Source organism: Toxotes jaculatrix, chromosome 13, assembly GCF_017976425.1.
Source record: "Toxotes jaculatrix isolate fToxJac2 chromosome 13, fToxJac2.pri, whole genome shotgun sequence".
Taxonomy (NCBI): Eukaryota; Metazoa; Chordata; class Actinopteri; family Toxotidae; genus Toxotes; species Toxotes jaculatrix.
This window is the reverse complement of record NC_054406.1, coordinates 21,134,382-21,278,560: the sequence shown is the minus strand read 5'-3', so window position 1 is coordinate 21,278,560 and position 144,179 is coordinate 21,134,382. Positions and strand designations below refer to the sequence as shown.

Here is a 144,179-nt window from a genome sequence, read left to right as displayed (position 1 = left end):
ATGCTTGAATCATTTGTTAAAGCTCCCTGTGGCACTTCAGACTTCAGCAGGCCTGACAGCTTCATACACTCGGTCCAAAAGCAGCACTCAGGGGCCCTGATAGGCATGTGATAGATGTGCAGAGGTGGATTTTAGACATGTTGGCTCACATTGCATCAAGAGGAGCTGCTGCATTCATGACCAGCTTCAGAGTAAAGAAGTCACAGTGTCCACCTTGGTATGTGGAATATGAACTAATAACCTTTTGAAGTATGATAATGGGTTTTAAACTCGGAGAACAGTTATTGTGGTCATTTTAGGGTTAACAGGCAGAACAGAATGGCATCATAAACCTCCAGCATTCAAAAAAAAAAAAAAAAACAAGCTCAAGAGGGATCAATCTTAAGATGATAACTTACAGGCTGAGACTGATGTATGAGTGTGATGATGAATTGGGGAGATACATAAGCTTTTTGTCCACATGGACCCACCATCAGGATCAATGGGACCATTTTATTTGACAGTTTCAGGAGAGTTAGTCCGTAAAAACCTGCAATGAAACCTGCCTCATTCTGCCTGTGGAGCTATGAACTCATTCAAAGAATTTCACTTTCAGTGTCCCATCGAACACCTGTCCGTTCTACACATTTCACTTTGCACATCAGAATGATCCAATTTAAAGATGTTAAACACAAACTTAAAGCTGCACTAGTTCGTTTTTTCTAATAAAAACAATGGAAGGAATGACCATGAGTGACGTAAAAGCTGTCTCTCACTGTGACAAGTCCACAGACCATTATCACCAACTGTGATCACCAATTCCCTTCAGCTATACAGAGCCTTTTAGCCTCTTTCAGCTAATTGTTTTGCTTTTCTGTTGCTTTTTCAGTTTACATGTTATTACGCTTCATCCAAGTTGACAAAAATTGGATAAAGTTGATGCATCATATCTTGTTCGTTTGCCCCCAAAGTGATGGAAAGAATCAGTTAATGCTGCTTTAAATTATCTGCAGATTCTTCAGAAATTAGTTTTGCTATTACTTTGAAAATAATGTAATGTAATGCAAATGTATTGCCAAATAATCCATTTCAGAAATCCACATTTCAGGCAGCAGTAGTTCATGTCATTAAATCATTATTGTTTAGTATGTATAGTGTCATGAAACTGAGCCCAGGGTGATTCCTCAAGTAATAGCTTGAATGAAAGAGGCCTAAACTGATATCAGTATTTGAGAGATTGATATTTGAGAGAATCTAATAATGATAACAGTTAAAAAATAAACTTGTCTTTACTCCTTATTGGACAAATTATGCAATGACAACGCTGTTTGTACGAGACCTCAAACATATCTTTGTCATTCAGATGCTAAAATTTCATGTTACTTAATAGCTGCCAACCTACTGGTCGGACATCAAGTAGCTTGTTTTGTAAGACCAACAGTGCAAAACCCAAAGTTTTACTATGACATTAAAGGCAGAACAGCAGCAAAGCCTGACATTTAAGATGGCAGACCCAGCAAACGTTTGACATTTTTCAGAATAAATGATGTTAATCATGATCCCATGATCAACATCTTCAAAAAAAAAAAAAAAAAAAAAATTGGATTTGACAGAGATGAGCAGTGGCAGAAAATGAAGATGTTTCCATGACAAAGTGTGTGAGATGGAAGCGATAGTGTGTGTGTGTGTGTGTGTGTGTGTGTGTGTGTGTGTGTGTGTGTGTGCGTGTGGGTGGAAGCAGATGGAGCAGATGCTACAACATTATCAGCGGTGTCTCAACTTGCTGGGACACGGCAGCTGCTTTCCTCCAGGCTACTCCTCTCACACCCATCAACCGACCGAGTGTGGCAGGGATATACTTAGCTCTTTTACCGCAGTTGACATTATCACCCCGCCTCTTTGGTAATGATATACACATCCATACATTGGTTTCTCATAAAGCTGTATTTTACAGAGATAATTTCCTCCTTGATCACATTTGATGTCACTTTTCTGAAAGGGCTGGCATTTATCATTCTGTGAAAGGACGAGACTTACAAATTAAAGTCCTTTCAACATCATACTTTCAACCCCAGGGCTGTGGGGAAAAAAAATGGATTATGTTACAAGATCCAGTGAAAATTAATGTAATGATTCAATAACCTGTGAAGGCAGTAAAAAACAAGATTTTTTTTAAATTTACTGAACAATTGTGAAATCAGTGCCCGTAAAACTGCTCCAGCAGTATTGCCATATAGTAAATTCAACTGAACCTACCAGTTACACTTGCTCCACCTTCACCCACAGAAACTTTATCATATATCTTACAGGCCTGGATGTAAACAGTACAGGACAGAGTGTGTGATTTAATGTTAAACTGAAGCCCTTCATCAAACCATTGGAGAGCACATATTTTCTCATTTTAAACTTCCAAGGGAAAAAAGTTTGTAGAGTTCAAAACCTCCAGCGACACTTGTATAAAAAGGGTTAGGGGTGAGGATCAGGGTGAGACCTTGCTTTAGGAAATTGTGGCAGGCATTTGCCAAATAACCAGAAGTTTAAAGACTAATAAAAATGCACTGTTAGCTGCAGCCATATATTACAGTTTAAAGCAGAGGTCACGGAATCTTTTTGGCTTGTGACCCTTTACTCACAGTCAGTCTGTCAGATATTGCATATGTCTGTCTTAGGTTAAAATATATATAAGCATATATTGGAGAAAAATAAAAAAAATAAATATAATTAAAGCAGCATCTACCTGTTTTTTTTTTCCTTTTGTGTCTTTTTCATCTTCTCAAGATCTCCCACTATAATCCTGCAACCCTGTGGAGGGCCCTGACCCCCAGGTTGGGAACTACTACATCATGTAGGCATTAATTTCTATCACTCACATGATCAAAGAACGTCTGGGAGTCCATGGAATTAATGCAGTAATTAATGCAGAAAAAGAAACCACCTGCCTGTGTTATATACTGGGGCTCTGAAGTTCTACAGACATTTGCCTGGCAGGGTCTAAAGAAAAGATCACAGGGAAGAAAAGAAAATAATTTTCAGGCATAAAGCAATAAAATAACCATCACAATAACATCAGAATATGAATGTGATGAAAGGAGATAACGACAGCTCTGCAAATCACTCAGGATCACTCAGGATAACATGGTCACATCAGTAAGTATGATGACAGTTGTTTATATAAAGGGCTTATGAGCCGTGTCCTCGTTCACTCAGTCTGTCATTCAGGCGTCTCATACTCCATCCAGAGTAGAAACATTTACAGGGATAAGTGAGCCAGTAAAGGACTTCTTTGGCGTTGTAGTTGATGAAATGTTTGTTTCCTCTGCAGTAAACTTACACATGGTACTCATTCATATACATATACATATACTTTTTCCATGGGGAAAGTGGTAGCCAATCACTGTGATCAGTTTCTCATTTTTAAGACCTCCTTAATGCTTCCTGGACTGGACCAAGCTTTATGAAAGAGCAATACAAAGACCCTGGCCCTTTAATGACTGACCTCACATAGGCTGCTGATCTAGTTTGTGTGGACCACTTGGAACCAGCAGAGTCTGCTATTACCAAAATGATGATGCTGAGATCCTGGGTGTCACTGAGCTGGGCAGGGCTCCACCACTGGACACATACAAACACACACACACAAACATGTACTCACATGGCATCAACACACACATGTACCATTTTATCTAATGCAGAGGTGTCCAAACTGTTCCACAAAGGGCCGTATGGCTGCAGGTTTTTGTTCCAACCAATGAAGAGCACACCGTTTGACCAATCAACTGTCTGAAGACTGAGATCAGCTGATTAAATGAGTCAAGTCTGGTGTGCTGCTGCTTGGTTGAAACAAAAACCTGCAGCCACACCGGCCTCTTGTGGAACAGTTTGGACACCTCTGATCTAATGGTAAACAAAATGTTTATCCCAAATACCCTGTGCTAGTTTGCTGTATTGAATAGGTTAATACTTTACTCATATTTAAATATGTGAAGCTTGTTCCAAACTGTGAACGTGTTCTTAGCAGTACAGGCCTTTGCACATGACAACAGCTTTCCAGTCCAAATATTTACGACAGACGAGCATTCAGACCGGTTTCCTATAAACTGCGCTTCCAAAATGTAATATTAATGCCATCATTTATTGCTCCCAGTGGGTAAAATCTACTTTGCCTTGATAAGGGACACCAGCAAGTTGTTGGTCAATATAGAAACTTGAGTTTAATGCACTTGAGGGCATGAGTGTGAGTCTGTGGGTCTACTGGTTTGAGGACAGAATCTTTGGTCATACTGCCCCCTGCTGGTCAATACGGCTCATGTTCACAGTAGGAAGCATAAACTCTGCTGCCTGTATTACACAGCATAAGAACCATCCAGCTTCCCACACTGACGCAAACCACTCCACAGTAGTAGTAGTTATTGGTACTAAAGTGGAGAGAGAAGCTGAGTGTGGAACAGCAAACTGGCACCTCATATTAAATATGTATTTAAGACTACTTTTTATCATCTGAAGAACATTGTCAGAGTTCTAGTTGCGACCTTTTAACTAAACCTAAAGTCAGAACAAAAACCTACATTATATTATACATTTTTTAAATGGAGTCATCTTCAGTTAATGTCTGGTGGAACAAAACACCCAAAACATCTTACAATTCAACGTAACACATTTACCACCTCCAGTGAACTCAGATGATGAAATAGAAACATTAGTAGTGTTTGGGTTTTATTTCTGCCTTCTCAAAGACACAATAATGGTCACTTTGAGGAAGAAAAATGAATTTTTGTTGAACATTTTAGGGAAAAGAAAGCAAAAGGTTTGCCAAATTTATTCTTTAAGTGTTTTAATTTTATTGCAAAAACTTACTTAATATTACAGATTGGTGCAAATCTATTCTTATAACAGAAATTAGGCCCAAAAACCAGAAACTTGAGTGAACAGTTCTTTCATGTGAGTGCTTATCCACTTGATGCCACTTCAAAAGGGTAGTGCTGGGGGAAATCATGGATGACCTTCAGGGCTTCATTATAGAGCTCCAAATCTGTGGGACAAACAGAGACAGATTGGACTGTAAGACACGACCGATGAAGGCTGCTGTACTACAGCCACTTTATCGGGTAAGAACAAGACCTACCAAAAAGGCCTTTGTCCTCCCGTAGCAGGTTGTATGTTGTGGCTATTATTCCTCCTTTGTTGGAAACCATACCGATCACCTCCACAATGCCGCTCAGCTCCTCCTCAAGCTGTGTGGAAAAAAAAAACAACCTCAAACAAATGACTGGATTTAAAAACCCCCATCTTGTTCACTGAAAGCAGTTTTAACCGTAAATCAGACTCATCTCTAACAATGCATCAAATTTTAGGTACAAATGTTTTGTTTATTAAATCTGTATTTAATAAAATTTTTTGGAGTTTTATTTTAATTTTCCTCAGTTTAACACTAAACTATACATAGACAGATGATACACATTGCGTTGGAGTTTGAGTTCCTCTCAGTCTGATGCTTTGGAAAGATTTTAGCTAAACTGTGATGGGCGTTAATGGAATAATATGAGAGAGGAATAATAAAATATGATCATGTCTTACGAGTATACATCACTATCAGTGTAAAAACATTTCCATCTGATATCAAGTAACAGTGGAATACAAGTAATTAGTTAATGAATCTCATTCTCCAATAACACACCACTTGAGGATGAAGACAAAGTGGACAATGTGCCTGACTGTACGGGAGCAGCTGTGGCCTGTCATAGGCCTGTGACTGATCAGTCACCTTAAACCTTAATTTTTTTTATTGTTATAAAATAAAATCACCTGACTTATTACACAAAGGAAGAGCTCATTACTGATGCAAGGTGTTTTTTATCACTGTTGCTTTATTAAATTGTGCTTTTATTGGATCTTTCATACAATGCAACATCAACACAGACATGCCAAGCCCGACTACCATCATTTTTATTTGGACTAGGAAAAAAGAGTCGCACCTTGGAAAATGGTTAAAAGAAAAGAAAAGAAACTGGTATCTAGTTTTGAGACTTGAAATGCAATGGTAATACACGAGAGACAAATATAAGGGTTACTCGTCATTACAACTCAGTTCACATTCCTTAGTGTTTAGAAAAGTTATTCTTTAAACTTGTTAACAACCCAGTGTCAACAGGATGAACCGGCACACCAGTGTTACCTGCTAGCTTACGAGCCAGCTAGCACACTGTGCGGCTGATTAGCAAAATAACGAATCATGTGTAACGTCAACGACGGTGCACAACAAATACCTAAAGACAAACGACTACACTCCACTAGTTGCCTACATTTGTATTAACAGGTTAAAGAAACGTTAGGTCTTAAAATGTACTCACGGGATCGTTAAGCTCGACTGTTGCGACCTTTCCTTCTCCATCCGAGACGGTGAAGGTTTTTCCTGTTGGATGAACCTGACAACACAGAAAACCAACACTCTCTGTTACTAGCAATCACACTGGTGCTAACAACCGCTAAACTCCCATTTTAATTCAAGCTAGCCGCAAATAACACTAACCTTTTCAACGCGCCCAACGAAGCAGACCGGCCTGCTAATGTGCTGCGACAGCATAGAGCAGTTTATCCTTGATTTGGGAACATCCAGTATACCTGCCATCTTAGAGCTTTGAGGCTGTGGCGTTACTGAACTGGGGGAGAAACGCAGAATAGCGCGGGAAATAATTCGTTGCATACGTTTGTACCACGTGATAGCCCAAGCGGGTGGAGTATCTAAAATTACGTTGAAACCCGCGCTGCTTTGTAAGTACGGCAAACCCAGGACATAAAACCAAACGCACTCAACTTTTACTGTGACGTCTCCGCTGTGCTCTAACATTTTATTCCCCAGAAACGTCAACGTATAGTTCCGACACATTATTTTGCTGACAACAGTGATTGCAGCAGAACCGAAGGTGGCATTTATAGTTTCTACACGGACACGGAAGATATTGAGGTCAGTAACGTCAACATTATAACAAAACAACAAAGATGATATTACGTCGGAGACGTTGAGAAGATTAATTAGGCCATATTCAGTGGTTTACAAGAGGTCGGCGAAACTAAGCATCAGCGGAGCCATACATTACTGAGCTGAAACTAACCGGATGGAAACAAACTAATTGAAACTGAAACTGTTCTGAACTTTATGACAAACCACAGCGACAGTAAGACCGTCTCTTCTTCACTTTCTAAGGGCATAGCGTTCGTTTTGACCGTTTATAAGAAGACTGAAGGCATTTTGTTGTGTCACATTAACAGAACAGGAAAAAAAAACATCTCTGGGATGTGTAACATTGAGAGTGAACAGTGAATTCAGAAACGTGAATGGGAAAGTAACCTGTTAGTGAATTCATATTTAAGCCAGATTATGATGATTTATGTCTTCGTGGCTTATAACAGTTAAATTGAAACTGTTGAAACGTGTTGAACGTGTTGAAATGAAGCTCACAGGATGTGATGACTGCTGGTCTGACCTGTTTCTGTTTCTTCTTTTGACAGGATAATCATGTTCAATTTCTTTGGACTGCGAAAAGACTCAAAGAAGTCAACATCATCCGACAAGGAAATAGATGGAGGCTTTGTTGTGATTGGTGAGAACAGTATGCTCATTGTTAGGGCACATAAACAGTGGTAGAGAGTGGGGATAATCATTTTTAAAGTGTAGTGAAGTGTAGAATATATATCATATTACATATTTCATCTCCTATTCCCTATAAGCAGGATACTGTTAAACTGGCAGAATTTTGAATGGTTTGTTGTGTCATGTAGTATGTACTGTCTTATCAGGTTGGTTGATTATCTAGTCTGAACCCAGTAACTTGGAAAAGGTGAACAATGCAACTGGTTTACACTTAAGAGTCAGAAAAACTTCACAAACAAAAAATAAATAAATAAAAATAAAAGCAACTGGCATTACACTGCTAGTCACTATCCACCGTGCTTTTAGCTTATTGAGGTGCTGGATTTTAAAAGATGGGCCGTAACTGTGAAGGCGAATATACAAAAAGAAAGAATGGAACAGGAAGGTTAGGGTGGCTATTTTGTTGCACTCTTTGTCTCATGATCATCCTCAGATCTTTGCTGTGTGTCAAAATCTGAAATATCACAGGTTTCGCAATTGCCTCATATTGTGTGACCTTGTATGGCAACTTCTCCACATCAGTGTGTGGTGATCTCAATAGTACCCCCGCAATTGACCAACTGTTATTACACAACCTACGTTCCATACTTTGGTCACATGATGCTGTCTGATATATCTCCATAGCAACTGTGCGACTCCATCCAACGAGGAATGCCATGAGGTACAATAGAAAAACTCAGAAAAAGCTCGTAAGAAGACCTAAAATTCTTGTTTATCACATTGATGTTGTGTTTAAATCAGCTAATGACCTTAACACATGAGTTAAGGCAGCAGACATTACAGTTAGGCTGTATTCTGCTAGTGCATGACACTGATAAAGAATATCTACATAAGGAGTTTCATTTTAATATTTGCTCAGTAGCAGCCGTTGTTTGATGAAAACCTTTACTGACAATCTACATTCTCTTTCTTTTGTATGTCTAAGCTATCTCTTTTCACCTAAAACCACAAAAAAATCAACACGGATCAAGGTTAATCCTAAATAAAACCTAATTTTACTTAATCTCCCAGAGAAGTGCGGCATTATTTGCTGTTAATCCTTCTCGTGGCTTTAATTGGAAGAGCTGGCGGAGCTGACACAGATGGTCAGGAGCTGCATGTTATTTTTGGCAGAGGAGAGCAAGTGTCAGAGCCAGGCTTTCTCTTTCAGTCTGAGGCAACCAACTGAGCTCACAGACACTCACTGTAAACTCCCTGCTTCCCATCTAGTCACGCTCTCTCATAAAAGATGGGCAGCAGAGTGCTGGTGAATGATTAATGTAAAATCAAACATGTTAGTGATGACGAGGCGTCCCACAGTTCTATCAGTATACACTCACCTGAGGTTTTGTGAGAGCTGGAGGGAGACTTCAAATGCAGGATTATATGTCCTTAAATGCAAAACTTTTTCTTTTTAACTCGTGCAGCCCGTGGTAGTTTTCACCTGAACAGAACAGATGTCCAAAGCTGAGCGGATGGTAGCTTGCAGGACTGAGTAACAGGTGCATGGCTCTTCACTGTGTCAAACAGGCCAGACCCAGCTGAGGCTGTGGACAGTCCGAGCAGGGCGCGGCCGTTGGTCGGTTCTGCCACGGTGATGTCTCTCGTCTTCCATCTGTGTTTGGATGTTCAAGCAGAAAACACTCTTGTTTGAATAAAGAAAAAAGAAGAACCTTCAGTATCAACCCTCGTCACTCGGCAACAAAGCGGGTCACGCGTAAAAGTATTTATGGATGCTGACGGTTTATAACACACACGTCAGCTCTCTCATGGTTTTTGGTACAATAATCTGATGATTTGTTTGTTTTATAAATATTTTATATTGTGAATTAAAACTAGTAATTAAACAGTAATACATTGAAAAACATTAAAATAAGGGGGTAACAGACAAGAATGTAGTATAAATACAAAATAGGTTGCAATAAAAACAGATTGAAACAAACAGGTCTAACTAAACAAATGAGTCTTTTAAAAATACGTAGAGATATTAACAGAATCTCCTAGTCTGACATGATATGGATGATATTGTATGATGTTCCAGAGTTTATACAGTCTATGGTTTTAGGGGCCACACATGCAAGTTTTAGTTTAGTTTGACAGATAAGTAGAAAGCTGCTGCTGCTGCTGATCGCAGAATTGTGAAGGGTCGTATGGTTTCAAATATTCAGGCTCTGAGTCTTTTCCATGCTCTAGCTTACAGCTGAATTCAGTCATTTTAAAATCAGCTCTAAGGGAATTGTTAGAAGGCTGGTGGCAGAGTTTTGAACAAGCTGGAGTGGATTAATTCATGGCTGAGATAAGCCAGAGAAATGTGAGTCATAGCACTCCAGGAAGTTACAGAGGTATTGATGACTTGCTTGGCATGGTGAAGCGGAGAGGGTGGCTCTGATATTTGTGAGCAGGACAAAGCGTGACTGAACCAGTTGTGTGAGTGTTAAAACAAAGACGTGGTTCAACATCAAATTTTATACTTGCAAACTGGCATTACACGGCTGGATAACCTGATGAGTGTGAAACTGTTCTAACACTAGAACAAGGAACAGTGATTAATATCTGGATTTGTCACCATTTAACATTAGGAAGTTCATGGGCCCCAACTACTATTTTAAGACAGGCCAATTCTTGAAAATGTGGCCCTGCAGTGTGAGGAAACATGTGTCTTGTCTTTGTACTCAAGCACATTGGATTTGAAATAACAAAAGAAAGATGATGAAGTTACTTAAGTGCTGATTCTTAAGTTCAGTTTGAAAATGTTTACACCCACATGACATGAACCTAGTGGAAATAGTTCTTTTTACTCATATACTTTTAAGTAAAAAGGGATGTGAACATCTCCAAACGTCTGTTAACCTAAAAGTCACCTTTAACGTTTCATGTTGAAAGAAACATGTCAGACAGCTGGTGAGAACCATCATCTAAGCGGATGTTGGATCAGATGGTTGTGGATATGATGATAAAAGAACACAAAGTAGGCCCTGGGCCTCGGTGAGTCCCAGAGGAAAGCACCGTTCTTTCCGTGGGGAAGCTGCTGTGGAGACACACTCAGCGCTGAGATCAGAGACGGTGACATCAGCGCGAATGATTTCATTCTGTGGACAAAGTCAGTTCAGGCCTGGACAGGAAGAGCAGGATAACAGCAGTACCTCCTCACTTTCTCCTCCCATCAGCGCCTCTACTCTCTCAGTGTTTCAGCTGCTTGATGAGGGAGATGTAATTAACTGGCTCAGTGACAGCAGCCTCCTGCCAGGCCCCAGCATAACCTTAAAATAGGCAGGGACATGGACTAATAATACATGACAGTGAAGAGGGGGTTATTTTTATGCTCTGGCACATTTGTAGCCTATTTTTTACAATGTTGTTATGAACAGTAAATTCAGTCAATAGTAACTGTGGTGTTGATAACGTATAGTCACCAGTCAGTTTATTAGGAACACCACTGGGTAGTTCCTCCCTTTGCTCTCACTGATTCCACAACATGTTGGAAACCTTCCTCTGAGATTCTGCTCCATCACATCATTCAAGCTGCCAGTCTCCTGTTCTACCACATCCCAAAGGGGTTCTACTGGATTCAGGTCTGGAGAGTGGGGGAGGCCACTGAAACCAGTTTGAGACGACTTTAGCTTTGTGACATGGAGCATTATCCTCCTTGAAGCAGCCATGAGAAGGCAGTTCCACTGGGAGGCTTCTGGATGTCCCCTTTGGTTTAGCAGTGTGTGTCCTGATCTTAATTCAGACTTAGAGTCTTTCAACTAGTAAATCTAATGCATGTGTTAATGTTGCCAATGTGCTGGATGAATCTGTCAGCGTTGGCGCAATGCAGTTTGGGTAAAAGTGTCATCAAACGTAGTTGTCGATTCAAAAATGTCATGGGGCTGTAGCAAAGAACATCCTGTGCCAGGGACACATGGGCTGTCCATATACGCCTACATAAATGTCTGGCGTCTGATATGGACACTTATCAGCAGGAAATGAAAGAAAAAAAAAATCCTGGATGTACCAACATTTCGCATCGTCTTATCTCTTTTCCGTTCTTTGGTATAAACCGGCTGGTCCGGTTCAAATGAATCTTGTTATGTTACCTCTGTATCTCCTGGGCAGTTGGAACCGCCATTTTGTATTTTTCGCAAATTGCCTCACACCTGCTGTCTTTGCTCTGCAGGAGAGACGGTTGAAGAGCAGAGGAAGAAGATACAGACCATGAACATCACATACCCATCCACAAACGTCATAGTGCAGCCAGCTAAGGTGAGCTCGTTGATGCACACTCAAGGTTTCTAGTTCACGATGAGAGCATTTAAAGGAGAAAACGTACTGTTCCTGTGCTAAGTGATTCACCTTCGAGAGCAGTAGCTTCCCAGCTGGCCCTGTCCTGCATGGTTCATACAGAACAGTCTCCAACTGCTGTGACGTTGAGGTGCATCTACCATTCACCACCACAGGCCACTGAGCCGAGGCAGAAACATCCAAAGACCTCTGCCTTCCTTCTGTCTGTTCTTACATTTACTTTATGAGCCTTAATACTTCAGTGTTAATTGCTTGGTTTCTAATTAAGCACATTTTTGCGGACGTTGGTGTGTGTGTGTATTTGTGTGCACACGTTTGGTCCATATGGCATCTCGGAGCTGCCGCATTCCCCACAATTAGTGAGCGGCTCATCTCTCCAGTTTTAATCACACGGTGCAACAGGAAGCACTGAGATGCAACAACGTTGTAACCTCACTCTGAAGACTACACATGCAACGCACACACACGCACCACACTCCTCAGCCTTACTGATCTAAGCTAGGCAAAAGCCATTTGCACACACTTATTTATGTTCAGGGATTTTTGTGCTACTTGAATATTTGTTTCAATTTTTTCTCAGCTCCAAAATAATGCAGTCTGATTAAAAAAAAAAACAAAAAAAAGAAAACCACAGTACCCAAAAGAGAATACCAGTACCTACTTGCAGCTGACTTTGAAACAGCCTGTTGATGAGCTTTATGGCTTTGAGGCTTCCTGTCATCACATTGGTTTCCAAATAGACCTATATGCTGGTGTTAGGCTGTTTCCTTATTAGCAGAAACCCTTTTGACTTCCTCCATTTTCAGAAAGTCAGACTGTGCTGATAAGTGAGGGTTTGCTGAAAAATGGCAACAGCTCTGCTGTGTATTTGGCTGTTCTGACATTTAAAATGAACGGTCACAGAGAAAGTTAGAGGCGACAAAAAGGTTGTCCTCTTAACTTCGCCATGACATCAGCAGGCTGGCTTTACACTCTTGTTTCAGAGAATCTGTGTTTACCCTGCAGACACTGAAACACCAAGCCAGCAATTTAAGATTGATATGCTCCGGAGGCCAATTTGGAAAAAGCTCAGTTTTTGGGGGAGAAAACCCCTGTTTTCGTCTGGATAGAGATAGTTACAACTGCAGTCTGCAGAAATGTTGTGCGTTTGCTACCTCATGCACACACTAATGCACAACTTCATAGAAATAAAGACCAAATTGTTGTACCACGACACCACCGGTGGTCAAAACACTCCACAAGGTACCTTTGACTAGTGCTATAAAGGCTCACTACCTTACTGAAGTCATTTTCCAGCAAAGTGTTTTATTTTCTTATTTCACTTCAGAATTTTTTTTGCCAGAGGGTGATAACGGCAGCTGTGTCCTTACTACCACAGTCACAGTGGTTCCCATGGTGGACGATCTTTGTTTTGTTCTTTGTTTTATAGGAACTCTACTGGAGATCACAACAGAAAACACGACCTTGTTAGGACCCCGTTGCTACTCCCTCCCTGTACTCCTGTCCCAAAGGAAACCTCTGTGTCCTAATTGCAGAGGAATCAGCATTTCCTGTAACAGCATCTTTTCTGCATTTAGTCTCACATTTGCCTTTAATTACAAGCTAAAGCACAAAACAAAGTCTCAGATCTGCTACTCTGGATGAATTTCGTATCCAGGCCTGCTCTGCTCTGAACCCATTACTTGTACTGGTTAAGGCAGGATGTGAAAAGCATGTGTAAACCTCGCCCACATCACATGAACTCATCAATCAACCCCAGTGTGAATGAAAAGCCTCCTGCTAAAGAACATTTCACTCTTCAGAACGAGTGAGAACAACTGTCCCTTCCCACCAGCGAGCTCCAACGAAAAACGTAGCTGTGATTCTCGAGGTTTTCTTGCAGATATTGTTGAAGTGTGGCATCATCCCACAGCCACTGCAGCTGTGTGTTTGAAGGCATGTTTGTGTCACCATTCACCACATGCTGAAGGGTTGTAGGAGCACAGCTGGCAAGAATATAGGTGGGGACTATGACCTGGCAGCTTCCTTCCGTAGGATGTTAGCAAAGTGAAGGCTGCTGTCTTTGTTCTCAAGATAGTCAAACTGATTTTAATCAGCGTTAAACAGATAAACCTCTAATACCACTCTGTCACAGTGCCTCAACAAATGAGAAGCCACAGGATAACCACTGTACATTAAACTGAGTAAACACTGTCAATAGTAAAATAATAGATAAATATAAATTAATTGGACCATCAATAAGTTTTCTTTCGCTTGAAACAAGTAAATTTCTAAATTTTCTAAAATAAGTCCAAATGTCCAGCCGTCAGAATCCTACAAACAAGATCAAATTACTTAAAATAAGATCAGTACTATGCTATGCATAGGCAATAAATGTACAGAGATTTGCCCAGCTTGGTTTTGAACCAACAATCTTCAGGTTGGGAGATATATGCTGACCACTAAGCCCCCGTGCCAACTGATGCTATGTTTCTAGCTATGGCAATATTGATCAGTGTGTCCGTGACCATGGAACAAACTGAAATATCTCAACATGCAAACATCATGTCTGCATGTTAGCACCTGTACTTACAGCCTCACAGGTTCACTAGCATGGCATCATCCATACTACACACAAGTCTAGTTTAAGAAAGGCAAACACAATTAAAGCAAAGCCCCTTCCACTGCAAACCCTCTGTCCAGCACAGTCATAGCTCTATTTTTCCCATCTTTTCAGGCACAAGGTAAATGAAAGAATATAAACACGGTAATTGTGGGAAATAAAATTAAAGAACAATATGCCCTGATCATGTACACGTTAGCAGTGAACTCTGTTGATGAAGTGTAAGTCACAACCTATGTTATAATAAATCTGTATTGGATTTAGAGCTTTCTCTGAGTCTACACCTCAGGCCGATGTGTTGACCCGGAGGTTGTACTTCAGCTGACTTCACCAACATTCAGTTCCTGGGGCTGAGAGCGTCTGAGCAGTGGAGAGAAATGAGCACTGCTGGACTGGGTTTCCATCACCCGGCTCTGTTTCCACACTCGTCATTAGTGTTATGTCATTATTACAGAAGGATGATTGCATTTCGTATCAGTAAATGACAGGAATGCGTTACTCCACATGACAAACTGTACACAGGAAGAGGGGGCAGACTGGAAAACAAATCTAATGTTTCAGTAATGATCATGTTGACTGCAAGACATAATCATAATAAAGAGATAAATATATTGATCAGGAATCCTAACAGAAAACGGTGATCTCAATTCTACAGGAAAAACAATGGTGATTCATATTTTACCTACGGTAACACTCCTGTTAACCCTTACTATCAAATATAACTCCAGCTTTCAACCGCAGCCCTATCACGCCAGGAAGTGACACAATGACATTCATTCACGAGTCCTCGTGAATTGGGTGGTGCTGGAAACTTGGTGATGTAGTGACTATGGGGTCATGCTGTGTGCTGCAGTTGTTTAAAGCGAGGTTTGTTCATGATGATAAGAAGAGGAAAGCTGTCTTTCCGTTGCTTCTCATCTGTCAGAGCAGGATTCTGTAAAATCGGACAGTGTGTCTCAAGTAATGTGATAGTGTCCTCCACCTGGGGACTTTCTGGTTCTCCTTGTTCCCTCGAATCTCAGCCATTTTAAGACAGTTTGCAATTGGCACAGATTGCCATGGCAGAATTCACTGGAACTCTTAGCGAAAGCAAAACACAGAGTTTCTTCCGACATGAGCAAAGCGGCTGATCGCAACAGTTCAACTGAAATAATCTGATTTCGGTTCCTTGTGACCAAGCCCTGAGATATTTTCTTTTCGAATGTCACCAGGTCAGCTTGCTGTGTTGACTGTAACATAATAAAACAACAACTGTCTGACTAAATAACACCTCGTTAACTGTCTTTTATCCCAGCCTGTTTAGTGAACAGACATTTCAGCTAATAAAAAAAAACCATTGGTCAATAGTCAACACTCAGTGTCATGGCTGTCAGCTTCATAGACACAAACAGTGCTTCACATTCAGTCTGTAGCCATCAGAAACCACTTTGATGTGCACCATTACAGCCATTACAATGAATTACAGCACAGTCGCTGTAATTCACCAACGTGCTTTCAGAACTTGACAGCATTAAAGCTTTGTTTTAGGCAAACTGCAATAATTAGGAACAGCATGTTGGAATGTGCATCTTAGTGCTGCACTGTACACAAAATAAATCTACAACATTTTCAAATACTTGGTAAAGGACTCAGTGTATCAAAGAGGATTCTCCCTCTGAAGACCATGACTGTATTTGGCTAATGTCATGGCACTCAGGTGGCTGTGGACGCTGTGAGTGAAGGGAAACTATGCCACATGATCAACAAGGTGTGCAAAACTGACAGCTGCACCCGACCAAGGAATGAAAAGTAAAACCTTATGGAGTGACCAAAATGGGAAGGGTTCATCCACTGGCAAGCATGAATGCGCTTTATGTTCTTTATAGCAACATACATAGTATATTTTTAATAGAAACTTGTGGAAGTTCAGGTAGAACTGAGAAGTTACATGCTCTGTACTTCCTCCAATCAGTTTGCATACATCATTTCTGAAGTCTGCATCCTCCATTCCACCCCGCTGCCAGCGGGCAGCGGACGCACTGCACACTTTACACAAGGGGCCACCAAATCCACACTACATACCAATTCTGACTGAATTACAGACAATGTGAAATATAGTCAGTCATGTCCGTATGTACTCTTAAAAAAAAAAAACCTTGAGTTTCAAGTGTTCCTTAGACATACGCTATTGCCACACAATACAAGGCCATTAAGGTTCTGCTCCCAGCTGCAAAAAATTAAAACAAACTGTGGCTGGTGCTTTAACAGTTCCAGGAAGATCTTTAAAGAACAGTATGAAATATTTGGAAAAACATTTTTCTCTCTGTTGAAAAGAGTTTAACTGGAAGTGGGTTTAACATCTGCCAGCCTTTGCGTTGTGTCCTTTTCTGTCCTTTCAAAATAGCCTTCCTAACAAATACTGCCGGGCTTATCCTAAAGCCCTCCCCTTGCTGTTTGTGGTGTATAAAAGTGATATCTGAACTGACTGTGTCAACACTCTAGACTGACATTAAATCTGTGCCTCCTCTTCCTCACAGTCATCGTACACAGCTCCAGCTCAACCCACCGACAGACAGCTCCCTACAGCTTCACCCGCCGGGGGGCCAGTGGCGGGGCCCTCAGCAGCGGAAGCTGCCTCGACTCTACCGGATGTCCTCGGGGACGTCCCCTTCACTTTGGCTCCTCACGTCCTGACCATGCAGGCCGAATTCTCCCTCATTCCCGATGTGCTGCTGTCTCGGGATATTAACTACAACCTGGCTAATTTTCAGTATGACTTCACCTTAGAGAACTCTGTGCTTCATAATGCCTAGATTGTTTGAATTTTTAACATCAGGACTGTCATACGGGGGTTCACGCTGTGGAGAACTTGGCAGATTGTTGATTATTTGAGAGTTTCCAGCTTTACAACATACTGAACAAGCAAAAGTCCACTAAAATTACATGAAACATAGAAAAAGTAGAACAGCAAAGCGTTGATTTTCTGTAATGCCCTGTTCTTCTCATTTCAAAGCAGAGTTTATAGAACTTAAATGAAATCAGATTGGAAAGGAAACACGGAAGCATTTCACCCAATGTAGAACTGAGGATGATGAAAAGTTCTGAATGTTGTAGCAACTGAATGGACGTGTGGTTGAGTCGTTCCTTGTGTTGCTCTCATTGTGAACACAGGAAGTACAGCGTGTTACAATGATGTTGTCTAACTGTGAACAGGATAATCATGGGTTATCACATCTTAGGTTTCGTTCTATGATGATCACATTACTCTCATCAAGAAATATGCTAAAATCTGGGAAGATCACTGCTGAGTAGAAGTCAGCCGGGTCAAACCAGAAATAAACACACCTGAAATGTTGGTGTTAATCTGGTCATTGACCACAAATGTAGAAAGTGTGATAAGTCAAAGCTGAGCAAAGAGGCTGGTCGATAAACTGGGATGGATGGTTTACAATGGTGATGTTTTATAATGGGCAGTACTGGGTAGTAATGTTACCATTCCCCTTGGTTTTCTCCTCCAGATGAAGTCTAACCTGGTAACCTTGTTTACAACCTGTCTGATCATCTGCTTTGCTTTCTCCAGAATCCTCCCCACCCTGAACCTGACAGGTCCAGACAAAGTATCAGGGTTTGGGTAAAAGCTCTGGGCCTGGGTGGGGTTTGCGTTTGGTTTGTTTTCAGATTCAGATTTCTCTTTCTAATGGTGCCACTTGTCTATGTGTGTCTTTGCCCAACATGAGAAGAGAAAAGAGTAGTAGCCAATGTATTTTGTTAGCTTGGCAAGCTAACGGTAGTAAAGCATAATTACTTTACTTAATTAATTTACTTTACTTATTAGAGTGTTTTTATCACAGATACTCATGGTGACCAAGACTACAAAAATGGAGACCTGACCTGTATTAAATTAGAATGATCCATTAGTGGAAGTTTGATATTTTATTTCATATGGTTCCATAGTCCTTGAGCTGCGATGTATTGAACCCCGCTGCATTTAAGCTCATTCGAGGATGTGGCACCTGGGGGATGAAGCAATAACTTTATTCAAAGCCTAGTACTGGGACTAGGAAAAAAAAAAAAAGCCTACCCTCCTGAGTTCAACCCAAGTCTTCAACAGAATCACTGGATAGAAATAACTAATCAATGCCAGGTCTTTTGAATCATCAATTTATGTAGTTATGGAGCTGTGACATTAGAAATATGTTTGGAGGATAAAATGAAAACATGTAGCGAGAATATTTTTACTACAGCTCTACAGCTCTTATGTCATTATTTAATATTATATGCCATTTATATAATTGACATTACACGCAACAGCATCACTTCTTGTAACACTTCCTTCTGATCCGGCATATTTTTCTGCCATCGTTAATTAGCCGTATTGTTTATTCAGTCTGTGTTTCCCATCAGTCTTTGCTTTCTTCTGTCTTAGAATGCAGTCAGCTGTACGTGACATTAGGTCTGACTTTGCTCGGTGTACAGCTTGTGCACTTTTTTTTTGTTCTGTAGAAGTTGTTTGAAGACATGACAGCATGTACTGCACACAGTGTGCTCCTGAGAGGTCACGCTGTATTACCATACCGTTAAACATTAAACATTGAATGTTGTGAGTAGCACAAGAACTATATTTATTGATTCTTAGTAGGGATGTGGCACTCCACATAATGTGAAGACTCATGCTATCACTTGTTACAGGTAAATCCAGCCACTCAGTTTTTTTTTACCCAGGCTTTGTTAGTGCCCAGCTTTGATTTGTTTTTTTTTTGTGCTGTTTATCATGTCAGTCTTTCAATATCATCTTTTTATTTGAGCATTAATTCTGCTTGCATAAATCTTAGTAGTTATCTCTTGTGCTTTGCTGCTGAGAAACACTGTAAAAGATTTAACGGGATTTCACTTCAGCATTCATTCATCTGTAGTCCTTGTTTGGAGTGCTGTTGTTCGAATCATGTTCTGAACATGTTTCATGTTTTTACAGATTATAAGTTGCCTGGACTGATGTCTTTACCAGGGTGATGTCCTACTTTCCTTTGAGATATTTTGATGAATATGAGCTTTTTAATAAAGCACAGATTTTTTTTTTTGGCTGTGAGGAGGGAATGCATTTACATAGCTGAATACAGGAATACTGTATTTGTGCCTCTTATTGCTTGTACATGATCAAATTTGGTCTCTTCAAACCTGCTGTGCCTTTAACATGCAGTCCATGTACTCGCAGACACTTATCCATATTGTCCCGCTTACTAAAACCTTTTTTCATGAACCATCCTATTCCCTGAGTTTGAAGTATCTGTCTAAGCTGGTGTTTTAGTTGTGACTGTGGATGCCAGCTTACTTTACAAATAAATATGAAGAACTTTGTTTAACTTGTGACTGTCTGTGTGTGTGAAAGAAATGTTTTATCATCAGTTATGATCACATTAAATCTTTTTGTTACTTTATTGGGATGATTGATTAGCAAATACAACATTACCACTGTGCTAAGAAAAATAAACACATCACTTTCAACGACAGTTTCTTTAGGACTTGGACTTGACTTGGGACTTGTTAGCCTTGATTTGGGACTTATGATTTGTTCTTCACTTGGGACTTAGTTGTCTTTATTTGAGACTTGACTTGGGGCTTCTTCTTGATGTGGGACAAGACCCGGGACTTGTTAGATTTATGATTTTATGGTGTTAATACGAGACCTGATCTTGATGTGGGACTTGTTGGTCTTAACTTGATACTTTTTGTTCTTGACTCTGGACTTCCTGTTCATCAGTTGGGACTAAATGGTTTTTAATGTGAGACTCATTCTTTATTTAGCTGCCTTGACCTAAGACCTGGTTTGAAACATCTTAGTCTTGACATGGGACTTGATTGAGTTTTTTTTTTTAAGACTGAATCAGGAACAGAAAATGATTTCCTGTAATTGACAGTTAACAACAAACATCTCACACAGTTTGACTTTGGCTCTTGGTAATAACTTTAAGTGAAAAATTAAAAACCTACATTATATTTTAAAATATTTCATATGTATAATTAGATATTGAAATATTTAAAATATTATTCAAAATAATATTTTTAAGTAGAAAAATGTAAGTTATAATGTAACATCCTTCTCGGATGCATATCAAGGTTATGTACAACCATTTCTCCGCTCATTTATACTGGTCAAAGCCTCCATACTTCAACATATATCAACATGTATACATACATACAGTATTTATACATCTCCACCCCATTTAATTACCCAGGAAGTAGTCCAGGACCAATCAGAGAGTACTCCTAATGATCTGGTCCCACCCAAAGTCCAACCTCTTCTGTCAGTAGTTGTTTGAAGTGACAGCAGCTGTCCTGGAAGTTGTGGTTAAGGATTCCAGAGTAGCGACAACTACAACAACCGGTTTGACGAAGTAACGCGGTAATAACGATGTTTAGAGTTAATTAACAGTACAGGTGTGCGGTTTTTGTTTGAACTCAGAGACGAAGGAGCAAGTATTGTAGTTGTCGTCGCCAGCAGCGCAGAAATGTACCGTGAACACTTGTTTGGGAGTGGACCTTCGTGAATGAACTTCAGAAACTTTGGTAACCCAGCCTGCAGAGTCTGTGAATAGGAGCAGCGTGTGGGTCGTGTGCTGGAAAACTAAACCGTAAACTTAGGTCGTGCCTTATTCAACGGGACATTGTATTTTAATCTCTCACATTGTCACATAAACAAGTTCATCAAGTGAAAGTGGCAGAGCATGTCAGCATCAACAGCAGCGGCCAGCTCATCCCAACAGCGGGTTAAACACAGCCGCTCCCCTACCACAGCCTCCTGCGCTTCTTGTAGCAGCAACACCACCGCGGTCCGGTTGCAACCTATCCGCGCCACGGTGCCGTACCAGCTTTTGCGTGGAAATCAACACAGCCCAACCCGCACCGCTTCCTCCTCCTCCTCAGTAGCCGGGAGCAACACAGGACCGACGACGTCCCGTTGCTCCAGTCCCGCCAACCCGAGTGGAAGCGGCTCGGACGGCAGGCTGGTCCCCAAGCAGAGACTTTCACCGCCGGATAGCAGAAGCTCACCTGAACGCTCTCCATATTCGCCAGGTCCCAAAGGTAATAACATCCTTTAAAGTAGATTAAGTTTATCTCTAAGGTGCCCATCATCGCTCAGATAGCTTGGTGCTATGCTAGGTGCCGTTCCTGTCTCGTATGCTGCGATCGTCATGCCAAACTAGCTTACAAAAACCTGCTAAATGAATGGTTTCGGCGATTAATGAACGAAATGCCCGCATTTAGTAACGGGATTCAATAATTTTGAACAGTTTCACGTTGGTCTTTTATTCGGCTTAAGTATCGTCCACCATCCAAGATTAAACATAAATAAAATCTAAACTTTAATCATTTTCCCTGCCATTGGCCATCAGGCGTCACGTTGTGTTTTGGTGCGAGAGGGTAGTGAAAATAATAGTCGAAGCATCACAAAATATTACATTTTCACTCACATGAGCTCAGTTTTGTAAATTAGATGTATACCGAATTGTAAAGGGAACTGTTATTATTGAGACAGACGCTGTGACATTTTTTTGAAGTGTATATAACTGGCCCAACAATCCAGACAACCTAAAATTGTCAAGTTTTTCTTAGCTAGTTCAGTTTAGCGAACCGTTCTGTAGCTTCGATTGGGCTGCCCATATCGGGGCATATGCATATGCTAGGCTAGTTGGCTAGCTTTCTAATTGGGTCATAATACATTGGGGATTTGATGTTTGACGCTAAAATCATCGCGTTGGTACAAGTAATCGCTATATGTTCGCAATAGGTCCCGAAAACAGTGTTCCAGTTTCTGTCATTACATTTTGGGCTGTTATAGTGCATTATTTGGCGTGTTACGATGGCCTTTTAAACGGTAGTATTTGATATTAGCTAATACAGTTGTTATTACGTTACACTGGCATTACCCTTGGTGAGGTAAATACGTTAGGATATGGATGCCTGTGTAGTGATGATGCAGCTACTCTGTCGAAGATTAACAGGGCTCACTGATCTACATGATACAGATGATTAGCCGGATTCTCAGAAAATGCTGTGAAGACTAAAAGCTCACTATTAATTCGTTACATTGAGGTTGTTTACCATCATTGAAACGGAAAAAAATACGTAGTCAGCTGGTAGGTCTATGGCTTCTATGGCAACACTGGGGCCTAGCAGTCTGAGAGATATAAACAGAGCCCTCTGGGCAAGCAGGCCAGCCTCTGCAACTACATGCATACATGTACAAATACTATGTGGCAAACACGAACAAACGAGAACATACATCTGTCTATAAAGAGGAATACTATGCGGATAAATTCAATTATCTGTGATGTTTTTGCAGTCAAGCTAACATAAAGCTTGTGTCATGGCTGCTGCATGGTCTCTGTATTTGTGTGAAGAGCCTTGATGTTGTCTTTTCTGGATTAAGATATTACAGGCTATTATACTCTCACCCAGCAGTTTTTAGGGACACCTGCACACCTGCTTTTTCATGTAATTATTCAACCAGATAATCATGTGGCAGCAGTGCAGTGCATAACATCCTGCAGATACAGATCAGGAGCTTCAGTTCATGTTCACATCAAACATGAGAATGATGATGAAATGTGATCTGAGTGACTTTGACTGTGGCATGGTTGTTGGTGTCAGATGAGCTGGTTTGAGTGTTTCTGAAACTGCTGAGTTTAACTCAGAATGGAGCCAAGAATGAAAACCATCCAGTGAAGCAACAGCTCTGAGGATGGAGACGCCTTGTTGATGAGAGAGGTCAGAGGTCAGACTGGTTGGAGCTGACAGAAAGGCTAGGCTAACTCAGATAACCACTCTGTACAACTGGTGAACAGAAAAGCTTCTCAGGATGAACAACATGACCAACCTTGAGGTGGATGGACTACAACAGCAGAGACCACATCAGGGTCCAGTCCTGTCAGCCAAGAACAGAGACCTGAGGCTGCAGTGGACACAGACTCACCAGGCCTGGACAGATGAAGACTGGAAAAACGTAGCCTGGTCTGATGGATCTGGATTTCTGCTGAGGCTGCAGATGGTAGGGTCAGAGTTTGGAGTCAACATGAATCCATGGACCCAACCTGCCTTGTGTCAACAGTCCAGGCTGGTGGTGATGGTGGTGTGATGGTTTCTTGGTTCACTTTGGACCTTAATACCAATCAGTCATGGTCTGAATGTCACAGTCTGTCTGAGTATCTTTGCTGACCATGTTCATGCCTTAATGGCCACAGTTCACTATCTTCTAATGACAGTGAACTTCAGTGGCCTCCCCCAGTCTCCAGACCTGAATCCAGTAGAACCCCTTTGGGATGTGGTAGAACAGGAGACTGGCAGCTTGAATGATGTGACGATTCTTGTCTGGAGCAGAATCTCAAAGGAAGGTTTCTAACATCTTGTGGAATCAATTAGATTTTTTTTTAATTTAGCATCTTTCCATGCTTAAATATTGTTGGAGGTAGCAGTGGTGTGTGCAGGGCAGTTAGGTCATGGTGGCCAAGGTGGGACATGCATCAAGCCAGGGCTGGACAAAGCGTTGCACTTTGGTCCTCTGCCAACAACAAATCAACAGATACAGATATATCGTTTCATTTGGTGACCTTTCCTGAACCCTAACAGGGGCTATGCAAACCAGATGGAAGGCAGCTGTAACCATCCCTGTCTAACATATGAAAAAGATAAATGAACATTACTTCTTCATTTTTATCATCATGTTCATGCTGCCTATGGACATTTTAGTCTATATAGTTATTTTTTTGTGGCAGTTCGTGACTCAAGGTATTTGAAACACATTTTGGTCAAAGTTCCAGTTATGAATATTTGATATATTTATAATGAATCAAGTTACTAAGTATAATGTAAAAGGTAGTAGTGCTAACAGACATGGTTAGAGACTGCCTGATGAGTATTTGGCTGCTAAAGAGCCAGATAATTTTCTCAGGAGCTGGTTGAGACCAAACCAGATTCAACCAGAGTTCTAGAGAGGAGCTAGTCAGTGAGAGTACCTGCTGTCTTTGGTTGGAATAAGGACTTGATTCACTTGGTCCTCTTGGCCCTGGTGCATAGTCAGGGATGTAAACAAATACAAATTCATTATTCAGATATGAACAGATAGTGCACTCATAGTGAACAGATGCGAGTGGCATCCAAATGTGTGCAGGAATATTTGTTTTTTATTTTACCCTGAGGTGGCCTCTGGTCCAGTCAATGGAAATTTGAAACACACATCACACACTCACGGCAGCTACCAGTAAAACTCACTTTTTCCAGTCATTTCAGTATCTCCAATGTCCACTGAGGATAAACATCCAAAAATCCAATTTGAAATCATATATAAAAAAAAAGAAAAAACATTCCTCACAAATAACTTCCAACAAACAGATCTTCCCTCGTAATCATCATGTTTAGTTGCTTTGTGCAGTGTCAGACTGATCCTGTGAATGTTGTCTGTACATCCATGGTTACAGTGCAAACAAACTGCTAACAGTTAACTCAGTGAGACTTTTCATGATGCAGATTTGCCAAAATGGAAACAAATATAGTGTAAATAGAGTTAAGTTCAATATTCAGACACTTGAAGAACATTTAAATAAGATCATCAGCTTTTCTCTGATTGGTCGGGCAGTGCAGGATGAGGCTGGCTGGTGTCGCACAGGTGTCATTTTTACCTCATGACCTAACAGTGCTATCAGTGGTACTTTGTGCTGATATGGGGTGCATTATGGGATATAGGGCTATTGGACAGATATAAATCACAGTTAGTGGTGTCAGGTGTCAGTTTACAACATAGAAATATGGATCAACCGGATGCCATATGTTGTAAAGCCAGTGATATCATGTGGAACCAAGGTTTAGCTAAGTTTTTGCTCAGTCATGGTGTAAAGTAAATGTCAGATCAGAGATATGATTTTACCGTGTGTCCTGTTCATTCATTAAATGCCTGCATAAATACAGAGTGATGTTATAGTCAAAGCAGTTTGTTTTATTTACATGCTACTTCTGCTTACATGCTAATGTTGCTAACATTGGTCAGTGGTGTTCACCATTATGAAATAGCATACTGAGAATACCAGCTTTGTGGTTGCTGCTGTTTCTAATTGATCGTTATTAATTACATCATTGATTTTGCCTTTGAGTGTGATAAACAGCAGAGATTTCATCAGTCCAGTCCGTCCGGTTAATGACTTTGAACCATAAACGTCTGTGTTTAGCTTCAAAGGGCGTCTTTTTTTTTTACATTCCTATTCTGACATCAACAGCACAACAAGGCCTCGCCTGTTTTTCTGCTACCACAATGCGAAAGCCACCGCAGCAACGTAATCGTGAGGTCCACTTTTTAAGTTATATCGATATCATTTCAAACGAGATATTAGGATGAGACGGTATCGTTTTCATTGTTACAGTTTGATGATTATAGTTTGGTAACATACCCTGTTTCTAAAGCTGCGCCAGTGTTCGCATCTCTCCTCTTTCACACCCTTCGCGCACATCCACCCCCACTCTCCCTCTGCATCTGCTCGAAGACCTACCCCAATGGTTCAGTTCTTTGGAAGTGGTTTGGATTTAAAAGATTTTTTTTATTGTTTTTTTTTGCACAGCTGTGTGTTTTGTTAAGCAGGAAAACCTGTAATTCTGCTCTATTTTAGTCAGTCTGTTATTGGTGTTGACAACAGCCGAAGGAGCATTCTCTGAGATTCTCAGAGGCCTATTTATATTTCATATAGGGTGTTTATTTTGTATAACTTTTCATTGACATGTTTTGCAGCTTTGTATTTTCAAACAGGGAAGGGAACCCCGACTTTGGATTTTAGTTTGATCACACGTTTTCATAAAAGTGCTTGTGACATCTATCTCATGTGGCTTAGACTTGCAACTGAACATGTAGCCTGCTTCATAGCAAACATCAAGATCTGTATTATGTACCCCGTGTTTCCTATGGAGCTATGGAGGAGGTTTGACATGGGGTCAGTGTGACAGTTTGAGAAGCTGTTCAAACAAATTCAACACTTCCTGTAACCGTTTAATTAAAAGCCCTCTAGCATTTCACAGTGGACAGGGATTTTATTGTGAAACATTTGCAGGCGTACCACATGCAACAACAGCCGGGCGGGATTAAAGGATGACAAAGCAAAGTGGATCAGAACGAATGAATCATAGAATTTAGAGTAGAGTAATCCAGAACAACAGCCTGTTGAAAATAGCAGGATTATATCATTGAATTCATGAAATTAAAGCAGTAGAAATGCATGCTTAACTGGCATACATGTTATATGGCAGGCACCAGGATGGTAGTGATATTTTAAAATCAGTGCAAGTGGAGCAAGAGCATGTCAACTAAGCGTTACACTATCGTGGTATTCAAAATATTTTCCCCAAGGTTGGCAGGTCTGTGTACACTAGATAGAAATAAAGTACAAAACAGTGAAATTTTCCTTTAAGTAGTGCCTCCTGAATAATGTATGCGTCCCTACACGGAGTGGTCCTCCTGTGGTTGGGAGATGGTCATATGACTCACAGTCACGCTGGATGACCTTGTTATCCTACAAAGGTTTTTGACATCAAGGCTCTGAGCAACTGTAACTAACTCACCAACACTCGCACACCATGGTTGTGTAAATCACACAAGGCCCCTGGCTCTGCAGACCCGCTGTCGTATCGTTTATGAAAACTGGACATCACTGACCTTATCCGCTTACAATAACTCCGTTCCGAGGTCCGTCATGGGCTTGTATCTGTGAAAACAAGAAACTTATCATCATTACAACCCCTCAAGGTCTACTGCTGATTCACTGAAAGCTTCTAGCAGTGCAATCTGACTCTTTAGTCACACACACATTCAGGTTTACAATCACAAATGTTGTTTTTGCCAATTTAATAGTGATATTTCGGTGACAGATTTCAAGATGAAGCTGTCATTGACTGTGATACATCAACAAACCAGACCAAGGACCCTGTTTTCCTTCTGGCACACAGCGAGCAGCAGCACAGTTGCAGTCATGCAGTTTTCCTCTGATAGATTTTTGAGTTTATGCTTTTGCACCTGTTTGGTCATTTCTTGACACCTGCCTTGCTACCAATTTGGCTTTATAGATGGTAATGTAGGTCTGCTGGCTTTGATCCAGACTGACAACACACAGAACTAAAATGGTGAATACAGTAAACATTTGTTTCTTGGATTCAGGTCTTAAATGCTTTGCAGTGGTGGCTTTATTCTGGGACTTGAAGTGTGTCAAACACACACACACACACTGATTCCTTGTGGAGTTTGGCTCTTGCACCCAGTTTCAGGAAGATAGCACCATAAGAGTCAACGGCCATATTGGTGACTCTAAAAGAACTTACCTATGTGCCAACCCATGTCCCCCCCAAAGGTTGTAGTTGTCTGCCTCAGAGTTGACTACACCTACATCCACACCCGTGTGCAAGTTTTAGGCAAACACCGGTTTTTCTGCTCTAGACCTACTGTAGCATGCTTTCATTACCATAGTTTCCTGTTTTCACTCTGAATAGGATGTTTGAAGCTTGTGGTGTGAACTGCTCGACTGAAACAGAGGTGGTCTTCTACAGCTGTACGCTGATCATACAACGCTCCATTCTAGTCCACAAGTTTTTTTTCTGCAGAGCTCCAGTAGAGTGTGACCAGAAATCTGTCATATAAAATGAAACGTTTTCATTGGTCGGACCGGTGCACCTGACATTTAGCAGGTCTGTCTCTGTCAGACAAAGATAAAGCTTAAAATGATTCATTGTGAAGCCAAAAGACACGGTGAAAACTCTTGGGTGCCTCTAAATTATGGTGCACCTCAATGACTTGTTGTTTATTTGTCTTGTTTTCCAGTTGATTTATCCAGAGACTGAGGAGAATGATGATTGCCATGGTTCCAAACAAAGAAGCACGTTACAGTATCTTGCACATTACATATCCTACATCCAGCCTTTAAATCACGTTAAATACTTGAACATTAAAGCACCACAGATATTTCAAATACCAATTAGCCAAACACAATACTTCATCATAATATTATTAAGCAAATTAGATCAAAGATTATCCATTAACTTCCAGGTCAGTTCTTTAGCACACCATAATCGCAGTCAGTCAAAAGAAAGTGCTACTTACATTGATGGTTTTTCAAAAGGCACATGGCAAGCACCTGCAAACACTCAAATCCAGGTGAAGGTGTTTGGAGACAAAGAGGAGGAAGTCCTGGTCCAGGCCTCTATTTATAAAGTGGGAGGTACTAGCACAAGTATACTGAATCACTGCTTGGTGCCTCCTTGTGGAGAGGAGGGGAAGTAAACTTGCAACAGTCACATACTCATCCTGCTTTTCATGACAGTGCATTTGCTGAATTATTAAGGACAGTTTACTCTGATAGTAGGAGATTAACAGGTCCAGAAATGTAGACCTGCAGATGAAAGACTGCGGGAGGAAGAGGTATTCTTCCTGTGATATAACTCTTTGGTGTCTTGTTGAGCTACATTACTTAACATAGTTGAAAGATTATGGCCAAGTCTAATTTAGTCCCTCGGGTGTACCTGTAATCCTGTGGATTTATAGCAAATGATCTGGCTCTCTACCTTGTTTAATAGGATTTTCTATTGTTGGACCCAGTGCCAAGACACCAAATTAAAGCAGGATCATTTGTCAGATGAGGCATCCTGTATGATCACGCATGGGGTTGGTAGAAGTGGTAATTGTGCTTTTTCCCTCAGAACATCCCTCTTGTTATAAAACATGGGGGACTGGGCAGTTGTCATTGCTTGATGAATCATATGTTTTGCCGTCCAGAGCATAGTTTCACCCACGTATGCAACTGAAATGCTCGGCCAACATGCTTGATGTGTACCTACAGTAAATTTAAATTACAGGGTGAACACTTATCTCATCGGATGACTCAGGAAAGCAGTTTTTAGAAACCTGTCCCGTTTGGTCAGCTTTGTGCGGAGTCTGTTTCCGCTCCCTCATTTTCAGAAGCCCTGATGTGTAATTCTTTACACCCTCAATGGTGTTGACACAGATATGGGCCCCTAAAGATGGACCTAAGCCTTTGTAAGGCTAGAAGGAAAGCAGGGTGTAAATATTACTGCTTCTGGTGTGGAAACATATTCCTGAGATCCTGAGGTCTGCTCGGAGTTGGTATGTTAGTGAGATATTTTTTTTATCAGGTGCAGGGCAAACAGAAGCCACTGAAGCCAGTGGAGAAGTGCCTTAACTGGCCAGATGTTCAACTATATTCGCCAGCTAGTTGCTACATTTTTTTCTGCGGTGTTTGGTGCTGGCCAGGTGTTGTACTCTTGGGTTTATCAGAGCTTTTTAGCTGAAAGTGACTGCTGGCTGCAGATTTAAGTGATAATTCTGTCACTGCAAGTGTTTGTCTTACATTAGTCTGACGTTGTTGTGTGTGTCTCTCTCTCTCTCTCTCTCTCTCTCTCTCTCTCTCTCTCTCTCTGTCACATGTTTTTATTTGTGCAGTTGAAAGGACAAAGTCACAGCAGGTGCACAGTTTGGGGGCCGTTGGGCGGACTTCCTCCTTGGGCACTATCACTGGGCCCTACCTCACCGGACAGTGGCCTCGTGACCCCCACGCGCTCTACCCATCTTGTATGAAAGATAAATCCACACAGGTAAGCACAGCCCACTCGCTGCCTTTTCCCACCATGCGTCATGCTGCGTCCTCTCCCCTACAGAGAGGAAGTCACGTGGCATTTTGTTGGAGAAGAGAAAAGTGGAGGCAGGTGTATTCAGCTGAGCGAACCCTAACCACACCGATACAATATGTGGCCCTTTATTTAAGGATTGTACTGATATATTGGTCTAGAAATGACAGAGGTTTGACATTGGTTCTTATGTGATTTGGGCTACATGCTAACATGCTCACAGTGGCAGTGCAAACATGCTGATGTTCAGCTAATACCTACTATTTTAACCATCTCAGTTTAGCATGTTACTATGCTAACATTTGATAATTAGCACTAAACACAGAGTATAGAGGATTCAGAGTGTTTGCTGAGGATAAAGTAAAGGTAACCACCTCATGTCCATGGCTTTGGTTCACTGGTCGCTCTGACTGTTTCCCTTTGACTTCTTAGGCCGCAGTACTAATGTTCTGTGTCACTGTGGACGTTAATTCGTGCCCACACCTTCCTGCCCTGTGATCCTCTCATGCTGTTCCACCTCAGATGTCCCCCCCACACACACACTCCGCTCCATACATCCTGTTCCTTCCAGGTTGTGTGACATTTACCACCTACGCACCTCTAGAGCTTCAAAAGCCAGATGACCTCTTTGCTCTTAGTTTACAGTTTATTATTAAATCTTGAACTGACACAAAGGCCTGATTGTGAGAGGCTGTGTGTGTGTGTGTGCTGCTGCTGTTTGGTAGATGTTATGCAGGAAGCTCTTCCCCCTCTTAACTCCTGCTTGCTTAGTTTTTTACAGTTCATCAGTTATCAACCTGTCTGCAGTGCCGACTCTAAACCAACTCCCTAACCAAAACAAATTAGGTAGAAAATATGATAATAACATGGCTACATTACTGTTACCACGTGCACAAAACACTTAAGTTAAAAAGTAACATAGGTGATAGCTGGATATATTAGCCACTGTGAGTCACAACAGTCTTGTTAACTGAGGTAGCCAACACTAGCTAGCCAGCTGTCTGCCGATATCAGGCTGATGTTTTGCTGCTTGTTGTCAACATAAACAGTGCAGTTGAATTAGTTGCCGTATTCCTTGTTTCCCTGGACACGGCGCAGACATGTAGAAACTAGAATGAGTCAAACCCGAGTGAGAAGCCATTATCCTGGATGCTGCTTTTTAAAAAATTTTTTCCCCCATTCAAACTGCGACATACAGCACAATGTCACCGTCAGTGACTATGTGAAAGACACTGTCCACTGGCAGCCGGCTAACCTCGTCACTGCACAGCACAACCTTTGCGACCCACAAGCCGCAAAAGACCAAAGCAATAATGGCAGGGTGCTGTTCCTAACTGCTCTAACATCAATCAGAAACAGGCTTAGCTATGTTTTATTGGGGTTTACGTCTCAAGGGGGACTGTCAGCTCCTGGTAGCATCACTAATGTTGTTACAGGAGGAACTGTATTGTTTCAAGTTAGCTAGAAGTTGCTAACAGCTAATATTCTGAGCAGCTTTTCTGTTCAGCACAGGTGTACAGAGTGGTTCTCTGAGTTAGCATAGCCTTTCTGTCAGCTCCAACCAGTATGACCTCTGACCTCTCTCATTAACAAGGTGTTTCCATCCTCAGAGCTGCTGCTTCACTGGACGGTTTTTGCTTTCCGCTCCATTCTGAGCTAAACTCTAGAGACGGTTGTGTGTGAAAATCCCAGGAGATCAGCAGTTTCAGAAATACCCAAACCAGCCCATCTGGCACCAAACGATCACGCCGCTAACAGAACAATTCGGGGAATGCAACACAGCCATGAAACGTAGCAATTATATTTTATATATGTTAACAATTTTACAGTGGAGTTTGGAATTACAGTATAATGGACATTTCAGGAGTGCTCACATAGACTTTATCTTTCACATCAATGGTTTAAATAGTATGGTTCACTTAGGATTTGTTTATCTAAGTTTATGTTGTGTATCAGGTCTTTGGATGAGGCAGTATCATAACTAAGTGAAATTTGAGCACACGGACATCATTCACATACTTGAGGAGACAGCGCACATGACTTTTTCCAGTGATCATGGTAATAAATCCATTCACAAATCACAGACAGAAAGATGCTGATAATCGTGCGCTCCTTCTGAAGTGAAGTCCTGCTGTTCAAAAAAAAAAAGAAAAAAAATCACAGATTCAGCTCAGTCTTCCTCTTCCTCACCAAGACAGAGCGACAGATTAAAGGGGGGGGAGTCTGTAGTAACTGACTTGCTGCTGAAAATAAACAAATGGCCCTTTGAGTTAGACCCATTAAATTGAGCCAGGGTGGATGCCAGAGTTCTAACAAGAACCAGGAGAACTGAGCACATCACTCTTATTCTCCTATTCCAAATCTTTAATAATTTATAAATCTCTCATTAATATGGGGCCAAAATGAATGTCTGATCTCTTTGAAGAATGTAAAGCCAGTAGGGCTCTTAGATCTTTAGGAAGCAGTCATGTGACAGAACCTCAAGTCAGAGCCAAAACAGGGTGAAGCTGCTTTTAGCTGCTATGCTGCACACAGATGGAACCGACTTCCTGATGATGTTGAATGTGCACCGACTCAGGCGGCTCTCAAATCTAAATTTAAAGCTCTGCTGTTCTCCTGTGCCTGTGATCGATTGGTTTCTCAACTTCACTTTCCACCATCGCTGCATTTGGGGCAACTTGCAACTTATCACTGCACTGTTTCTGTATTTCTGGTCTGTTATCTTTGTCTGTTATATTTTATTTTATCCGTTTCTAAATCTGATTTTATTCTGAATGGATTTTGTTCATATTTGCCTCACCTGGAACATTAGAAATGCAGATAATAACGTGTAGCTGTGATGTTCCTTTCAGACCCCTGGATGTTGGAGTGACGAAACCAGAAAGAAGAGGAGCACCCACCAGCGCTCTGCGTCCTGGGGCAGCGCCGACCAGCTCAAAGAGGCATGGCACTAACATAAACACAGATACATACACACTCGGGCAAAAACCTCTGTGTCAACATGGAGCTGCTGCGCATTTTGGCACTTGGATGAGGCTCCATAAACTATAGTTTCCCAGAAGCCACTTGTCTTTTTCCTTTTAGAAAGATATTTATCCTTATAGAAGCATGTTTCAGCCTTACTTGAACAGGCAGTAGTAAAGGAATATGACATAAAGTATACAGTCAGAGAGGAGTCAAAGGGGAACCAGATCCATTTTACACATTAATATGTTTCAAGGTTTTGGGGAATACAAATTCAGATGAGGAAAAGTTGAATAAAGTCTCTTGTGTCTCCAGAGGGAACTGTGCAAAGTCTGATAAATGTCCTCAGATGATGTCACTTGAGTCAGCGTAGGTTAGGGTTGAAGACTAGAACTTCAGAAAGGAAAAAAAAATCTGGGAATGTTTGATTTTTGAAAGTGTGTGACACTTGTGAGTGGATACTAAATTTGACACATACACAAATCCGACACACACTTCATGCGCTATTTAATCCGAATACTGAGGGTCCTGCTTTAGAACTGTGAGGTTGATCATCTTAAATTATTGATATGAATCAATCTAAGGATCAGTCAGAGAGAAGACGTACCCTTACAGCTGCCTGGCTGTCAGAAAGGAGAGCAGTGCTGCAGCAATACCAAGCTGAGGTGGATAAAATACAACAGAGTACAATAAAGAAGGGATCGGATTTTGATCTGCTTTGCTTCAGTCGATGCTGATCCATTCAATTATGTTCTGTTATGTTAACTGGTTCTGATAGCAATATTTAGGACCAGCTCAGGGAGCTTTCTAATTTGCATTTTTTACTTTCTGTAACTAAAAGTTCACTTTTGCTACTTTAAGTTACAGTTTTCTCTTTTTCCTCCTTAAAAGCCACAGTTCATCACTCTGCATGTGGAAATCGTAACGTGGGTAGTGATACTTGTTTTTATTTATTTTTTTTAAATTTATGGCCTCATCTATTAGCAACATTGTTGATGACAGGACAACACACTTGAGAAATCATGCTGCATTGCTTTAAGTATCAGACCTACAAGTTTTCCACATAGTGATGAAACGGCAGCGAATCAAGCACAGCTGCTGTTAGTGACATTTTCTTCACACGGTGTAACCTCCTGTATGAAATCACTGATGTGGTATATGTGGCTTTATGGTACTGATGGTGTACAGGCAGTGACACATTCATCTTTTCTGAAGCTGTACCCAGCTGCATCCTGCGCGGCACTCTCTCCGCTCCACCCCGGCGACACTCAGCAGCGGCAGGGAGGGTGCCAGATAACGCTATCTCACTCTTAACTACCCACTTCCTTCTCTTTGCAATGGCCATAACCCGCCGCAATTTATGGTCAGCCAAGCCCCAGCTGGCTCCTCTCCGCCCTCCTGCAGCAAAGAGAACAATGAGGCTCTGGGTGGATGACAGCTCAGCCCGCGCTAATGTGTGCACAGGCACGTTACTGAGTTTACAGGGCTGCAGAGGAGGAGCACAGCCCTGACACAGATTCCACAGATGTCAATAGACGAGGTGCGAGGAGGAAGAGCGGAGGGGACAGACCCGAGCACTGCAGCTGCTTTGAAGAACCACACCAGAAAAGTTAGCTGGAATATTAGCAACTCGAACCTGTCTGTATCTGACAGAGTTGTCATTTTTTCTTTTTTTTTTTAGTTAAAGCAAAGTTTTAGTTGGCAGCAGCGTACAGCATGAGCGCTAGATACTAGTACAGCACTAGTACTGACTATTGTTATAGTCAGTACAATTCACTGTCCTAATATTTTGTAACTGCCTCTCTGTATGGTGGTTTTATTGTCAGTGTCAGTGTGGAGGAAGTACTTTGACTCGGCTAGTCCTGTGTTTAGAATGTCACTATATGAAAAGTATGCAAGTAAAATGAATGAATGAATTGTTAAGTCTATAAAATGCCAGATAAAGGGGACAAATGTCCGTTTCATCCCTTAAGAGTGCACAGTGATGTCTGACCATTCCTGGGTTTGTCTGATACATTATTTTTGGAGCAGCTGAGTGAGCTGACGCTGTACATACTGCTGTCGGCTGCCTGCAGTCTGACATAACAGCCTTAGCTGTCTGTGTGTTACACAGACCGGCTGCACTGTCTGTTGCAGAAAGCCTGAGTGAAGCCCAGTGAAGGCTGAAACTGTACAGTGTGAGTGTGCCGGTGTCAGCTCTGTGTGAGCGAACATGTTTGAACATGTCCTGCTGTCCTGGGTTCACAGTGGAGGACTGGGAATTCCTGTGTCCCCTCTGCCAAGACACATGTGGCCAAACACACTGATAGTTACAGACGTGAACAGCTACAGCTGTAATTAGGTTTAGCAGAGGTTAACATCTACATATCATCTTCACATTTAACACTTAGACTCACTTACTTCCTTTGTTTCTCTTTATTTACAGATTGATATGTACCATGTGTGAAATTCTGTAATTATTGCCATAGACATATTTGTGTCTGGCGATGATTAATAAATGTCCAAAATCTCAGTTCACTGCTCACTATAAAAAAATATTTATCATACAGGGAGTAGTGAATGAGTGAACAAGGGATTTTGGATCCAGACTGTGGCTCTTTCTGGAGGAGATTGTTATTAGTTATGGAGGAGTAACCAATAACATTCACTTTGGCTGCATTCCATTCCGGTCCCAGGACCTTGGTATTGTGCAAGACAGCTCAGTGGACAGCTCACAGAGCCAGCATTAGTTACACCTTTGCTTTTCCAGCTGTATCAAGTCAAAGTACTTTTTTTGTCAAAGTAAATTGAAGCCTTGAATAGAATAGAATTACAGAACGTGTTAACTTCCTGGTCCTGTGTAGTGTTTGTATTTCTCCTCCGTCGTCCACCGTCTCATCCTCCTCTCCCGCCTGATTCCAGCAGATTGCCAAGCTTCGGCAGCAGCTCCAGCGCAGGAAACAAGGAGGACGTCACAGTAAAGACAAAGACCGACTGTCCCCCCTCCAGTACAGCACCATCCCCTGCCCCACCCTCACCAGCACTACTAACCACACCTCCACAGCCAGCCACGTTCAGGTAGAGTACAGCCTGAAAATCTTTATCTTTGTCCTTTGAAGGAGTACAACAAAGTCTGGACCATCTGTGGACAGAAAAGGTGTTAATAAAAATCAAATACCAATGTACTGTACTATACCAATCAGATGCTGCTGCGATGAGGTGTAATACAGAAAGAGATGAGGTTAATGATCAGAAATGACAGTTTTATCCATTTCAAATAAAAGCTACGGCACAAAGTTTGCAAAACGTCTTAATACTTTTAAAGTGTCTTTAAAAGTGAAGACTAAACTGTGTGTCCGTTTTATAAATCTTAACACTGTGTGTGGTGTGTGTGTGTGTGTGTGTACGTGCTGCAGCACTTTTCCATGTCGAAGTCGGCTCAGATGCCGCTGTCCAACATCACAGTGCCAAAGCCCTCCATCTCGAGGGTGCCCAGCAGCATGGAGGGCATCAACCACGAGCTGGAGAAGGTCTTCATCAAAGACAACGGGGAGAAGGAGGAGCTCAAGGTGGGGGGGCTCTGACTGCAAACAACCCAGTGTAGCAGTACACCTGTTTATTAGTCTAACTCTTGTTACTGCCTTGCTTTGTCTCAGTTCTGATTCGTATTCTGTCCTTCCCCTCTTGTCCTTCTCTTGGACTCTTGCAGTCCCTGGAGGTCCCTGACGGCCGGCGAGCACCCTTCCCTCCCCAGCAGCGCAGCAGCAGCACCCGCAGTGTGGACACCCAGACTCCCTCGGTCCCCGGCCGGTCCAGCAGCTGCTCCAGCCTGTCGCCCTGCCCCTCGCCAGCTTGCCCACCTGGATCGCACGACGGCAGCCCCTACTCCACAGAGGATCTACTGTACGACCGGGATAAAGGTGAAGGACATGGAGCTGCGGTTGAAGCGTTGCCGTTGAAGGCCATTGTGAACCGGGTCACTGGGTTCGTGTTGTCACACCAGTCATAACCACATGTTTCTGGTGGATCGCTGAAAGCTCTGCAATTTTAGAAAGGAATGCATTAAATTAAATCTCAGGCGGACTGAACTGGCATATGCATTGTCTACTATTTTCCATTTTATATCCCACAGCAGTGATTTCCTCTGTTAGCTAGTTATTTTTATGTGTTTAGCCTACATTCTGTGAGTGGGTGACACATTGTTAGCTACATTTCAGTCTTACACTACAGGTGTGAAGGCATGCTAACTTGTACTAGCTTGTACTAGCATGCTACTTTTGACTGCCTGGCCTTACTATTATGTGTCATTTAGACTTGAAAGGAGGACTTACATAGAATACAGTGTAACCTGAACCTTAATTAGCAAATATTTTTATATTAACTGTGGGTCAAATGTTGCTAATCATGACAAACCACGTGACAAAATGACTGATTAGCTTTTTTTTTTTTAGCTCATAGTTTTCAGTGACAGTGAGCTGCGAAGCGCCGGATCCTCATTGAAATCAGAAAAGTGCCCACACCGTGATTCACTGTGGCACTTTGCTGGTTTAGATATACAGCAGAGTGTGTGCTGAGTCATCTCATGCTGTTAGTTCGGCTCTTCTTGCTACAGCCATTTCATTAGCAGTCATGACATCTTCAGGGAGAACCAGTGCGAGTGGGGCTGAGAGCCACAGACAGGGTGGGGAGGTCTTGCTGGATTTGGTCTTTTCATTGGATTTATTGGCAGTATTCAAAATATAGAATGAACGCAGTGTTGTCCTTATAAAAGAAGTTGAACTTTGGATTCGCATCCGATAGGAGACGTCGCCTAAAGTGCTGCTGGGCAGTGGAGGTTCGGGGGGAGGGGGTGGCTGAAGTATATGTATCTACCTTTTATCTCTGTTTTCACAGACAGTGGAAGCAGCTCACCACTGCCCAAGTTCGCCTCCTCGCCCAAACCCAACAACAGCTACATGTTCAAACGAGAGCCGCCAGAGGGCTGTGAGAAGATTAAAGCGTTTGAGGAGATGAGGTATAAACAGATAGTTGTGTTGAATTTCAGCACCTCTCTACTGCCTCAGCGATGTGTGGTCCTCACTGACGCTACCTGTGTCTCTCTGCAGCTCGAGGCAGTCCACATCGGCGTCGGTCCCTCTCTTCTCCTGCCCCGACAAAAACAAGGTCAACTTCATCCCGACAGGGTCGGCATTCTGCCCCGTCAAACTCCCCGGCTCGCTGCACCTTACCCCGGCCTCGGAGCCCGAAGAGGACGAGGACAGCGCGGGGGCGGGCCCCGGCTCAGAGCCCCAGGGGGCAACGCCATTCTACGGCGCCCCCTCTCAGGTCTCCACGAGCACCAGCACAGATGACCCTCCCGAGGAACCCGGCTCGCCCTCAGAGACTGCAGACCCTCAGACAGACAGCCCGGCCATCAGCTAGACCTGAGCAGAGCTGGCCTCTGGCTCCGGGATCCACGCTAGCGACCACCGACCATCACCACTAACTGTCCCACCAACACCTCCCTCTGCTCTGCCAGGGGAGTCTCCGACTCTCTGTGCTGACCCCCCTCCATTCCCTTCTGTCTCTGCATGACGTAGCAACAATGTCCCGATTAACCACCACCACAAAGACCCGCCACCTTAAGGTTCTGTCCTGCATAATGTCTGAGCGGTTGTTGGTAGGGAAGGACCTGATGGTTAAAGATGATCATATGCAGGCATCGGAGGGAGGAATGGAGCACTCTGGATGGGAGGGGGAGGGGGAGGCATGCATTTTAAACTGGTAGTATATTTCTGATTAAATTATGTGTTGTGTTCTGTTTCAACAATCACAGTATGAATAAGCTCTCTATATTCATATGTACATATATACATATATGTGTATATATGTATGTATATATACATACACATATATATACATACACATATATATACACACACAGATACATATATATACATGTGTGTACACATATATACACATGTATATATGTGTTTGTGTATATATACACACACAAAAGAAAGAAAAATGCAAAAATGCTTGTTTAAAAAAAAAAAAAAAAAAAAATCCCAAACTGTGTATTGCTGTGTTATGTACTAAACAGGAAAAACAGCTGTACTCTTCAGGATTATGTTTACACTTTCCACTATCCAGGTCACATGATTAAACCCTGTCTACACAAAAAAAAAAAAAAAAAGAAAAAATGCAAAGAGCAAGTAATTTGGACGAAGACTACAAAAACACAAAAAACGGCCGCAAATTGGTTGCACGGTGTCTGCATCTGGCCTCGATTCAGGTATTTCACAATCAGAGTCTGTACTCAGGTAATTTGGAATGTATGTCCATAGAAATGTCTGCAGCTTGACAAAGCAGAGCAGATCCAACTGTCGTTTATTCCTGTTTGTTTTTTTTTTTTGTTTGTTTTTTTTTCCTCTCATTCCCAGACAAATCATTCCTTTCTGTTCCAGAGTCCTGGTCTGAGACTAGACCTGTGATAGAAGCTGCAGAGGGTAAAAAAGAGGGGTGAAAAAGCAGAGGGGCGTCCCCCCCTCGTGGTTGTAGTTTTTTGGACTGGTGGTGGGATACTGCGCGGACCACACGCACTGTGACCTGACCGGGCATATGTGGGCTGGGTGTATACTGATTCAAGCATGCTGGACAGAGACTTGGAAGACAGTGGTAGTCTGTTATTTAAGACTGTGTAACTGGCTCTTTTGAGGCCGTTGACAAGTGGTCAGATCTGCAGTCCCGTCACATTGGAAGTACAATCAAACTGAAGCATCTGGTTGTGTGTGTGTGTGTGTGTGTGTGCAGATTGGAGGTGTAGTTGTACAAACATCTTTTTGAGGTCGTTTTTTTTTTTTTTTTTAAAGTTGAATCTCAGTCCAAGAAGCCGTTTCTTGTCACAGTACACACAGCAACAGCAGCACAAATAGAGAAGAACCATAACAGTAATGTGAGTTACAGTAAAAGTGTATTGATGTGAGCGAGAGAACGTTCTAGTCAGTGTGTAAAATAGTGTAACAGTAGCACAAGCTAAGAATTAGCTGCTGCTCATTAGCGCTGCCACTTGTCTGAACACATGAAAACTAACTAACACCGTCGTTGGTGCTGGATTCAAACACAACCCAGCCTGATTCTAAAATATGTCGTTGAACGGATGTTGCGTTCAAGTGCTGCTCCACCTGCTTTGTTTTGCTTTACTTGAACAGTATTTGATAATCATTGGTACAGACTCATCTCTGTTGTTACCAAAAAAAAAAAAAAAAAAAAAAAAAGCAAGCCCTGGACAACGGTGGACGCAGCCACACGGTTGGACTCAAGCTAGAAACGAGGTCTAAACAAACAAGACGCATGTTTGTACAACTTTTATCTCCAGTCTGCATTCAGGTGATATCCAAAACTTCGACTGTTCTGATAATCCGGATAATTGCTATTCCATTAAATGCATTCCATCAGATTTTTTTTTTTTAGCATCCGAGACGTAAATAGACTCATGATGATTCCTTCTGAAAATATCTCTCCGCCTTTTGATTTTGATGGCTGGAGGAGAGTGGCTTTACAGCACTGAGAGATGTTTGGTCGCAGATAAGAGTAGCGCCTTCATCTGTCCGATGCACAGATAAAAGGATCACACCTGCCTGCCTGCCTCCCTCTCGCTGTCCGTCTCTTATTACCGAGCATCGTAGGCATCCCGATGCCACCACTAAGCAACAAATCCCGCTGAACATCTCCCGTACTCTTGTGCAAAACACCATCCTCTGGGCTGTGAAAGGAGCGTCGCCATGCCCGCGTGTAAAATGATCTGCCACTTTCATTTGCAAGAGTGAAACATAATCCACATTTATTTTGATATCTGGTGTGCTTGTGGAATCCCTGCATTGATGTTCCATTCATGTTTTTGCATATATGTGGCTTTTAAAGAGACTCAATGCAGTGTTGTGGTTTCTAAAGACATTTCAGCACCTTACCAAGAGCTATAGCTTTCCCAATGCCCCACATATACTCGGCATTGGTAAACTAGATGTGTGCAATAATAGGGGAAAAAAAAAAAAAAACAACAAAAAAAAAAAGGTGTTGTCCTCCCGGATGTTGTCCATTCTTTGACTCAAGCGTCTCATGTTGCATTCCTTTGGTTTTGAGCATGGGGGCTGGATCAGCAAATAGTTCTTTGCTAAAGCCATCAACCAATACAAAACCAGCACTGAGAGTGACCAGAGCACATCACTGGCAGGTCAGAGTGTTCATAATCTCACTACATGATACTCCTTGTGTAATCCGCATTGTCAAAGTTCATGCACAATGGCAATAAAAAAAAAACTATTGGTTGTTTTGTCCCCCTTTTTTTTTTTTAGTGTGTGTACGTCAGTAAAAGGGAGAGTCTGAGCGTCACTGCTGATAACACAACAACAAGGTCAGTGTCCATGTTTTGGACAGCTTCTGTACCATACACGGCCTCAGCTTCTGTATTTTTGTGTGACATACTGATGGTGTTGTGACGATGCTAAAAAAAACCGTTTCATTTCTGTTAGTCACTTTATTTAATTACAAAAAGAGAAAAAAATATGTCTTCACAGCATAAACATGCAGACCCAGGAACTCAAGTGGATGGTTAAAAGAAAAGATAAATTAACTAAATAACTAATGTCAGCATGCTAACATGCGAATAAACACAGAGTACAGCTGAGGCCTTGTGGTGGCACGAGACGAGAAGTCAGGGGAATCACAGTGATCCATCCAGCAGCTGTAAGAAATGTTCACCTGCCAGTAGCGTTAGAGGAGAAGTCAGAGGATGACCAAAGTCAAGTAAGCTTACATCCTCTGGGGACCATGAATGCCCTTTGAAAATTCTGTCTGAAAATCACAGGTGTGATCACCTTTGTTACTTTGAGCTTGGACTCTGGGGGGCCTGTGTTTTCAAAGCAGTCTGTCTAACCTGTTTGTTTTCTGCCTCTAAAATCCTAAATGATCATTCTTGCATTTCTCTTTGGGCACTAACGAGGGACAGTAAATAACTCAGTAAGAGTGAAGTCACCTCCATGGTTAGTGAGGAACGTAAGAGACGCTGTGGAAGGTGCGAGCTGCCAGTGCTGCAGGCTGCTGCTGCTGACAGATAATCCAGGCAGGTCTGAGATACCTGTTCTGACAGAAGATCAAGGATCATGATCATTTTATCCAGGTGAGACAAATGCGCCCTCTATTGGTCACAGTCTGTGATTATTGGTCACTGTGCTGACTACTCTCACAAAATAGTATACCGCAGTTCATTTAATTAAGGAAACTTAAGAAAAGTTCAAGTATATTTCTAAATAAAGTATACTTTATGTAGTAAGTATACTAATATCAATGTACTAGTAGTTTACCTGTGAGCGAATTATGTCAATACTTCTTGGAACTAAACCACTTTTTACTTCCTAAAAGTTGACTGTAAGTGTAAGTGTAGTAAACTTTGAGTACACAACCAGTGTTATCTCATCTGTTGACTACCAGTGGACGACAGCGGACAACATGTCAAACAAATATTGTATCGGATGCCAAAATATAAGAACCGAACCAGGAGAACTCAAATCCAGTTCAAAACATAAACAAACTGTATCCACCTACAAGCCAAGAATACTTCAACTTTATGAGGTGTGAATACTTCATTATATCTTTTTAAGTCTAGCTTCATCAAATGATAAAGTACAAGGCCAAAATACATTTAGACTTTTCTGTGCACTTGTCAATATAAGCCAAGTTTACCAGTTTATCTCTCTCTCTGAAAATCAGAAGACTGAAATGAGACTCTTATTTTTTAGTTTAAAGGAAGTGTACTTATAGCTCCACCTAGTGATCAGTGGATGACCCTCTCTGCCTCCTGAGCCCAGGCCTCGTGAAAAAAAGAGGCACCAGAGGTGACACACGAGTGTCTGCTGTCTGATTTATCACACAACAAACCTTAATGCTGCAATCAGTAACATGTACTGTGACTTTTCTGTTACTACTTCCATTTTTGCCAGCATAGTTTGGGCTAGTTTGGCTTTGAAGTAAATTCTAATTAAAAAAAGAAGAAGAAACAGGATATTTAAAACTAAAAAAAAAAGGTAAAATGTGTATATAATGTGTATTTTCTAAACCCTGCAGCTTCACACTGCAGTGAAGGTGTGGAACAATGCATCTGCTGACATGTAGGACTGCAGTCATCCAGCAGATGGCAGTGTATAACCACAGTACAGCTGAGGCTGAAGCTGAATTCCCTCTGATGAAACTCACATGTCCTCAGTGTGTAGTGAAATGTGTAAACTGATGAACTGCCTGTGTTCGTTTCTGATTGAGACACGTCTGAAACTCTACCTGTGGACTCGTGAGTGCTATGGTGAAGAATATGTGTCCCAGCCACGGTGCGTTCCAGTGAAGACACCACACTGTAATTCTCAGTTTGCCTTTAAGTTTGGAACAGGAAATAGAAACATTTCCTTGCTTGACAAGAGAATTTTTTTTTTAACTCTAAAACGCAGATTCTCTAACAAGAAAACCATTGTTGGCCCTGTTTCAACTGCTAATCGGCTTTGTCACAAACTCGATTTTCTGTGCTAATCTCAACCTCCCAGCACATCCGAACTGGGCACACAGAACAAAGGTAAGACTCTTTAAAAATCAAATTACAGAGCATAAAGCCTCTTGTAATCCTCTGTTTTCTAGCCTTCTTAGCAGTGCTGCTGTTTCTCCGTTCAGATGCAGCTCCGTGTAAAATGCTAATCCCTATTTATCAAAAGACAAAAAAAAAAAAAAAAAAGATAATGGAACACATTCAATCAGCAGCCAACACACGAAAAACACACGCGTGTGACATGCGGCTTGCATGAAGACCTCCGGTGCTTTCGCACAGGGTTGGTTTGCCCTTCACTCTGGATTCACACTTTGACCAATCAAGCCTTTAAATTAGCAGGTAGTTAGTGAGAGCTGTCCCCAATCAGAGCCCTCTCATCCAGCCAATCAGTCCCGCTGACATCAAGGCAGACCTGGGAGGTTAAACACACACTTTATTCCCACACTGCTCCTCTGACTGGATCTGAATAGGAGATTTCTGCTGTTGTTTTTTTTGGACGCTCGCTGCAGTTATTCACACACTCATGAAAACAGATTGGAGGCTGAGAGGTGGAAGTTTTCTTGAGGGAAAGGCAGGCACAGTTGAAGATGTTGAACAGAGGCCAGAGCCCCAGTTTGTGTACATGCTTGGATGAGGCAGGGAAAGAAGGCTGAGACTGTCCTCACCGGTCTTTAAAGAGAGATATTAAAGATTATTGGTTTCTCAGGTGGAAATATTCTCAAATTAGAAGTTTAAACAAGTCACATGCATATGGATATTACAGCAACAAGGTGTGTGTATGTTCATAAGCTGATCAGAAAGTCCAACAAACAGACCTCTGTGAAACAGTGCTGCCTTCACATGCAGTCAGGAAAAAATGGAACCTGGAAGACAAACAAACAGACAAGGCCATTGAACAAACGTTAGCTATGAGGCAAACTGTGAGCATGTACTGCTAAAGACAGGAGATAACGCTGTCGCTGCTCACCCCGAGTCCCACGTCTGCAGCCTGTCCTGCAGGTGGCTCTGTCTCCAGAGCAGCTCAGTGTGCAGCCAGACTGTTTTTTTTACCCAGCTAAAACCATCAGCGGGCTCAGACGTGGTTTCAGCTCGGCTGCTTGTGGAAACTGAACCAGACAGACACCAGCACACGGTGAAGTTTGATCCCCCTTCTATTTAAATGAGTTTATTCCCCGTGTGGCCGTCGCTCTTTGAACTGAGTCTAATGTGTCAGATCTGTCAAATATTCAGTACAATGCTGAAGGGGGGCTTTTGTGAAGGTGGAGCAGCCGGCGGCTGGCCCGTCATCTCTGGAGACGGCAGCCAGAGGAGTGGACGGACTGTCAGATTCAGCTCTTTTGTGTGTCTGTCTCGTGGGTCCATTGTGGAGGCTGGACAGGCTCGGTCCCACCTCGAGAATCCAGCCGTCCTCCCTGCCTTGTATGCATGTCAGCCTTCCCCTTCTCTCCCTTGGAGGGATTTCACCCCACCACCCACCCCCTCCCCTCGCCCCCATCCCCCCCCCGCTCCTCCACCCACCCACCCCCTCTTTCAAATCAGACGCCTTGAATGCTACACTGATCAAGGAAAAATAATCAACTGCCCTTTTGTTTCAGCAGCCGTTTCAACGGGAGAAAACAAACTTATGGTAATGAAGCCTTATCACGCGCCGTTCAGACGGTGGGTGTGATGTGATTTGCCTTCCAGTGGCGTGGAGCTGTCCAGCCGAGGCTCCCCCCGCTGTGAGCCGAGGCCTGCAGCCAGCTGACGGGGCTCCAGCACATTCTAATGCTCAAGTGCCACCGCCGCTGCTTCTTTTCGCTGTTTTCGAACCCAACACGTCTCCTGCTCACAGCACCTGCTGAGTAATAACACACGGATGTGGAGAACGCAAACATTACCAACAACAGCCATCGGTTTCATTCTAAGGGTTCGAATATTGTCCTGTGTGAGGGGTTGATATCAGGCCTTTATTCACCTCTCTAACCATCACACATTGTTTTGGTGCCTTTGTTGTGGAATCAACTGATCTTTTCGAACCAAAGCTACAGATGCAACTGTTTTCTAATGTGGTTTAGTGGAACTCAAACACATTTTAATGTGCAGAGTGTGTGTCAAAGGCTCACAGAGGCCTTGGACAGCCAGCCTAATGTTTCTGAGTGAGCTTTGTCCTTCTAACCAATCAGAGAGGGTAATGAACATGATGAAGTCATGCTCGATAGAGAAGGAGCTCGGTGCTTCACTGTTCCTGTTCGTCTTCTCATTCTCTGAGATCAGGCTCAGTGGAAGAATACAAAAAATAAAATGAAATGACAGGATAGATCTATCATTTTAAAGGGTCATTCTGGAGATTGTATATATTTCTCTTTTTGTTATGTGCAGACACAAACCAGCGGTGAATATATCCTACTAACAGATATCCAAAGCCTGTATTTTGTCCTCGGGGGGCCACCGTAAAAACCTGATCTAGTCTATTCCCTCTGTGCTCCATTCCAGATCCGGTGAAAACTGTTAAACAGGTGTAATAAAAATGCAGAGCGATGTTGTTTTGGAGGCTGAATCAGTTCTTCTCCAGCATCATATGAACCCTGATGGTGTTTATTCTGTGCTCCGGCTGTTTCAGCTCTTAACAGCCAGTGTAGGTTACAGCCCCGAGTCCCCCCTTCTTTGGAGGGGTGTGTTTGAGTGAAAGAGTGGGGTGATGACCCCACCGAGAAAGCCTCATTTAAATGAAGCTGCTCACACACAACGTGAGATTACACTCCTGGGTGTGTGTAAGGACACGCTCCGCTCATACAGAGCCGAACCAGCCGGAGAAGATAAAGATGAGAAAACGTAGGGAAATTACAGCGCACCTCTGTGCTATCACCGCTCGGCAGAGCTGGAAGGTGAGAGATATAACTGTACTAAAAACGCCGGGCAAAGAAGAATGACCTTTCTCAGTGTTACACACAAGCAGCGAGCTGAGCGTCAGCATCTGTCCTCTGCTTAAATGGCTGTTTTTTTCCTCCAGTGTCAGCTCAGTGTGCTGCACCGCGAAGACACCCGGCAAATGAAAACCAGCAGCAACAGCAGCTTAGTCTGTGCTGGAATCACACACTGTCTGGTATTTAAAGCAGACAACCTGTTTCACATTCACACAACTCGTGTAGTCTCAGACTGAGGGGCAGTGGACGGTGTGTGGCAAAGGAAAACTCTGTAGGAGTTAAAGGACGAATCCTGAACAAAGATAACTCTGACATTCCTAATGGTGGAGCTGGAGGTCAGGGCGACGCCATCCAGAGGAACTGTTTCATTATGTAATGTGTTTAGGGCCAATTCAAGTGAACTGTGCTAATTTAATATGATTTTTATTTTGGAAAATGCATCATGAAGTATGTCCTGGTCCTAAAGCACCGTCCTGCACCCTGTCTCTGACTGGAAGAGTCAAAAACTAGTTTTTAAACCGTCCTTATTTCAGCTTCCTGCTCAGAAGCTGCATCTCTCATTAACTAAAAATTCCATAGAAAGGATTTGGAAGATTTCCGTTGGGTTTCACGTCGACTCACCAAACCCAGTGATTAACAGTGTCAGACACTTCAGAAAGATCTAAAACGATACCAAGTGCAGGTTTTTCTTTTTTAAATTTTTTTTATCACGTACAGAGACGAGCGTTTTGATGGTGATGATGTAAAATAAAAGCGGAAGGCGTCAGCGGTTAATCCGGTTACGTTGCCCACGCTTTTATGTTCCACTTCCTTCACTGCATCGTTTTCCTTTATGATTTTCAGAGCTGCCTTCCGATTAATTAAAAGCTAATAATGGTTCAAAACCGCGGCGATGTCGTCGGTAACAGTCTCTGTGCTCGGTTCTCCACAGGGTTAGACACGAACAGTCATGTAAAATGAAGCCTGTGGGCCTCACACGTTAACACTTCCATCACTCTAATCAGCCAACGATGACATGTCTTTCCTAATCAGTTCATACGATAATAGCTCGTGGCTGCACCTGGATCAGCAATCAGGCAAGCGGGTTTGCTGGGAACTGTCAGGGTCCCTCTAATTCAGTGACGAATCGGGGCAATTGTGTATTTTATGGCGGCTGAAATGAGCACTGAGGTTGGAGAGGAGCACGGCGAGGAACAAACCGCTCATAAACAAGCCTTCAGTGACAGATCAGCCGGTTTCGTGGAAATGTAGGAATGCCATTACCTCCACTTGTAAAACCAGCGGTGACCTTTAAATATGTGCAGAGATGGAGATACAGGCTCTGCCTCCACAAGATTATTATAGATTCCTCAGCTTCTTTTCTTTTTTTTCTTCTTTCCTACAAACTGTTTTATCTGCAGTGCTGGAAAAGTTCGGCTCTTCACAGGCCATTTTCTCATATCTGTCATCTCTTAAGACTTTCTGAGCAGAGAGAGAGAAGTTTACAGGCACCATGTTTGAATTAAAATATCTAAGCCAAACATTTAGACACAGAGAAATCACTTAGAAATGACAGGTACTGCTGAAATCCTTTTAACATCATCAGAAGATGAAATGGATTCTGACTCTGGGTCAAAGGCTATGATGGAAGAGAGATCTATAATCACTGAGGCCTGAGAATCAGACTAAATCACTTCTGCTTCTGTGATGCCTGCGTCATCAGCAACAGACACTGATGTCATATTCATGCTCCCCAGAGGATGAATCCAAATGATTTTAGTGCCCTTCCCTTTAGCATCACCATCATTTAAAGTCCAGCTGAAATGGTGAATCTTCTGTGCTTGTCCAGCCGCTGAGAGACAGGGACGAGACACGATGTCAGCTGGACCAATCACAGTTGTTGTGACCTGCGTTGCTGCCATGTGTAGTTACGCTTCAGCGTCAGGCGACGGCGTAGGATACGTGGCTACACCATACCTGTGGAGTGACAGATGTGTTGATTATACAGAGACTTATAAACTGGCCTTTAGATCACATGACTGCAGTCCAAAAGCTCACCAGTTCCATCAGACCAGTGCTCAGACGGGTGACCTGCCACTTTGAACTGGAGAAGATGAAAAAAAAACAGCCGTGAGTGGAAAAACAGACTCATGAACAAGTGTTCAGGGGGTTTCAGGCTGATGTTGGACCCCCCGTCTCCTCAGGAGCCAATCAGGAGGTCTATTTTTAGAGGTTGTGAGCGCAGCGCCGTTTGGGCGGCAGATGGTATTTTAGAGCGAGTGGGGTGCAATTTACAGTAAACAGATTTTTTATCCTTGGCAGGTCATGGAGAGAGCTACAACAGTATGCCAATTTAATAAGAGTGCTCAAACAAACTCAGACAGGACAAGACTTAAGTGAGATAGAGTAACCTCAGCGTGACTCTGGAACAAGCCCTGAAGCCACTGACTTGTTTACTCTGGCAAATTGTGGCGTTAAATCTCTGGATGCACAGGGTGGACTGAAAAAACTCTGCAGTCTGTTATATTTTCAAAGAGCAAAGACAGAGGGAATACAACCTTCAAAGAGACGCTGCTGAAGGACAGCTAGTGTTTACCTGTAAGACGGGCGAGGCATTAAATGTTCCTGCGTACAGTTTATAAACCTCTCAACCTTGTGGCGCCTGTTGTGTTGGCATGGCAACATAAATCAGGCTTTCATCCTGGAAACATCTTGACCTCAAGTTTGTGAAGTGAAACCACTTAACTCTAAATCGGATTCTTAAATTCAAATTTATGATAAAAGGCGTCGAAACAAAAGACAGATAAAGGCTTTAGGACGGTGTCAGGAACAGTAAAGACCCAGACTCGGACCCAGAACACTGACTGCTTATCACATTCACATTCTAAAGTTTAATATAAAGTCACCATATGGACACCATACTGTTAAAGCTCGAGTTTCATTGGAGGACGTCTTCATGACCAGTCTCAAGTCAAATCTGAGTCTTCACAGTCCAAATCAACTCCTGAGACATTTGAGACAAGTCTGTGAAAAAAAAGGATTATTCCATTAACTGATTGGTTGATCAACACAAATAAATCGACATGATTGGAAATAATTTTGGCAACTGATTGATAGCTGATGGAAGCAATTCCATCAGCTATCAATCAAAACATTGTCTGATTTCAGCTTCTCAAACAGCATACTGACATTTTATTCATACCAACCATTAGGAACCAAGAGCCTCTGCCCTACCACACACCCACAGCTCTCACTGTGTGTGTGTGTGTGTGTGTGTGTGTAATACAGTTTACCGCTGATATGATTAAACGCGTTTCACTGAAAATAAGAATGAGGCCGAAAAAATCAAGACTAACCACAGTGTTTTTTCCCCATGAAAGTGAATTAGGAAGAGAAGAAACCTCCACTCACAGCAACAGATAACACCAGCAGCATATAATTCTCCATCATCTTACCCACTCCTCTGTAGGGTCGAGCTATTTTGGAGGAATATGATGGGCTGATCATTTTCAGAGGGGGGGAGACAATTCTCGGGTTAAGGCTCACTGGTGGGTGACGTCTGTATGAATTACACCTTCCATAAAGCTGTAATAGGAAGGACAATCAGCAGCTTGTATCTGTGCAGCCTTGTAGGGTATTTACCTTTTTATGTGGGTGTAAATTTGACATGTGCCAAGGACACGGCTCTTACCAGATGTCTTTCCTTTTTGTATTGGCTCGTAGAGCCACACGTAGTACAAACAAGCTCCAGAAAAACAACAAAGACGGGGGCCGGTCAGGGTCATTCGAAATGGTCTAAATCCTGCTTCAGAGGCAAAAAAAAACAACCCAAAAAACAATAAAATGGTCAAAGTGAAATACTGAATTTTTTTTTTTTCCATCACATTTGAAGCCGAATCAGCATTTATATCCCGAACGGTCAAATGCAAACACACAAAGATGTTTCATCCACAGCAGTAAAAGGGAATCACAGCTAATAAACAAGTAAATGAAAGGTTTTTTTTTTTTTTTTTACATGTGCTATGGACATATAATTAAACTAATGTGCTTCTCTATCAGCCATTAAAAGGACCTGCCAGCTGTACAGTATGAAAGGGGGAAATCAGCAGAATAAATGTATCTATAATAATGTATAAAAAGTATGAAGCTGTCTGCATAAGAGCTCTGATTGCTGCTTGTTGGATCTGTCATAATAGCTGCAGGAACAGGAACAGACTGAATTATGGGTTGTTGGTCTGATGAGAAGAAGAACAGAGGTGGGTGAACATTTATGGGTCTTATCCAACACGTGCCGGACGCATCCATGTGGACACGGGGGGGGGGGGGGGGGGGGGGGGATTGGGGGGGTGAGCTTATATCAGACCCTAAAACATGTGATGATGCTCCAACCTTAGTCCAACCACAGTCTGATGTCCAGGAGAAAGACAGCAGTGAGAACCAGCCTCTTTCTGATCGAACACAGTTAACACAAGTTTTACAGGAAAACTAAACACAAACTCTACAACATGATCCGTGTGATACAAGTGAATATAAAGAAAAGAAAAGGGCAATACAAAGATACAACAACTGATCTAACAGATGATGGTGAAACTCCGCAATAAAGGTTAGACAGAATAATGGAACAACCACAGATGTATGACACACAACTCAAATCCTAATGTCAGTGTGTTAAAGACAGACAGACGTGTGTGCACTACAGCAGCAGCAGCATCATGAGACGTGCAGCCCTGTGATGCTGTGTCACGGACGTGAAAACACAACAAAGCATGTGCAGTGTTTCCTTTGTTGCAGAGAGAGCTGGCTGTTCAGCGCCCCCCCCCCCCCCCCCCCCACCCACCCCCTGCTCCGGCCTCTTCGCATTATTCTCGTCAAGCGGAAGCTGTTTAGTATGCCGTGGGTGTAAATGTGGAGATTGGCGGGGCACTGGGTGGCAGAGCAGGGCCACTCTATCATCAATGTGCCCATCGCTGTTATCGTACGCCTAATGACATCGCTCTCAGGCGGCATGCTGGGAGCTCGACTGCTGGGAGCCCGGCTCAAATGTCTGCAGGCGCTGACGCCTCCCCGTCGTCAATTCTCCAGATAATGTCTTTCACGGTTCAGCGGTCTTACAGGGCTTCCCTCCTGTCTGGCCTTGAAATGAGCAAATTAATAGTTCCTTTGAAACAAATTGGAATTACACCCCTCGATGCCTTAATGTCAGAATGCAAGAGCGTTGATGTCCCGGGTCTGACTGCTGATGGAATATGAAGATCTGAGAAACACAATGGAGAAGGGGGGGGGGGGGCAGTGTGGGGTGGTGTAAAGACATGTAGGAGCCCCCCCTTCCCCTCACCCCTTACTAAGACACACACACACACACCTTCGCTCAGCATGGACCGGTGCAGCAGTGCTGTGTGGTCTGCGTGAATGGAGATGGGAAGCGTTTTAATCCTCCACCTGAAGAGGGAGGGGAAACCCCTTCTGTCCCCTGTGAAACACTGTGAGACCGAATCATTTCATGTTCACATTATCCAGACCTGTCTGACTTCAGCTGCTCATGCTGCAACAGATCACTTGAAATAAAACACAGCACTTTTATTTTTGTCTTCCTCTGTGTCTGCTTACCCAGAATCCATTTCAAATCTCTCCTTCTTAAGGGATGGTCAAAGTACTGATCAGTAGTGGGTTTTTTTTTTTTTTTTGCAGTTCAGGTTTATTGGCACTTTAAGGGATAATTCCAGATTGACTGTGAGAGTCTGAGAGAGCTTTGGCCTGACAGTCGTCTGTGGTCACATCTAATGATCTGTTCAATTAAAAGTAATCATTACTTCCAACTTTACTTCTCATTGGAGGTAAATGGGCCTTGTTTAGCATCAGATTAGATGGAGGGGTTGATCTGAGATAATCAGCCTTCCAACACTTTTTAACTTTCTCTCCGTGACTTCACTTCATTTTCAGCTGCTGAACTTCTGCTGACGAGTGAGCGATGGTCTCCACGGGGGAGATCAGAGAGCCTGGACCCTCAGACTGTCCGTCAGGTCAAACTATCATCTGGCTAAGAAACAAAAAAAAAAAAAAAAAGAAGAGCCCAAAACTAATTCTATTCTTTACAAAGTATGTAAATACAGTCTCTGAGAAGACACATTTCCTAAACATGGAAGATTTTTTATTACAAATCCAGATGACAGTATATTGGTATGCAGCACTTAAAGATACTGAAAATCAAAGATAGAAAAGTTTCTGAACATCAAAACCAAACTGGATACTTCACGTTAAGTGTAAAGAGGTTAAGTGAGAAAATAAGTAAATATTTCAAATGAGTAGAAGTAAGAAGATATGCATAAAATATAAAAATAAAATCCTCCTGCCAAATGCTGAGTGAAATGCGCACGGAGACGGTGGAAAAGCACGTCACGTCGCCGCCGTCGGCGTCAGAGCGGTGTGTGAACGCGCTCTGTGGGCTCAGCCTCCGCTCTGCTCAGCCTCCATCTTGTAAACAGGACACTGAGGATACTCTGTGCGAACACAATGTCTGATGATCATTAGTGTATGAAAATAGATTGCGTGGAAAGTGTCATTAATACATCAGGTGGCTGGGCGGTAACAGTCAGACACATATCTCTGCTGTAGAAGAAGCACAGTGGTGTGTGTGTGTGTGTCTGTGTGTGTGTGTGTGTGTGCACCTGCGGCTCGGATGCTTTAATGTGCTGCTGCTTCATGATGATGTCTGAAATCTGTCCATCTGTTCAGCCCCCCCCCACCACCCCTTGCCCACCGTCCATAAAAAGTACAAACTCTTCCACCTCGGATTCCAAAGATGATCAGCATTTAAACAGTGTTTTCTGAAACACACCTCTGGATGCTAAACTAGCTGGAGCGGACACTAACTGCTGGCTGTCTACACACTTTGGGGAGGCGAGTCGAAAGTTAGGTGTGCTATAGACTGAAGGTGAAGCCGCGGAGCAGCGGTGTGTTGTACGTCCTTCTTACGTGGGCGTTCAGTTTGGAATCTCCTGCTCTGCTGTTTCCTCTTTGACGGAGTCATCTTCCTCCAGCTGCTCCTCCTCTTCCTCCTGCAAACAGAGGACATGTCACACGGTTACACAGGCAGCCTCTGTCTGTGTGTGTGTGTGTGTGTGTGTGTCAGCAGTGATAGCATCATATCTTCCTCCTCAGGAGGACTCAGAGCCTCTGCAGCCAAACTCAATCTACTGATGAAGACCATGAGATGTGGCTGAAAGCAAGTTTTGCGGACCTAAAGTGGGGGGGTGGTTTCACCAGCTGCTGAATATTTTTATCGTTTAGTTTAATACAACTTGGTTTGTTGGCAGTTCAAAATTCCTGCAGCTTATAAAAACTTGAGCGTTAGTTTGGGCACGAACATCCAACACTGCAAAAATCTGTGTGGCTCAACTGTAAAAAAAAAAACCCAATCTGCAGACACACAGGTGCAGATGTGGACAGATGTGGACAGATGTATTTAGATGTAAAAGGTTTGGGTAGAGTTTATGAACGTTTACGGCCACAGACATCACTTTGTATCATATTGATTTTTGAAAACTTACTTTATATAACGATTTACGTGTATAAAAGTTTTTATGTGCTGTTTACATCCATTGATTTCATCAGTAAAATACAATGGACCACACGAGCTAATTAACTTTCACCATCAGGCTTTTGATTTTAGATCCACTGTGCTGAAGAAAGAGAACAGTGTTTGTACTTGTTCCACAAAGAACAGAACACTGACTTCTTCTTTTTTTTTTTTTTATAAAATAACAAACATGATGTGTGGTGCATACGTGTATATGTGAGGTGACACACAGAGAGCAGGAATCACAGCGGGCCGACCCCCCCCACTGGATCCAGCCCAGTTAGTAAAGCAGACAAAGTGAAGATGACAGTGATGAGAGCTGCAGCGGTGATTAAACGACTCTGACAGATACAATTATCCCCCCTCCAGAGGTTAATACACACATCTCCACAGCAGAATGTGTGATTACCAGGTTAGGATCTGCAGCCCACAGCACCTCATGAATCCACAGCAGACATGAGTTAGGCTCTAATTCTCTGTCAGTCAGGCCTGGTTTCACTCTAACACAACCTCCTTTGTGTTCTCATGGAAATACACAGATATTATTTGTTAAATATTTTTAAACCTTTCCTGATAAACTGATCTGTCTGCTCTCTGCCTACAGAAAATGTTGGGAGCTAAAAAAGAAAAGATCCATCTGGAAAAAAAAAAAGAAAAAAAAAAAAAAACCTGGACTTTGAATAGACGAGCTTCAGAACTCATCTTTTATCATGCTTGTTAGGTTTGTTCCCACTCTGCAAGCCTCTGTTACCAGGTCTGAAATCCATCAGACTCCATCAGAAAAAAGGATGGAGTCTCCAAACTCGAGCAGAGTTAAGATATTTGTACTTTTCCTCATTTTCCTAAAAAGAAAATAATTTAGTGTCGGGCGACCTCGGAGAGGAAATGAGAGGCTAATTCACCAACTGGCAGCGGGTTTGAAGTTGGATCATGCTTTTATTTGTTTAACACTCCTCCCACTCTTCCTGTTTTTGACTTGTATCTGAGACCTTTTAATGTTAAGCATCTGGACTTGGTAGATTGAAAACTCATTTTATTGCCTTACCCTGAATCTCATAATGTCATTAAACAGACATGGGTTTCATAGGCCAAATGTTTCTTTTTCTTTCTTTCTTTCTTTCTTTCTTTCTTGTGCTCTCTCTTCCTGACAGTGGCATTTTTACAGATACAACTCTGAAAGTTGTATCACAATTTGTATTTTTTTTTTCAAACAACAGCCTCTTGTCATTCCAGCATGTAAAGTCAAACTTCACCCAGCTCACTGTCGCTGATATCTGGATTTTAGTTACGATATAAGTCGTCATGAAGACTTCAAACAACTTTTCTGATGCATTACATAAAGTTTATAAAACATAATGAAGGTTTATATGATGCATATAGATGCACCGTCCATTTAAACATTCAAACAGCTGCTCTATCAAAATTCAACCCTGCCAATGTATCTGTCATGTAAAAAAAAAAAAAAAAACCATAAGCCTCCATCTAAATGTAAGGCGTCAGGCTGTTTCCTGTGTTCTACTGTAAATAGCTCAGAGTGGAGAGAAAGAGCAGAGCTATCTGCAGCAGTTGTTAAGCTGTATGTGTAGAAACAGTGAATTAAGGTTGGGGGGGTAATGCAAAGCACGGCCCATCTATCATCTCCTCACTAACAGGAACCTTGTGGGGGCCTCGGGGAGCCGTCCTGATATGCAGTCTCCCCTGGAAAAAAAAAATGTGCCACTTTTTTTTTTTCCTGAACTCTGGATACATACTGGTGACGGTCCATAGGGCAGATATAAATCTAGCTGTGGGGGTGACACCTCATGAACTCCGCCATCGTATACAGTGGTGCCATCCACCAAATCTCCCTGACAGGCCTGCCAATTTTCCAATTACCTGTGGCACCATCCGTTATCGGAGGGCCAGTCAGCTCTTAAATGGGAAACAAGAGGGGAGGAGGGGCCAGCGCATGCTAACTATCTCATAAAGCCAGAGATGTGCCTCCTGAGCCTGCTCAACTGATTTAGCACGTGTCCCTGGGGGAGAGGGTTGACACCAGTCCTCCCGGCCTCTCGGGCCCTTCTCAGGATTTCTCGTGTGCTCTTTTTAAATCTCCTCCTCACTCCAACCCCCTCAGCCACACATCAAGTCCTGCGTCTGCCTGAAGGACAGCAGACGGGTCTAAGCGCTCCACAGCTTCACCGGTCCTGGTGTTGTCCTTCAGTCTGGGTTAGAGACCAGCAGCGGAGACAGACTCGGCCCAATCTCTTCATCTGTTTTCAGGTTCCTTTTGAATCCTAGTGAAATAGCGTGCTGGAGGTGATACTACATGTGAAGATTGCCTTCCGTTAGAGCCCGCTGCTCATTTATCCGCTCTTATAGTCAGGCTTATGGGGGGAGTCTACAGATATTACCTGTGCAGCATGCAATTTAAAGTGTTGGACAGATGGAGAAGACATGCTGTTAATCATGTTTGAAATGCACACATCACCTGGGGAGTGTCGGACGAGTTGTTTGGGGAGGGGTGTAATTGCTGTTAGGGAGCATATATCAGACAGTCATGTTATAATTCTTTGACCCAGCTCCTTCATGGTTCACAGCATTATTCAGCTGAACTGAAATATACTATACTGCAGTTAAAAGAGGAAATAAACCCGTCTGAGAATCCCAGCATTATTCAAAACTGCATCCGGAGACTTCCTTGTTCACTCGAGGGCATCTGCTGCTGCCCAGCCACCTACCCTAACCCTATACCCTAAACCTGATTCTAACCTGAACCCCAAAAAACCAGGTCTTAACCCTCAGGCTGCCATTTAAACTTGTGGGGTCCAGCAGTTTGGTCCCCTACAACTATACTGGCAGACAAGAACGAGTCTCGTTGAATGTCTCCCCTCTTTTATCCCTCCTCTGTGTTTCTGATGGCTTTTCAAAGTTCAACAGCTCAAACATTCAGACTCATAAACAGCTTGATGAGCCCAAAATGCTGAGATCTCAATAATCATTTTCACTACAGAAACTATAAAACTCAACCAGTAGGAGGGTAAATCAGAAACACAGCCAGGACTGATGTATTAATGACCAGTATTACTCTGCTGAGACACAAAGGACTTCTTAAAAGGGCCTTGATTGCAGTAAACTAATGTACTGATATGACACAGAGGAATGAACATCCTCCACACACAATTTTATTTACACTAAGAAATAAAATTATTAATATATATTAAACATACTTAAAATCACATTTAGTAACATAATATTGACTGTGAGTAAAAATAGAGACTAAATGTTTAACCCCAGAAACATACAGGGCAGTGTACATGCAGCCTGAGAGGCAGAACCTGGGGCAAAGAAAGTCTGCAAAGCCCTGCCCCTGCTGCTGGTAGACTGCAGTCATGACTGAAACAGAGACAGATGAGCACCCCTCTACTCTGTCTGAGAATGTCAAACTGGAACTGTGCACGTGGATGGGGGGGGAGGGGGGACATGTCCACACATCCCCAGTTAAAATCACACCCTACATATTTTTTTTTTATGTTTTATAGATAAGTAACAGTAATGACTCTGACTACAGAGGTTGCGGTATGGAGCTGCGTTTAGCATCAGTGGCCCCTCCTAGAGACGTTTGCTTTGCAGAGAGAGAGGAGAGACAGACGCTCACCCACCGACAGGCCTGCGGGAGCTGATGGGCTCTGGCATTGTGGGATATCTCCATCAATTCCCTCTGGGGAGACGAGGGAAAGGAGACGGGAGGAGGGCGGGTTTGTTTTCCCTCACTTGCTTTCCATAGGCTGGCAGGCCCCCTCTGGCACTAACATATACAAATATGATAAGGAAATGCCACATTTTTCATTGGAGCGGAGGTCGCCATTTTAAAGGGCAGGAGCAGAGCGCCGTCTCTGTCATGTGACGCAGAGAGAAAGAGAGGAGAGGAGAGGAGAGGAGAGGAGCTCAGACTGAGCCCTAGGTGGCAACAAAAAGCGATCCAGCTCGAACGCTGCTCAGCCTCATATCCCTGCTGCTTACACTATTAATTGCTCCTCCTGAATGCACGCACAAAAACACACACAGACACACACACACACACAGAACGAGATCTGCCAGCCACGCACCCAATGCAATCAAGCTCACAGACTCAGATTAAAACTCCACTGTAAAGGAATCATAATGTGCCACACTGTGTGTACTTTAATAAGCTTTGCCGTCCTTTATCAAGCCCATACAGTCCTCAAAAGAATTAGCAGTTAATTAGTGTGACTGATTTTCTTATCGTGTTTTCTGCTTTCACAGTATTTATTTATGAGTGTGTCACAATGTGTGTGTGTGTGTGTGTGTGTGCAGAGGAGGCTCTGCTTTATTGTGTCCTCTCACCTTTGATGGATTCACTGCTCGCACGGTTAAATATTCAGCAGAGTTAACCCGAGCACTGCTGTAAGTGGAACATCAGGACTAATCCCAGTTTGAACTGGGCTTTACAATAAAACCAAAATTTGGCTCGATACTTAGCTTATAGCATTGTTTAATAAAGTTCAGTGTAATTAATTCAATATCAGTTTAAATGCTCATGAAACATAAAGATATTTACTGGAGTTCATTATCGATTCGTTTAGCTATAGCTCATTATACCTATTTTTATTTAGACATGCCTGTTTTTTTTTTTTTTTTTATAACCTGTATTTATTTCATATTAGCATTTGTGATAATTAGACTTTCATTTCATAATCTGCATATTTAATAATCTATTCCTGGAAAACTTTTTCTTTAAATACAATTTTGTCTGTCTTAATGGTGCTGAGATGATTAACATGAAGAAGAAGAATTTCCTGGAATTCTTTGTGTTCATATCTCACTGTACAAATCCAATTCATATATCTTATTATATTGTACTCTGATCAGCTGTGAATAAGCTCATTACTGGGGACACGAACAGTTTATGATTTATATGCAGTAATGTGTTTGAGTGTAATGCACCAGTATTTTAAAGCCCCCGCTCGCTCGCGCTGCATCTGTAGCTCAGCCCATACACCAGTCTTAATTATCTAGTTAATATTGATATTTTGGTGTGTGTGTGTGTGTGTGTGTGTGTGTAAGATTGCTAACTAGTGTTATCAACTATAGCGGCACAGCAGCAAACTGTCAATCCTGCATATCACTACAGAGACTGTTGGCACATTGTCTTTATGTGCCATTGGATTAAAGCTGTATTTTCCCTATTGCTTTGATTTCTGTGTTTCCTTCCACTGACATATATATATAAGGTCATTAAACCTGTAATGTTGCACACTGTGGGCTGCTGCACTGTAGTGTAGGCATGTGGCCTCTTCACAGCGCATTCTCCCTGTTTTCCTCTGAAAAACATTAAGACATTAATAAAATCTACTGAAGAGATGGAAGCACACTGTCGAGTATGTGTGTGTGTCTGAGTGCCTCCGTGTGTGCAGTGGCATCTTGTTGCCATTCAAGAGATGACACAATTGCAGCGGGTCATAAACAGTGGCTTCATTAGCCCGTTTCCGTCAGTGCGTTACTCGCTACATTTAACCACCTCTGCCCCCAGCATTTCTCCTGCACTTCTGCTCCTTAGCACCCACAAACCAGTCACCAGCGAGCGCAATTAAATTTCATGACTGTGCATATTTGCCATTCCCATTCCATTTATTACAAAGGGCATTCTTTAATGTCCATTTTTTTTTTTTTTTTTTTTTACCCCCCCAAGAAACGTATTTCCATTTTAGTGAGGCATGACTGATACCGAGGTTGAACTTAGCAGGCAATGCCTAATTTAATCAGAGGTAAAACGCACAAGCAGGTCTTTTCTTATCGCCTCCATAACCGCAGATGCCTCCAAGAGGAGGATACAGAGTCAGGGAGAGGAAAGCTACTTCCCCCCCCCCCCCCCCCCCCCCCGTTACCAATCTGAAAGGTTTAGAATAAAGCAGAGAATCAGTAAACAGGTCTCAATATTCAGGCATTGTGGGAATCCTGGTTGCGTATATCTCTGCTTTATTTCTCAAACGGAGCTGAGAGGACACAACATCTCACAGAGAAAATTCCAAAAAAAACGCCTCATAAAATGAAAACAAAGAGGACGGGAGACTTCTGACTGAGCGGTGGATGTGTTTTACATGGTAGGATGAGTCCCCGCAAAGAATATTTAACGCAGATTCCAACAAATCTTATTTTGCACGAGTACACAAAGGCAAAGGACAAGGTCTGGCTCTCTGCTTAAACTCGCACAAGTTGCCTTGGTCTTGTTAGAAGAACTGATTGCTGACTGGGTAAAGTCAGTGTAAATGATTGGTTTGGAGCTGGAGACGCTGCTAAGTAAGTACTGGGTGGATGGGTAAACTTTTGGCCATCAAGAAATGGCTCCAATACATAATGCGATAAAAAAAAAAGAAAACCCACATATTGTTGTGTCTATAAAAATATATTTTTTAACTAAAGACACTGCTCCACAGTCTCCAAAGGGCTGATACAAGATTTCCAAAATGAGCTTCCATAAGATTTAAAGAAGACGTCATGGCTCACTTTAAAACTTGAACACTGAAGGTCGTGTTGGGTCAAACAATTTCAAGTCACGCATTTTCAAAAGCAATTGATTTAAAACCAGCTTTTTCCCCAGATCGAACCATCTGCATTCAAATACTTATGTAAAGCAGAGCAGAGTGTGGGGGCTTCGCGACGGCAAATGATCCAGCTAGCTGTTCCTGTAATGATCCAGTGGAGTGAGAGGAGGTCTGCGGCAGGCAGGAAGCGCTGGTACACATGCACGCTAACAATGAGAAACGCCGAGCTGGTGGCAGAGGAATGGAGACTTCAGCAGGCTGTTGTAGTTTATGAAGCCTTTCTGTTATGATCAAGAGGCTTTGCGCTCATCCCCATTAGTGTGATTTATGGCACCGACGAGACACGGTCCTGCACACCAGCGTTTTTGTTAAATGTATCTGTGCCTGCACAATGTGTGTGTGTGTGTGTGTGTTTGGCTCAACACATGCTTGTATGAGCAAACTGGAACAGTCTCACCTATCCTAAACACATCGTTAGAAAATGTTGTCTTAATCAAAAAAAATAAGAGGCTCCGTGTCAGAAAAATCAAACTGTTATAAACTGTTAATACTGAAACAGAGACAACACTATAAAACTGAGAAATGATTTGTTTGTGTTTTATGTTTTAAACCTGATTCTCATAAAGGACCTGGATGCACAACTTCACTGTTTTGAACCATTAAATGCTTTAATTTAAGTCTAAACTCGGAGCTAATGCATTAAACTGTGTTGTAGGGCTCTAACGAACAATTCCTTCCATTATTAATTAATCTGCTGATTGATTTCTTGATGAAGTCAGTCAGATTTACTATAGTTTACTCCAACGTAAGACAAAAAAAAAAAAAAGCAGCAAATCCTCACAGTTTAGAAGCTGAAGCCAGGGAAAGGATTAGCTTGAAAAATACCTTAAACAACAACAACTTTTTTGTCCACAGATTAACTGACTAATTATTTAATAGTGTAATAAATGAATAAAAACCAAGACAACATATGTGACTATGTTTTGCATGTGAGTCCTTATCAGAAGTTAAGGCCAAAAACATATCTAAAATACCACCACACTTAGCTGTGGTGGGTTTGCAAAAATAAATGTTAAAGTAAAGTTTATTATATATGTTTATGGAAGGAAAGTGTTGTGTTTCCATCCAGAAAAAGCCTTAGCGTCCTTTCTTCCCACGCAGCAGGAGACATGGACTTTTGGGAATGTTATCTTAACGTAGGCTGGAAGTGCGGCTGCTCAGTGTCTGTTACACTGTTTATGGTCATAAAATACTGAGGGGGTCCGAAAAGTGGCCACATATACGCTCTCCGCTAAGAGGGTTATTAGAATAGAGCCCGGTCCAGAGAAATGGACTGCCGGGGGGCCACCGGGGAACCCGACAGCAATCACGCACTCCTGTTTACTCCACAAATTGGCCCCTGAGAGGGGGCCTGGGTGTCTGTAGCGCCTAGTTAAAGTGATTGAGGTGACTCCCAGCCATTGATTTTCCCCTTCGTCTTTGGCGTCCCGCCTGGCCACCGCTGACCACGTCCCGCGCTCCCTGCAGGCTAGTTTAGCTGCCCCTGCTCGCCTTTAAATCACATTAAACTGCAGTTAAACTTTGGCCATGTCTAAAAGACAACCGTCATTGATGAGGTCATCATGTTTCAAGTACCTCATACACATCAGTAAACGACCGCGCTCGACTCGCTGGTGGCTTATTGATCGCACAGTCCTTATGGTATTAAGGCTGAACTTGAATACAGATAAGAGAATGTAGAGAGCAACAAATTCAAATCACACTCAGGGATTTATCTTCATTCCATAGATGTACCAATGACACTGATTAAACCAATCAGACTGCTGCAGAAAAACGACTCTGTGAGAACATAACTAGAATCACCGCCTCACGGCTGAATGCCTCCACCAACCTGTCAAGTCGCAGTTTAAATCCATGTCTGTCCGGACACATATGATATATGCAGTGAAGCATTTGAAGGACTTTAATAAGAGGTATTAGGTGCATAAGTTTTTACTATATTGACGTGTGTGATTCCAGTGAATCCAGAAGCACAGTAGATCTATACAGTCAGTACAATTTCAAGGTGGCTCCCATGATTAGTGAAACTAATTGAGCCTCAACCGAATGTGAAATATGGTCACGACCCGCCCCCCCTCTGTTCCTGAGTGGCTGCGTTGGCTGAATAACGGCCAGGAAAAGTGTTTCTGTGGAACATTATGATGTTACAGTGAAGCTGACCTTCGACCTTTTAGGTATAAAAATCTCATCACTTCATCATTTTTATATTATTAGACATTTGTGTGAAATTTGGTCATAATTAGTGTGTGGCCTCTTGAGTTCCGCCCAAAACATGTTTTATGAGATTCAACTTCTAGTCCGTTCGTCCTTGAGTCCAATGGGGGGGGGGGGGGGGGGGGGCGGGGGCGTTTGTGCCAAATTTGAAAGAAATCCCTCCAGGCTCTCCTGAGATATTGTTTTCTCAAGAGTGGGACGGACGGCTGGACAGGTGGACGGACAACCAGAAAACACAATGCCTCTGGTCATGGGTGTTGCCGGCACAGAGGCGTAAAAACAGGCTAAATGTTAGATCTTTCCGCTAAGATAGACACCCAGTGGATGAGGAGTTGGTAAAGAAAAAAAAGCGTTCTCCCTGCCTCACTCTAAATACCAACCCATGTGATGAGTAATGATGCCTATTTTTCTTTCAATTTACTCTACATAGTAAAGCCAGCCAAGTGTGACACTTCATTAACTTAATTAGGCTAACTTAATTACAGTCTTTCACAGGTCAAGTGCTGAAGCTTCTGATTGATGGCACAGCCTGTAAAGGTGTAATCTTTCTCTGAATTCGGGAATGACATTAAAATGTACATTAGCTGCAAACTCTTCTATGCTATGCAATGCTAACCTTAAGCGCATCATTGTCACATATACATAAACAGAGCTGAAGACTCCGAGGTCACAGCAGAACTTACAAACTGTTTGCTGAGTGGGCGTCGGCCTGTGGCTGTGGAGGAAGTGGAGAAAATTAAACTTTCATGGACAGTAATTTCCACAGATGCAATTCTTTTGATGACAACAAGTCTGAGTGCAGCTAAAGCAGCGCATCCCACACAAGTTCACAGCTGAGTACTTTAAACACTGCCTGAGCAAACTTTAAGAGCTTTTGGCATTTCAAACCTTTTATCCAAATCTTCTGGTCTGATTCACCGTGGCGCCCAGCATGCCAGGCGGCGCTGCAAGGGTGTAAATAAAGCCTTAAACAAGCGCCCCCTTGGCACGGTAACGGGCTTGAATTAAAGGCCATCCGTATATTATGGCAAGACTGTCACTTTATTACCGAAATCAATTCTGCGAGGGCCGAGGGCGACAGCGGGAGGGATGTGGCCTTGGTCGGAGCGAGGTTTATCTAAGTCGAGCAGGCTGAGAGAAACACGGCGTCTATAATGAACTCAAGCCTGTCTAATAAAGCCTTTTATTGCCCCCTTTGCACAACAGAAATGTGTGCGACGCCACCGACGCTCAGCTCCCGCATTCTGCTGCAACACTGTAAAACCTAGCAGCTCCTCTGTAATTTCTACTGTTCTACAAATACCTCGACAATACAGATCAGAGGCGCAACACCGTCATCAAAAAGATATTTTGTTATGAATCACAACCTCCCTGACAGAATCCCATTTACTGTGACCTTTAGCAGGAGACAATAAGAGAAACACCCACGGAAACATAAAGACTTGTGTCTCAGGGTTTGTTTTCTTTGGCAGGAACTACAGTAAGAACACTGCTGTATATTTGTGTTTTGGTCTGGTACCACAACCGAAGTACAAATGAACTGAGGATCACAAAAAAAAAAAAGGTTAGCAAAGTTTTGTTGACCTCTAGAGCATCAGAGCTGGGCCTACAACTCAATATATGACAAGCCTATTTCCCACAATGCATCTGGCATATTCCAGAGATGTGCCGATTGTTAATATTCATCTCAACCTGTGAATTACTGATGGAAACCTTGGATTTGTTTAATGATTCACAGAGATCCGACACTCAGTGATGGCTGATGGCTGTACACAGGTAGCTACAGTGGCTTCAGAAACTATCCAGATCCCTTGTAGATTTCATTTTGAATGGATAAAATTGTATATTGCCACTTAAAAAAACCCCAATGACCTCTCTCTCTCTTATTACTCCACCTTTGCTCACTCTTAAAACTACCAGTACAAAACAAAAAAGCAGTTTTGTGTATCATACTTATTTCAAATAGTGCAAAACATAAACAAGCTGGCTTTCAAACCAGAGACTTAACCAGCACCGTGGTCAGCATCGCATACTGTAAGATACTCTGTGCTGCTGCCTCCGTACCTCCTCCTTCAGCTATCATACATCTTCCTCTCAGATAAGAGCAGTGGCTGCAGGGAGCTCTGACAAATCACTTCCTGTACCCTTCTTTGTAGCAGACTGTGTCATGAAGAGGGGGCTGACTGCCCACTATCTCTGCCAAGCAGCTGAATCTCAGTCGCAACGATCAGGTAATATTCTGCACTTAATGTTGGCATTTAAGAAACATTCCCCCCCCCCCTACAGGCAAAAAAACGGTGCACGGCTTGGCATTTCAAAGTAGATAATAAAACTTTCCTTAAATACAACTCTCATCTCAGAGTGCTTTTTAGATGCCCTTAGTGGAGTCAATTATCTCCCCACACTTGCTATTACTGAGACACTCTGAGCACCTTGAACCTTAAAAGGTCTGTACAACCATGCTTTCTCAAAAATGTCACATTCTTAACTGTCTCTCAAAATGGAGACCCTGCAGTATTAGAAATGGTGTACACGTGTTGGCTTCTTTCATCCATTTGTTGCTTAAACATGCCTCCACAATGTGCCGGATGAACTCAAATCCAATAATAAAGACGCTTCCGAATCAGAAATCTATGAGCTACCTTCCAAAACATAACGATTTTGGTATAATGAGTGTTTTGAATGGGGCTTATAGTTATTGAACATCAGTGATCTTTGCTTTGCTAAAGTTATAAAAAATAAAATAAAGAAAAAATCATACTAATTTGTCACGTCAGCGTAGAAAATGTTTTCTCCTGTCACCAGTGAAATGTTGCCCTGCTCCGGGGGGGGCAGAGCAAGCTGAAGCCCCCCGGAGGTTCTCCCATTTGATGTAAACAAGTGGGAGGGAGGGGGAGGAGGATGGGAGCAACTTCACAGGGACAAGATGCTCCAGAGGGAATGAGATGCAAGAGTTTAAGAGATGGTAGAATGAGGGAGACAGTCACAGAGGCTGGTTTAATACTCATAAAAGTATAAGAATAAAAGTAAAAGTATAAGTTGAAGAAAGTCTATACCACTATGTGGTAGAACAAGTTTCATCAGATGTGGAAATGTGAATTATACAGTGAATATTTATATTTGGTTGATACAATGACAGCACTGGCTGAGTGTTCAAACACAAGGTAGAATGATGTTGTAACAGCTCTGTTAGCCACATATGCGATTCTATGCGTGAAACTCAGTGGAATCCTTTTCACGTAAAGTTAACGTGAGGCCAGGGTTTTCCTGTGCCACTGAAAACTGAGTCACTGAGTCATCCTGACTTCAGCTGAACAAACTTTTCTCAGCTTTAGGGATGAGAAACGGTCGTGATGTTACAGTTCCAGCCTGGGAAATAAATGAATATTGAGCAGAAGGATCACCGTCCGATGCTGCCGTTTAGAAACTGCTGGTTTAACACTGTAAAACACAGTGACAAACCAGGAGAATGGTGACTTTCCACAGAGCAGCACTGTTTCTGACCTCTGCCAGGTCAAATATGAACAACTGTCCAGTGCTGGGTAAACTTCACACCAGAACATTCTTGAAATTGTCAATAATACAGGCCTCCAGTGAGGTGGCTATATATTTATATTAAAACTACCTCAGTATATCTAGGTCAGAGTGTATTTTCTTTGAGTTATGGGTGTAGATATAACACTGGAAATGCTGAAGTGTTCAACAGACTTTGTGTCATCAAATATGAATGTCCTGTTTAAAAATGCAAACATATATCAAAGTATTAGTATGTTCTGGCGAGGGCTGATTAAACAGGACTGGACCTGAGGGTCCTCTGAGGCTGCACTGTCTCTTCAAGCTGCCAGTAAGCACATCTCCAAACAGCCTTGTTTAATCCCAGTGTCCTTCTCCTCCTTCAGCTACCGCTGTTAAAAAGCTGTGGCCTCTGTTCGAACAGCTCTCAGTCTACTCATCTCTAATTAAAGCAGTACAGCCTCTGTATACGGCTGCTGTGCACTGCTGTTCGGTGACACACGACAGCAAGTGACCAAAACAAAGCCTTTATTATTTCAATTTGCCACATTTAATCCTACAGTTTAGCACAGACTGCAATGCCCCACACTGTCAGTTAAAGGTCCAATGGTCTCCATGTACAGTGGCTTCAGAAAGTATATTTACAACACTTACTGTGCTGTAGATTTAATTGTGAATGGAGAACACTGCCTGCAGTGTTGTCTTGGCTTGTGTGCTTTGGGTCATTGTCTTGCTGAAAGGTGAACCGGTCTCAGGGTGCAGAGAGCCTCCCTGGCCCTGCTGCTGAGATACAGCCCCAGAGGACAATACTGTCACCACCGTGTTTTTACCACAGGTATGGTATTAGCCAATCTGGTGAGCAGAGTCTGGCATTGCTCAGACTGGTGTGAACATGATATTGTCAGTGGATGTAGAAACTATAAGTCCATGTATGATATAAACAGACCGGGGAGCCTGAAAACACACAGGGCAGCTTCTGCCTCAGTGGAACTGTGCTGTGGGTCATTAGAGGTTTGGATGGGATCCTAATTGACAGGAACCCTAAACTCCATTCTGGATTAAAGAAATCAGACCTGATGCTAGCACATGGTGCCTGGACTGATGCTGACTGATTCATCCCTTTTTCCATGTGGTATAAAAGCTAGAGGTCAATTATGCCAAAGAGCACAGATGAGACCATCAGCAGTAAATTAATCAGCTGAATGTTACTCAATAGATCACCAAATATTTGTTCAGTGCGTGTATACACTACCGAACGCCAACTGAAAAACAGATGGCCCCTAAAGTTGTACATTCAGATAAAAACGTACTAATAGTAAACTTTAAAACTAATTTGATTCACATAGATTTTTATATGGTGACCACTTAACACTGAAAGAGAGCTTTAACCTTTGGGTCTCCTTCATAATTGAAAGTCTGGGTTCCTGTGATTCAGCATTTCCACTGTGGCTTTTATAATTCACTTCCTCTTTGCCAGCATCAATCAGCCCCTATTTTCCACATAGATGGAGCCAAGCGGGACAGGCTCGTAGTTTCTAGTGAGATGGAAATGGGGATCCATTTATCAATTAGGTTGAGAGCCTCCCAAATGTTACCCTTTATTGCAATTTAATTCAATAAAAACAAGCAAACAAGTAAAAAAAAGAAAAAGAATAAAAAAAAGAAATATTAGTGCAGGGGACGATTTCATTTTTGATGTGTATTTTCATGAAAATCAAATCCTGCTTTTTAAAGATTTTTAAGGTGGACCGATATGGTACTGTATGTTGGTTATTGATTATCGGTTTTCACCGAATTACAATAAGTGAAAGGACATAGGCTGATGTACAGTGTTCATCCATGGATTCTTACAATGACTCTTTTCAATTAGCAGAACTTAAAGGTGCTCTGTGGAGTTTAAAAGAGCCAGAGATTCTGAAAACTGTGTACAAAGCCACAATCATTTATAGATACACTGAAAAAAAAAAAATCCAATATTGATTCTAATCCAGTTCCACTAATAACAAGTTCAGAGCTCCAGCTAAATGGCTCATTTAGGCTTTTCATACATTTTGATAACAAAGCAGCACACACAGTGAATGAAGCATAACCAGAGGCACAAATGAGACTTTTGGAAGAGTCACAATAAACTATTGTTAGTGCCCGGCCACACAGACATGTCACAAATCAAATGACAGGACGGTATCGACAATGTCATTTGGTACCAAAAAAAAAAAAAAAACAAAACAGAAAAATAAACAAAAGCCATAACAAACAAGAAGAATATACATGTTGATTTCTTGGCAAAATATTCTCAGGATGAGAGATGTCGCAGCAGGCCAGACAAAGCCAAGACTGAATTTCTCCTCTGCTGCTTTCTGAGACACACACACACACACACACATACTGTACACACACTCACCTTGGAGGAGGATGTGTCACACTCCTGGCAGATCCAACCATATCCTGTCTGCTTGGGGGATTTCTTCAGCGGGGGGTCCAGACACCCAAAGTGATAGCAGAGCTGGCACTCGTCACACCTGAGGCACACACAGGAAGGGCACGTGTTACCTGTCACATAAATAAAGCCAGCGTCTTCCTTCAGTGATGAGGCCGCCTCAGGAGCTGTGATGGATGATGACAAGGCAGCCGGCTGTCAGTCAGTCGGACTTTGTTAATGCATTCCAAAGTCCCTCTAATCACTCCACTCCCTTGACCTTACGCAGCCATTGACTGTCCAATGGTTCGTATCAGCGGCCAGATAAATACAGGCCTTGTTAGTGTCAGATAAATGCCCGTCAGGTCTCCTAAAGCTGGACTCGCCCTGTCCTCAGAGGAAGCAACATGGGTCAGATCACACAGAGGACAATGAAAGACAAAACCACTGACACAGTAAACTACAGTGGATTTCAGACTCGTTCACTTTTTGCACATTTGATTGCGTTGAAGATTTAATTTTAAATGGATAAAACTGCCATTTCTGACCATCAGTCTACACTCATTAACCCAGAATGACAAAGTGGAACTGGAGCAGAAGAGCATCTGCCGGGAGCGAGGCTTGTAGAGACTCACCCAAAAATGACTTGAAGCTGTAAATGCTGCCAAAGAGGCTTCTACAAAGAAAGTACTGAATTAAGGGTCTGAACACTTTTGAAAATGAGAATTTTCAGTTTCGGATTTTTAATAAATTTCCACAATTTTTCATTTTGCTAATATGGATCATTTTGAGCGTAGACTGAATGCAGTTTTATCCTTAAACTGCAGTGAAGTGAAGGTGTCTGAATACTTTCTGAAGCCACCGTAGATACTGTATGCACTTTAACTCGGCGGCTGAAGGAGCTTGGACAATGTACATGATGGGAAAAGAACATGACGGTAACAGTGAAAAAAAACAAAAACAAAAAACGAGCTGACGTTTGGACCCACTTCAAAGAGAGAAAAGTGAGTGTATTACTGTCGGCAGAGAAGCCCTGTGGCCACAGAATCGCTGGGAAGGAAACCAGAAAACCACAAACCTGAAGAGACACGCACCACAGAAACTGAAGAAGCTCACTGTTAACATGTTAAACGACATTATGTAACTTTTAAAGCCATAGTAAGCTAAAGGCAGTGGTGCAAAATCAGCACCTTTCTGGCAAAAGTCCTGACAAAACTGCACATTATGAGTGTAGGATTTACTGAAGGGCTGTGGTACAGGGTCCTTCTCAGTTGTGTAGGACTTCCTCTTTTCTAGACACTCAGGGTCCAGGTCACAGCAATAACTGACTCATACTGTGAGAGTTAGATTGCACTGGATATGCTGATGTTGAATCTTCTCCAGCATCATTGTGTCTGACCCTGGAAAGCTGTGCACAGTCACTGCACCCAGCTGTTTTTCACCAGGAAATAGTTTTCAGACAACAAGCAGGAACACATTACCGCTGAGAATGATGGGAACGTCACTAGTTTTGTGGGTATATTTTGTCATAAACCAAAGTACCTGACAAACTAAAATTCTGACCTGTTGATGGCGATAGGAGTAAAATCAGAGGATCAGCAAAATCACTAGGAGACTTTAATCTCTGCACCTGATTTCATGGCAATTCATCCAATATGTGTGGTTACATTTCAGGTGTTGTTGCTATTTTTTCCCAACCGTGTCGCACTGCAAGTCCACTCACACACTGATGTTTCATTCATACACGTCCTGTAGTCTTCTTCTTCATGCACTGCTCGTTACTAATTTCACATTTTGTAATTGATCTTAAACTCTATCCCGGGCATATTATTAAGGTCTTAAAAAAGTCTCTTTGAACCTTCTGGGTCCACATGTCATTAGAGTCTTGTTGAGTTTCTCTCTCTCTCTCTCTCTCTGTCTTTAAGCCCCTCACGCTGTCCTTCTTTCCCCCAGTAATGGAGATGAATAGCGAGGGTTCAGGCTGACCTCCCTTTCTGTTACCGCTGTTATCAGATTTTCACTGAAGAATGTGAATCTCCTTCATTGATTAGGACATAACTGGCTCTAATTGTGGTGTGTGTGTGTGTGTGTGTGAGTGTGTGTGTGTGTGTGTGTGTGTGTTTACCGTGCTGGGGGAGCTTGTTGAAGGGCAGTCAGCCTCATAAATGATTAAAAGAAAAGTCTGCTTTTGCTTTGTGCTACAGTCACAGGTCAATTTCCTCTTGTTCAGATAGACCCACGCCTTTTAATGCATTTTACTGTGTGTCAATGAGTATTGACTTAACTTCCTGTGGTTGGCTGTTTTATGAGCCCTACTGATGTCTCCAGTTGTCGTGTTCTAAACAAACAAGTCTAAAAACCAAAGATATTCTATTTATGATGAACTGATTTAAATCATTATTGAAACTGATGACAATGAATTTCCTCAGTCAACTAATCAATCAATCCATTACTCTGTATTACTGTATTGAAGTAAATACACTGTGAACTGAGTGTAAACAGGGAAAAGTGAAAACGGAATGCTGTCATCGGTCTAACTATAAATGGAGGACTCTCCGCTCCTCCGATGGCCTCTGGGGCTTGGTGACAGAAAAATAAAGTGAGTCTATTCAGGCGGTGGAGTTGATGGAGGCAGTTGGCAGATTTCTGTCCAACTTTTTATGTATTATTCAGTACAGCCACTTTCTAATGAATGTAGGTGCTCACGGGGCAGAGACTGGAGGAGTTGGGGAAAATAGGCCTGTTTCCTGCTCTAACAAGAAGTGAGAGGAGGTAAAAATGAGCAGCTGCGCGAAGTACGATACGAGGTCTATTTCAGTTCTCTGGTCCAGAGTGAAATATCTTAGCAACTGTTGGATGCACTGCCATGATGCTTAATGCAGGAATTCATGCTGCCCAGAGGATGTGCTGATGCTCTGACTGTTCGTCTAGTGCTGTCATGAAGTTACAGTTTTCACTTACTCGTACACATGAACTTTTTCCTTTAGCACCATCATGAGGATGGACTGCCATGAAATAAGGATCAGACATTCCTGTTCCCCTCAGGATGAACTGTAATAACTTTGGTGATCAAAACTTCTGTCTGTCTGAATACCTGCAAAACTAAAAAAAAATCAATCAACCTCATACACAGTGCATGAGGTTGAACACTGTGCAACCTCATGCACAATGTTCAACCTCATGCACAATGCTGCTTCCTGATAAACAGACTTAAACTAAATGGAGGTAAGGAACACCACAGCAGCTTGAGATGCTTCCTCCACCATCATTTTTTAAATGAGGACACTCACTATAGGTTAAGTGAGTTTCAGCTGTGACAGCTACCTGATGTTTGATGCATTAGTGCTGTTGCTATGGTTACCTGCTGTATAAATGGACAAAAGGTTTGAAACACAGCACATTTGGCAATTAAACTGAATAAACCTTGCACATGGATGTACAGTGGTGGCTGAGTGAAACTATATTGGCATTTAGGAAGCTGCTGATCCCCCCCCCCCCTTCCTCACCTCAGTCAATAAAATGAGAAATAAGCAGGTGATCACTGCTCCTCCAGAACTCATTCTGTTTCATTTCGGAGGGATTGTTTGGTCTTTTCATGCTGTGGTTTCAGGATGAATATCATGAAATCACATGATATGCTCTGTCCAAGCAGTTGCCTGTGCATGATTTATGGCAGCCAGTGTTTGGATGTCAACTACTAGTCCTCAGCCATGAAGCCAGCTTTACGCTGGATGTGTGTGCTGAAAGGAATTAGGCGGTTTGACGGTATCAGACCTGATGGTTTCTACAGACAAATGCAATAAAAATGGATGGCAACAGTGTCTCAGGCTTTGAGAAAAGCAAAATGTGAAAGGACTGACAACACCTTCAGTCTAAACATGGAGGAGTCAGCTGCTTAAGTCAGTGCCAATGAGGGAGGTGAGCATGAGCAAACCTCCACACACTGTATTTTTCTTTTGCAACTTTTCTAATGAACTTCCCAAAGACTAACAGCTAAGACTGGGGCCTAAGTAGGTCTGCACACTGTATGTACTGTATAGCACACTGGATATACAGTACAATATGTTTGTTCAGAGTATAGAAAAACATAAATTGCGAGCCTATAACTTTCTATTGAAATAATAATCCCATACACTTACGAAGGTGACATGAGACAGGAGAATGTTAATTAAGTCGAAAACAAATGAATTTTAAATAAACACTTTTAGGGGGAAAGAGTTTCTGCTGGAGAGAAACACAGAGCTGAGCCATTCCTATGATGTGCCTATGATTTACTCACTCCGATTTTCTCCAAACATGAGTCACTTATTTATTACAAATGGCTCAAATTATATATCTGTGTTCCTTATGACTAATATAATCATCATTAAAAACACTATTTTGTATTTTACTCACCTCTTAATTGGTATATTCAATTTTATCCATGTGTCACTCTTAGCTTTTTGAAATGCTATCCTGCTTGTCATACACTTACAGCTGCACTCTGTCAGGCTCTGTGATGGAGAACGTTCTAACGTGCTAACTTATCTCCACATTTTCCATCCTGTTAGGTCTATAAACCTAAAAGGATACACTGCAAAGTATGTAGGATATAGACTGATCAGCCACAACATTAAAACCAGTTACCTGGTATAAGGTTGCGGCTGATCCGTTTGCACTGCTTCCTGTCTGTCAAAGAATAAAAGACCTGTGCAGGTTGGTCTAAACAATCTTTATGTTCAGCCATTAACTTGGTGACTTGTTATCTCTAGGAATGATGGCCAAAACACGAAAATGAGACCCTTGTTGTAATAAACCCGAATTGTCCAACAGCACACAGTGGGTGCTCCACCTCTATTTAAACGGAGACTAGCCCAAACTCTAATTAGCATAAAGTTCTGGAATGTGGCCCTCTGGCACTAGAGTAAGAAAAGCTGTGAAACAGGTGTAATAATATACCTGTAGTGTTTACACATTAAGCATGGTAGATTTACTAAAATCAGAGTAGAAATTTAATTGCCATAGATAATTGGCATCTTATGAGTTGTAGGGGCACAAGCAAACAGCTGCTGCACATTAAGCACAAATATGCCGAGGCAGGTGGATCTCTCTAACACACTTACAATGAAACATACATACACATACACACACACACACACACACACACTCCAAAGAATCTTGGATGGGCTGAGCATGCATATCTGCTTTGAAAGGACTGGGAATTTAAAGTGCCCTTCGGCCACCTAGTGAATAGAAGACATATGACCAAAGTGTGTGTGTGTGTGCTCCACTAATGAGCACACTCCCATTGTTGCACACAAACCGGCAATTGATTTCACATGAATCTCCAACTAAGGCGAAAAAGGAAGGAACAAACTCTTCAGTTTCGCTGCTGGAGACTCTTGAAGACCTTCCAAACTTCACAGGAGTGCTCTTTTCATTTAGCAAGACGGTGACGACTGCACACATGCTTCCCTAATTACTGTACCTTAATGAACCCTTTGTAATGGTTGTTGTGTATCGTGGGGAAGATCTTTGAATTAAAGCAGTGCTCACTGATGCAGGCACAGGGTTTTGTCCATGTGTGCGTGTGTGTGAGATAATGTGGTTTTTAATCTTCATTTATCCATGGAAGGTGGGCTAAACTCCATCCTCTTTTTCTGCAAAACTGAGCTTTACATTTGGATACTACCACGGTGCACTACTGTAGGGCCTGGAGCACCAGCTTTTATCAGAGACTCAGACAGATATCAGTTATTTTCAGCGAGGTCAACTCCATGTAGATTTACTACGATGCGGCAATGTAGTAAATCCACATGGAGTTCTCACGTGCCGCTCAGCTTGAACTGTGACATGCTAATTTGCATCAGGAGAGCAGGAGGAATGTGTCTCGACAGTGCTGACATCTGACAGAATAAAGACAGAGTGTCCAAAATGGAGGACACAATCCTACCATTAGCAGTGCCACAACATCCAAAGTAACCTAACCTAAAGTAAAAGCTGCCCAACCATGAAACCAGAGTGATTACAACACATCCTGATGCGGGCATGAATGTCCATCAAATTTCACGCCAATCCATCCAATAGCTGTTGAGACATTTCACTCAAAATCACGTCAACCTCAGGGTGGCACTAGAAACAAATTCAGACAATCACCATCTACGCAACATTTTTTTGCCAGTCCTTTCAGGAGGTATTAAGATATTTCACAAGATAAATGAAAACTATGATCTACTTTTTTGGGGGGCATATTTGCTTAATTAAAATGTGTCTACAGTTACCACTCGCTTGTCCCACCTCAAGTCCATCTACTGTCTTCCATTCCCAGATTTAGATTTTCTGGCTTTAGAAACTGCCTACACAACCACAATGTCAATCACACAGCATCCTTTCAGAAACATATAGCTGACATCAAAGACCCATTGTCCATGTTTTTTCTACAGTCTGTGGTTTCGGCCAGCATTAGGCTGTCCAGCTACCCAGGCTGTGAGGAAACACATGCATCTGGACGGTGTTTGATCCCTAGCACTGGGCATTTGGACGATGGTGAATTTGGACCCTGGCGGGCTGATCTACGTAATGTAGCCGGTGTTGTTCTCAGTCTCTCAGACAGTGTCTGAGTCACCCGCTACCACCAGCCTCTATCTGCTCCCCACACTGCCCTTACACACCCAGCCACTGCAAGGTCCTTGATGTTATCAAAGCAATTTGGCCCTGCTTTAATCATTGGGAAAATTGAGCAACCCACCCCCACCTCCACCCCCCCACCTTGTACTTTTGAAGCTGACAAATCCAATCACTCATAAGAGAGTTTATTGATTGATGTAATCTTATTGGAGGAGAGGTGGTGGAGGGGACATGATTGATTGCTTTTGTCTGATACACGTGTTGCTCTCAGTTGGCGATTCGTGTCCACTTTCATCTGGTGTTTAATCTCTGTGTGAAGTTCTCAGACACCCCCCCCCCCCGCCCCCGCCCTGGGGCCTGTCTTTGCTGAATGGGGCTGATGGCCCACAAATCTGAGCTGACTTTGTTTGATCTCATCCACCTCTTCAAAATCGCTGTCACATTTCTGTCCAGGTCCCATGAAGAAGAAGAAGAGCCATCGCTCGAGGAGCCGCAAAGAGCCTCCATTCATTCATATATAGCCTGCAGAAATGTTCGCTGATATATAACTATGACTAAATTAAATCACAGTGATGAGGACAGAGATGAAACTACAGAATAGGAAATGATGTGTCTAAATCTGAGCTCTTAAAACCTGAGAACGTGATAAGATCATTCAAACTAAGAGAACCACGCTGAAGCAGAGGAAAGCAACATCGCTTATTAATGCTTGATAACTTTTATAAGAGGATTTTAAAAGTAGTCGTTTGAACTCGTGGCAAAAGACTTTTTGCATAAACCTTTGGTGTTTTGTGTTGCACTATCCAACAGAATGAACTTTATCTATTAAAAACAGAAAATATTTAGTTCACATCCGGAGGAAGATGTGATGTAATCTAACAGGATTTTACTTATAAAGCCCATAACTTAACTAAGCTGGCCCCCACCCTGTCACTGAGGCCACATGGCACAATATGAGATAATGGTAAATGCAAAACTGAAGTGTTACAGCAGCACAAGGCGTGAAGGGTTAAAGGGAAACACACTAATACTATAATATATCTGTTATTCAGCAGTATTTACCCAAAGTTTGGTTACATTAGTCTCCATAAGCTTCTGGTCATGGATCAGTAAGCCTCAGCTGAAGTGTTTGTCAGGCCATCAAACAGTAATCCAATAAGAACGCACTCTGCATCATACATGCAGAGTAAGTTCTCTTCTTCAGATTCTTCATGTTATCTCCTTATCTCTGTTTGAAAGATTCTCACGTCTTGGCCCTCTCCGTGACGGCAGGCCCTTTATCCTGACTTTACCTGACTACAGATGTTCAAAACAACTGTTTCCCATGTTGACATGTACATGTCAGCATCATGTCGGTCAATAGACAAGAACTAGACGACAGACAAACTAGCTGCAATGCACCTCAGAAGCTAGTTTCTTTAAAGCTCACCCCAGCCCTAACACTGTGAAACCTTTGTCACTGTGGGCACATGAATGATGTGATAATGCTAAATGCTAAAATGCATAGGACAAGGGTCTCCTATACAGTAACGTGGACATATAGTTTGCTTTTTAGAAAGCTTTGTACCCACGGTTATAGGTCCCATGTATCGATAGTGGGTTTGTGGCTTCAAAAACTTCTTTTGTCTCCGGCAGCCCCGGTGTCTGAAAACCAAGCGGCTGAAACAAGGCAGTGAATTTATCACAAGTGGGCAATGCAATTACCTTGGGAGTGGCCACGTGACAGAAATCAATATGACACAAAGCACTCAGCCATTGACTCTCATCCATGACAAAGTGCGAGGGTGTCTTTCCATAGAAAGGAGTGGATTATTGGACTTTGTGAGCCCCCTAGTTTTTGATTTACTGTTGGGTCATTGCAACAATATAAAAGAGCCATTGTTTTACAAGAGGGGGAAGTAATGTATTGACTGCTGAAGTTGCACCTATGGAGAAAGCCGAGAGTCAGAGTAACTGCCTTTATTAGCTCATCTGGACACAACTCATTCACAGCTGGGATGGTAGGGACGGGGACTGATATCTACAGCTCTCACCTGGTGCTTTGTACATGACTCAAGTTTCTCATATTTTCCAGCAGGGGGCCTCAGTGAACTGGGTACAACACCGCAGAGGAGTTGATGTCAGCAGCAGGTCTGCGTCCTCACCTCCGTGGGACTAACTCAAACCCTGACCTCGCCAGAAACCCGGTCTACTCTACCGGTACCTCACTACAGAAATCACCGTAGAAACACACTCGTAGCTTGTAGCACACTGCAACTCCTTTAAAACAACTCTGTGACGAGGCAGCAAATTAAGATACGAGGCGCCCATAGGGCTTTGTGGTTCATGTGCTGTGTGTAATCATTAAAACTTGGGGGTAGGAGGAAACACTGCAGTTAAGAGAGGATAAGACAGAAAGCGTTTAAGGAGGAGGAGAAGGAAGAGCGTGTAACTCGGGAAGTGTTTGAGCAGACCCACAACTGTGGCAGAATCAGTGGGATAAAGAGAAAGGGAAAGAAGCTGGGGAGTAATAGATTTTAGCTGCTTGGCCACACTTCCCACACAGCCCCAGTCCCAGCTCTTGTGTTTTCTGTTTTAATAGGGGGGAAAAAGGGTGAAGTCAGCAAAAACAAAATGCCGCCATTAAATCATCTCCCTGGATCCGGTGTCAGAGCAGTAATGGGAAACGCACTCATCATCGGAAAGGTTACTGCTTTCCAGAACCTCCCTGCTAGCTTTTCTCTCTCTTTATCCCTTGCCCCCCCCCTCCTCCTCCTCTCCCCGCACCCCATGGCCTCAGTCTCATCCCCTCACCAGAAACCAGCTGTAGCCGAGCTAATCTCCGGTTTGCTGGTTGCTGTTCGGGTCCCAAAAGACCCCGGGGGGGTTGAGGATGAGCGATTGGGGCAGCTTCAGTTTGCCACGGTCAGTTGGCTCCATACTTGCGGAGATGCCACCAAATGATGCTGCCACCACGCCGAAAACCAAAATGTATCTCTTTCTGTCTTCCCCCACGATTGTTTAAAGAACAAAGAGCGCCCATCCACTTACAGACAAAGTGTCTTTCGTTACAGCGTGTTACCTAATTTTATGGATGGCGACAGAATACCTCAAGAGCAACTGGAAGCCTACCACATCCTTTCGGGCCTTCATCAGCAGTAGAGCTGTTCAGCTGACACGGACAGCTGAAGCTCATGTCATCCTTTGAAGGCCACGAAAAGTGTCTGAAAGTTCCAGAAAATTACCAGAAGCGGACCTGGTGCTCAGAATATGCTAAATACAGGCAACGTACTGCACTGGTACATATGTCAGGTGATAAGTAAGAAGAAACTTTCTCATTTTTAATGTCTGTTTGCTGCAGGACCTGTGTTTACTTCCAAGGTAATTTGCCCAGTGGTACCTGCATGTTTTGTTGTCATATTCCAATATCACACACACACACAGTTTACATGATTACATCATTATTGTAGAAGCTATCAGGTTTTTATTAATGCTCTTTGGGCCGTCTCCTTCAGTATTCCATACTCTAAATCTAATATTCAGAGGTCTTCTGATTCTGACGAGGATCAGAGAATCAGACTGTACTCTCTACGCGGGATGAGGAGCAACATTTCCCAACAAGAAGGCCACTTCCCAGGTGATAAATCACAGATGACAGAGGGCATTACACGCACAAACGGACCGCCGCTGCCGCACCTTTGGAACGATTAATTAGCTGGCTGACACTCATTTATCACTGCAGCAATAAGGTGAAAAAGTCAAGAGTTTATTAAAGCTCCGCTTAATTTTCAAGAGCTGTAAGCCAGAGGCTGAGACACTTCACATACACAACAGCAGCAACATTCATATTCTTACTTCATACAGTATCACAGTAACACAGTACACCATTAATCTGAAATATTCCCTTAAAAGCATGTCTGTAAACAAATGTTTGGCAATTAAAAGAAAGCATGGTAGTCGCTCCAAGACTACATCACAAGTCAGAGTTCAACTCTGTTCACAACACAAGCTCATGATATGTAATCAAATATGTAGGCACAAAAAAAAAAGAAAAAGAAAAAAAGAAAATATGTATGTTTGGCCTCTTCAATAAATACTGTACACATCGTCGCACTACATAGCTACCCGGCATTCAGATTTCTAACAAGACCACATCACTTATTTTCAGTTTTAAAGTATTATACAGATCTGGGTAAATAGATAGAGCCATGCATTGGAGAAGAGACACGCAGCCTTTCCAGACCGGCTGAGTATGAGTGATGGGAAGGAACTCGTCGGGAAGTCAGCCAGTCATTCTGCACCGAGATCTCGTCACCCCTCCAGACAAGACAAAACCCATCGAGGTGTTGTTTGCGGACACACACCACGGAGGCAACAAGCAGTACAACGGCATTGGGTTTGACTGCTCCCAAAAGCATGCACACTGCCCCCCCCCCCCCCCCGGATAGGCTACGGAGTGACACATGAGGGCAGGATGTGACACTTCTCATGCGCCCTGACAGAGCAGCAAGCAGCTGTTGTTTTGACAGCACTGACTATGGGGCCACCAGGGACATGGAGACAAAGCTGGAGTTCTTTCTGAGGACGTGTCAAGTTGAACTGTCACTTCAAGATATGGAGACAGAGGAAGACTTCTAAATGCCTAAAGACACTAAAGACATTTGGACTAATATTTAAATGCTATAACCACTAACTACACTAGTTTGTTTCGACTACAGATGCTTTAAACGCAGCATTATTTTACTGCTACAACTGACAGACCAGAAACTGTTGGCTTTTCTATAAACAACACTTCTGGTCCTCCACTTTAAAAAAAAAAACACAACACGACACTCACGTCTGAGAAAGCCTATGTTCAACCGCGTCTGCAATTAACCAACTTCACACTGAAATTCCTACGAGTGATTGGGTGTTGATGATGACTTCGATCAATACTACTGATTGGCACTGATGAGAGGTCGAATGGGACGGGGGGTTAGGTCAACAGTGCAGCCCAGCGCCAATGAAAAAAAATCTGTTGATCTAAAATATTTTCCCAAATGTGCTGGATGCAGGTGAGTACCTAGAGGCATAGAGAGGATCGATTCGGGAGAGTCCAAAGTCAGATGATGCAAAAGTCAGCTGTAGCAGAGAGAGCGCAGCAGTTTTATTACTTTTATAGCTCCTTGAGCTTTTTGTGCTGAGCTGCCACGCCGTGAGCAACGTGATCAACAAGCCGAGAGTATTTCCCTCGCTCCGTACGGAGTGAAGACGCCGAACAAACTTAGCTCATCAGCCTCGGACCAGCTAATGACGCACAACAGCAAGATTTGAACACAGACTCAAAGATCCCAACTGCAACTACACGGAAACCAGTGCGTCTTCAGCGGTGGCATGATGTTGCACTGGTCTCATATAATGCCCCAACATCTTATTTCAAAATAAAATACATCACATTAAGGAAGCAATGATGCCACTTGCCATTTGAAGGACTCGGTAATAAAAGATAAACATGGAACAGTTGCATCTATCAGTTGGCTCAGTGGTAAAGCTCTTCATCTCACCGGGCTACACAAGCAGCACAATGAGCTTCGATGACTTTATTGTGTTTACTTCCCAAAATGTTTTAACCCATGAGCTGTATGAATAGATAACCTTTTTTTTTGAGTTAAAACTTTGTAGATGCAGAACTTTGCATAGATGCAACTGGAGCCCTAATTATAAAGAAAAAAACCCCAAAACAATAGAATAACCCATCAACCAAGTTAGTTGTAGTGTATACAAGCAGTTGAGAGTCCAACTTTAACCAAACATCACTGGTTCAAAGCAACCTTTCATGATTTGGATTCCATAATTTAGATTCAGAGAGTTCCGCTCAATTTTCGTTGGACGGTTGTTGGTCCAGTTTGGATTAGAGGTGGTTGCGGGTGGGGGGGAGGGGGGCGGCGTGACGGTCTGGTTCTCCAGCCTGACCCGAGCACCATTCTTCAAATGCCTCAATTTGCCTCTCTCTGTCTCTAAGCCAACGGTCATCTGTTCCGAGTTTTTTTGGGAGGTGAGGTGGCTGCCCCGGCTCTCACAACCTGTGCAATGCAAAGATAGAAAGAGTCAGGGCAGCACACCTCACACCCTGACCAGCAACCCTCACAACTTAAAACGCTGCCAAGAGCACGACAAAGTAAAAGACAAACAACCACCTCATCTGTTTCCATGATACTGGCCTTGCCATGGACATTGGGTTCATTTTCAAAAAGCTGCACAAGCTGTCACTGCACAGATGTAAATGAAGCTTATCTGAAGTTTTTATTTTCTTGTGCAGATTAGATTTTTACCTTGGTTTTCAATTTTTATGTGGCTGTAACTTAAAGCTCCCTGTCTACACACACAGCTATGTTAAAGTATTAGAAAAGAAACTAAATTAAAAAACTGAGTAAGGTAAGTAAATCTTTATTTATATAACACCCAAAACCCAGGGTTATGTAGCACTTCAACTGCCCAAAAAATACTGAAGGATTGGTGGCTGGTGAAATGACCTACCTTACATGTTCAATTCAGCACATTGTACATTTTAACAGCATTCATTTCATCAGTACAATCAAACAGAGTCACGTCATACATGCTGCTGAGTTTCTCCACTTTAAAAGAATACATTCACAAAATGCCAAGTGCCTCTACTTTGGTATTAAAAGCCTGCCTTTGAATGAATTCAGAGCTCAAACTAATGATTTTCTCCACTGATTTAATCCCTTGATTATTTTCCTGATTAGCCGATTTACTGTATGCCATAGAAAACATCCCAAAATAATGAAAATTTAAACGTAATATTGTCACATAATGTTCTACATTTTTTTCCAACTTAAATGATTAAACAATTATGAAAAGAGTCATCCGTTTTCTGCTGACGGACTAAATTTGAAACTCTAGAATGATTATTTGTGGAGTGTGAAACATCTGTAGGGAAAGTGTTGACAGCTTAACAACTACTGAAAAAAAAAGCAAAGTAGACACAGTTGGAATTAATCTGCGAGTGACTGAGTGACAGTACTTCAGTTAAAGACTAGCAGCAGAGTGGTTAGCATGGCTGTTGTTGTAGTAATGGAATTAGTGCTGTAGAATGTACACCGTTCAGAATTTATCACGACAACACAAAGATGGAGGAAGTGTTGAGTCTGCATCAACAGCATGTTAAAACAGGAGTTAGGATTAGAAAAGAGGGAGATGTCGTACTAAAATGATGAAAACCAAAGGAATATGAGGGAATAAAATGCCCGTCTTTAATTCACTGAGTCTCACCGCCACTGTTTGAGAATTTACGCTTAAGCAATTTGTAGAATGGAAAAAAGATGAGGAAGAGCGCTTACCACTCAAACGGTAAGAATTATGTTTCAACAATTCAAAAAGTCATAAACGTCTTTGACTTAAAATGAGCCAGTGACAGTTTTCCGGGGGGGAGACTGCGTGAAATTCATGAAGGGAACTCTGTTCAATCAGAGGTTCTGGTGAGAACGGAGAAAAAATTTTTATGTAAGAGATTCATCACATGACAATGGGCTGACAAGGTGCCTGTTGTAATCTAGATTTTTTTTTTTTTTTTTCTCCACAGAATTCCAATGTCAAAGAAGAATCCTGTTTATTAGATGCCTGACACCTGAAATCCCAAGAAAGGAGCAGAATAAACTGAGCTATTCATTACCGCCTTAATGAACTGTGCAAATGTATGTGGCAGGTCAATATAGGAGGCCTATGGAGAAGATCCCCTCAGCCCCCTCATTCTGCACAGCCCAGGCGGCCCCAGCCTAATGAAGACTGAACTTTAATCATCAGGAGGATATGGCTGCCTCGTGAGATACACACACACACGCACACACGCACACGCACACACACAGAGCATGTATAATAACCCCACCCCCATGCTCCTTCTCCAAACCACACACACACACACACACACACAAATTCTCTCACCTCACTAGGTTTTCGTTGTCGCCCGGTCCTTTGCAGGTTGTACACTCAGTCCTCGTGTCTTCGGCTTTGGGTTTTTTCTGCATTGCAGACTGCCGCTGTCTGCGTTCCCGTGGCAGTGGTTCCTATGGAAACACGGCTGATTAGAATCGAGAGCTGTATGGGCACACTTGTTGGTGGTAGCGATGTACACAGGAATGAAATGTTGAACTGGGGAAAGACAGAAACTATCCTGAAAAAGTATTTCCTGGACACAATTCATAAACGTAACTATTGGGATTTCACTGATGTGAATTCTTCAGAATGTCAACAGAGGAATTTTCTGGACTTCTGGACCTTTGCCGTTTTTTGTGGGTAAAACCTTAAGGGCAGGTTGAGGCAGGGTTCTTTTTACATTTTCTAATCAGTACATTTTACACTCAAAATTTGTAATGTAAAAATACTTACCAAGCTCTCAGGGGTAGATGAAATGAATCAACTGATTTCTTATTTTTAATAAAAGGGAAAACATGGCAAATATGAGCAAGATAAGTCGGCCTAAGACAAATGTAAACCTGCACTGCTCAAGAAAAGGGGGTGAAAAAAAAGCAAATGTCAGTGAGGGTAATGAGCAGAGCTGAACTTGGATAATGTCAGCTGCATGTAAGCTAGAACAACAGCAGTGGTTTTTCTGTAGCAGTATGAAGAGACAGACCTCCATTTTATCCTCTTTGTCTTCACAGATGGGAAGTCGCTTCCTCTTCTGTCCTCTGGTTCTCTGCGAAACACAAACATTTCACTTTTAAGCAGTGATCGAAATCATAATATACTATAAAATTAAAAACTTGTTTTCGTTTTCATCCAGCTGTGTTCTGAGTGGGTCAACACCAATGTTTTTACATGTGGTTCCCTCGCACAAGCATGTGTGTGTGTGTGGCACAATACACATCCTGCAACTGGTTTTCGCAGCACCAACAAATGTAGCAATGTACAATGAAGAAGAGTGCTAGCACGCTAACCTGGATATAAACAATGCAGAATTTAAAATATTAAGAAAAAAAGTTATCCCAAGGATAAACACCGTGTTCTGCTGAGAAGGTCTGGATGGAAATCTGAACAGGCCCTGAAAACCTATTTACTCAATCAGCATCGTATTGTGAGTAATAGGATCCTACATGAACACACAATGTTCTGCCAAAGTTTGAAGTTATTTTTATTTCACAAGACATTCCTGTAATTTTCTTCCTGTTCTTGAAGTCTTCATTGGTTTGAAGTGGGGCAGAGTTATCTTGGGAAACGATGATTTTTATTTCTCTTTCGTATTTAGCAACATTGACAAGCATCATCATAATTTGATGACAGCTTTGGGGTTTTTTTTTTTGTGTACACAGCCAACACTGTCAGTCAGATGTACTGCTGCTGAGATGGTTGTACTTCTGGCAAGTTCTTCCATCTCTGCAAGGAACTTCTGACGCTCTATTAGAGTGATCCGTTGGGATCACCAAGGTCCTTCATGCCCAGTTACAATGCTGTCAGCCAAGAACAGAGATCTGAGGCTGCAGTGGACACAGGCTGACAAAGACTGGGAAAATGTAGCCTGGTCTGATGGATGTGGATTTCTGCTGAGACTGCAGATGGTAGGGTCAGAATTTGGAGTCAACAGCATGAATCCATGGACCCAACCTGCCTTGTGTCAACAGTCCAGGCTGGTGGTGGTGGTGGTGTGATGGTTTCTTGATTCACTTTGGGCCTTTATACCAATCAATCATGGTCTGAATGTCTCAGTCTGTCTGAGTATTGTTGCTGACCATGTTCATGCCTTTATGGCCACAGATCACCATCTTCTAATGGCTACTTCCAGCAGGATAATGCTCCATGTCAAAAAGTTAAAATTGTCTGGTCTCACGAACTTGACCAAGAGTTCAGTGAACTTCTAGATACAGTAAACATATAGTGTATATGTGTATATATATATACACATATACACGTATAATATGCAGATATAGTTTTTGGCTTGAAAAAACCCTTCACTGTTCTGCTGTTTGTGAAGTCAAATCTAGACCTTTGGACACACATTCCACTCAATGGCTAGGAGGACAAAGCTGATTGTCCACAAGAAATGTGATAGTACAACTAAAAGCCTGTAAAGATGTTGTGGTTTAGATTGTGAGGGGATCCGAGCTGATCGATTCAGTGACTCTCTGTGTTGTAACCACTAATCTCTTAATTTCAACACATGAATGCAGCCAGACTCACAGCCTTACAAGCAAACCACTTACACAGCTAGTCATGCTGAGGCACTAAATATGACTTCTGAACATGTTGAAATGGCTACATTCTTTCTGCGCAAGCTAAACAGCATTGGGTGGACGTCTAGCAGAAATCACCATCTACTACACAGTGCCTGAAGTGTGCTTTTTCTTCACAGGGGGCTGAACAGAGCATGAAAGGAAATATAAAAATCAAACATCTCCCTCTTGCTGCTAGTGAGCGAAGGGTTGGAGCTGCTAAGGAGGGTTTAAAAGGGGTGGAAAAATCGACAACATATTTAAACAGATTGTGAAAACAATTCCATCTGTCGCCTTTGGCTCACCACTACTTGCCAGATGGAGCACTTATCATTAAGAATGCTAACTGCAAGAATGCTGCCAGTTGGCTCCTTCAGACCTCGCCGTTTCTCCCCGCGAAACGCGGCACCAAACAAAAAAGCCCCGACATTATTTAATCATTAAAGTCTTAAAGTCGTGTCTTTTAAAGTAATCTATGAGGCCACTGAGAGCATGGAGGAGTTCAGTCGCTGAGCTCAGCTGAAAGACGCTCAGCCACACTGCACAGCTAATCTCAGGCTCTGCTCAGGTGAGGAAATTAAAACTGCAGGCAGTTTCTAAGTACGAGGCAAAATCAATCTTTTAATTAAGTACATCAGTGCATCTTTAACAAGCATGAATCATTTCACACAGGATTAGAGAAATTAACAGAGCATAGGAAGTGGTAGTAACTAGATATATTAACTTAATTCTCATAATTTCCAAATGATTAATGGCATATGTTCGTATGGGAGGTTTTAATGTTAGCACAGTGGTGGGCGCGCAGCAGTAGTAAATCATGTCCCATTAGGAGGAGCATTTTATTGCCACCTTCAGTTAGCCTCTTGAACTCTAAATTCCACCTTAAATTTCCCCTAATTTTCTAAAATGTTAGAAAATGGCTATATCTTTGCACCCAACGAAAACAGTATTTAGAATTTTTTGACAATTAAAGAAGCCCAAATGGGAATATGGAAACAAGCCCTGACACAGCGATGTCAACCAAGACTCTTATGCGATTTTTTCCCATCTTAAATATACTGAAGAACTGTATGTTCTGTGTCTGTCAAAACTCTTATTTACCCATAGAAGCAGGTAAGCGCTGTAAAAGGAATGAGTGCCACCATGTTTGTTGTCACAAAGTTAACCCTGAGCTCAAAGAGTTTTTTAAAGCCAGACAAACCAATAAGCACAACCAGCTGCAAAGTGTCCAATACTGTCAAAGTGGTAAAAGAAGCTTTAAACTGTTCATGGGAAGAACATATTATGTAAAAAGGAATTAAACATTAATGTATTGAAACATATAAAATATTAAATATACTAAATATCTTCATATATCTAATGCACTGAAAAATACTTTTATCTAAAACTTTTATTGCAACTAACCGTCCTCAAAATGGCGTGTCCTGTTTTTCAAATAGCTAAAAGAAATGAGCATTTAACGTAGCAGCTTTATCTGGTCAAATGTTTTCACCTACAAATCTGACTGAACTCAGTGATGACACATGGTATCTTTGACAGAGAGTTCCTGTCTGCACTCAAGGTCAATGTCCCACACAACCTTCAGCTGTTTTTAATGCGACTCTTCACTTATTTTGACACCGTACATCATCATTAAAAACGTTGTGCTGTTTAAACCGAACTCAGAACGTTCTGCTTGCACTCCAACAAACACCCTTCTCTTAATGAGAGCATTGATTAATTCATGCTTGAGGAGCATCAGGCAGGGGGAATAAAAACCTGCTGACGGCGAGAAACGGTTAATATCCAACCTGATCCGCGGTAAGAGTTTGATAAACACAGCGTGTGTGTGTGTACGTTTCTTTCCCGTCTCCCACACGGAAGAACAAATGTGTGTTAATGAACTGTCCTTGCATGAAGCTCGGTCTGGCTATCTTTAGCAGGGCTGTGTAAAATCTGACAGAGCGTGCTGTGGAGCATTAATTTTTACAGCGGCGACATTATGTACATGCGAAATAAAATTCAGCTCACAGGTTGACTTTAAAGGTTTTACTCCAGTAGGCAGTGCCCACTACAGGGCCACGAATAACAGCCACAAGACCCCCGGCTTCATCAAGGTGGCACTGGGCCATGTTAGCCCCTTTTGGCCAAATAAGTGCAAATGTGTGTGCACACACACATACACACACACACACACACACACACACATAGCAGCAGCCTCGGAGGCCAGCAGGAGGTCGATTAGCCAGTCCTGATAAATTGAAACATGGCTTTAGAGAAGTGCCAGCGCTTGGGTGCCCTGGTAAAAAGCATTAAAAATGCAAAGCAGGGCCCTTTTAGCGCCTGCCATTGCACGCCTTGCATTTGAAGATAAATGCTGCACTGAAGTGCCTCGCCCGAGTGGCTGTGGCTCCACAAAAAAAAAAAAAAAAACTAAACTAAAAAGAAAAAAAAGAAACAGAAAGCTGCTTAATCCCTGAGCACTCCAGCCGAGTCCTCAGCACATGTCTGGACCTAGAGTTTCCAAACCTGAACAGAAAAACACATTAACCCAGACTGCCACTGTGCTCCCACACTCCTGCTATTTCCCCTCTAAGACAGGAGAAGTGGCTGGGACAACTCCTGCTCTTCTTTGTTCATTTCTCTATTTGCAACAGAGACTGTAGACAGGAGCAGCTTCAGCGGTCTTGGCTCTGATGTGAGCATCCGGACGCAAGAGGAAAGTTCCCTCAAGTCCCAGGTGAGCTGCCACTGGGTCACACATTGACAGTGGAAAGACGACCCCACTCCTCCTCCTCCTCCTCACCACCAAGCTGTCAGATATCAATCTGGAGGGTTTCTTGAGGGAGCGAGGAGGCAGCTCGGTATCGCAGGATCAGAGCATGGCCGCTACAGATAAGTAGGATCCAGTGAGGGGCAGAGAGAGAGAGAGGGTTCTGTTCCCTCTCACAGCTGACACAAAATGTTGCACCACAAGCCGACACAGTCCACATGCTGTCGCTCTATTCACGGACAAAGGGAAAAAAAGTCACCGGCAGAGGATTTATGGGCAACACTGACAGAGTCGTAGCCTCGATGACTCTTCAAAAGTCTTGTCTGTTTGCTCATTTATTTGTTTTTATAAAGTCTGATGTTTGAGTTTCTCATCTTCATCTGCTTCATTAGGCTAATCTGTGTGACAATCAAGAGTAAAATTTAAGAATAAAACGTAGTAGTTTTTACTTCTGTGTGTATTTAATTAGTCCGACATGATTAAGTTCTCATTTTTTTTATTGTTTTCATTTAGTTGGTGTGAATACAGGTGATAGAACATGTCCCCTGTAGGTGGTGTAAGCGCTAGGTTTCCTGTACACTCCATCAGACAGCTGTGTGGAGCTGAGAAAGGAGCCAGGGATTTGAACTTTTCACTCGTTTTCACCTTTTTTACATTCTTCCTAGCTCTTCTGCTGCAGCTCAACATTAAAACACTGTCCATGAAAACACAGACCGAACCGAAGCCTCAGTCTTTCAGTTTAATGTTCTTTTTTTTTATACATTTCAGGATTTTTGCAGGCGATCGCCTCGGGAGTGCATTAGGTAAATATCCTTTAATGACCTGTATAAACAGGAGACACGATTACAGCAAGCCACTCCTGTTTCAGTGTTCATTGATTGAGACAGACTTGACAAATTGAACTTTGAACTGTGCTAAGCCTTCTTTTCAGTTTCATAATGGGATGATGGCTAAGTGCAGAAATCTTTGGATTATTTTTCCTCATAAAACCAGACTAACCATAATATCATTCCGCACAGTGAATGCAGACATCAGTGCTTTCATCCTGTGGGGGGCCTGATGCTCTGTTTACCTGACTGAGCTGCAGGCTGAGATTTAGCAGCCAGCCTTTAGAGTTTAAACAGGTTTCTCGCTCGTTTCTTTTTTTTTTTGGGGGGGAGCCTTTAAAACTATTAGACTGGCCCTACAGAGACAGAGCAAACCAAATCTAAAGTCTAGCCTTATTCACATGAATCTGACTGCTGGAGTGGGTGCATCCTGTCTCCAACGAGCCTGTTTGGTGTATGCAGTCACACTGCCTTCTGTAACAAAGGCCTTTGTTCAAAGTGTTGATTTCTGTGCTCAGGGAAACACACTATCACCTTGTGCAACTTTGTGATAACCTTAAGGAGAGCATGAGACTAATGAGAACTCAAGTTAATTATTTGCAATCAATACAGATCAATCAATTAGCCAACATTGTCATCTGTTACACTCTAATTAGAGCGGAGGACGAGGTGGGCAAAGAAAACTTTTTGGCCTTTTTAGCTGTGAAAAGAAAACAGATTTCGTTTTTAGGAAAATGATTTGGACTGATTGCGTTTTGTGTAAATACAGTGTGTAAATACACACCGTGCCTCTCACTTGATGTTTCTTGGGCTCTGGTGACATCTCCTGTGGGATGAATTTGATTGGTCCTTTGATTTGCCTCCTGGACCTCTTGGTGCCATCAGGTAGCGTCTCCATGGCGATATCGGCCTCATCGCTGCTGGCCTGGTCACACTCGGAGCATTGCCTGAGGAGAGGGAAGAGGGCTTGTCTCACCACAACTGTATTGATTTTATTATCACCGGCCTAAATCCTTACTCTTTACTCTAAAAAAAACAAAAAGCAAAGAAAGAGACTTTCACTCAATATGTCAATCTGTTTGACTTTTTTCTGATAAAACACTGTTTTTACAAATTGTAATGTTGATAAATGTCAGTCAATATTTAACCCTGTATTTGTTTGTCTTTAAATGAGCACAGAGTAATCTACGGCATTTAGTGGGGATATTTTTGAATTTTGGACAGAAGCTAGCTCTTTTCCTCTGCTTCCAGCCTTTGTGCTAAGCTCGGCTAACAGCACCAACACTCCAGCCCTGTGTTTAACACAGAGATGAGCAGGTAGCATCAGTCTTCTCACCTCACTTTCAGAAAGAAAGCAAATATGCCTATTTCCCAAAGTGTTATAATAAAATTAATAACTAAATCTGACTAAATTCTTCCATCAGTCCTCATCAGTGATTGTGGATCATAAACAGATGCAGTGGATAATAAAAAGCAGGAGCACGCAGTGAAAATATTACTTGTGAAATGTAACGCAAATCCAACACAACAGCCCTGCAATAACCACAATCTTTAAGAAGGTTATAATGTCTGATGATAAAAGTATAATGTTCATTTCTGCCATGCTAGTCACATGGTTCTAGGAACGGTGATGTCACGACATGACAACCACTGACTTTTGCTTCACCACCACCATCATCAGACCACAAGCTTAATATGTCCAATACTTTGGTCATGGCATTCCTTTCATCTTCAGCTGTACTTTGTGTTTACTTACTTGGTGTCAGCATCCTCACATGTCAAACTAAGATGTTGAACATGGTGAACATTATACCTTATAAAGGTCAAAGCGTTCGCATTGTCTCTGTGGACATGCTAACATGTGGATGTTAGCAGTTAACTCAAAGCCGTACTGTGCCCCAGTGTAGAGATGGAGGGACTGCAGACTCCTAGATTTGTTATGAGATCATTTATGTCCACAATATTCATATCAAATTAAAATATTCACTGATCAAAGACCGCACACATTAAGGCCTCCAAAGTTAAGTGGATTCACTACCTCCCTAAAACAGTTTCAACAAAAACTGAACAGTATCTTAAATTGAAGCTGAAGTACTCGTTCAAGGCCTGAGGTCAAACCCTGAAAGCTTTCAGGAAACAGTAGTTTACTTTCAGTGGATGATGGATCACGCATCCCTCCACACTGAGTATTTCAGCCACAAGCTGAGGAGAAATGGAGATAAACGTCCTGAAGTTCCTGGAACTGTTTCACCATTTGGAAAAGTCTATACAAAAAACCTTATCAGAGGTCTTTGCCAATACACAGCCCTATCAGATAATACTGACATTTACTGCATCAAGTCAAAGTTAGACCTGGGAATGGGCTCTGCCTTAGAAATCAGTTTCCAAAAACAAGCAGCGGTCTGTCTGCTGTGTTCGTTTTACCTCAGAGCTCAGCACCCTGTAAGTCTCTGTGGCTGCTTGTTCAGGCACAATGCTGTAATTAGTTATGACTCTGCATCCACACACTTTTATTATTCAAATGCTTTCTAATTTTCAGCCAATAAAGCAAAAAAAAAGAGCTTCATGCTCATTTTGCTCTGAATTGAAATGAATTACTCCGCTCACAGACAGGCTGTGCTGCACGCTCACAAAACAAAACGGAACGCCACATGCATCTCTACGTTTTTCTCCAATTTACAAGAGAAAGGGAACAGGCTTCTTCCTTTTTCATCACCGAATCTCCTCTCGAGATAAAGAACTGCAGCAGTTGAGAGTCGAGACTGTGACATTTCCACCATCTCAGCATCCGTCATCTGATAATCCCGCTGCCACCGACTGGCCTCAAATGTCAGGGATAATATGAATAAACAAACTCCGGGTTCTAACGTGTTGCTGCTCGTATCTGACAGAGGATAAATATGAGGAGCACTCGCTGTTCATATTCACACAATGAAGATGTTTTATGATGTCGAGCATCAACTAAGCATTCATTTTTTTAGTTGAGCATCGTTTCTGTATTTATGGAACAATAAATAACCATTGTGTCATACCTAATAAAACCCCATCCATCTCTCACTGTGACTTAAACAGGACGTTATATGTTAGAAAACACCTGCTTCTTTGATTTAAAAAAAAAAAAAATCTATAATACTGAGTATTATAGCTTTTTAGCTATAATGTAATCCATACAATCCCTATTATTTCCAGTGTATTTCTCTCTAATGTGTGCACATGCATCTCGTCTCTCACCAGTAGCTGTTCTTGGTCTTCTTGGGCATGCGTGTAAGTGGGGGCTCCAGGCAGCCCAGGTGGTAGTAGAGCTTGCAGGTGTCACACAGCACCAGCAGATGTTGGTCCTGGTTCTTCTTACAGATGCCACAGCTGCAGAAACACATCAGGTCAAATTATGTGTGAGAAAATGCAGTGTATTGACAGGGCCAGTCATCATTTGGGAACAGCAGCACTGAAGTACAGGAAGTGGAAGTGAACATGTAAATAGGAATTAGAACAAATGTAAATTGACACACTCAATCCCAAATGGTCTAAAATAACAGATGTACGCAGTAAGAATGTTGTTCCTGCCTCTAACATTTGAGGAGGCACCTTAAACACGTGCACCGTGCTTCCACTGTCATTACTTTATCATTTATTCATCATCTCTAATCCTGTCCTCGCCCTTGCATCTCTCCAGACGCAGTGTGTTCACCTGTAGAGGATGGCTGGCAGGCTGGATGACTTCCCTGGGGTTCCCCCCTCCTTCTTGCTGGGCTTCCTCTCTTTTGGGGCCTTCAGAACAGCTGGAGTGTTTAGTTTCTACCAAAAAATAAAAATCGTTTCATTAATATTTTCATGTAACAGCCATGAACCGCAACTTGTCTTTGAAGGGACAGAGGCGATGATAGTGTGGATAGTGTGGCCAATGGGTAATTCCAAAGTTTTTTTCCCCCGAAAGTATTTTCTAATGAGAGCTGTCTATAGTTGGGCCTGTAGAGGGACAAGGGCACTGGTGCTGGAAATATAAGTTGCTGCTGAATTTTTTTCAAATGTCATTTCTCAGTGCTGTGAGCACATCAAAAATAAATTCCATTCACCTCCTCTGTATTGTAGCCTGACAATCTGACTGAACTGCCAGTTCACTTCATCCTGACAGTTTGTTCCTGTAAGCTTTTCTTGTTGGGAGATGGGTAACCAACAAATGATAAAAATCAGTAACTAATGATATATATATGGCCCACCAACATCATTTGGAAGCTGTAGTAACTGGTGCTAGGAGCTGCTAATGTAATGTTTTTTGAAAGTTTTCAGATCTTTTGAGGCAGCACTCCAGACTGTGGTCAGATGCATGTTGGGTTAATTGTCCTTGAGATGACTTTAGAACTTGATTGGAGTAGTAGTTGGCTATGGAGTAACACCAAACACATTTACTGTTTACAGTTATTATTCATAGTATAGAGTCAAGTGACACTAACTGAACATCTGTTTAGCGGAGAGTTTGGACTGTCCAAATAAAGTGTTAGCCAAAGCAGAGCTGCAAAGTTCCCTTACAGCAGAGTTGTGAGGAGAGCTGACAAGGGAACCTGTTGTATGTGGCAGGTGAAAAAGCAGCAGCAGATAGTCAGTTTATTCTCCCTGCATCTCAGGTGCATTGCTGCCATGCGGGTTAATTAGAAAACTTATCTCGTAGGGAACAAGTCTGTCACTAAACAGACAAAGTTTCCCCTGAGGAAGCTCTAATCTGAGCATGCTCGCTCTGCCTTTAGCACAGAGGGGAGCGTCCCCGCAGGGAGACCTGATAGATGGGGAGGAGGACAGGGTGACCAAAGCACAAGGGGGCTGCTGAGGTTATCTCCCCAGCCTGGACCACAGTCCGCCCCCGCATCCAACCACGAGAAAATGTCTCCGCTGCTGATACGGAGCGGTTTCAACATTGTTAACATGCTTTATCAGACAGATGAAGAAGTTTAAAGGTTCATTTTATAAATAGAGAGTGGAAGCAGTCAGGTAACGCAGACCAGCTCGAAGCTGTCTGGCTTCCTGCCACTCTGCTGTGTCCTCAGGGAAAACGCATCAAAACATAACAGTGCAGGAACAAACTGGGCACTTCCTGTGGCTCCAAGCATTTTCATCACATTCAGTATATTAAATTAGGAATATCAAGCTGTGGCACTAAATATCACTTAGAAACACTTCTGAACAAAGAAGAAGGTTTATTTATAACCATCTCTGCCAAGTGTAAGTTGTGTGCGCCAGCTGTAATCCCCCTCTATCTGAAGCTCTCGGATCTAACACCCAACTTCCCGGGCACAGACAACTCCACAGGCTCCTGAGGAAACATGTCGATGGCAACAATAATGGCTGCCACTCTGAAACAAAGTCTGTATGGAAACAATCAGCAATGTTTCAACATTTTTCTATTATCTCAGAGTTGTCTTAGTCTCGGGAGTGTCTTGACTCTTGGTCTTGGCCAAACTGGCCAACTACAGTCTTTGGTCTCGGCCAAGTTTAGTTTGATTTGTTTGCCCAGCATGGCTATCTGCTCTATTCACACTCAATGACAAAAAAAGAAAAACAACTCAGTATCTCAATCATAACATTTTCATATTGACAGAAATGCTTTCTTATAATCATTTAGAATCTTTTCTTATATTGAAGTAATAGTGTTTGAAGAGCTGTTTCTAAAATTAACACAACTACAGAGAAAAGAAACAGACTGATGAGTCAATCCTCAGAAAACTGTCAACTATTCTGATGAACGAGTTTGTTGTTTAAGTCATTTATCAAGGAAAAACGGAAAGCATGTGGGATTTACATTCTTTTACAATGTTAAAATTACTCCGTTTACTATCATTATAAATGGATTAGGTGGGTTTGGGACTGTTGGTGAGACAAAACAAAACATCTGAAGACGGCACCTTTGGCTTGGGGACATAATGAAAGGTGTTTGTTAAAGTTCTCTGGTTTTCTCTGTAGATAAACCACTGTAAAAAAAAAAAAAATTACAGACACTGAAAACAGCTATTAGCTACAACCATATTTAATGTTTTATGCAACAGCTTCAGTGCTGTAGTGTGTTGTAGTGTATTATTATTTCTGCTGGTTGGGAGCAGTTAGTGTAGGTTATTATAATGTTCCACCATTTCTCTGTTTCATTTTTATGTCATTCATTGGTTCAAATGAAATAATCAAATAATCAGAAAATGAAATCAATTCCTTTTTTTGTTTTTTTTTGTTTGTTTTTTAGACACCTGAACACTCATGACTTGGGTGAAATACGACTGATTGAGTTTGGTTTCAATGCAGATACCGTTTGGACTCCATGGCCCATGTAGTTTAAGACTGGCGCAAACCCTGGCAGGACAGAGGAGGACATCTCAGACAGTCCAACCTCACAAACACAATCGCCCCTTCAGGCCTCAGCCAGTGGTGGTCCTGGTGTCTTGGTTGCCCTCAGTGTGCCTTCAGCTCTGAGTTGCATCAGATGGCTGAACCCTTGTATATCTGCTTCAAGGTTTATTAGGTCTATTTCGTACTTATTTTTCTGTTGATCGATCCTAAAGCGCACTGCATTGTAACACTAATGCCTGTTATAATATCTGTCCCCTGGCAACTGCTGGAGCTGCAAGGTGTTTTATAGAGGCTGGTTTTTTGTTTTGTTGTTGTGAAGTTGCCAGGAGTGCTAAACTTCTAGGAGCATCAGGAACCAAAAACACTGACTGTGTACTGGAAGAGGGATGAGAGTCCCAGTTGGGGACATCAATAATTTCTGCAAATGCACAGGCAGGATGACAAATAGAAGATGAAAATGTGGCAGATAGATGGCACAAAGCATGCAGTGCTGTGACTGATGTTGCTACTTAAAGCGTGCGTGTTCATAATTAGGTGATTTATGGCGGTCATTGCAGATTCACTGCCAGTCTCCTTCTCTTTCCTGTCCATTTCGCTGCCTCGCCACCACATTAACATCATTTGACCATTTATCTGCGAAACCCATCCTCTCAACCATTATACTTTTAATAAGGCAATAAGGCTTTTCAGGGATTTAGCGGAACATGTATATACATGTATATGTATGAATATACCTTAAAGGAGTCACTACACTGAAGTGCAGTGGATATAACATCACTTTTCTTTAATTATTTTAACTAAAAGGTCAGAGAGAGCTGTATTCTCTAATCAGTGAGGGGAAGACATGGTTTTCTGAGTGACAACAAAATGTTTAGTAAGAATGTAATGGATAAAGAAGGACACAAACACCTGCAAATATACAATACAATAAAATCTAATATCCTTGTATCATACCTTGGCTACAGAAAAAAAAAAATCTATTCTGACTAGACATTCAAGATGAACATGTGATCCAGCAATTAGACGGGAGTAATTATTTACTGACCACTGAGGGAGATATGAGACACCTTCTCAGTAACAAGGTGAAAGACTCTTAAAGTACGTTAACCAGTCAGACGTCACTTTTTCTTTCCGTCCTGGTGTTTAACAGAAATTTTCTAGCAAATTTAAATATAATCTAAAACAAGGTTCTCTAACTCAAATTATCTGGGGGCTGCTGCTATGCACTCTGAAGCTGAGCTGGCTCCCTAGTACCCATCACACCGCCCTGCGTGCTTAGTAGACTAATGCTGCTGCCGACTGAATTCCTGTGGAAGAACAGGGAGCAGTCACATTAAACTCCATGAACGAATAATCAGCTGTCCGCCTGCGGAAACTGTCAGAATGAATGTGAAGGTAAAACCTTTCTTTTCGGTCTAGAAAGAGACAATTTAGGGTCAGGTATTGACAAGTTGCACAATTCTACTGCAGCTAAATGTTAATTGTGAAACACAGAGCCAATTATTACACTCTGCTTTTCAATCCATGCTAAAATATTAAAGAATTACTTTAAAAAAAAAAACAAATAAACAAAAAAAAATGACAAGGGGACATAGAAAATTGCCTCACAGACCTAGTCTATCCCCCAAGCCAGTAATTTGAGACCCTTGATCTAGAAGCTAATAGCTGAAATACCTTTTGTAAATGGTTCTGTCTGTCCTCAGATGAAAGGGCTCTCTTTGTTTTGGTTCTGTTATTATTTTCTCTCAGAGGTCCACTTCCTGTTAAACGAGTGGTTGCATATTCGTGGAAGTAACTGACGCTGACTTTAGTTCAACGCCTCTTTTAAACTGTGAAAAGTTGAACTGTGGAAAAGGAAGATGTAGCTGGTTGTTTTCAGACTTAGTTAGGAGGTTTAAATGTGTACGTAAAAAGCTCTTTTCTAAGTTCAATGTAAATTCTCACAATGACTTTGTGTGTGAATTCAAGTCTGAGTCTGTTATCTAAACAAAAAAACAAAAATAAAAACCAAGAGATCTCTGCAGATTGCAGTTTGCATCCATAAAAAAAAAAAAAACAACCCATAAGCCATAGTGGCACATCTTGGCAATTGGTTGCCATGGGAATGAGAAGTGGGAGACGGCTTTTACTTTCACAGTCAGGTCTGACCTCATGGAAAATGACAGGTCAATCAGTTAGAGCAAAATGAAAGGATTTTTATAAACAGCAGGGAAGTCCTGGGTCCTGACGGCTAACCCACAAAAATTATTTGTAAAGGGTAAAAAAAAAAAAAAAATATCTATATTAACTCACAGGTACTAAATGTGGACGGGGGGGGGGAATAAACATGAGAACAAAAAAATACATAAATCAGAAAACAGAATGAAAATAAAGGCACAGCTTTTTCTTTTATCAAGCCTAATTAGCTTCCATGATTTTTTTTTTTATGTGTCGAAGACACAAACTTTCCCTCAATTCATCACTGCTCCACAGCTCAGACTGCATCTGACTGATACGTGGCCAGGCGACTGCTCCAAAACTTTCTATTACATCGACAACAAGCTGGAGCTGACTGAGTGTAAGGCACATCTGAACGAGACAGTATATCACACAAAAAGACAAGCTGTCCTGCAAGCCCTGCCTAAACAAAGTTGCAAAAACTGTTGGCCATGTGGGTTACCTATCTGGACAGCTCTCCATCACAAAACACTGCCAGGCTGAAAAAGAAAAGGTCCGCAAACTTTCACAACAACTAATCTCTGGATGTGGAGCAGAGTGGTTGGATGGGGCAAGAAAGAGAAGAGGAGATGGTGTGTGAGGAGGCAGAGATTGTGGTGGTACCTGGCCCAGGATGCCCCCCAGCAGAGTCCACATGGCCTGGCCTTCGCCCCGCAACTCTCCATTCACATTCAGCAGCTCCTCCAGAGACTCACAGAGCTGCACAGGGAGAGAAGACACCACATCAGGTAAGGACACCACAGTTTCACTCATGTTTCATGTCTGGGTGTTAAGTACAGAGCCTGGTGTGGACATGATTAGGGTCACAGTTTGAGTATAAACATTAGTGACTATATTACAGACCTTATAAATGTTATAATGGGCACAGTTAGAATGTAGCAGGTGAACCTTTGAGCAGTCAGTGTAACTGACATGAACTAATGTGAACACTACGTATGATATACAGGAGCTGAGCCATTGTGTCAAGAGTAAACCTTGTACTGGACTCGACTACTATATATCAGCCATAGCCAGATTTGTAATGACATTCCTTCCACTGGCATTTTGTCCAAGGCCAAAGCCATGTAAGAGCAACTCAAGCAGCGCAATTAGCAACACACACTCCATTAATAACTCTTAACACGCACGGCAGAAGACTGAACGCAACATTAACTCTTGTGACTTTTACTCTGCCGTCGTATTCCCTTACTCATGTTGACAGATGGAGCCGCAGCCTCTTCGCAGAGGTCACGTTCGAGGAGGGATGGGACGGAGGCTGGCACAGGATTCAGTGTTTATCATGGGGCACAGTGAGGCCGCGTCGAATGCAGTGAAATGATTTTACAAGCTGAGCTGAACACGGCCCATAAAAACAAACACTTGATACCAAGTAATAATAGACACTGAGTGAATGAGAATGGATGAGCAGGTGCTTTATAAAAAAAAAAAAATATTAAAACATCCACGGTGAGGCTGTACTTACACACAGTGGAGCCTTGAGAGCCTAGAATTCTATTTTCTCCTGAATGATTTCTGCCTAATTGATTTTGATTAGATTTTAAATAAATAATATTAGATCCCCTTTTAAAAAAAAAATCCAATAACTGAAATATAAGCCTGAACCATAATTACTCAATATACCACTTTTGTTTTAGCTTAAGTACTGAAAGACACTGGAGGCCTACGACACAGCTACACCAGGTGTTTCCCTCTCAGGTGATAACTCCATGTTCGTACACTTGTATGTTCTATTACGTGTGTTTGAATTACCGCCTAAAGTACTAATTTTACTTAACACTAAATTGATTTCAGACTCTGTTCATTTCAATTTTCAAATCACCAAGTACTACTTATTTATTATGTGTTAAGGCACTCTGTCTGCAGCTTCCATGAACCAGCCCGTCCACAGAAATAACCCCCGTTTCCCGGGTCAGGTTTGGATTCTGCTGCTCACCTTGTTGTACTCCACGTGCAGTTTTTCTTGCTCGCTCTCCAGCTTGTCTTTTAAGTTCTTCTGTTCAGAGATGTTGTCCTGGATCTGGATCATTCGCATGTTCCGCTCTGAATATCAATGGGACAAAAATCAATAGCACGATCACAATCTATATACAGGAAAAAAAAAAAAAAAAAAAAAAAAAGCACACGAGAGCGTGTACTGATGGCAGATAGGCTGCAGGCGGATGGAGTATACTCTCAAGGTTACTGTCATGGCGTCTCCTGCACATCTGGCACTATCATGCTGCATTCACAATAACTTAACCACCCTGTACAACAGTTAATGCTATGCAATATGGAGATAAATGCTTTTAGCTTCCTTAAAATTACAATCATGATACCAGGCATCATTCCTGTGCTTTGCATCAAAAAAAAAAAACCACGATTACAAGTTTCTAACTGTAAATTATAAAAACTAAATTTATTAACAATGCATATCAGTTTATATAAGTGTACGCAGCATCACATTTTCAGTTCTGAAGGAGAAGGGAGGCCTCTGCTGAAATAAATTCCTGTGATGTTAAAGGACACACTCTTTATTTCAGGAAAGGTGGGGAGTATCTCTGCTGTGTAACACGGCAGGAAAGCCAGTAATGTGTTTTTAATGCCCACTTATACCCACCAGAAGAATGGCTTCATAAATGGTGTCAGAAAAAAAAACTGAATATCATAACTAACAACATATCCACCCCTGTGTACTGCACAATAACAGAGTGAGCATCAGTCAATCAGAAAAGAGCATCGATCAAAGGCCGCTGAGGAGGTATTTGGCTGTAAATGGATTATTTAGGAGGATAAAGTGCTTTAACAATGGAAGAGGAATTGTTTGATGGCTAACATGCTGTGACTTCCATCCTGTAACACTGTTGGACCCATGATGGACAGTTTGAGTGTGTCCACGCACCTGTTGTTTGGTTCATTTCATCCGGACCAAAGAAAAAACAGACAGACTTTTGAATCTTCTGGTCTGCTTTGTGTTCATACTGACGTTTTTATAATTTAACCAAGAAGAAGAGTATATATGAAGTCACACAATCTGAGAGGCTTCCTCTTTTTAATGGACTTATTGAACTGTCAAAGTACACAGTGGATTGAGACCTGAGGACTGAGAGTTTGTCTGAACCAGATCAAACTGGTTTGGTGCAACACACTGAAAAAGGGATCAAAATTGTTGCAGTAGAACCAGAGACATCTTTTTTTTAATTCCACTCACGGTTCTTCATTTTCAAAATCTGGTGCCTTCATTACCCAAAATGCAACTGCACCAGCGACAGTTCGGTCGGGAAAGCCTACGGAAGCTGCTAGCCTCAAGCAGAGCTGCGGAGCAGGCTACAGACGTCTGCTGTAAATACCTTTTTGTGAATACTTTTATCCTGAAAGATGGATTAAGTTTAGTTCTGCCAATGCTCTTGATGCATTCTTGTTGATTTGTAGACATCTAAACCATAATCATAATGATTTTACACAAGAATAATCCGGTAAAACCGCACTGACATGAAAATGGAAAATGAGAGAAAATAAACAACACAGCTGCGGTAACTGTGGGAATAGAAGTTTCCTCACCCAGGTAGTAATTGACAAAGTCTGCTGTGAGGGCAGGCTGCTTGTGTTTCCTGCGTCCGTCCATGCTGGCGTTGGCGTCGGACGTGTCCACAGGGAAAATGTCAGTGCTGATGCCCATCAGCTCCGCCTTCCTCATCAGCTTCCTGATAGCTGAGGCACTAGAGGTCAGAGGTCGCGGCAGCTTTTCCCGGGGTACCCACGCCTGAGGTCGGGTGTTCCTGGACAACTCTGCCTTTGCCCTGTACTGCTGCAGGCGGGTCGTGATTCGGGCCTGCAGGTGGGGGGACACACACACGTGTTTGTCGACATACTCCCACATTTTAATGGTAATAAACAGATGTTGTCTGTCTGCCATTTCCCATGTCTATCTCTGTGTGTTCACACTGAAGCTGCCGACCACAGATCGCTCGGGTCACTGCCTCTGTCTGTCTGCTCCTACCCAGGCTGTAACACAAAGTCATGATGCCATGCTGTCTTGTTGAAGGTGTGCAGTGTTTAGCTGAGTTACAATGGCTTCATAAAGAATTCAGACCCTTTTGGGTGTTTGGTGTTTGGAGTTTTGCCCAAAGAACTCCAACTGACCTCTCGTTCGGCCAGTCAGAGGGATTATTCCCTTATCACTTTACGTTCTCTAACATGAGTTGGACAAATAATTCCATAGGTGACATACCCCCACCCACCCCCACCCCTCAGAATCATAACACCACAAAATTCCTACATAATAATAATAATAATAATTTTTCATCAATCTAACTGGGACTTGTAATGAAACATAAAAGACTGCAAATAAAACACCCTAAGCCTAATCCTAATTGCAAACCCAGGCCTAATCTCTGCTGCTCCACAGTACCCAGCAGCAAAATGCCCACACTCCGGGCATGTGGACGGAGGAACAAACACACATTGCACATCTGAAAAGTTGTTCTGTGGTTTGGCTGCTGCAGCTGATATAAATGAATGAGCCTCACCTGAGCTTCAGGAGTAAGCTGTTTCTCTCTCTCCTGCAGAGAGACCTTGCAGTAAGACTGTAAGGCCAGGTAATTCTTCCTTTTCCACTTCCTGTCAAAGCGGTCGGCATGCTGTTTGCAGTATGCGAAAAATGGATCTGCAATATCCTGAGGAAGCAAAAAAATTATATATATGATGCATAAAAATATAATAACAGTTATAATAATTAGTAAAAACAGGGACATTATCTTTTATATCTTATACTACACTGGGCTTACACACTCAGCCAGATCTCCATTTCTAGACTGTTAGCCGTTAGCTCAAACTCAACCCTCAGTCCTGCAGATCAAGTTTCATCCATCCTCAGAAAAAGACATCATATGTATTTCCTGCGCTTTGTTCTGCTTCAAGACTCACTGCAGGATGTTAGTCGAGGACACAGTGGTGACTGTTTGCATCCTGCTGCCTGTAGCTCACAGGCTACAAGCTAATGCTGCTGCCTGCTATTTTGTTGGACAGGTCAGTGCTGTTGCCAGCGGAGGGCTGAATCAGCAGTGACCTGACAGATGAAATGAGCAGTATCACATTCAGAGCTGCTGGAACTACAAATGTTTTTGTTAGCTCTGCCCTGTTTCTATCTAATATCCATAAATCAATACCGCAACTGATGAGTAAATCACACTAAAGTCAAAATGTGCCAACGGTCTCTGTAAGTTAAAGAACCATTTTGTTTAGTTAGTGACACAAAGAAAATACGACTGCCTTGGTAGATTTGTTATCCCATGTGCAAATGCGTGTAAACAATGACTTTCTAAGTACTGGCTGGGGTGTGACAGAAGTTTTGCTAAAAAAAAAGCCTAACAAGCAATTTTGAGTTCAAGTAGTTCACCTTGGATGTCTCATGTGAGGAGAGCAGAGGTAAGATGTGGGACAGACACAAGGCTGGTGTCTACTTTGGCGTTCTATGTCTGTGTGATCAAACCTCAACTCTGTAAATGTTGCTTCAGTTCAGTTCAGCTGGCTAACAGCACAGCCCCTAACACGGATTTTTACCTCCTCTGCTGCAGCCTCAGACAGAAGTCCCTCCCTCTGTGCACACGTGACATGGAAGTAGGACCGACACATTCCTGCATCACAGCTGATGCACACACCAGTCCTGGCAAAACGGGCGTCTTCACAGAAACTGCACTCCTGCATGCAAGAAGAGAACACAACAGGGAGAGTTCAGACAATGTTTAAGTATGAAAACAGGGTGGATAAAATGCTAAAACGCTCTGTTCTTCCTTGGGAGCTACACTTTCAGTGACACTCAAAATGTCCAAACAGACTTACAGCACAGTGGTCTGGTTAATTGCTTTTAATGGTTACACTTAACCCAACATTTCAAATCTTTTCAGTGCTTTAAATCCTTAAGATTCCCTCTAACTGCAATTCTCTTACAAAACCTCATAAGCAAGAATTTTAAAATTCTTTCAAAATTCAGCAAAACAGAGACAACGTCAGGTTCCACAGCATGAATCCATGGACCCAACCTGCCTTGTGTCAACAGTCCAGGCTGCTGGTGGTGGTGGTTGTGGTGATGTGATGTTTTCGTGGTTCACTTTGGGCCTTAATACCAATCAATCATGGTCTGAATGTCACAGTCTGTCTGAGTATTGTTGTTCTGACCATGTTGATCCCTTCATGGCCACAGTTCACCATCTTCTAATGGCTACTTCCAGCAGGATAATGCTCCATGTCACAAAGCTAAAGTCTCAAGTCTCAAACTGGTTTCAGTGGCCTCCCCCAGTCTCCAGACCTGAATTCAGTAAAACACCTTTGGGATGTGGTAGAACAGGAGACTGGCAGCTTGAATGATGTGATGAATCATGTCAACATGGAGCAGAATCTCAGAGGAAGGTTATTGATGAAAAAGGACATCTGAAACTGGCTTCTGCAGGACGTTAAACATGTCATTAAAACTAAAGTGTTGCGTCAGTAAACAGCAACAGTATGTAAAAAGTTTACTTGCCTTGGCCCCGTATTTTGAATAATTCATCTCTGTGAGCGTCACTGGTCGTAGTTTATCAATGTCTCCAAATGCTACTCCGGGAACATAGAGTGCACAAACCACATGCACCCATCTGAAAACAAAAACAAAGAAAATCTAATCAGCTGATAATCTGGTTTGTTGAAGAGAAACAGCACAAACTACAACGCATTAGAATGAAAATGGTTCAGGGTGAAAAGTAGTTTTTAAAGGTATTTTATTTCTCTGCTTGTTTTAATTGTTTTCTTCTACCTTGTATCTTTTATTACTTTGAACCTTTTTAAGTCATTTTACACTTGTTACTCCACATCACTGTCAATGAGGGTCAGCCCTCAGTCATTTTTTCGAGTCTAAATAAAGACATAAAAGGTGACATTTAAAGTACATCGACTCCTGCATGCTGATTTCAAGGAACGTCATTAAAATTGATCCAATCAATGGCTACGGTTCGGCTTTTGCATTCAGCGTAGCGAATCACTGCAAACAAAAGAAACTTAATATCATGAAATTGGCTGCAGTGACTTGCTCAGACACTTCAAAAAAAGAAATGGATTCATAGATTTATGTAGCCCCAGACTCTTGACTACAGTTTGCTGTGACACAATTTCAAATGCGGACTTTAGGGAAGAGAATCCGAAGTCCAATATAAAGATATCCATCTCTGGCAAGCAACCGCTTCACAGTTTAATTTGCTGTGTTTTTCATGCTCTAGTGAAGTAGTAAATTCGGGTGCAGCCTGGCTGAGGAGCACTATCAGCGATAACGTGGCTGAAGTCTCCACGCTTCACATAACACACTCTTTTCTCTCACTCCTTTTCTTCCTCTATCTCTTCCCTTCCTTCCACACACCCCCCCTCCCTCATTCCTCTGCCAGTTCTCTTTCTCTCTCTCTCTCTCTTTCTCTAGCTTCCTTTTTCTCCCTAACACTGAATATATGTACAATTTAGATAGCCTTTGGCTGCCTGCAGCATTTCGACCGGCTAAGGTCATTAGGTGATATTTGTTTCTGAACATGTTCCACTTGCTGCCCTCGTAAATGGCAGCCGACCACCAGGTCAGCGTGCTACTGTATCCCACCTCCCGGCGTCCGTCTCTTTAAAGATGCCATCCTGGTTGGGGCAGAGCTCACAGCTGGGAGTCACTCCGTTCTTACAGGCGTCACAGAACCAAGGCTCTGTCGAATTCTCCGAGGCCGAGCTCATGATGGAGTCGCTTTCGCCGTCCACGCCGTAACACCCTGGAAACACAGGAAAGGGATTGCCAGTATGGCAATGTCAGTCGCATTGCTCATTAAAGATAACATCAGTCATCCTATTTTCCATGTCACTGCCTCTCATATAGACCAGAAATGTGAACATCACAATTTGACACGACCCTCCAGGAAGCAGAAGGCATACAGGCCAAAGAGCTGACTGTTTCAGTGGCCGGGGAGTGAAAACATCCTCATGTGGTCAGTAGTGCAAAAGGTTCTTCTGGTTTGGTGTCCCTGCAAGACTTTCAGGACAGCACTGGAACCAACCAGGATATAGTTACACACTGGCATTGCTTTGTCACATGTATTCAACGGACTCAAATCTGCACCCTAAACATTAGTGTCAATATTGTTTACTGTACTCTACAGGACATGTAATCGTGTGATTGGCTGTTTTAATTCTCGGATCTCTCTCTATCCCTCTCTCTCTCTAATTGGAAATAGATCCAACAGCTCTCAGGTCCAAAGCTGTCAATCTTCAGTGGCACTGCAGCACCGCAAAATGAGCATTTGATAAAAAAAATAAATAAATAAAATGTAGCCCGCGAGAAGAAGCCAAGCGAAAGCATTTTAATGTTGTCCTCTTAATTTTCTAAGGTTGCCTAAACAATTACTAGGCTGATGTGGTTTCTATGGCAGCTATTACACCAGGCAAACGTGCTCTTCACTACCAATGAGGGCAGCAATCTGTACTCTGCCTCCGCTGGGGAGATAACATTCTAACTCCTAATTCAGTCAACCAGCCTTCAGGCTTTTTGAGCAATGGGAAAGACTCACAAATCAAAAGCTGAGTGTTCTGCATGCCCGTCACTGAGTGCCACACCGGGGAGCTGGGCAGCCCATCGAAAGCAAACACTGGGGCAGACGGAGTTGTTTATTCAGCTCTACACTTTGTTTAGTGGGTGCATGTCCTTTTCTGATTGAGAGACCATTTGCTGTGTGCCACGGTGAATCGCTAATTCTGAAGACTTTTGGACGCTTGGGGGGTTAAATCTTCAGTTTTTGCTGGTTTCTGATTCCTTCCTGAAATCTGAACCTGAAAGCTACTGATTACTCCACTGGGGCAATTAAGTCACAGCTGGATTTCATCCTGACCTTCAAAACAGAAGATCTACTTAGAATCTAATGATCCAAGATGTGGAGATAACTACTGCTTATTTCCACCTCGATTTTCACCCACAGTATGTGGCAAGAACCAGATGTTAGCTCCAGTATAGTTCCACTCTACGTTTATTTTCCTAAAAAAAAAACAGGTATTACTGGAATACCTCTGGCAACAGTTGGGTGCTTCTTCTTCACTGATTGGGCTTTGAACTGTGGAAATGAGGGTTGTGAATGACCACCATGCTGGCTTAAGCGACTTATGGCTGAACCGTGGCACAAATCTTCGATGTTCCTTTTGAACTGAGATACAAAGCTCAGACCGTTAAAGCCACGGGTTGCTGGCTAATATGAGCTAAGCTGACAAAAAGTGATGACTACAGGATAGCTTCATAATCCCTGAAGGAAAGATTATCCTTGTCAGAAATGACGGGCTTGCCGGGAAAAGAAGAGGGAGCGAGGTACAGCTGACTGAATCAAGAGAAGTACTTTTAACTGTGTCGGGCTTTAATGGAAAGAACTGTTTGTTTGCCTTCAACAAAGGCTAACCAGCTAGGTGTGGATGCAAGAATGTGAAATCATGTGCGCATGAAGACATAGAATAAAGGTAACTGAGGGGGTTGCTTGTCCATGGGATGAAAGGAAAAGGGATGAGCGTCTCAGAAGAGTCAAATCAACCATCTGTTATTGTGGCAGCACAGCGACGATTCACATTTTCAACTTGGCGGCAGTCTCATACTAATCAGGTGACACGTTCAAAGAAAAATGTGAATAAACAAGTGGAAAAACAAGATGAATACAGATGCTTCCACACAGAGCACAATGGCCACTGAATGGTCTCAGATCTCAGCCCAGCTGAACACTCTAGACTGTTGGTTGGACAAACAATCTGAATTGCTTTGGAGAAAATGTTGTATTTTTAAGTGCTGTGTGGGTGTCCGTAACCAGAAATTCTCACCAAACCTTTGGCACATTTCAATTTGTACTGTTTTTATAGATTAAACAATCAGAGAAAAGATCAGCAAACTAATCAATCAATCTGCAGTATTATGATTTGCTCCACTTATTACACTTGATGCATCAACATATTCAATGCACACATTTCACAAACACTACAGACATTTCAGTATAAAAGAATCATTTTGGCTAGATAAAGAGGTTTCCCAAGAATTTACAAATTGTCTAAATTTATTTTATCCTAATTGGTATAATAAAATATCACAGATAGTTATTGTAAAATTCTATTAATCAATAAATCTTAAAAATGGCTATGTGCTTGTTTTTTTAAACATGTGAAAGATACAGTGGATTGAAGACAGCGCACAGCTACGTGTACTATAGACATACATGGGAGATAATGGGAGACGTTCATCCATCAACCAAACCGAGACATGTAAGTAAAAGTATACTCAAATTATTGTTGTTGTTATTTAGTGAAATATGATCTACAGTGTCTCCTTACAGGATAAAGCTGGTGATGTTTTATAGTCTTGTTTATGTTAATAAATCCCTTCTGCGTCCTGTTCGTCTGTGCCATTGAGCCTCTTTGTTGTCCAAAAGGTATTAAAAACACATCAGTGAGCAAAACTGCTGCACTGGGTGACATGTTCCATCATTACCGTGAACACATACACTGTAGTTTATTCTGACTCAATCCCACACACACACATATTTCTGCACCAAATGTGGGTTAAGTAAGAAAGTCCTGACAGACTGGCTTTATTGAGAGCAACAAAAACAGAGAATAACACAGACTTATCCTTTTTCTAGTCAGAAACTGAACAAATAAAGTGCTAGCATAAATAAGTAGACCACATTTGGGCAAATAAATACATTTATGGTGCATTTAAGTACATATCACTCTCATTTGAATCTAAAATTCAACACCACATCACTGGACCAGAAAAGGAAGACGGTGATGTATTATTAATATTTATCTTTACTACAGCAAACTATCACTGATAAGCAAAACCTGTGTCCTGACAAAATAAAAGACCTGGATGGGGCCTTCTTTGGCATTACAGTCAAAGACTAAGGAAAGCAAAATGAGAACCTGTGGTATGATAATGATGTCTGCACGTACGACTAGAGAGACTCTGATAATCAATAGGCGGACCAGTAAGATCAGGACTCCTCTTTGTGCCCTGTCTAGATGCGTCCTCTGTGGACACCCGCTGATTCCATCTTTTGATCTCTCACCCAGGTCTTGCGCGTCTACCTTTCATGTCTGACTCTCTTCTCATCTGAGAAGGAGCGATGGTGTCCGAACAGCGGTGCGAACACAAGAACAAAGAGGAGCAGTGGAGTCAAGCATCAAGAGCGGCTCCAGATACTGACAGCCCATCTCTCATCTCTACCTCAAAGTCCTTCCTCGTTTGACCTTGTCTTAACCTTGATGCGATGATAAAACAAGCTAATGTGTTACTAGTACACCCTTTCAGCCAGGGCCGACTCGTGGCATAGGTGACATGTGGTGCAAAATTATGTTCAGGGGGTGGAAACAATGCTATTAACATAATTTTATTAATCATGGTTACAGTAACATTATCAACAAAAACAGCATTTTAATTACAATAATTAGCATAATGCAGCTCATCAACTGTCAGTCACAAGTTGACAATGTGATGGAATAAACACTGCTGCTCCTCCTAACTTCTGCCCTGTACTGCACTTGTACTGTGCATGCTGTAAGTGGAGGATGATGGGTAGCATTTGCACAACTGTATAGCCCAAGTCTGGGACGCAACACTGGCTGACTGATGGCAAATGCTAGACTGGGATGACTTGGAGGGACGCTTCAATAATAATTAGCTCACATTATCTCATAATGAAGAGATCCAAGCCTTTAGATGTGCAAGGACGAGCAGAGAGAAAAGAGGAGGAGAAAAAAATCAAAGCCCAATTTAGATGTTAACATTAAATGCTCTTTTGTATGTAGGCATTTCCTTTGTAGTAGCTAGCTAAGTGGCTACAGCCAACATGATATTATTTCCAGCATCAGGAGTATACAGCTCGCAAGCAGCCAAATTAGTAAATAAAGCTGTCACAATATACAGTGAGGTCCAAAACTCTAAAGCCACTTATAGAATTGTTTGCAGTCGATCCATATCATTCAGTCTATATGCTGTCAGAAAATAAGAAATAATGCCCCTCACAATTTCCCAGAGCCCAAGATGGAGTCTCCAAATTGCTTGTTTTGAGTGACCAACAGTTAGCAACTGAAATATCTTCTGTTTCTTTGACATTAACTTGACAGTCACGTAGAGAGCACAGCATACTAAACTCAGTGGCTTTATAAGAAGGAAATAGCTGGATAGCTGGCACGTGCCACCCTCTGCATTCTTCTTAAGTCATTAGTAACTCTTAAGAGGGCTGTAACAGAGCTATGCAATGTTTCGTTTACAATGATATGAAGCCATGAAAAGCAGCAAATCGAATTTTTGCTTGATAAATACCAGAAACAATAATTTGACTTCAACAAATGTTGTTGCCCAATTTTCTGTTAATGGAAAGAAGTTGTCAGCTGGATGTTGAAACACCTGTGTTCCATTCAACCATAATGATCATGTGGTGAAAACAGGTTGCACCAGAAAAGTCAGAGTAGTGTTAGTCATCCCTGATGGACTTTTACCAGGGCAGACTGGTTAGAAAGATGGGAGAGAGTAACGACAGAGGAGCCAAAGAAATGGTTCTGTTGGTATTTACACCAGACTGGGAGCAAATTGTCCATGACAGACTACATCTCTATAAATTAGCAGTTACCATTATTTGGAACAAACAAGAGCATGAGTCAGACTTTAAGCTGCATTCACCTGAGATTTCTGCAGGCACAGGTTAGTTAGCTGTAACTGTAACTTGTAACTGTTCAGGTGCTGATTTCAACAGAATCTTTCACGCTAAGATTGAAGCTTTTTACGGAGGTTACCTGAATGCTGCATAGGATGAAACTTTAACAATCTGAGCACACTATGTTAATGACAGAAAAAAAAAGGTCAGAGTTGTACTTAATCTCTTAATCAATCATAGGTGTGTTTCAGGTGCAACATGCAACAAACCAATCAGAGAGCCATCTCCCATTCCCTTTAAAAATCCAGGTGTGCTTGTCTCTTGGCAGATGGCTATTATAATGGCGAATTTGCCAGGTAGTCACTGTGTGTGAGACAAGCAGTGTACCCGCCTATGCAGGCACGCACATTTTTGCCGCATTGTCATTAGCTGTTTTTGTTCTCTTTTTTTCCTACTGTATTATCCCTCACTCCTGCCAGATCATGAATACTCATGTTATCTGTATAACTGTTATCTGTCCAACAAATGGACAGCACTAGTCCTGGCATTAACTAAAAGCTGGTGTACCATTACCAGCCAGTTTACCCAGAGAATTTATTTTCATTGCAGAAGCTACTGCCTCACCATCAACTAAAATACTCCAGCCATTTCCAGCACACACACACACACACTGTTTACCTCTGTTTACCCAAGCATTTTCATATCAGTCCATGGACTAAGATGCATGCTCCAGAAATTCTGAAAGAAACTAAATTTCTGATAAAAACATGGCCACATCAGCAATTGTGCTTAGTGGAGAAAAGGACACACTTTCAGTGCCAGGTCAAAGTACCCTGCCTCAGCAGAGCAGTTCTTCATAATCAAACAGCTAAATCTCAAGGTGGCGAAATTCCAGCTCAGCTCTCAAAATAAATGCATGGGAAGGCCTGAATGCATTACTGCTAACGCCACCTTAGATGACCACGCATTACTTAACACTACTAAATTGAAGAAGTGGGAGGAATATGGGTCAGCAGCCAGTATGCAAACACTCTCTGTATGAAAATAACAAGAAATACGACATAATACAGGATAAAAGACTCTGTGAAGATTATGGACATAGACAAGTAATTTTTTTCCAGTCTGTAATATTCATGCCATAGTTTTATTTATTTTTTCTGAGATCTCATTTTTACTGCTGAGTCACAGCTGGATAATGACATGTAACTGAGATTCTGGGAGGCAGCAGGATGCAGCCAGGAGGACGTGACTGAAGGCCCGTCACTCTGCCTTCAAGTGTGGACATTCAGAACAGCTATGGGACCAACAACTTAACTCTCAAAACCTGGATAAACTAAATCATGACTATTTAAATAGGCCAGATACCATGAAACACCACAAAGCCTCAAGATACAACAGCACCACATCTAAGTATATATCAGTGGAAGATCTTTGTTGGTTTGAGTTGAATTTACAGTTTCAGAAACAATAAAATTGTGCCTGTGAATAAACAACAGCATGTTTCTGCACTGGCAACAACTACAGTGACTTAAAGTACAATAAAAGGTGGTTTCATTATCATTTTGTTACTAGTTAATTTAACAATTAGTGAGGCTTTGTTGTGTAACCCAAATGTGTGCAACAATGTCACTGTGCAGATAATGTTGCACAATACTGAGAAATATTCACTAAATCATTACTGGAGTTAACAATGCAGTGTCACGTGTGTACAAAAAAAAAAAAAAAAAAAAGAAAGAAAGAAACAAAAGAGCTGAGCTATTGAATTAAACCTCCAACATCACAATAGGCCTCTCCACTGTGAGCACAAGTACAAAGGAATCCCAAACTTATTGCTAGAATTCAGTTCCATATTTTACTGCCCCAGAAAAAATGAACACCATTCATGTCCTTGGAGAGGAAGATAAGAACGGGCCGCGAGTGCTGCCGCTGCCTCCTCCTCCTCTCTCTCTCTCAAGCTTCCACTGCAAACCACTTAGTCTCCCTTCTGTGTCTTTTCAGGGAGATTAAACACGTCTCAGAGGAAGAAAATATCAACCAACCAAATGAACAAGATAAATTTAAGACCTGCTTCTAATATCTCTGTCTGCCAATGGAGAACTGGTGATTAGGCCTGTCCCCACCCTTCATTACTGTGTGTGTGTGTGTGTGTGTTAGACTGCATGAGATAACCTGACAAGTCCTGCTTGCACCTCAGAGGTGTCCAAAGTTTAGCCGATCATAATGATGATGGACTGTGTCAGTGAAATGCAAGTTGTGAGTCAGTGTGTTAAGTGTGATCACAGACACATGCGAAGCTGGTGGCTGGTTATTTAACTCTCTATTACCTGCCAATGTTTGCAGTCTCCAATTTTACAATGTCACACACCAACCACGTCAAGAAGGAAAAACAATTAACAGGGGATTCAATCCAAGTGCTGCTGTTTGCCTTAGATCATATGGATCATTGTGTTAAATGTCAACACACGCCAACAGAATATGATGCATCCCGACCGTGAATATTGTTTTCTATGGCAGGACACACTCCAGTGGCGCTTCTGCTCGCACAACTGTCAGAACGGGCCCCCTGCTGAACATTCCTGAGTCAAACCACATTAAAACATGAGTCTTACAGAGTAAAACATGAGACATGGACATGCACAATAAGCTGTTACTGGAGTGAAGTCTGGAATGGCTGCGAGTGTAATTACTGTAACACAGTTTGACTCATTTCTCTAAATAAATAAATGAATGAAGCTGCAGTCATGATATGACAGGTACAGGTCAAGCATCAAATAACTTAATGCAGCTGCTGACTGTTGTGTTTAAGACTGTCTACATCAAATTGAACTACTAGTGTTTTTTTGTCATCTATATTAAAATGTGGATTATGACTAATAATTATACTAATAATTATCAATTCACCTGAAGTTTCTTTTAACAATTAACTGATTGTTTAACATAGGAAATGTCAAGAATAAAAAAACTGTGAAAAATAATGACCACAGTTTCTCAAAGCCCAAAGTTATAGTGTCAAAGTTTTTGTTTGCTCGGAACCAAAATCCACAGCAGATCTTCAGCTTAAAGAAGCTGGAACCAGTGGATGTCTGGTAAAGCTGAATAATTGTACTTTATGAACATTTTCAGTTCATATCAAAAGAAGCAGCTCTTTTCGTCTGTCTGTCTTGTCTGGTCTGTTTATCGCCTTTACATCAGTAAAATAAGAGGGGAAATAAATGAATAAATGAAATGAAATGATTGAAAGGCGTCACACTGATCCACCTCACATGGTCAGCCTGAACTCTGGGTGTCTGGGAGCGCTCCAATCCAAAAGAGGTGACTCACAAAGTCATTGATTTTGTTTCCAAACAGTCAGACTCACTCAGCTGATAAAACCTCTGTTACACAGGTCCTGGTGTAATAATACAAAATCCCAAGATCCTACAGGATGCTACAGGACGAGCCTGAAGAGAAAGTCGATTCATCCTTTCATGTTACCAGAAAATAGTGACATTTACAAATGTACTCTCTGCTGTTATTAACGTAACTGTCTACACAGGATGCGTCACATGAGCAGCATGTAGGATCTCATGTGAAATACATACAAGACCTTTGTGTCAGTATCTACACAGGCTGTGTCTTTTCAGATGCATTTTGTTTGAGTTTGAGAAATGTGTCTTTTTGGCATTTACTCATGGAGGTTTTGTTGCACGTACAGTAACAGAATGGTTTGCTCCTCTGTGGCCTCTCTGTCTGTGAGCTGAGCCTGGGTCAAACACCACCACAGAGAGCAGAGGACAGACAAACTGAGACGAGAGGCTGCACGCATCATAAACACAAGAACCTTATTTTCTAATCCGCTAATCTCACTCACTGGTCTCTTCAATTACCGATAAAATTTTCTTGGTCCTCTTCAAATTTAGAAACAGCTTAGAATTTACATCCCTTGGAACCAAGAGTCGCTCGCTCCGGTGCATAAAAATAACTTTCCCAAATTTGCACACTCTAATTTCCACTTGCATATGTGAGCAAAATGCTCACACTGTCGAGCCCTGATGTTTGCACTGCTATCAGTCTTCTCCTTCCCTGTCTCTGTGGGTGCACTGCTTTCTAACATGGGACAACAGACCTTCTTCACAGGAGACATTCTGACTCATCATAACAGGAAAAGCACAGGTGTTACTAATAACATTAGCAATGACTTTCCCCATGTGGAATGCTGCCGCAGCATTAACATTATCGAATACACCTGTGCTCTTCCTGCTATGACATGTCAAAATGTCTGCTTTGAGAAAATGTATCCAGGGTTTAGTGAGCTTGAAGCTGGCAAGGCCACATAGAGTGTTTCCCAACTGCATCTAAATGCAAGTATCTATACTTGTTCTATGATTATGATGATGACGACAATAATATCAGTCTTACCATTACCGCTATGTCAAAAAAGTGCTTGAAACTATAAAAAAAAAAAAAGTGCAGTGGTAGTACAGTCAAGTAAGTAAAGAACATAAAGAAGTGACTTTTATCTGGTAGTTTATTAGTAGATACACAGCCTGGGAGTATGCACTGCCTGCCGACTTCAGATAAGTCTCTTAAGCATTAATGTACTTGCAGAGAAGTAGGTTGGCTGAGGTCAAAGTTCACTTTTTAGTTGTTTTTCAGTAGTTTTTGGACCTGGTATGAATCTCTTCCAGCACAGTGATACACCGAGCTCTGCAGCTTACCTTCGTGCACAGTCACCCCACAGTTGTCACACTGGATGATCTCGTCTGCGTCCTCGCTGTTGTCTCCCAGACAGACGCAGCAGATGAGGATGTGCTGAGTGCTCCAGGTCTGGGACCGGTCCAACAAGGCATCCTGAGGAATCGGGAAACAGAGAAACGGTAAAGTCACTCACTAATGCTTAAAAAAAAAAAAAAAAAAATTATATATATATCCATTTGTAAATAATGTTCATAGTTTCCACTGAGACTGTACATACATTTCATAGCATTCATTCACCTGTATATTATGTCTATAGCACTGCCTTTTTCATGTACATATGGTAGTAACTGTATATTCTGCACTTTGCTGCTTATTGCACTAGATTAGATGCTAAACTGCATTTTATTGCCTTGTACATTTACATGTGTATTCAATAAAGTTGAATCAAATCTAATCTAATCATAAAAACCCCATCCCTCTGATCTGACCTCAGATCCAGTAACTAATCTATACAGTAAAGCAAGAACGGGGCAGTATTAGGCCGTCAGTTTTTCCAAAATCAAAATGACCTAAGCATTTAACCCATCCATGAACAGTGAACACACACACACATAAGGAGCATTGAGCACATATACACAGCCTAGAGAAGTGGGGTTTTAAGTGCCTTGCCCAAGGGCACTTTAGTCATGGATGCTGAGGGAGGGGAAGTGCTATTCATTCATTTCCCCCCACACACATTTTTTTTCTTGCCGGTGACCTTTCTGTACCAAACCCACTTCTCTAACCTCTAGGCCATGACTGATCACAGCTGAATGTGCTGTGTGGACTGAGGGGGGTGTTTCACAAAGGGGGCTCAGAAAAGCACTGCTTGCTGTGCAAAACCTAACACAATGAAAAAGAGTTCAAATATATAACAACACATAAAAACATATAAACCTATAACATACAAACACATAAAAACACACAGAATATGAACAATTAAAGGTATAATATGAAAAGTAAAACATTAAAGCAAAGTCTGACAAAAATGCTGAGAGAAATCAAGTCAAAGAAAACCACTGGAAGCATCTTTCAGACCAGCTGTGAACTCAGACTGAGACAAGTGATGAAACAGGTGCCATCAAACTCCTCTGTCAGCCCACCTTTTACAGCGCTCTGCTAATAATCACATCATCTTGGGTTCAGGTCCAGTGTGAATGATGTAAAGTACATATGCATACATTTATGTATATATGTAAGATGCAAAATATTAAACATCTGCAACATTTAAACATTAAAAAATATAAATGTCCTTTAGCTCTGTTTTAGTCTCCACCAACTCATGAGAGAAATAGCTCGCTCTTTAGCTGCTAAATGCTCCACTATGTTCACCAGCAAAGCTGGCTTAGCCAGTAATCTTGCTTGATAAAACATCTGTTGGGTCATCAGTCTGCCCTTGTGAGACCAGAGCTGCACTCACCTCGTTGCCCTTTCCCTGGGACATGCTGTCATTAGTGAGCTCTTCATCAAAAGTGTTCTTCGGCTTCTTCACTGGTTTCTTCACCTCTTTGTCACTATCACTGCTACTGTTGTTGTTGTCATCATCACCATCTTCCTTGTCATCGTCATCATCTTCATCATCATCGTCGTCGTTATCATCGTCGTCGTCATCATCGCTAGCACTGCCACCATCCTCTTCCTCTGTGCCTCCTTTCTGGGTGGCTGCTTTGCTTTTCTTCTTCTCTGCTGTGGGTCTCCAGTCATTATCGTCCTCGCTGTCGTAATCGTCCATCTCGTTCAGCCCCTCCATGGTGGTGAAGTCCAGCAATGGACGGTTCCTGCGGAAATTCCATTTCTTGGGCTCGGACTGACTCTCCTCAGTGCTCACACTGCCAGACCCGGAAGTCGAGGCAGTACCTGCAGCTGGAGCAGGCTCAGGTTCTGATGTTTTCTTGCTCTTGCGTCGGCCTTTAAGTGGGGTGACAGCAGGGGTGTCTTTGGTGGAGCTGTCTGAGGAAGGCTGCTGTTTGGTCTTCTCTTCATCTTCCATTAAGCTGTCCTCACCAGCCAAGTCTTTGGCCTCCTCCTCATCTATACCATCATCTGCAGAACCAGCGTTTTCCGAGTCACTTTCCGAACCTGCAGCGCTCGCTTTAGACCCCTCTTCATCACTGCCGTTGCCTGTGCCGTCTGACCCTATAAGAACACAAAACAACAACAACTGTATCAAAACAGTAGCAACAGGGTCAATCTGAAAGGCTTGGTTTGTGATCCTGCATCCGTAGGGACCTGGTGTAGAGATGTGTTTAAAGTAAACTTAATTTAGTAAAATTAATTTAGCAAAGAAATCAATATACTGCACATTTCCTTGGTGTTTGTTTTGACTCACTATAGGAAACACTCTCTCAGTGTTATCCTCAGAATGTTATCAGATTAGCCTGCACTGCTGCAGATACTGCAGCAGTGCAGGTTTAAGGTTTGACTGTAAACCTTACAAACAGAGTCTTGTCTCAAAATGACCGAACCACAAAAAGAAGTGTGATGTTAGCAGAGACGGGTGATGGAACAGGAGGGCAGGGAGACACTGGACAGTGAGAGGCAGGGCAGCTTTTGTCTTTTGGCCGACTCAACCCTCTCAGCTACAGTGCTGACTTTCAGTTAAGTCAGCAAAACAACTTGTAAACCAGACATGGGTACAACCTTCCCTACTGCCGTCCAGTGTGACTGAGTGTTTGGCTGACAGCACTGTCAGCAGCCCGGCAGGAGCACTGGGAGGCAGGGGAATGAATAATAGACAGTATTTCTATGTATGTATGGTAGGCATGGTGTACTGAAGAAAAGACATCAGTAATGATGCTGAGAAAAACAGGAATAAGCATGAACTAATGAACCACAAGCACATGACAAATGAATATACTAAAGATGATCCGGTTCAATGCATTGATTTCAGAAAATCTTGATTAGGGAGCAGCCTTAGGAACGCCCATTCAGAGGCTCAGGGCTTAAGGCCAGCTCATGGTTTCTGCATCCATATGGCCACGAAGGTTTTGTCATCTATCCAAGTCTGCGAGGGTCCTGACTGTCCACACCACAAGAGCGCCTACTGAGCAGGCATTAGGAAAGGAAAGTGGACAGTCGTTTTGTGCGCTTTATGTATTTCTTGCTCTCACCATCATGCTTTCTAGCGTGCGTGTGTGCTGTTGTGAACCCACAACTCATTTTTGCCGCAGGGTCACAGGCCCGGAGAAATCCTGGTATAATGGAGGAGAGTTGTGCAACTTGTTTGTTTTTAATGGACAAACAATTCAAGCATCAGTAAATTGTTGGGTATTGTTGGGTTTGACTTGTGGGTTTGAAATAAATGTTCCCAACCCTGATGAGGCCCAGCTGAATGACTGGCATTCAGCCAGCCAGTGTAGCTTTATGGTGGCTCGATGTGGTTAAAGACCATGCTTACCTGAGGCATCTCCCACTTCAAAGTCACTGTCATCTGAGCTGTCATAGTCCAGGGCATCTAAGAGAGAGGCAGCAAGTGGCTTCACCTGCCGGCGCTTCAAGCTGCGGTCCACTAACAGAGGAGAAGTGAACAGAACCAGAAAACAAAGTTTGAGAAAGCTGTGATATCCATGCAGCAAGGCAACACATTTAGATTTCCTAGTGCAGTGATGGTAATCAGCATATAAAACCTGTAATCAAAGTGAAACCTAAAGATGATTACTCCCACTCACTGACATGAGAGGGAGATCGAGCTTCAATGCATCAAATTGATGTTAATATAAAATACAGATTGCCAAATAGAGATTAATCAAATAAATATGAATTCTGCAATCCTCTATAAATATATGTATATAGCTCCTAATCAACACCCGAAATTATGTTCAAATTTAGACTAAAAATATTAAATTTGGACTCAGGTCGACTGTTATGTTCTGTGATGGTTGCTTTAGCTGTCAGTCAACTAAAAAACTATGACTAAACTTTTCTTTAATAAGTTTTTCAAGTCTTGCTGAAACCGTGCACTGGTTTACCACATTAGATGAACAGGTAATAGAACACACTTCCTATACACATACACGTCTTCTTACTGCCACACAGTATGCATGCCATATACCACCCCCTAGTAGTCATTTTTAGCAGCATACATGCTGGTATAGTGTGTTACTTATTACATTTGAAGCAAACACATAATCACAACATTTTGCGATAATGCCCATAGATTCGTTTAAAGTGGACGTCACTGCAACTGTGCGCATTGCGGTGGCAGAAAAACTGTGTAAACGAGAGCAGAGAAAAGGTTGAGAACCCTTGAATAAGAAAAAAATTTTGTGCTGTTGATGTCAGAATAGGAATGTAAAAAAGAAAAGACGCCCTTTGAAGCTAAACACAGACCTTTGTGGTTGAAAGTCATTAACCGGACATACTGGACTGATGAAATCTCCACTGTTTATCACACTCAAAGGCAAAATCAAGGATGTAATTAATAACGATCAATTAGAAACAGCAGCAACCACAAAGCTGGTATTCTCAGTATGCTATTTCATAATGGTGAACACCACTGACCAATGTTAGCAACATTAGCATGTAAACACAAATAGCATGTAAACAAAACAAACTGCTTTGACTTGATCCGGTAAAATCATATCTCTGATATGACATTTACTTTACACCATGACTGAGCAGAAACTTTAATTCCACATAATGTATAATCATAATCATCGGCTTTACAACATATGACTGAGGATGAGGATGAGGCATAGGAGAAACACTAATGGCACTTTCTTGTTTTAGTGCAATATGTAAGGCAAAAAGCAGCAGGATAATACTTTTCAAAGTGAGGTGACACATCACTAACAATTGGCATATGACAAGAAATACATATAGTATATGATGGTGGAGAGCAATGTCTGCCATTTGTGACCCACAGCAGCGACAAATCATACAAACTGTGTGTCAGCTGGAATTAGTACCTGCCAGTAGAACATGAGCAGCATGCTGTTCTGTTTAGAAGTGCTACATGCCAGTAGAACTTAAGTGGCATACCTGCAGAGATACCACTAAGAATCCACATATAACACACACAAGAAAAAAGTGGCACAGCATCAGGCATATTCTGATCTCTGCATCTCATCTCATCTCTTAGTCTTTGGGTTTATCATTACTGTAAACCTAAATAATACACAGCATCTTGAGCAGCACTACAGTGATGTAACCTATGTGTGGACTTAAGAACAGAATGGTATTTATAATGTTTTCCGTTATAGCCAAACATTTACAGTTTTTCTGCCTGTTTCTGACTCTGATGACTATTGCTCTGCAGAGTTTGTACCCTCACAGCACTTTTTCCATTAGTTCTTGTCACTGATTTGAAGGGGTTCTGGGTTTCGTTTACCCTCCTCCCCATAGAAAAAGACAACTTATATTTATAATATGTATTTATAAGTCCAGCACCAACAGCAGAAAGGCGAAACAAGTTTAAACGGACTCAACCCGACAGCTTCTCCGACACAGAAACTAGGACAAATATGAGATTCACGAAGGCTCCTCACCTGTACATTGCGTTTAGCATTAGCAACTTGTTAGCAAACAAAGAGCACCGCTGCGCTTGTGCAGCTATCAAAAAGCTGCGCAATGCTACAATGCTGTTAGCAACGTCCTGCCTTTACCACCACTATTAACCACACAGACTCATTTCACCCAACAAGTCTGAGTGTACGCAGTAATTCTGTCGCCGTCAAACAACCTCACATTTGCTGCAGTTGCGTAGCCACCTCACATCCTTGTCTACCAAGCAAGGTAAAAAGGTGGTTCATAGCGACTAGCATTAGCTGCAGTCATTCACTTCAAAATTACGGCTTTGTTATGTAAATCCTTAAGCCTGCATCACACAGACGTAAGTGTGAGAGTAGCATTTAAGATTCAGGGTAGACTGTCAATAACAAACCAAAAGTGCAAAAGTGTACGTACAACAAAGCAGTATTAGCATTATTAGCAACACAAAGTGCTAGTCGCAAAGCATAGCTGGGTTAGCTTAGCCGGCTAGCTGCTAATTAGCAAGAGTTCGAGAAAGGAAATAGCGTTGTTTAACCGGTGCGCCGGCAAATCTAACTTTCACTCAGCAAACCGTGCTGAATGTTAGAGGAAAATTACAGTGTGGAAAGAAGCACTCACTTTGTGGTACGTTTTTACTACAAGGAACGAGGCAGGTCTCCTTTTAGCAGCATGTTATGTGGACAATGGAAAACTCAGCTGTGACGTATAAACGACTGGATGTTGTTACCATGGGGACAGTTAAGGATGAAGCCACAGGATGGCTGCATTAGAAATTATTTAAAAAGAATTAATAATGTTATGAATGATTTAACATTTGAGTTTAGAAACTTAATTTTATAGATTTGTATAAAATGTAATATTATACTGGAGTATATCTATGTATTCCTTTCTGTTTTGGGAACCACATTTGGAATCATCAGCATTTAGAAAGACAACCTACAATTACTGTATAACTTAGAGCTTAATGCTCAATACTGTCACCACCTGCTACTAAGAACAATTATGTCACATGGTTGCTCATAGTGGAAAAAAAAGCAACAAATAGCTTATAAATTGTAAGAGCATCTCTTTACTGCACTTCAGTTTGGTATTGGTGTTCAACACAGTGACATACAACTATTAACAAAGAAAGTATGTAAACATACTCAGTAATTGTAGAAGTATAATTCTCACAAAGAGATACATTAACATGTAGGTTACAGGTATAGACCTGCAACATCCCAATTACTGAAGGTGTAGAGTCAAAGACAAAAAATAAGCATGGCAGAGGCATCACTTGCTCTTTAATTTACTGTTTCTGCTGAATAATAGTTATTCTGTTGCACTTCTTCCATTTGCAATGTCGCTGTGTTGCTGACATTGAATGTACATCTGCCAAAATTTGCAGCATTAACATGTGACAGCTGTTAATTGCTGAGTGCTGTGTTGTAGGATAGGTTTCAAAATGGTGGTGTATGAATAGTTTAACAGCAGTGTATCATTATGGTATGTTTGTGTTAGGTTTGTAAAAAGATAAGGTGTAGTTTGGAGAAAAGTGTTAATGTACCTGGCAACTTGAACACTAAAAAAAAAAAAAAAAAAAAAAAAAAAAAACTGTGTCAGCAATGAAGAAAAACTATAATCTGTATTATCTTGTTGTTTTCACCTGGCTGGTACAACAGTAGTTGTAGGTGAAATACAGAATTTCAGCTCTCAATATTAGCTGGCACCACAACAAAGTAATACCCAGATATCAAATACACGACATATCCAGGCTTTTCAGGTTCTCCTTGCTCAGAAAACTTGGTGTTTAACTCCATGTTCAAGGACAGAAAAACATGTCAATACAAAAACAACAGAAGACAAGGAAAGGGAGAAGGAGAAGAGTTAAAGCACTACAAACAGCAGAAAGATAATAAGAAGTAAATGAGAAGTTATTACGTTACAAATTTCTTCATGAGCATCTTAGCCAAATAATACTGTTAAATGAACACAGTGTGTTACATAACAACACAACTTTCCACACAGCAATAAAGCTTTCTGAAGTGTTTCTAATATTCTGCACCCATCATATATATGAATGAAAGGCAAAAAAAAAAAAACTGGAAACAATATAATGTCATCCAGCATAACACCACCTTCAGTCATAAACATATAATTGAATTTATACATTTACAACAAGGTCACACAAATAGATTGTACAGTTGTATCTAGTAAAACAACCAATGGATATAATATTGTATAAATGTTATTAGGATATAATGGATGTTTTAACTTTAAATATTTTGTAACAACCTTGACACCAAAATTGTCACAGATCTGATTTTTGAGTGCTAGAAATGGCCAGGATATATTTTCTCTTTTAATTCTGTTTTGTTTTGTTTTTTTGAGTTGAAAACTGAAGAAATGGGAAAGTTCCCTTAGAAGGATGCAGTTGCATAAATCTGTACGCTTTGTTTCTATTGTCCTCCTTTGACTTTGCCAATTTAGCAAATAAGAAACGATTAAAATAAATGAGCCTAGATTGATCCTGATACATGGTAAGGGGAAGACTGATGGGGCAGGCAAGCAAAAAGGATGATTACACCTGTCGTTGCTTGATGACAAATGGCCCTGTATTGTGCTGGAGAGCGGAGGTAGTTTTTTTTAATCAGCTTGCATCAAAACACTTTGGGGATATCATGGTAGCCATCATTGTCATCATCCCTATCAGCATTTTCATCCTTTTCTCTCCTGCCCTTGCTTTGATCAACACAGAGCCTGTGATGCAGCCAGATTGTGTTTGTAGGGAATATGACAAGTCGTGAGTCTGAAATTGGAATGTGATAAAGTTTGTGAGGCCAGGTGTAAACTTAACAGAATTACACTCACTGGGTAGCAACTTTTTTTTTCCCAAGCAGAGCAAAGTTTGTACAGTTCCTGAGTGATGCAATATAGAGCTGAGAAGTAAAGGCAACCTTCTAAACATTACGTGAGATGAGACATTTAATTCCACACTATGGGTTTTTGGCAACAACTGGGCCTCCTGAGGATGTAATTTGTGAACAAGAATCATGCTGAGCGAGCATGTGGAGCAAATTTTTTTTTTTTTTAATCCAACCACTTTATCAGGCTCAGCCTCATAGTGTAAAAACTCATAAAATTCTAGGGTCTGTTTTTCTATTTTGTCCTTCCAACAGAAATGAATGAAGCTGACCCCAAGAGTGAAATCCAAACTATGTCCTGAACAACAGGAGGTGAACATTCAGTCCAGAGAACTTGATTGCATACAAAGTAAATGGATAGATGAAACTGCAAAATTTGAGGCTGAGCAACACACACGTCTCACACATCTGGCACATTTCTGTCTGTACACACCTTTACAGTTTTGGACTTTGGTTCTCCTTAAACATTTGGCATAAATTGTCACTTGAAGAACAATGGGTGTGACTATGGGCTACTTTCTTTACATTAGCTAAGCCCAAATTTACATTGTTATCCAATAATCAGGCCACAGGTTCCATTCGGTAGCTGCTGTAATTAATTCAATTATTTAGAGTAAATTCTTTCTAAGCTTTCTTACTTTGAGTCAATTTTTGTCTCCAAAAGACAAGATGGAGAATAATTGAACATTCTGAAACATTCATTACTGGGAATAAAACATGAAAGCCAAGTACACAAGATTCAACTGCAGCAGTGTGCGGGGGTCTGTTTAGAAGTGGCAGACTTGTGGAGCGGTCCAGAAGTTCGCGATATGTCTGTGCAGACAATGATGACTTAAACAGTGATAACATTTTAGTCAGGAACACTGGGATTTGAGCTACTTTGTATTCAATTAAAAAAAAATGTGGATGAGCACACATGGACTCTACTGTTTATTTGGTACATTCAAAGGTATAAAAAAAGAGTTATTGAAAAGGGACAAATGAGGTGCACAAACATACTGTACACATAATGAAAATTAAGCTCAGCCCACGCCTCTGGGGGGGAGTGAAGGGCGGCAGACGATAAAAGTCGATGGTGTTGGCTTTAGTGAAGTTTGATTTAAGAGGATCCGTAGAAAAGGCTGTGCAGGCTCAGAGCAGAGAGCTGAGATCTTGAGAAAGGGTCCCACCACAGATATCAGTCAGCTTGATGAACCAGAGGACAGAAGCAATTACACTGAGAGCAAGAATAACACAGGGTTTAGGAAATAAAAACATTACTATAAAGACGCACCATGACAAGTAAGGTTTAAAACCTCATTTGAAGAGGAGTAATTACATTGGATGTTATTTATGAACGCTGTGGTAAAATGTACCAAAATGTCTGTGTTGATCTACAGCCTCCCTGCACCTCCAGATTTTGCATTTAAATTGGAATATTTATCCATTCATGTGGTGTAAATCATGTGACACCATGTTCTGCATTTATCTTTCGTGAAAGTGCCTTTACGTTTCATCCTAGACAGTGAATTGTATTACCCCACTGGCCGTGCCTGGTGATGTCTTAATGCAATAAAGTGTTCACTGGTAACCAATTACTTCTGAGGCATGCAGAACAAATTATATTTAAAGAAGTGTCATTTTCAGCTCTCACTAAAATGAATCTGATGATGTAATTTGATGAACATTTAATAAAATATTTTACTATTTAATACAGTGGTTGTCAAACCTGGGCTTATGGACTCCCATGGGGTCTGTCAGGGGTTCCAGGAGTCATTTTTGTATTATCTGAATGAATGTTTCACGTAACATTCAGCAAACTATCTTAACTGGACAGACTTGTTGTAAATCACTCGTCTGGAGCTGATTAATACAACCTGTTCATGAGGAGGTGCACGTTTGTGAGTTCTCATCTTTAGCATTATCAACATCTTTGAAATTGGCTTACAAATCTGCCTGTTCTGGTCCTTTTAGTTTAAGTGACAAAATATTACCAAAGAGTTAAAAAAAATAAACACAAAAGCTTTCACACCTTGTAGATTCAAGTCCTGCGGCTGGAAACAATATTTGTATTAGGGACCTGAAACAATTAGAAAATATGAATTTGACAGTTGTTTTCAGTGACGTGTCATCAGAGCAGAGTTGCACTGTGACAGAAATAAAATGATCTGACATAAAAAGAGACTCTAAAATGTGTCAAAGAGTCACTTTGTGGTATCACAGAGGATACTGAACAGAGACCTATGTCTTCAGGGACTCTTTTTTTTTTTTTGACTCTGTTGTTTGGTTTCTTTATTTTCCCAGACTGTTTGGTATTTCCTGTTTTATTTTGAAATCACCTTCCTTGTGCATTAGTTATGGTGTTACTTCCTGTCTATGTTTTTCCCACCTTTGTGATTGTCTGCCCCGCTCTGATGTGTTTCACCTGTTTGCAATTACTTCCGCCTCCTATTTAAGCCTCTGTGTTCCCTTCTTTCTTCATGAGTTCATCTGTGTTGGTCCCTTGTGTTCTCCATGGTTCTGTGTCGTGTGTTGGATATTCTTTTATGTTCCTGTTTGGTTCCTTTGTTTCCCTGTGCTTCTGTTCATGTTCCTGAGTTTTTCCCCCTGTGATTCTGGATTTCCTGAGTTTTGCTCTTGCCTTTATGGACTCTCCACCTGTCAGCCTGTAAGCCAGTTTTTTTAAATAAAATATCTTTACTGAATCTGCCTGCTAGTGTGTGTCTGCGTTTGGGTCCTGTCCTTGTGTTCTTAGCCCCTACCTCAACATAAAGACCCAGAGACAGCTGTCAGAGTGAGAGAATCTAAAGTTAGCTAACATTACTGTGGTGTGTAGTATCCTCAATAATAATCTGTTATCTTTAAATCAGAGTGATTGGGATTAATATCTGAGATGGGTGATAGTGAGGACGCCACAATAATGTGCAGTCAACATCAAACATTTTAGCACGAAGCTAGCTGGGATGTAAATATGAACAAAGCAGCACTGAAAATGCTTTATTTCTAACTATAACCTGCTACTGTAAAGAAAACGGCGCTTTGTGTCTCGATGCTGAGTTGTTGTACCTTTTTATGAAACATTGTTAACCTTTCGTCTTTCAGGCTGAAGACATCTCCAACAACCTTCACCTCTAAGGTCAGACAGATGTAAGAGGCCTGAGAGGAGAAACCCAGGGCGACTGATGTCCACCAAACACTCACAGCTGAAGCTCGTTGCTTTGAGCTCAAGGTAATAACTGAAGTTACTGTATCAATGATTGTTCATCAGCTTCTCCCTTCTCTCATGGACAATGGCAGCTGGACAGTCAGAAGGCATTTGTTTATAGAGAGTTTAGAAAGAAAATCAGCCTTAATAGAAGAATATTGTCAGTGCTGCAATAACCAAAATGGCTTCCTGTCCTGTGTACCATGTATGCCTTGCACTCACAGGGGAACCCCAGAAGACCAAGTGCCATCTAATGATGTCATGAGATCATATAAAAATTCTACACATAAAAAAATGACATCTAACCTAATAGAAATAAGAAGTTTCCTAATTTTCTGTTTTATCAGTATTTTTATTATACCTCTCCTTTCTGATTCACAAATATTCTATTTAACTATCACTGTAATTTTATTCAAATGTGGTTTTATTACATCAGACGATACAGAAGTCCTGTCAGAGAGGTGAAGCCAGTCCCTCTTCTTTCAGGTAGTGATTCTGGAGGTGCAGAGCAAGGAAAACAAGAGCTGACCTATAAAGAGTGTGAACTGAGGAGAAACTAATTCAACTAAAAATACAAAGCTGATGCATTTGCTTGTGAATGTGAAACACTCGACCCAGGGACCTGTGTAATGAGGGTCTTGGTGGGTGAACTTTCAGCTAAGTTAACGCAGCTAAGCACAGTGTTCAGTGTTGACTGCCAGGACGTGGTGTAGCTGGTGTGTGTGTGTGTTTTCCTTGCAGATGTGTGAACTACACACATTTAGTTTTACTGCTGTAACATGTTGAGAGAGTTTAAATTGGGTACTGTTCAAATATTGCTCGTGTTACATTGAGTACTCTGGCACTGTGGCTGTTCTGTTATGCAGTGTTGATGATATTTAGTTGTGTATAAGAAGGCTATAAAATGTGTGCATTTAAACTTTGATGTTAATCATTTGGAAGAACAGGATTCTCTCCTTGATGACGATGAGGTTGAGCTGCCTCCACTGATCTGGCCTGCCTTTTCTGAATCATTATCATTGAGTTCAACCAGACAACCACATTCATGAGAGTGCATCAGAATAAAACTGGCTCACAACTATATTAACTGAAGTTTTTTTTGGAGTTCAAGGAGTCCTTTACGCAGAGAGCTGGGTTAAGTTACACATTGCTTGCGAGTCTGTGTTGTACAGTATGTTGCTGACTTGTTGTTGTGTGTGGGAACCGTTTATTGATCTGCTGAATGTATTAAATAAGGTACTCACCCACTTACATAGAAATGCTGACTGGATAGAGACATTTTATTCACAGTTTATTTACAGTTTCCTACAAATGTTTTCAGTATTTTGTGACTCATTGGCTCCAGCTACTCGTTTTTGTCACTCTTTCTAAGCCCCTTCCTACAAACTGTTCAATCAGCTACCCCGAGACCACTCGGAGAGTTTCGGGTGTCACATCTGTAATTGAATTTTTGAAGAGAAAAACAGCAGAGAGTTCAGATTACTAAAATGGCCTTGCTAGAAAAGCTACATATTTTATCTGGAGTGAGTACTGCTCAGCAACTACAACCTGCTCTCATTTTATAGAGTGCTGCCTTAACTTTTAAGTTCACCATTAATTTGCCAACTGGCCAATTTACTGAAAGCTTTCAGTTCTTTCATCCTAAGTCCTAAGGTCTCAACCCTAAACTGTCCCCCTTCAAAGAACAAGGATAAGTCCCTTTAGAGGACTTTTCTCAGACGTCCTCATAAATATAGATCTTCATGACACACAGCAACACACACACTCAGTCCCTCTCTCACACACACTCACACACACACACACACAAACACATACACAGCATAAGTATATGCAAGGTTAATAGATGTCATGGAAACTCTATTCATTAGCCCTGGCACCTTGACACTGTGTTTCTGGGCCGTGAATAGACTCCTCTTAGTGCAGCGGGAGATCCAATCGTTTCCACATAAGCTTTCAGCTCTGCCACTTTGTATGTTATGATGTTTCAGTCATGTTCAAAGAGTGCCTCTACTGGAGATATTCAAAAAAAAAAAAATGCAGATGGCATGTGTCTGACAACTTCCAATTTCCTTTAAAAGGTGCAACTATTTATAAAACTTCCAGGCACTCTCTCCTTGGCACTTTAGACACAGCCTCCATTTCTCTGATGGATTGGCTGTCATATTCCGACAGTGCAGTGCTTCTTTCACTCTGTGGACGACTCTGTGCTCCTGACTGTGCACTGCAAGCTGAAGTTTTTCTCCCTTATCATTACACTGCTGTTTCTGGCCTCCTCCTATAAACAAACAGGCAGCTCAGCTGAATAATCGTGACTTTGGGAGGGTTTAACTTTGGGGGATGATGCTCATAAACCATGCAAGGTAATCATCACCCCTCACTACCTGATCAGAAATGCTAATTAATTCTACGACTGTGATGTCACAGTGATATGCATGATTTGAATGTTAGTGTGCAAGAATGTATGGGACGTGTATGTGCTCTTTGATTTCTGCAGTAATAAGATCATGACTATAAGAAAGGAGTCACAATGACAGGATTCACAGTAGATGTCTTTGAAGGGATGTGGGTTTAGAGTAAGGATTAGAATTAGGATTAGGACTGACTTTGGGACAGGGTTTAAGTGATTTAAGTGCTTCCATCGTGCCAGCTGCCAGGAAAAATTTTGATCTCAGTGATTTTGACTGTGGCATGATTGTTGATTGGTGCCAGATAACCACTCAGAATGAACAACACACCCTGAGGTGGATGGACTACAACAGCAGAGACCATGTCAGGTTCCAGTCCTGAGGCTGCAGATGGTAGAGTCAGAGCTTGGAGTAAACAACATGAATCCATGGACCCAACCTGCCTTGTGTCAACAGTCCAGGCTGGTGGTGGTGGTGTGATGGTGTGTGTAATGTTTTCTTTATGGCCACAGTTCACCATCTTCTAATGACAGTGAGTTCAGTGAACTTCAGTGGCCTCCCCCAGGCTCCAGACCTGAATCCAGTAGAACCCCTTTGGGATGTGGTCAAAGAGTTGGGGTGAGCCCCATCCCCGTAATCGTCATAAACAGAGATGAAATAGTAATCTTTTGCTCATCATAACTAACTAGTATTGAACTAAAGTTAATAAGATTCATGACATTTTAATAGTACTATACAATTCAGCTCCCTGTTTTATCCTCCTGTTGAGCCGTTTTCTTCTTTTCTTCACTTCCTCCCAGTTATCTCCTCGTAGGAGGGAAGTCTCCGTCTCTAAAATCTCTGCACTGTAGCTGCTGAGTTATGTGTCTGGTTTAGACCGAGTCTGAAAACCACTGGACCTCTCCTTGAATGTAAATGTTGAAGTTTGTTGTCAAAATGTAGCTGATGTCCTTAAAAGCATAGTTTATACAAATTAGTGTGTATATACACTTATGTGTGTGATTTTTTTTGTGCATGTGTGCGTCTGACCTAGTGGACATTGTCTTCCTGGTAAATCTGGTCCCTCCAGCAGGCCTGCGTGCGAGCAGAGGCTTATCAGCTCCGACCAGAGTTTCCCTCACTCCTAACCACCTTCATTGCCTGAGAGGAAAATAAATTGCACCCATGCAGTTAATAAGAATAAAAAATATATTGCGACAGAGTCTCATACAACCATTACAAATACCGCATATAGATGTAGCTGGTGGAGAGAGAGAGATCACACACGCGTGTGTGTGTGTGTGCACTTCAACAGGAACTCATTGGCATGGTGAGACGTCTCCCGGTATCAGATGGGGTTTCGACCTGCTTCTCATGATGAAGCTGAGGTGGTTCTTGCCCTCCTCCACAAAGCCAAACAAACATTTATTTCTTTTGCGTTAAACCGCGCAGTGTCATGGGTGCACATTGAATTCCTGACAAGACCGTGATGATGTCTATGGAAGGTAATTACATATTGAATGTTCTTTTTCTTCATTCAGCTCCTGCAGGGGAAAATCCATCCGTTGCACCCACAGATTGTATGGAGAAATCATGTTTCCTCAAGCCCTCAAACACAGCCATTTACATCAATATCAAAACAGGTAGAGCAGGGCGGGATGTCTGCGCCATGGTAAATTAACTTCTGGCAACGCGGCACATTGCAACGTATGATTTAATAGAAAGATGTTGTGTTGGATTACGGTAAATGTTTTCTGAGAACTGCTTAGCGACACAGTGCTTTTCTGTTATGGGTTTCTGAGACCTTTGTGAGGACAGGCAGGAAAAAGAGCAGAGCGGGAGAGTGAAAGCATCGCATGAGTTGGACTGGGGCGTTGAAATAGGAGAGGACAACCACTTACATACAGTATGAGTCTGCTGCACTCTGCAACACAGAACAAATGGCTTCAAATTATAAGACTGGGAACACGGGTTCTGACCCTCAGTAGTCACTCTTACAGGAATACAGGGTCAGGATACCTTAGCATAAAGACAGGAAGAAGAAAGCCTGGCTAAGTGACACATATCTCTTCTATATGTGACTGTTGCTTTCACTTTTTCCAGCTTTTGTCCTTTAAGTCATGGTATAACGGGAGTTTATTTGCCACAAAGGTTTGTTAGTAGGGCTGTTGTCATTTATTGCATCATGATGGCTCCTTTAAAAGGGTTACAACAAATAAACCTGACTTGACTCGATATTTCAGCACCCATTTTTCTTGCTTTCCTAGTCCTCAGTGTTTTCTTATCATCGCTCTCAAAAACATTGTGTGTCTGTGCCTTCGTCCAGTCCTAAACCCTCCTGGGCAGCACCCTGAGGACCCTGCTAAACCTCTGCTGTGTCTGCACCTCCGTCAGAGAGGAAATAGAGCTTTTGTTCTCTGTTGTAAGATCCTCAGCTTCCGCCTGTGGGATTAGCTCTGGTAATTCACTGTCTTGGCAGGGGCTGGCTTTGGTTTTTCACGTCGCACAGCAGCTGCAGAGCCACACTGCTTTGGTTTTGTGTGGGGGCCCACAGTGGGGTGGACCGACACGGTTCCTGGAGAATAACACCACCATCCATAAAACTACTATTAATACTATCAGGGGCACACCTAGCTCTGGCAACAGCATTTAGACAATCATGTGGTGAGGTTAAATTTACGGAAAATATATTTTAACAGTTACATATATGAACAAAATGTAAAAAAGGAATATTCTATAGACATTTGTGGTTTCTGGTCAAAAATATCTTTGAAGTTGGAAGAGAAGATGCAAATGAATCCACTCATATCTGTAAGCTGTATGTTAAGCTTGAGCCAGGAGACGATTAGCTAATAACCTGACTGTCCTTTGCACTGTTATGTCATTTGACGTTTATGTTGATTGTTTGCTAAAAACTAAACCTGAGGTTTATGTGTTTCAGGTTTTGTTTCTGTATTGATATGAGGAAAGCATCAGTTGTCAAATTGTGGTGATACATCTGTGCCATCACTGCTTCTGTTGTTCTGAGGGCAGATCCATCTGCTTGGTGTGAAATACAGTCAACACTCAATGGAAATTATGGAAATTAGTCTAGTTAGTTTGAATGGTTTGTTTTAAATAGAAGACTAAGTGGTCGAGTGCATTTGTGTTTAATGTGTGTGTGTGTGTTTTTTTTTTTTCAAGAATTGTGTCTTTTAATAGATTTTGGTTGATTTTCGGGCTCTGGTCTTTATTCCTCCCCCTTGTGTAACATAACTGTTTGACAGAAAGTTTCCTTTTTAAGAGATCATCTGGATATATACAGTATATAGAGTTAGAGTTAACCTCACCTCTGCATGATGGGCGTGGAAAGTCTTGGTTTTCATCTCGGTCTCCATGTTACCAGCTTAGAGCAGACACACAGCCTGCGTGAGACACACATCATCGTTTAGAGTTTCGGCGTCTCAACTGTTTTCATGTGTAACTTGTGGTTCTTGGCAAAAGTGATCTGTTGACAGTCATGTTGACATTATACCAGCAACATTACAGAAAACTGACGCCTTTCACTACAGTGTCAGTGTCTGAGCTTCATCTGAGTATGAAACAGACATGGACAAAATCTAATTATTTTTGAACAATTGCATGTTATTAAAGGAGAACGTGGAGACCACATGTGTACTATGTAATCATGGCAGAAACCTAATGTAGGCTATAATTATATTATGTCAATAAGTTAACACAATATTAGATGAAGGGCAGTAGTTAACCAGTGTGCTCTCTCTCTCTCTGAACAAGGTTAAACAAAAGTCACATGACTTGCTTTCTGGTTACAACTCTTCTCTTTCAGACAGCTCATCAACAGTGGATGATGATTATTATTGATGGCCATTGTTTTGCTAAAGGCAAACTCAATGTGGAAAGATAGAGCTGTCACAGCAGCAACACCGGTGTGTGTTACACACACACGCGAGCAACAGTCTTTTCAGTTATTATTGTAATAATAGTAACTGTGATCATTATATTGTTCAGTAAAGACATACTATGGCATTTTAATACAGCACTTCTGTCTGGTTATTTATGCCTGTAACTGTAATGTATAAATCTGTACATTCTAACAGCCTTTGTTGGTAAGCAGTGTGTGTGTGTGTTAGCTAATTGAAATGTATTGTAACGATGCCCTCGGAGTTCATTTATTGAATCACTGTTGAATAGCAGCCAGTTGAGGGAATTCAGTCGAGCTCCCCTCTCTTACAAATAACCCGTCATTCAGTATTGTGATTGCTCTTTTATGAGACGGAGGAACGCTTTTCATTTCTGTCACTCATTCACTCTTCAAACAGCATTTTTCTCAGCGAGCACAAATGGCAAGACACCACACGTCTTCCTGCTGCCAGACGCCACGTATTTGTATCACACACCTTCAGACCACTCTGACACACACACACACATATACACACACACATACACACACGCGTCGAGTGTCAAAGTGCGCTCTGCCTATGTTCATATTCATTTCCTCCTGATTATGTCTTTCTCGTGTCTATGATTACTCCCAGACATTGCGCTGGGCCTGCTCATTTCAGAATACATCATAAACAATTTACACGTCATTAGTTTTGTTTTGATCATATTTGTTTGACGAAATGTCTCCCTGCATGGTGAGTGCTGGGGTTATTTACCCCATTTAGAGGCCCAAGGAACACCATGCAGAGTGCGTTATGTTGCATTGTGTGATTAATTGTCATGGCTCTGTGCAGAACTTTGAATGAGACTAACTAAAAGAGGGGACCATATATTGTGTATGAGTGTGTGTGAAGTGCTGCTTGTGTGGATAGTTTTTATTAATCTATGGCAGTAAGAGGATCGGTGGTGTGTCATCAGATTGTAACGCAGGTGATCTAATCTGTCGTCCAGCTGCAAATAGATCCTGCAGAGGATGTGCGTCTACTCTGCCACTGGCAGCTGGGGCAAATATTACACGTGTGTGTTGTGTGGGCGAGTTGATATGTGGTGTTTCCTGTGCAGATGTCCTGCAGAGGGCAGTAGAACTAACAGCAAACACAGAGGCTGATGTAAGCCAGAGCAAATAAAAACCATCCCCCTTTCATTTTAACATGCAAACACATGCAAACAGAGAATGAAATATCATAGATTATACACATCGTATCATTCTCCCTGTGATCGCTGGTCCATTTTGCTCTCTCACACATTACTAGGTAATGTTCATACTTCTGTTAACAAGTCTTTTTGGTTAACTCAGCAGAACTGATGCATCCCCCCCAACACACACACACACACACACACACACACACACACACACACACACACACACACACACACACACACACACACACACACACACACACACACACACACACACACACACACACACACACCTCTCAAGCTCATTTTTTCAGTCAGCTTCTTACTATAAGTAAAGGGATTGATTCATTTTACACTGGAGATTTTTTTTTCCTCCCCTCTCCTCTCACTGGTTTGAAGGAAGTGAGACTCAGTTATTCCAGAATTGACATTGACATTGCAACATGCAAATATGCAGCACGACAGCTGGTCCTGTTTGAAATCACTGCAAAGAAGAAATGAATTTAACCTTGCAAAGCTGAAGTCGGGCCTGTGCTGAGAAATACTGGGGTCATGACTCCCAGTTCTCCCAGCACAGCGTCGCCCACCTGATAAAGATTTGACCAGTCTTCCACCAAACTCTCTAGAATTCTTATAGTTTTTAAAGAAAATTTCATATTTTATTTGTTTGTGACATTTAGTATAAACTGTATCTCCCTGCATTTCTGTCTAAATCGGCAGTTAGTAACTCCCGCTCTCCGAGCTCTGAAGATGAATTTAAGAGGTGACAAGATGCACTAACTCATACTTTTATATAAACAATGCATCAAGTGACTTTGTGTAAAGTGACAGGTCGCACTCACAGTGACAAACCCAGAGAGAATTATAACCCAACTCTACAGTTCCCCTCAGATTTACAGAGATTTATTTATTTATTTTTAAATCTATTTCAAATTCATTGTTTCATTTTTCAGCTGCAACTTTGCTCTCAGCCTCGTTTCCAGCAGCAGCAGCAGCAGCAGCAGCAGCTGGTCTCAATGAAAACGCTTATATTAACTCACTGTACAACTACCTGCTCAGCACCAAACAGCTGCCTAAAGTAGTGGAGCATTTAGTTAAGGAAACGTATTTTTGGTGGAGATCAAAACTGAGCCAGTGTTCGGTCCAGCGTTGATCTATGTCTGTCTGATAGTAAATAGTCTGATAACAAGAATAAATAAATAAATAAATAAATAAATGAACGCAGCTTTAAATAAATAAAAACTTAAAGGCACCCTTGTAAGTTTCTTGTACTCAGACAGTCATGTTTACATTCGCTGTTACTGAGCAGAACAAACACATTGAATATTTTTCCTTCTTCATAAAATATTTCCTATTTATTTAACATCCATATTTCCTCTCTGGCAGTTTTTCTTTTTCTTGCCTTTGGCTGGTGCATTGCTACGTTTATTGGTATGTTACTGTAACTGTAACAACTGTCTGCTGAGAGGCATCATCCACATGATTGTGCATATACATGTATATCCTTGTGCATGTGCTCCACATGCAAACTAAAAATAAACTTTTGCTGTTCTGGTGCCTTACAGTGAGCCAAAATGTATTCCCCAAAGTTTACCCCAACACTGTTGCAAAAACAAAATGGCCTCCTACAGAGGTCAAAGGGTAAACAATGAGGCCCTTTATTTTTTCCTTGTCTCTTCTGGGTCAGGACAGTCAGTTGCTGTGGCTAAGAGCAGCTGCTTCGGCACATGCCTCTGAATTAAAAAGGTAAACGTGTGTAAAATGGAGCTGAGTTTGTTGAGCTGAATTTGTGGAGAGAACAACAGATTTAAGCAGATTGTGACACGGAAGAGGTGGAAGTGGCTGCGGTGCCAGCAATCAGTTAATTGGCAGGTTGAGTAAAGCTGGGTGCTGGCATCAGGTTCAGCCTTAGCTTTGTTTTCTCCCTTTATCTGTTGACTGTTAGACAGCTCTTCCAAAGGAAGCTGATTCCCTGGCTTCTCAGAACTGGCATCGCACCGGGATAAATGCCTGGGAGGCCACTGTCTCCCCTCTCGATTCACTTTGACACAAATACTGATGAAGAATACGGGATGAACTAAAACAGAGAAGCACGTATCAGACAGCACAGGAGAGGGTTACCTAAAATCTTTTAATTTGTTCCAAGATGTCAGCAATTTAGTAAATTACATTTCTCCATCCGTACATGACAACAGTCACATGACATCCACCCTATTCCCAAGTGAAATGAAATGTGAGAGTAACCTCGTCCTTTGTCCTTTGTGTTATTTCTGATGAAAGGCAGTTATGGGAATGATTCTAATGGTTGCCTCTTGCATGTCAGCTCTGCAGTAGATGGTGTCTGTCAGTGTTATTAATAACCGGTGCAGTTAGCTCGGCTAAATGAAACGCAGTTGAGATGGTGCTGATCAAAGCTGCAGCTAATAAAACCAGTAATGGACAGATTTTGTTGAGTTGTGCCAGTTTAGAAAGCACTGCCAAACAAAGTCATTGTGTGTAAGAACCAGTTTTCTTTAGAATAATTTCTAGATAAACTGACTTTTAAAAATCTATATGTTGTCATGTTTAGAGTTATGTGTTGTTCCTGGCTCCAGACCTCTGATTCATTGCCACATTTCTGATTTGCTATGTGATTTTATATCTGGAATTGTGCTCACTGACATTTTTGTCCACTGGCTCTGTCAGTGCTTTTATAGGATAGTCCGGTAGGTCCAGTGGAATGCTTCCTCCTGTTTTTATTTGGATTTTCCATATGTATAAAAATAAATAAATAAACCCAAAACAATTTGAAACACCATGAGATTTTTTTTGCCTTCTTCCACTGTGGATGAAGCTTTGATTCTGTGCTGCAGTCCAGGCCTTCACTCCACCAGAGTACCTCCAAAAGAACTGAATAAACAGAGCAGTGCTGTGTGAATGTCCACAGTTGGAGTCCAGATTGGGGCTCTTGTTGACCGTCACCCTTGTCTCTACCACTGTAACAGCTAAAGAACACGGCACCATCAGATCAGAAGAGACAAGTGTACTCATTTAAAGCAGAGGTAATTTCTGCCTGCACCAGTTTAATTTCAGATAATACCACACGTTAAGGTACAGTATGTATAATTCACTTAATGAACATTTAATGAATTGAATGATTATTATAACTACTGAAATGCAATTACTACTCTCCCCATGAATTACTTTCAGAATACAGAACAAACTAATGTTGCACACTGCCTTCTCAGCAGCTTACCTGTGGTTTCAGGTTACTTTCTGGTTATTACAACATAGAACACAATCAAAACTCTATCAGAATATCACAGTATATATACATGCCGTTAGCTAACTTGCATTAATCCTTGGCCGTGTTAGGCTGTGTTGTCACTTGCTTTATAAACAGCGTTGGAGGGACAGTTTGTGATTTGCAGTGGGAGGCGGTAACACAAACTGATACCACAGAGGCAAAATGAGCTGCCAGTGGCAGGGCTTTTCACAGTGAGGGATTATGCAGGACTCTCAGCTCTACCATCACTATACCTTACAACCAGCATCATCACCATGCACCCAGCAGCAGCAGCAGCAGCACCATTCCACCACATTCACACATGAACTGCATGAACAGACTGCACTTTTTAAATGATCAGTAAGCTTCTGCAGAGAAAACCACCAAGCACGTCGTCTGTTTGTTTAGCAGTGTGTGTGTGTGTGTGTGTGTGTGTGTGTATGTATTACTGTGTTATTGTATTCTCAGGCTAAAGAGCACAGAAGACAGGATGTTTTCCTCTGCTTTCCTCTGACTGAGGAACTGAAACAGTGGCATTAATGTGATGTTACAGTATGATGCACGTGTACATATATTGTGTACACAGATGCACAAGATATCACCAATGCCTGTATACAGTAATGCAATTCAATGTGACAGTCCTCTAACATATCCTCATATAGTCAGAGGCAGTGGTGCATTACTTTGTGAGGCACTGACATTATTTTGTCTCCTTTATTTGTGTTGTGTTGCATAAGATTATATATAGGAGTCCACGTGTCTTCAAAATATGTAAATGAGTAAATGACATGACTGGACCAAGTAAGTTAATTCATAAATACATTTAAGGATGAATGAAAAACATGGTTTTCGACATTAAACAAGCATACTCTTTCATGTCTTTATTGGACACACCCTTTAAACATTCACTGTCCTGTTGGGAAAGTTAAGTGAACTGTTGTATCTAATAGTAGGTTGAACCTACTCTGGCTCCAGTAATGTCAAACAAGGTCTTCCAGACCTGCACAACATTCAGGAGGAGAATTTGTCCTCACAGAGCTGCTTAAGTTAGCATGCATTGGCACTTAGCCTTGAACACAAAGTACTGCTGAGGCTCATCGGAAATATCACTTTGGAGGTATATTTACATATGACAACACTACACAACTATTTCATGCACTGACCATGACAAGTACTCAATGTGACTTTGTGTAAAATCAAAAATGAGACCTGCATTGAGGAGAAACTTGTGGATGTTTGAATGTGGATGTAGGCTATGAATTGTGCTGACATGTTGAATATTCCTAAACAAGTTTGGGCTGAATCAAGTTACTAAAAATGAGCTACTAATTAATAACTATGTACAACAGACAGAGCAGGGTGGTGGTGGGGTGGGGATGAGGGATCAGGTAGGGCCCATGTAATCTTTCTGCCTCAGGGTTCCCTTCAGGAGGTAATTCGACCCTCCTGTTTGCAAGGTCTCATTATTAATTATGTACAGTTGATCTATAGGCTGGGATACATAAGGGTTATAGGCTATGTTACATATTTCTCATGTGGTGTATAATATTAGCTTTAATATAATAATATAACACCCATCCCTTCCGGAGCAGATTCTCTGTATAATACGCACACCTGCATGTTTAGCAGCAACTCCCTATCTCTGTGTACACTCCTGAGTCCTGAACCATGTTGATGTTGGTCTGATGCTCCCGCAGATGAATGCTAACTTCACTGACCGACTATCAGTGGCCTATCAGTTATCACTTCAAAGCAGGGGTGTGAGCTCGGCAGGCTGAACGCTCTCTGCTCTAGTGTCTGATTTAGGAGATCAGCCCAAACAGCCCAGAGTCAATTACCAGGCTTAGCTAGGATATGAGTTAAAGTAGCTCAGATGTCGACCAACATACAGGAAACAGAAAGGCTAAGAGGGAGAGAGAGAAAGAGAGAGAGAGGGAGAGAGAGGAGGCAGGAGGGGAAGCAAGAGACGAGAGTGAGAGGGAAAATATCAGCCAGAGAAACCTTGGAGGCCATTTCAATACTTCTCTCCAATTTATCTCCCTCGTCTCTCCTCCCCTGCCTCCTACCAAATGCCTGCAGGTACAGAACAGACTTCTACTGAGCAGTTTTATTTGAATAATTCCTTCCTGTTATATATTTATTAAACCAAAATCAGGGGAGATCAGAGAAAAGGGATTATGCCTGAGTGGTAATAAGTCTCTGGCTGCTGTTTTTTTTTTCTTTCTTTCTTCCTTCACTGGTTGTGCGTGAACAGAATCAGTGTGAACAGAGGGAAGGAAGACAGCCTTAAACACTCAGATCACTCGTGCACTTAACCACGCGCTTTCATCAAACGACTTCAAGTTTGATCTGATATTAGCTATTAACAATGTTGTGTGTTATTTGAAGTTACTCAAAAGCTTATGGAGACAGAAAACAGGGTTGCGACTTGATTAAAGAGGAAAGCTTGTTGTATTATTGTTTCCTTAAAGCTGCACAAATTCAGATTTTTTATACTCAAAATTACAAATATTGTATTATATAAAAACTATTTACAAATGACTAACGTGAAAGGTGCCACTAGCAGTAACAAATCTCTGCAGTTCCCCTCAGATTGCAGCAGCTTTTTTAGTTTGTTGTTTTGGTTTTCCAGCTGCAACAGGCAGCTGGTTTCAGCTAAAAAAAAAAAAAAAAAGAAGTTCAGATAAACCCACTGTACACAACCAGCTCAGCACCAAATAACAGACAGACACAGTTAGTGGCTGGTTAGTGGTGAACATAGTGGAGCATTTAGCAGCTAAAGAGCAACATATTTTTCTCAGGAGCTGGTGGAGACCATTAACTGAAGCTCCTGACCTGTATCTGCAGGATGTTATGCACTGCACTGCTGCCACCTGATTGGTTGACTGGGTTATTCCATGAATAGGTAGGTGTACAGGTGTTCCTAATGAAGCGCTATGTCCGTGTGATCGACATTACAGATATTACATACACTTATCTCCAGGAAAATGTCCCAGGATATTTATTTAAATGAGAAGGATCATTTGATGAGGGTGAATGATGGTTTATACATCACAACACATTAATGTTTACCCGATACTTCACATTTAATTCTTGAAGGCAATTTCCCCCAGATTCTCAGACTTGCTGAGTGGGAGCAGGACCAGTGCACTGTTCAAGATCATAAAACCCTGATTTATCAGGGAAGATTTATCTGTGAGGGTCAGATTGATCTACTAGAGACCCTCTGTTGACATCACATCCACCACATCCTGTGCTTATGCTTGCTAAACGCTCGCTCTTCACTGAAGCTTTCTGCTGAAATAAGCAGCACTCGGGCTCCTCTGGGTGGGACTTCGCTGCATCGAGCCTGAATCATCCATAACCATGGACCTGCTGCACTGATAAACATCCCCCCCCACAGTGGAGGAAAAAAGGGGGAGGGTCACTGTGGCAAACAATGTGCGTTTCTTTGGGCACTGGGTAATACATTCATTCAATCAGCCTTGTCAGAAGTGGTGCAGCCCCAAGATGGTATTGTATTTGATTTTCAAACTGGCCTTTGATTGCGAATGGGAATGGCACCCAAGTGACATTGAAAACAAGTAATGCAATTATTCTACTATGCTGTGTTCTTCAGGCAATTAATTCATTTTGATTTGCTGTGTATTTTCTGGGCCTCCTTCCTCATTAGTAATGATTAATCGCAGAGTAGCCTACTTGTGTCTTGGGGTTCAGTCTCATACTTTTAAACAGTGTTAGAGCGACGTGGAATAGCACAGAGCGATCCCTACCCTCTCAGGTTGGGTGTCACAGGTTTGCGGTGGTATAAAATCAATAGGCTTGATTAAAGGCATTGACAAATTTCTCAGATGTGAAGGCGAGACACATTCTAATTTAGCTCCGAATCATTTTCCGTGGACAGATTGTCTGAGGTGAGTTTTAATTAAAATTGAAACTACAAGATCAGCTGGGTTAGAAAGCAAAGTCGGAAACAGTCGGAATAAAATAAACATGCATTCCAGTCCCCTCTGATAACTGGCAGGGGTGGACCAGATCTGGGAAAAAGATTGTCCAGGCTTTCCAGCAGCAGCAGCAGCAGCAGCAGCAGCTCCCTCCCTCCACTGGTCTCTTCCAAATGGAAAGCACGCGGTAGGAGAGAAGGGGCGGTGGGTGGGAGGGAGGGTGCAGAGAAGAGGAAGTTATCACCAAATTGCCATATCTACAAAGCTCTCCCTGCACGCCACAGATTTCCCCTCTTTAATCTGACACATACAGCCTCATGCCTGCTAAAACCCTGCAAGGCGCTGTGAAGCTCAGCATCCTGGGCTGAAAGAACACCACAGCCAAGAGAGAGGGGAGTCAGAGGGATAGACGGAGAAACAGAAAAAGAAAAGATAGCGCATGTGAGAGAGAGAGAGAGAGAGAGAAAGGGAGAGAGAAAGAGACCATTTTATTTGTTCTTTGGAGCAAACATGTACCCGGCTTTATGAAGGGAGTTAAATCGTGGAGGTTAATTGAAAAATGAGATAAACAAAGGCTGTGAAAAGCAGAGGGAAAGATTGTAGCTGGCAGCGCAGGCGGGCCACCACTGAACCTCCTTCAGACTGTGCAACCCTGATAAAAAAGCACAGTTAATTGTCTCACAATTTCTTCCACTTAATTTCAGTCCAATTAGAGAAAAAAATAGCAAGGAACTGTCTCCTTCCTTTCATTGCTATGCATGTACTGTACCTCCATAGAAAATAACTTTAATGGGTGGATCTTTCTGTAGACAAGCTTTCATTTTGTCATGAAGTAATGCTCAGCAAAGATGTTCCAGTGTCGTGCATTATGTCCTAAACAATCTTCTTTTGAGCACACACATTTTCTCGACATGGTTAGCAATGAATTTTCAAGTCTGTCTGAATGAAGTTCAGCTCATCTGGTGACTAATAACTCCCTTGTGAATAAATGAGGCAGCGGTGTGGGAGCCACAATTCTGTGTATATCACACTTTACTGAAGAAGTTTCTGAGAGGATCAAAAACAGTCCATTTGGTTGAAGACCCCTTTTTGAGGTAAGAGGCAAATTGAAATGTCAAAGCACTTACAGGTGACTAAGTGACCTGCGAGATCACAGCAGTGAAATGTTTTGCATGGGATTATTTGAGTAAATCTTTAAGTAACAGTATGAGGTGTATGTGGTGCAAGGATAGCAGCAAAATTACAAAATCTTTGTGTTGCTGATGTGGTTCGACTCATGTACTCAGCCAATAGGTTGAATCCATGTAAGAAAACCTCATTCAAAATGTTCAAAATCACAATGACATTTATAATGATGCAAATGACTAAAAATGTCTTGATGTGGATGGTTGTTTTTAAAGTGGCATCTTTTTTTTTGTTGTTGTTTTGTTTCTGGGCACTTGGCAGAACAAGTTAGAAACACAACACTGACACGTTCTCATCTTCTGTTTGAGAACGTGTTCGCTCGTAGCAATGTGCGAGCAAACAATTGTACACAGATAGCAGAGACAGGGCAACATTAGTATTGATGAATGCTCTTCACTCCCCTTTTTGATCTGTTTTGGTCACCACACCTGTTTCAGTTCTTTAGATGATAGTGACTTGGCTTTCACCGGTTAGTCTCTCGCTTCGTCTGTTGTTTGTTGGGCTGGTGGTGATCAGTGGCTTTATCTTTTTTATTTATTTACTAAAAACAGCTGCCTGCTGCTGCTGATGGTGGAAAACAGATGGATGAAAGTGCCAAGAATGAACCGAAAGGATAAAGTTGCAGGCCACAACGCCGAACAGTGAGCTAAGAGAGGCTACAGCTAGCTAGCTGAGGTCATCCACAGGAAGCTGGTGTATGATTTGATGTGTGATTTTCACACCTGGAGGTTTTCTAGTTGAGTTGTCACCAACCCTTAGTTACACAGATGTTCCACATTAAAACATGGTAACACGTGAAATTTGGATGTTGCTGCTTGTGGTTTTATGTATCTTTAATTCAAAACGTGAATGTTACCAAAGAAATAGTGTAAATACGGAAATGTTTTTCACTCCAAAGACACAGGAAACTTCAGATGTACTGTAAGTTTGAACGTGAAAGCAAATTTGGCAGACCAAAGCCTTCTTTATCTAATATCTTAATTTTAGATTTTTGGCTGACTTTGAAGCCTCGTGCCTCATGGACACCGAGGCGTGATTAGCATATGTTTTCAGCATACAGAATGAATCTGAGGGGGGGGATATACATACATTAGGAGTTGTCCCATTAGCAGCCCGGCAGAAGGGCTGATTTATGTTTTCTGCTGGCATCACCTGACAGGGACATTAGTGTTACAGATGAGGACAGGTGACGTTGTCAGGACCATCAGTCTCCAGATGACGCACTGCCAAAATGATGTGAGTCGAGCAGGCAGTGAGGATTATGGGTAGCATCAGAGTTGGGGAAAAAAGCTTTTCCGGCTGCTCCACTTGCTTTCAGAGCACCTAGTGGAAGATTACCTTGTCAGCATCAGAGGAAAAACACTTCTGCAGCAAGACAAATGACAATTCAATAATTTTGAATGTCTTGAAAGTGTCTCTCTCTTGCAGAACTCAATTACAGTGATAAAGGCAACTAATATAAGTTCGCTGGATACATGCCCAGATGCTGACAAGATTTATTGCATCATGTGAGCTTATGACTTATTCATGGCCTATTATACTTTATGATTGCTGTCACTTTGGCACTAAATACAGTTGACGCCGTACAGCACAGCACTGTATGAAAA

At 41.9% G+C, this 144,179-nt stretch overlaps 4 protein-coding genes across 8 annotated transcripts; 2 read left to right on the top strand and 2 right to left on the bottom strand.

Moving 5' to 3' along the window:
* Nucleotides 1-4,679: 4,679 nt before the first annotated feature.
* On the bottom strand, nt 4,680-6,663 carry rpa3 (replication protein A3). The gene is made up of 4 exons (XM_041052639.1): nt 6,506-6,663; nt 6,327-6,401; nt 5,102-5,210; nt 4,680-5,008 (listed from the first exon to the last, which is right to left on the bottom strand). Exons 1-4 carry the CDS (start codon nt 6,602-6,604, stop codon nt 4,926-4,928), a joined length of 366 nt encoding a protein of 121 aa, XP_040908573.1. The 5' UTR covers nt 6,605-6,663; the 3' UTR covers nt 4,680-4,925.
* Nucleotides 6,664-6,838: 175 nt separating this feature from the next.
* Nucleotides 6,839-19,826, top strand: umad1 (UBAP1-MVB12-associated (UMA) domain containing 1). 2 transcript variants are annotated; one of them, XM_041052641.1, is made up of 4 exons: nt 6,839-6,940; nt 7,486-7,577; nt 11,766-11,851; nt 17,009-19,826. In XM_041052641.1, exons 2-4 carry the CDS (start codon nt 7,493-7,495, stop codon nt 17,282-17,284), a joined length of 447 nt encoding a protein of 148 aa, XP_040908575.1. In that variant the 5' UTR covers nt 6,839-6,940; nt 7,486-7,492; the 3' UTR covers nt 17,285-19,826. The 2 variants fall into 2 exon arrangements, with proteins under 2 accessions (XP_040908575.1, XP_040908574.1); XM_041052640.1 differs by lacking the exon at nt 6,839-6,940 and adding an exon at nt 6,951-7,151.
* A 975-nt stretch (nt 19,827-20,801) lies between these two features.
* Nucleotides 20,802-41,160, top strand: glcci1a (glucocorticoid induced 1a). Of its 2 annotated transcripts, none has more exons than XM_041052638.1 (8): nt 20,802-21,551; nt 29,950-30,101; nt 32,987-33,076; nt 36,003-36,155; nt 36,494-36,646; nt 36,787-36,997; nt 37,971-38,091; nt 38,183-41,160. In XM_041052638.1, the coding sequence occupies exons 1-8, from the start codon at nt 21,194-21,196 to the stop codon at nt 38,496-38,498; spliced, it is 1,554 nt and encodes a 517-aa protein (XP_040908572.1). In that variant the 5' UTR covers nt 20,802-21,193; the 3' UTR covers nt 38,499-41,160. The 2 variants fall into 2 exon arrangements, with proteins under 2 accessions (XP_040908572.1, XP_040908570.1); XM_041052636.1 differs by having other exon boundaries at nt 36,000-36,155.
* An 11,057-nt stretch (nt 41,161-52,217) lies between these two features.
* On the bottom strand, nt 52,218-121,321 carry phf14 (PHD finger protein 14). 3 transcript variants are annotated; one of them, XM_041053659.1, is made up of 18 exons: nt 121,244-121,321; nt 118,533-118,643; nt 116,556-117,271; nt 115,117-115,249; nt 105,358-105,517; nt 104,263-104,374; nt 103,305-103,442; nt 102,272-102,418; nt 101,304-101,574; nt 99,700-99,806; nt 98,370-98,465; nt 92,911-93,017; nt 92,454-92,585; nt 90,007-90,169; nt 84,071-84,133; nt 83,380-83,501; nt 68,839-68,956; nt 52,218-53,584 (listed from the first exon to the last, which is right to left on the bottom strand). In XM_041053659.1, coding segments are annotated over exons 1-18 (2,772 nt in total). In that variant the 5' UTR covers nt 121,245-121,321; the 3' UTR covers nt 52,218-53,509. The 3 variants fall into 3 exon arrangements, with proteins under 3 accessions (XP_040909593.1, XP_040909594.1, XP_040909595.1); XM_041053660.1 differs by having other exon boundaries at nt 90,019-90,169; XM_041053661.1 differs by lacking the exons at nt 52,218-53,584; nt 68,839-68,956 and adding an exon at nt 79,196-81,500.
* Between the last annotated feature and the right edge of the window lie 22,858 nt (nt 121,322-144,179).

What these genes read in the sequence shown, in the direction of transcription:
- glcci1a (XM_041052636.1), top strand. Translation starts at nt 21,194, where the DNA reads ATGTCAGCATCAACAGCAGCGGCCAGCTCATCCCAACAGCGGGTTAAA. An exon ending in TGAAAGATAAATCCACACAG is followed by an intron (nt 30,102 to 32,986) that starts GTAAGCACAGCC and finishes TGTTCCTTTCAG; the next exon opens with ACCCCTGGATGTTGGAGTGA. An exon ending in GGGAGAAGGAGGAGCTCAAG is followed by an intron (nt 36,647 to 36,786) that starts GTGGGGGGGCTC and finishes GGACTCTTGCAG; the next exon opens with TCCCTGGAGGTCCCTGACGG.
- phf14 (XM_041053659.1), bottom strand. An exon ending in CCCAGGGAAAGGGCAACGAG is followed by an intron (nt 115,250 to 116,555) that starts GTGAGTGCAGCT and finishes CCGATTCCTCAG; the next exon opens with GATGCCTTGTTGGACCGGTC. An exon ending in CTGAGGCTGCAGCAGAGGAG is followed by an intron (nt 102,419 to 103,304) that starts GTAAAAATCCGT and finishes TTGCTTCCTCAG; the next exon opens with GATATTGCAGATCCATTTTT.
- rpa3 (XM_041052639.1), bottom strand. Translation starts at nt 6,604, where the DNA reads ATGGCAGGTATACTGGATGTTCCCAAATCAAGGATAAACTGCTCTATG. An exon ending in TCGTTGGGCGCGTTGAAAAG is followed by an intron (nt 6,402 to 6,505) that starts GTTAGTGTTATT and finishes CTGTGTTGTCAG; the next exon opens with GTTCATCCAACAGGAAAAAC. An exon ending in GGAGGACAAAGGCCTTTTTG is followed by an intron (nt 5,009 to 5,101) that starts GTAGGTCTTGTT and finishes TTTGTCCCACAG; the next exon opens with ATTTGGAGCTCTATAATGAA.
- umad1 (XM_041052641.1), top strand. Translation starts at nt 7,493, where the DNA reads ATGTTCAATTTCTTTGGACTGCGAAAAGACTCAAAGAAGTCAACATCA. An exon ending in TGGAGGCTTTGTTGTGATTG is followed by an intron (nt 7,578 to 11,765) that starts GTGAGAACAGTA and finishes TTTGCTCTGCAG; the next exon opens with GAGAGACGGTTGAAGAGCAG. An exon ending in TCATAGTGCAGCCAGCTAAG is followed by an intron (nt 11,852 to 17,008) that starts GTGAGCTCGTTG and finishes TCTTCCTCACAG; the next exon opens with TCATCGTACACAGCTCCAGC.